Source organism: Apteryx mantelli, chromosome 28 (genome assembly GCF_036417845.1).
Source record: "Apteryx mantelli isolate bAptMan1 chromosome 28, bAptMan1.hap1, whole genome shotgun sequence".
NCBI classification, from domain to species: domain Eukaryota; kingdom Metazoa; phylum Chordata; class Aves; order Apterygiformes; family Apterygidae; genus Apteryx; species Apteryx mantelli.
The window spans coordinates 1,365,884-1,489,549 of record NC_090005.1 but is presented as its reverse complement, the minus strand read 5'-3'; the positions used below and the strand labels follow the sequence as shown (position 1 = coordinate 1,489,549).

The following is a 123,666-nucleotide window of genomic DNA, read 5'->3' as shown; positions in this document are numbered from 1 at the left end:
GGGGAAACCGCCGTCGCCCGCGGAGGAGGATGCTTCAGAGCAGCGTCTCCCTGCCCGGGTTACAGCGCGGCAGGGAGCGATTTGACGGCTGTTATTTCTATATGCGTATTTACATTAATTAATATTTATTAACCATTAGGTATGGGGTGGGTGGGTGGGAGGGGAGGCAGGAGGCGCCCCCGGGCTCCGGCCCTGCTGCCGGCGCCGCAGCCGCCTGCGGGAAGGGGCTTTTCCCGGGGAGCCGTGGAGTTGCTTCGCCGGCCCCCTCCGGAGCCGAACTCGCGGTATTTATTGCAGTTTAACTTATTCGCACGCGGCTCCAGGGCCGGGAAGGCGTCTCCCCGCTCCCAGCGCAGTCCCGGCCCCGCACTCCTGGGCCCGCGCGGCAGCGGCTCCGTCACGGTGTGTTTTGTACTGCTATTTATTACTGCAGCTGGGTTAGCCCCAGATCGACACGTGGTATTTTTTATACAGAATAAAAATGCAAATAAAGTCTATTTTTGCTCCGGAGTCTGGGCTGCTTGCATTCCCGCTGGATCCCAGGCACACGCGGCCGCGGCAGCTGAGGCGAGCGGAGCCCGGCAGCTGCCACGCCAAGGCCGGCCCGGCGCCCCGCGGCACGGGGGCGGCAGCTTCCTCCCGCGGCGCGGCTTGGGCAAGCGCCGATTCCTAGAAAGCGCCGGAGCCTGCTTGCGCCGGCGGCAGCTCCGCACCCGGGGCACCCGGCACGGCAGCCCGCGAGCCCCCCGGGGTGCTGGGCTCGTCCGAGCCCCCCCCCCCCCCGCGCCGACGCCCGGGCTTTGCCCCCGGCGGTGCAGAGGGAAGCGCAGGTGTGATGAGCGCGCAGGGCTCTGCCGGGGCCGGGGCTGGCGGCGATGCTCAGGCCGGTGCCGGCCCCCGGCCTCCTCCGCTCTGCGACCTGTGATGTGCTGCGGGGCAGTGACGCAGCAGCGCCGCCGGCCCCGGCAATTCCTCTTTCGCTCCCGCCACAAGGGGATTTTGCCCCAGAGCTGCCCAGGGACGACGCCGGCGATGCCGCGCTCCCGGGGGCCTCCCGGAGCCTCGTGGCAGCAGGAAAAACCGAGGCGGACAAAGGGATGTGGCCGGGCGCAGGCAGCAGAGCCGGGAGCCCGGCCCCAGCATGGTCCCTGGAGCGCGGCAGAGCCCCGGCCCCCACGAGCCCATGCGGGCAGCCCCGGCCTCTTCCCTATTCCCGCGCCGGGCGTTTGGCCACCACGGCCTGTCCCAGCGCTCCCAGGGTTGCACCAGCCTGTGCTTCCTCCCGCCGGTCCCGTGCTCGCGTCCTGTGACAGTGCCAGCCCCGCTCGCCCTGCCGGGCCCCTTCTCCCGCATCCCCCCCCCAATTCCCCGAGCCCGGAGGGGTCAGGCACGAGGCCGGAGCCCCCCTGCCGCCCCGTCCCGGCGTGGGGCTCCCGTCGCCGCCGCCACGGGGAAGCCGCTGCCCGTGGCTGTTTTGACGTGCGCCCACTCCGTGCCGGCTTTGCGAGGAGCCAGCAGTGGGAAGCATTGCGCCTCCCTGCCCCGGCTTATCAGTGCTTACAGGAAACTCCTTCTCCCGCTCCAGCCCCTTCCAGGAAGGTGAAGCGCTGGGCACCGCGGCCGGGCCAGCACCGAGCCCGGGGCGGCTGCAGGGCCCCGGCCAGCAGGCAAATATTGACAGAGGAGGGAAGGCCGCGGGCGCCCGGCTCTGCTCTTTGCTCCGAGCTAACGGTAAAGAGCTGCCCTTGGGTGCCGGGGCCTTGCCGCCAGCCCGCGCCGGGCACCGGCCAGGCCTGCGGCACCACGCGGCCGCCCGCCGCTGCCGCCCCGGCCCCAGGGCAGAGCAGCGGGGTCCCGTCCCTCCGCACGGGGTAGGAGACGCAGCCCAGCGCCGGGGACGCGGCCAGGACCTGGCTCCCGCCCGAGAGGGGCAAGGCCGGTACGGGGCTATCCAGCGCCCGCCCCGGCCCCGTTTCCCCCTTTCCCGTGAGTCAAGCAGAAATCGTAAATGAAAGGAGCGGAGGGGAAGCGGCCCCAGCAGTGCCACCCCCTCAGGAAAGGAGTTTCGTGATAGTTACAGGCAGATTCATCGCGAAAGCAGCTGACCGGGGGCTGGCGCGGCCCCGCCAAGGAGCCGCTCCCAGCGGGCGGCTGGCGTGGCACGGTGCGGCACGGCACGGCACAGCGCAGCAGTGCCGAGGCCCGAGGCCCGTTACTCTCTGGCCGCAGGTGCAGAGTGAACTCTCCTCCCTGTGAGCGTGTTTCCAACATGAATTTGCTTGCATTTTACAGCCAGGCGGGAAAGCATCGCTGCTCCACCCAGCTGCAGCCGGGCGGCCGCTGAGCGCCATGCGCTCAGCTCCAGGCCCCGCGCTGCCTTCCTGAGCTGGTGCAGGGCCAGGCAGGCGGGTTTAAGCTCTCAGGAGAGGATCTGCAGCCCCGTGAACTCATCCGTGCCCCGATTTCCCTTCCTGCCAGAGCTCCGATTAAACGCAGACCAGCACCGGGGCAGGGCCCAGGCTTGCCGCGCCAGGCAGGAGGGCCGGGGCTGCGGAAGCACAGGCGCAGGGAGCTGCGGGAGCATCCAGGACATCCTCCCCTTTCCCTCCTGGCCCACAGCAGCGCAGGCACCGCCGGAGCTGCAGGCAGTTATCTGAATCATCGCACTTTATTGCTGCCACTCAAGCCTCTGCCCATGAATCATCTGCCCTCTCCTTGCCCCTTGGCCAGGCGCCCCATGACAAGCAGCCCCACGGCCCTTATGTGCTCCTAAAACCGCCTGACCTTGGCTCTCACACCAGGGTCAGGGATTTCCCTGCTCTCCGCTGCACAGCGTCGCCCCGGCTAAGTCCTGGCTTGGTCTCTGCCCCGGCCCCAGCCCCCCGGGCAAGCTCACCTGGAGACGGGGCTGCGGGGAGCCCCGGGGCTGCAGTCAGAACACCGAACAGAAAGGAGGCAAAGCCCGGCTCTACGAAAGGACTGAATTAATCAGAAAAAAAAAAAAAAGCAGCAGGTTTGTCTCAGTCTCTGAACGTCCAGCACAAGGCAGGGAGATGGGAGCAGTGCCAGGAGGCCAAAGGCAGAGGGAAGCCGTCCCTGCTGCCGCCAGCTCTGCCCTTGGGAGCTGGGCACGGCCAGGCCAAGGCCACGGTGACGGAGAGGCTTTTCCGGGTGTCCCATGGCCGAGCCCAGCATCCAGGCTGCTACGGAGGGGCCGCAGCCGCAGCCGCTGGCGTTTCCCAGCGGCTGCCCTGCAGCGCTCACAGGGCGGCAATGGCCTTCGCAGCGACACGGCGACCCAGGGGCAGGCTGAGATCTGTGATGGCCAGGACAATTTTGGGACTGGACATGGTGGATACTTTCACCAGCTCCGAAACCTGCCCGGAGAGAGGAAACAGCTGACTCACGACAACACTGGAGCCATCGGAGCCGGGCAGAGGGACTCAGACCGGGGCTACGAGGACGACCGAGGGGGCTGGGGAGTGCAGCCATAGGAACCGGAGCTGCAAATACCATGTCACTGCGATTCCCCCACCGCCGGCAACGCTGGGGCAATCCCTGGGGGTAGGCAGAGCCCAGGACCGCAGGGAGCTGGGGGCAGAACTGAGGCTCAAACTCAGTGCATCAGCACCAAGCATTGAACCACGAGAGCTCACGCGCAGCGGGGAAGGAGCCGGAGAAGGAGCGGCACAGCCCTGGTCTGCTCCAGGATCCCGTCACGCAAAACCAGCATCTCCCAGGCTATCCCCAGCGCTCCCCTGCCCCTGCACCCGCACTAATCCTGCTAACAGAGCATCGTGTACAACCCCACAGCCCCTAGCTGCTGTTATGAGAGGGGCAGCTTCCCGCGGGGCAGCCCCGTCCCCCTGCAACGCCTGCCTCCGTCCCGTGGGAGCAGCAGCCGGCAACGGGAGAAGGATGGCGCTGAGGCTGCGTCTCAGCTGCGGGACTCACCATGGTGAAGGGCATGAACTGGAGGATGCTGCCGCGGCTGCCCTGCTCCAGGCAGTCCACGCACTCCTCCATGAACCACTGGACAAACTGGGTGTGGGTGCCGGCCGTCTTGGCCCCCAGGATGGAAGAGATGAGCAGGAAGAGGTTTGCTGCGGAGACAGGGAGATGTCAGAAACCGGGCCAGTTCAGGGAGGACGGGGGGGTCGCCGTTAGCCCTCGGGGCTGAGGGCGGCCCAAGCCCCTGCACAGGGTGCCCTGGGGACTGAAGTCCCCACCAGTGGCTCAGCAGGGTTGGAGGGGCTGCGTTTCCCAAAGGAGTCACGTCCATCACCCCCGGCCAAGCTCCCCAGGCTGGTCAAGGGTTGCGAGCCCAAGGACGGGGGTAACGGCTCATCACCCCGTGCAGCAGCCGGGGCCGAAGGCAAAGAGGGGACAGGCCTACAGGACACACTCCGCTGCCCAGCCCGCGGCGGAGCAGCACTGAAGCCAGCCCAGAAAACGTCCCACACCGCCGTCCCCCGAGGAGCGCGGGGACGGCCGCAGGGCCGGGCTCTTCCTCCGTCCCGCGGGCAGAGCGGGGCCAGACGCGCCGCCCGGGCCGACCCCACGGCCACGGCCAGGCCCCGCCGCTGGTGACCCCGCCGTTACCTAGCACTCTGTTCAGCGGGTCCCTCATGCTGACGGTGTGAAGCTGGGAGGCGGAGAGCGAACTGCTCATCGAGCGATCTGAGGGGGAGGAGAACACGCGTCAGGCTGGGCGCAGGCTGGCACGGCTGAGGGGGGGCCGTTGCAACGGGCCCATCCCGGCCAACGCCGGCCGTTTGAGCTCTCCCAGGCCCCAGGAGGGGAGGGAGAGGTTTGGAGCACAGCCCCCGGCGCCCTCCACGCCCAGCCACCCCAAACAAGCATCATCCTCGCTGCTAGGATATACCAGACGCACAGAACGGAAATAGTCTCTGCATTTGTCAGCATCCCTCTCGGTTGGGGCATGAGAAAGCGGCGCGGGGCAGGCCTACGCACGCCAGTCCGACGCCTGACGGAGCGCAGCAGCCCAGTGAGGGCTGCACATGCTGCCGCTGCTGCTCCGAGGATGTGTCACTGGGCTTCGCTCTTGCACAAGAGACACGTATTCCAAGTCTGACCAAGTTTAATGACATCGCCAAGGGACAGGCATCAGTCATTCTGTGCGAGTAAACCTCACTGTTACTCTGCATTTGGTTTTAATTTAACAGTGACTCGTCACTGACACCCCGCAAGGGCACGAGCGGTGTAACGCAATGTCACGATCAAGAGAGGAGAAGAGCGCTCCGCCGAGCAGGAGTAACGCACAAGCTATACGTACTACACACACTGCTTATAGCAGAACCAGCTGGGCAGGGTGAGCCAGATGTTCAACAGCTGTGCAGCAGCACTGGGAAGTCACTCTTGGAGAAGGATTTAGCTACCAGAGCCGAGACGTGACCAGTGGACTAGCAGCAAACCTTGGGAAGGCTGGGGGGGATCTATCTTAGCCTAACCGAGCCTGCCAGGCTCAGCCTGAGGGACGCCGCCTTGTCCTGGGGGCTCCCGGAGGAGAGGAGTAGGTGTCATCTCCTATCCAACAGCCCGGGGAGGCCTCCTGCGCAGACTCATCCTACAGAGCTATTAAAATCAGCAGGACCCACCTTGTGCTGCTCTGAGGACGCTTGCTAAAAAAAGAAAGCACTCCCCCACTTTTCCCATGGAATTATTGAGTTACGTGGCTAGCGCAGGAAGCGGGATTTCCAAATTACTGCAGCAGACTGACCAAAAAAATCCTGAATGTCACTCGAAAGAGGTGGAAACTGCACCAAGAGTTTAAAAAAAGATAGGGAAACCCCCAAATTTCAACAGTAATGAAACCAACAAAAACCACAGGTTGATGGATATGTTGAAAATCCTCTAACAAAGAGCAAGCTGGACTAAGGGCATTGGAAGAGACAATGACCAAGGGGCATCCTGACTCACTGCCTAGGAGTCCAAACATGTTTTGGAGCTGCCACAGCTCACAGCATCGCATCCGCCATGGCAGGAGAGGGCCAAGGACCCCATGCTGCACTTCCTGCCAGCGCTGTTGCAACCCGAAGCATCCACACTCCGGCAACAGAGACGTGACTTCACGGACTCATCAGCTCCATTTGCCGTTTTAACACCACTGGAATTTCAGGATTTAATCAGAGATATAGCAAGAACGTCACCTCCAGCCCTGACCGGGCTGGCAACAGTGCAACAGCTCTCCGGTCCCACATGAAGTGGCCGCGAGCGACAGGGCTTGAACAAAACCTCCCCGAGGCCCTTGTACGCCAGGCACTGCCTTAGGTGGTAACGCCAGGGAGGGGAGATGTAACCTCATCACTCTTCCTAAAGTCCTGTCCATCACGGAAACAAAAAGCCTCAGCCTTTTCCCAGTGCAAAAGCTCCACGGGAACTCAGCAAAACTCTCCCACTTGAGCCCTCTAAATCCCAAAACACCCTGTTACTGTCAAACGCCGCTGCGGGTCTCCGAGTACTCGCAGCAAAGGGAGTGTCGGACACGCGCTATTTCCCAGGGCTGCTAAAGCAAGCGCTGAGCTCTAAGCCAGCGCTGCCTGCCTGCTGGTGCCACACGACACTTGCACCCAGGCCTGGAAAGGTGAAGCGGTTCAGAGGGGAGTGGAGAGCCCTCCCTGCTGTATCCGAGAGCCAGGAGCACTTGGTCAGCTTGGGAAGAAAAGTGTTTTTTTTGTGCTAACAAACATTCGCCCCCGCAAGCGAGTGGCGAGGCAGGACGGTTGCCAGGAGCAGCCCTCCGCGCCTGCACTTACTGGGGCTGGAGAGGATGTTTGCGTCTTCCTCGTTGGAGCTCAGCAGGCGCATGAGCTTGGAGGGCTGCGTGTCGTCCAGCGGGAAGAGGCTGATGTAATCCTGGGGGGCAGAGAGGAATCAGCCCCAGCAGCCCTTCTCCGAGGGCCGTGCCAGGGCCCCCGAGGCGCGCAGCCCACTGCGGGCTCGGTGCAGCGCCACGGCCCACGACTTGGATCTCCGGTCACACCATGGTGACTCAGCCTGGGCCACCCCCCCACGCAGTCCATCTCGTTACATTCCTCCTTCCCCAGGGGGGCAACAGCCGGGGCCGCACAGCCCAGGGACTCCAGCCTCAGCCACCCACCCGTCAGCCGGTTCAACCCTGCCGCCTCCCGCAAACGCTGCCCGTTCGGGCAGGCAGAGAGCCTCCGACCACCCCCGCTCCACGCCGGACACACCTCAATATCCTCTCGGTGTCTCTTCTTCTGCCTGGCGGACGCCTGTCCCTTGTTGTGGGAGGAATAGGAGCTCAGGGCGCACCAGACGGAGAGCCTAGCGACAGGAGGGGGGAGCTGCCGAGGGGCTGTGAGCCCAGGCGGTCGCAGACGGCAGCGCGGGAGCTCAGCTGCCTTTGAGGGAAGGCGGCGGAGCCCAGAGCACGCGCAGGGCTGGGACGTGGCAGGTCCCTCCTCAGCGAGAGGCGACAGACAGCAGGGAACGGGGCCCAGGACACCAGCGCGTCCGTTCCCGCCACCACAGCGCAGGGGCCCGAGCAGCAACCAGGCTGCCAGGCCCTGACCCAGGACACCCCAGCCGCCCCTCAGCACGGAGCGTCTCCCAGCTCCGCAAACAGGACGCCCCACCCCAAAGGCCCGTGTACCCGCAGGACGGGGGCCTTACTTGGCCAGGGCCTTGCCCGGTGGGTCCATGAGGGTGTGCCACTTGGAGGAATCGGTGAGCAGGTTGGGCAGGATGTGGCCCAGCAGGGTCAGCGTCAGCTGCTGCATGTCCAGGCAGAAGATGGCATAGAGCAGCTCCACGGCCCGCAGCGTGTGCTCCTTCCGCGTCTCCTTCAGCAGCTCCTGGGAGGCACAGGGCCAGGCTGAGGGATGCACGGGCACGGCTGGGCCTGCCCCGCTCATCTCCAGCGCCTGGGACTGTCACAGCGGACCCAGCCTAGCCACAGCCAGCACTCCTGGGTCCCACTCTAGCCCTGGCAGGAAGGGTGCGCTAAGAGCATGGGCTAGTCTCAGCACTCACAGGCTCAACTCTCAGCTGCAGCGCTGGGGGGGGGGATGCAGCCTCCTCCACCCCGTACCTTGACCAGGTTGTTGCAGAACCAGTAGACGCCCCCCATGTGCAGCAGGGTGTCGAAGATGTGGATGGAGCGGCTGTCGACCCAGCCCTTCTCCAGCACCTTGGTGAACACGCTCGTCAGCACCTCCTTGATGGGCTTCTTGGGGGGCAGGAGGTTCCAGTAGGGGATGGTGTCCATGCCCGTGGAGGGGAACTTGATCTGCGTGGCCGTCTGCTGCAGGACGTCAGCACACATGTGCTCCAGGATGGAGCTCATGATCACCACGCTGCGGCAGAGAGAGAAGGGGTCACGCAGGCCCTGGGAGGCAGGGGGAGGGCAGCGAAGGCCACGGCACGGGGCACCGTGCACCGCAGGGCCCGGCCTCACCGCTCGTTGTAGAACTGCAGCGTGTTCTCGCCGTACAGGGGAGTTGCCAGTTGCCGGATCATCTGCAGGGACTTCTCCCGCTCGTCCAAGCCCAGCATGCGGACGTGGGCCACCAGCCAGGCCACTGCGCACACCGCCATGCTGCACACCTTCCCCTTGATGTTGTCTGTGATTTTCTAGGGGAGGAGATGCAAGTTGTGAAGTAGCCGGCAAGCTCTGCAGCAGCATTTGGAGCAGGAGGGTGGAGGACCCCAGCCCCATCCGAGCCTTGACCCTGCCAGCGCGGCCCCTCCTCAGGGCACAGCGCACGCCAGTGTCCTGCTCTGCCCCGTGCCGTCCTCCCACCAGGCCCACCTGGATGGACTCGAAGGTGAGCACGCTGTTCTCCCAGGCGTTGAGGATCTCCAGGATGGCAGCCGAGATGCTCAGACACGCCTCGTGCCACTTCATCTGCCTGCCAGAGAGGAGAGAGGCAGAGAGGTTGAGACGCTCGCTCAGAGCGGCCGCAGGCCCAGGGAGACGGGATGGCCGCTCCTCTCCCCAGCCCCGGGGATCGCTCCGGCCCAGCGGGGAGCCCCCCAGCTCTTACACCAGCTTCATCTCGGAGGAGTTGTTCAGGAGGGCGACCAGGGACTCCACCTTGGTGGAGTCGGGGCGGAAGCAGGGGTGGTCGGGGTTGAGGATCTTGCCCTCCTCGGGCATGCAGGTCAGCATCCAGGTCTCGAAGAAGGGCACCTCGCCCGCCGGGCTCGACTCCGACAGGATCACCTGGAAGGGAACCGGGTACAGAGTGGGCGCTGCACCCGCGGGCACCCTGCCTGGGGACCCCCCGCCCGGGGTCCTGCCCCCCACCCAAGGGTGCTCACGGCTGGGGCAACAGCGCCGCCCCGTGGCCTGCGCGGAGAGGCCGATCCCTGGTCCCTGCTCAGCCGCCCGGGAAGGCACCGGTTTCCAGCCCGTGGGCCGTGTTTGACCCTCTCCCGTGGGACTCCCCGGGGGGGGGGGGGGGGCTGCAGCCCGTCTCGGAGCAGCGCTCCGACTTCGACAGGCTGCACCGGGAGCCCTCGGGGAGACACCGGGACAGGGTCAGTCCGCAAGGGCTGCAGGTCACCGTGTCCTGCCCGGAAAGGGCCGCTCGCCCCCCACCAGCCGCTTCGGGGCCCGGAGGACCTTCCCTGCTGCGCCCCGTGCCCAGATGCCCCGGCCGGGGGGCAGAGCCGGGCTCAGGCTCCCCGGCAGCAGGGTCGCCTGGCCCACAGCTCCGCAGGGATGCGGCGCAGCCCAGGGATGGGGCGCGCAGCCCAGCTCGTAGCCAGCTGGGAAGGTTCCCGAGGGGGACACGAGCTGGGAATCCTGCATGCTGCTTCCTCCCTTCAGCCCTCCGTGACCCATGGGACACTATTTTTGTCAAAAGCGAGATGTTTTGCACATCTGTTCAGCAACAGCTGGTCAGGAAAGTCTCTCTGGGCCGGGCTGGGGGCCGAGCCCTCAGCAGAGCCAGATGTGCTCGGGGCTGTCTGAGCTGCCTCCGGCCACACTGCGCCAGCCTCCCCCCTCCTGGCTCCCTGGGTCCGGGTGGGCAGGTCCCCGCCACGTCTCACTCCCTCTCAGCGTTCCCGGTGTTTCGGTATCGTTTTGCTCCCAACACGCACACAGATGTCAAAACCTGGAAATTTTTCATGCAACCAAAGCGCCACTTCCTGAATGGAGCTGCAAGTTCCCCCTTTCAGGAGGGAGGGAGGGCGGACGTTCAGCCTCGGCTGCATGGGCCCCCCGGCCAGCAAACGCCGGCCTCTACCCACACCCAAAGCGCACGTGACCAGAGCGCAAGGCTGGGAAAAGTCTGGAGGGATCAGAGCTGGCCCGGCCAGCCCCCGAGAGGGCACGTGAGCAGCGTCCCCCCCAATGCCACGGTGCTGCACCCGGCGCCCAGGGACGGCGGCGGTGGCGGCAGGGTCCCAGCCGGCGGGGCGGGCTGGCCGCTAGAGGAGGCTGGCAGGCTGCAGCGCGCTGCTCGCGCAAGGTCAGAGTCCCATCCCTGCCCCACCAGCCGGGATCAGGGTCTCGCTCCCGCCCTTTCCGCTCCGCAGAGGGAAGGCAGGTTATACCTCCGAGCCGTAGGTCTGGGCCACGTGGCACAGCATGAGGAAAGAGATGTCAAAGAGCAGGGCTCGGACCGAGGCTGCTTTGGCTGAGGGAAGAGAAACGAAGGCTTTAGGGATCTCCGGGCTCAGCACGGAGGAGGCAGGCGGGCGCCCGGTGAGCTGGGGGCCGGGACCCTGCTTCCCCTCGAGAGCTCTCCCAACCCCAAAAGCGCTCGTGTGCGAGCGAGGACGCCAGGGATGCGCCAAGGGCCTCCCTCACCCCAGGCTGCCTCAGTCCAGGCCCCCAGAGCGGCTTTGGCTTCCCGTTCAGCAGCCCCGGCCCAGCCCCGGGCTCCCCCCGCGCTGCGGAAGGTCAGAGCACTCGGCATGTTTAATCACACGCAAACGCAGTCAGAATCCTTATCTTGGGCTGCGTGCTGACACATCACCCCTTCCAGGGAGGGAGCTGGGGCAGGGCCGGCCTTGAGAGGCCCCGTGGGCCGGGCTGGGCTGGGCAGGGGGGAGCCTTTTCCCCGCAGGCAGAGAGCGCCCCGCGCCGGGGATGGACGCGCACACGCCAGGCACAAGGGCAGCGGGTCCCCAGGGGCCCAGATCCCTGCTGGCACCCGGCCACACGCCCACGCGCCGGGCACCCTGCCGGCAGCCCCCCGCCTGGAACGGCGCAGCACGGCTCTCGCTGCGGCGCCACGGCCAGCTCTGCTAACCCTGCCGCCAGCCGGGCCCCTCCAGGCCCCGCTCAGCGCCGCAGCACGCGGCGGCAGCGGGGGAAGCACAGCTCAAACCGCACCGCACGCGGACGCGCACGCACTTACAGCCTTCTCCGCTGATGTGCTTCGTGAATTCATTCAGCCTAGAGGGGGCAGAGAGAGCCGCAATGAAGCGTTATCATCGTCGCCGCAGTGAAACAGCGGCCTCTTCCCCCTGCCCACGTCCCCCTCTCCCGTCTACACCCAGGGTGCCGCCGTCCCGGCGCTGCACAGGCCCAGCAGGAGGGAGGGAGGGAGCAGGGAGGGCAGGGGACCGAACCGGGGCCCAGCTCCACAAACGCCCTCCGGCACAGCAGGAACGAGCTGCCTCCTCCCTCGGCCTCTGCCCCCCTGCAGCAAAACAGGTCCAGCAACACTTCTTTTCCCCCCTCACCCAATCGGTCCGGCGTTGAGCACGGGCCTCTCACAGGGCCAGCTCTGCGTGGGGGTTTCCGAGCGTGACCCTCTCTCCGTACTGCAGCAGCACAAAGCCCCCACCAGAGCAAACACCAGGGCCGTGCCGGGGCCTGCTGAACCGCCGGGCACCCGGCTAGGCCTGCGCGGTTCGAGCTGCCCCCAGGCCCCCCTGCTTGAAGCAGCACGTCGCACCGCTCCCGTGCGTGCTGGTACGTGAGCTATAACCAGGCCACAGGCATCTGGGGACTACAGGCGCACGCACGCACACGCACAGAGCAAGTGCCCCGGATCTGAGACCGTGCTGGTGCTTTCAGCACGCAACCCTCAAAAGAAATCCAATCCGTTCTGATGCTCTGCGCTGCTCACACAGGAGCGCAGGGGGAAGGCTGCCGCGGGGTGCAGCTCCCCCGGGCTCTGCTGGATCCGGTGCTGCACAAGCACCTGCCTAGTGCCGGTCCCGCTAACCCCTGGGGACGGTGTCACCTGGGTGCTCACTCACTTGATGAATTTCCGAGCAAAGGATTTCAGCTTGCCCGTTGCCGCCGCCGCTGCCAGCAGCAGATCCAGGCTCTTCCCAGAGAGCATGTGGCCCAAGACCCCCAGCAAGCCCTCAGGGGATTTGGAGTGATCTGCATCCATGGTCTACCAAAAAAACAGAGGGAAGGAAAAATCAGAGGAAATGTGCATTACAGAGCAGCAGTGAAACTGCGGACGTGGGGGCAGTGCTGGTCGGCTGCCAGCAGCATCCCACGAGGCCTCTGCGAGCGCGGACCCGTGTGGCTCGGAGAGATGGGGAGAGCCGCCAGCTCTGCAGGCACTGCAGGGCACGCCGGCTCGGCCGCGAAGGGAGAGCGGTTCAGTCGCCGCCCAGGAGAGCTGCGGCACGAAGGGCAGCACAACCCGCGGCAAGTCGTCCTCGCGCGCTCAGCAGCAGCGAGGCAAAGCAGAGCGACGCAGGGACAGGGGAGGCCCCCGGGGACCGGGGAGACACACGCGGGGGGAGCAGCTGCGAGGAGGACGGGCCGAGCTGGCCAGGCGCAGGCTGCTGGCATGGACGAGGCAACGTGCCGCCTGATGGCTCCTCTGGCTTCCTAGGAAGGGGGAGGAGGCTCCCCACGTCCATGCAGAGCACCGGGCCCTACCGACAAGGCTGGGAGCAATTCCTCCACCACAGCACAGGGGGAGATCTGGCACCTTCCAGCCACTTCCCGGCTGCCGGGGGAGACCAGTGCCGCAGGAAGCAGGCTCTGGGGCCCAGCCCAGCCTGCCCAGCACGGAGGCGCGAGGAGACTCACCTTTAGGATGTTGGTGACAGTCGGCTCGGCTCTCAGGATGAGCCCGGGGTTGGGCTGGATGTTGGCGTTCTCTGCCGATTTCAAGCGCGGGGCATGTTCCCTGTCCGCCGTTCTGGGGGACGCGCAAGATGGGCGCCGTGAGCAGGAGCTCCTCACCCCTTCCGCTCTCCTCCCCGCGGCTCAGCCACCTCCCACACCTCCACCACCAGGGCCACGGCATCACCATCCCCGAGGGAACTAGCACCCGCCGCCTCCTCGTCCTCCCTAAGGAGCCCAGGCTGCCACCGCAGGGCAGCGCCAGTTGCCGCTCTGAGAGGACGCTTTGCCTTACTCAGTTTGTCACGGTAAGGAAAGCCTTGTCCCTCCAGGCCAGCGTGTCCCAGCAGCGAGACACGGCACTCCAACCCCACATGGCTACCCGGGCCTTGGAGGGGGCTGTACCGTTTGGTGATCAGGTTGGTCATGTTGGCCTCCGAGAGCAGCCCCTGCTTGCTGCACTCCTGCAGGAGCAGACTCGTGCAGTCGCAGCTGAAACAGAGACGGGAGAGCGTCAGGCTGGGGGACAGCGCTCGCCCCGAGCGGCACCCGGCTCTCCGCAGAGAGGCCGCGGGTCCCCGTGGTGCAGACCGGCCGCGGCGCCGCCACGTGCCTGTTGCGCTGTGCGTCAGCCACGGGCACGGTGGGCACTCACTTGCATCGCTGGTCTGCTTTGTCAAGCAGAGGGGTCAGCTTCAGCAGGAACTCGAAGGCGCAGTTGACATCCTCGGTGAAGTCTTGCTGCGCACAAAGCCAAGCACTCAGCTGGGAACAGCTGCTGCAGGAGCTGACGGAAGCCCACCTTTCCCTCCCACTCCGTCTCGTCCATTAAAAGAAAGTTGCTGGGACATAGACCGTTCCCTACCCCAGCTGCCCCCATGCAGCTTTGGCAAGACACCAGCACCACCGTGACAAACGCGATTCACTTGTGCATACAACACTGAACAGTTCCAATCAACAGCCCTTGCAACTCACCTTCTCCCCTTGGGGATACTTCTTGAGTTTAACCAGGACCTGGGGGATCTGCAAGAAGCGGGGCACAGATGTGACCGACAAGGCAGACGCGTTTCTGCGGTCAGGATCCCCCAGCAACACAGGCAGCGGGAGCCAAAGGGCAAAACTCCTGCAATCACCAGTTGCTCTCCCAGCCCAGAGTAAGGAGTGTTTCCCGAGCAACCCATGCGCCCAGGGTGCTTTGTCCCACCACTTCCCCTCTGCAGTCCTTCAACCATCGCAAAGGGTAGCGGGGCAAGGCCACCTCGTAACAGCCAGGCAGCGGCCTGCGGCTGCAGAGGAGCGCGGCACAGGACAGAGCACGTCTCAGGCCTGAAATTACACCCAGATCCCTTTTGTTTGGTACAAAGGCAAGAAGCAAAGCAGACTGCTCCGGGGCTGCCCACTGCTGAGCCATTGGGAGTGTAAGGCCAAAGGCTGCTGTGGCATCCTTCAAAAGCCATGGTTTCCCCCACAACGTCCCAGGAAAGCCACTCTGCAGAACAAAACGGGGCTGGGCTGAAAAGACATCCCAGGCAGCAAAGCTGACGCTCGGCGGGTTGTAGGAGGGCTGCCTGCAGGCTCCACCATCTCACACGCTCTCCAGATGGGGCGTGAGAAGGACCCCGAGGGGCACGCAGCAGGAGAAGAGAACTAATTGCTCTGCCAGGCTCCGGCACTCAGCAGCGACCGGGGTGTGGGGGAAAAGGCAGCGACGGGCCCCGGGCTAGAGCACCAACACCTCCTGGGGGGCTAGGACCTACCTTCAGGAAGGTGAAGGCTGTCCACTTCAGCTCCTCCGTGCCCTCAGGGGACTCAATGAGGCCCACAAAACAGGCCTTCCAGATCTCCAGCACAAAGAGCGGGGAGGGGATGCGCTGCAGGGCACACAGAGAGGACCCTGCGTGAGGGCACCACGGGGTCCAACCCTCCCAGGCCTCCAAGTGCCAGAAGAGCAATAAAGTGACTCCCCCAACCACAGCCAAGCCCTAGAACCTCCTGTGCAAGGACCAACCACAAGAAGGACAAAAGTTTCCCCTGTGCCAATGGGTTCGTGCTGCTCCCAGTGGCTCTGCCCATATCCATGAACCAGGATCACACAACACGCAGAGCTGCAGCAAGGCCCTGGTCCCACCGGGCCACCCGGAACAGGACAAAAAGGTGCCACTTTTGTACCTGCATCCTCTTCACCATCATCAGCTGCTCCACTAGCGGCTGGGTCTCTCCCGTGAGGTTCATGGTCCCTTCCAGCAGCACCACGGCGTGCACGGTGGGGAAGCCGGTCTTGTTCAGCTGCTCGGTGTGGACCGAGAGCATGGTGGGGATGCTGGGCAGGAGACGACAGCACGGGGTCATAGGAGCATTGCAGGGACAGACTCTTGCTCCGCCTGTCCCATCCTCCCTTCCCAGCCAGGCCCCAGATCTCTGCCGTCGAGGGGCCGCCAGAGGAGCAATCCCCAGGTAAGACTGCCTCGCAGCAGGTCACTGCCAGCCCTGTCGCCCTCCTACCCCACGGCCTCTTGCCAGCCCACGGCCAGCTCAGGAGTCAGCGCCGGGAAGGGCAGGAAAGCAAGGAGCCAGCGTGGAGGCAGCAGGAGGCTCTCGGCCCCCCAGAGCGGGGCTCAGACCCACTTTACCCTCGGAGCACGCAAAGACAGCGAGCGGCGTGCAGCTACCTCTTGATGAGGGAGACGCAGTCGTCAGCCTGGCTTCGCAGCGGGGAGTTGCTGAGGCTGCTCAGGTTCTCCCCCAGCTTGACGAGGGACTGCTCCACGGCGCTCCACGAGGCTGGGGAGGGAGGACAGGCTTTTAGAAGGGGGATGGGGGGGGGGGGGGACAGCAACATGCCAAGGACCCAGGCAGGCTGGCTTAAAGCCCCGCAGTGGCATTGAGCGCCTGCCAAGGCTGGGGCTCCTCGCCAGGCCTTGCAGTGAGCAGACGTCAGCTCCTGTTGCATCTTCATAGCTGTGGGGTGCCCAGCTCCCCAGGGCGCCTTTGCAAACCCAAGCTGAGGGTGTGCACGCCACCAAGCAGCTCCTGCTCTGGGCTCAGTCTGGCACAGCCTTCTGGCGAGGCACATGGACAGACCGAGGGTGCAGGACTGTGCCAGGCAGGCTGGTGGAGCGCAGGATCCACTCCGCGCCCAGGAACAGCTCACGCAGCCTTCGCATTAATTCTGCTCCTCTTCCAAGGGCAGTGTGAAAGGGAGGGGGCAGAGGGTGGCACGGAGCCAAGGAGGAGATGGTTACAGCAACAGGGCTGGAAGATGGATGGGCTTGGAGCCGCAGGGACAATGCGGCAGGATCTGGGCAGGGGGAAGGGAGAGGTGGCCACATCTTCCCGAGGCCAGCAGCGACTAGGAGCACTGGCAGCTGCCACGAGCTGCACGTGCTGAAGGACAGGGCACGGCCGCGAGGCCTGGGCAGGGGCAGCGACATACACGTCTCCTCCAGTTTCGCAATGTGGATCAGGGCCCGGTTCTTGGTGCTGCTGAGCATTTTCTCCAGTCGCTCCAGGCACATCTTCAGCTGGCTCTCAGCTGCCGCCTGCTCCAGCGTCTCCTTCACCTTCTCGGCATAGAAGGCGGCGCAGCGCAGAAGCCAGTTGAGGGCACTCATCAGGGCCCGGCAGAGGCCGATGCACTCCTCTGCTTTGCCGTGGCAGCTGCGATGGGGAGAGGAAGGGGACTGCACTCACCACGGGCCGGGCTATTGCCCCCATTTTACACAGGGGAAACCGAGGCACAGAGCCGGGGCAGCCTGGGGAACCAAACCCACGTCCCATGCCCCAGCCCAGCGCGCCTGTCGGCTCCCGGCTCCTCTGCCGCATGCCTCCATCTGTTCGGCCTGTGAACACCCCCCAGCACCAAGGCAAATAAAGTCTTTCCAGCGCAGACTCCTCTCTGGCCACTCAACTACAGGGAAACTTTCCAAGCCTCTAATCAAATTATCTTGCTAAGAGAGGCTCAGCGTTGATCAATGTGCTGCGAGAGGTGAATGCTTTCCCCTCCTGATGCACAAATCATTGGGGCCAGAAGTTTTGATCAAATTAAGCGCAGGATCAGATTAGGCAGGGACTGGATTAAGTGGCCGGCTCTGCAGTTGGCCAGCAACAGCTCCTTGTCAACATCTGTGACTGATGCATATTCATTGCTGCTGCTCCATTTCATGTAATTGAAGAGCTGCTACCTTCAGCCTTCCTCCTCCTCCCGCTTGCCCCCTGCGTGCTCTCCACTCCAACCTCCCAGAAGAGGCTGTCAGGGGTTAACAGGAAGATTTCTGGGCTTTCTAAAAAAGTTTTTGTGGCCTGAATTGTCTGGGCTCCCCTGGGTCCCGCGACACCAGCGGAAGAGCACGAAGCAAAACAAGGCAGCTGTGCTGAGCGCCTGGGGCAGTCCAGGCAGGACTGAGCGCTGGCAGACGGGAACACGTAGCCCGGGCCCTGGGAAGCCAGGGAGGCCACACACAAGAACCGAAACACACTGCAGGGACAGAAACCCTCAGGCCACTGGGCTTACGCCCACCCCTATCTACCTGAGGCAGGCAGGAATATCTCCGGGGAAGCCCTTATCGCAGAATGGCTGCGTTTTTTGCAGCTTTGAATGAAGCTGACGGGGTTTGGCGTTCCCTAGCCCTCTGCTCTGCCCGTCCTGGCACTCACGTGGCATCCCCCGGCCAGGACAGCCGGAGGGGGCCCAGCGGCACAGGAACAAACACGGAGCCCGAGGGAGAACCGGCCTCCCTCTGCCAGAGCGAGCACCTCGGGCTCGGCAGCGCCCTCTTGCCCCGCCTGAGCTTTGGGCTCCTGGTACGGACACAGCCTGGGGACGAGACGGCAGGGCTGGAACGGGCTGCACCGTACCTGAGGCGATCGCAGAACATGTCCATTATCTCCAGCAGCGACTGGACACACAGGTCTCGGGAGAAGTCATCGAACTACAGCAGGGGAACAAGGAGGGATTTCAGATGGGGGGGGTGCCAGGCTCCAGCAGCTCCAAAACCAAGAGAAACCCCCTTCCCCGAAGGGCCGGGCCAGGCACTACCAGCCGCGGGACACTCCTACCCTGGCAGCGGCTCAGCAGCCACTCGAACGGGAACTAGGTCGGGGCTGTCCGAGGGCCGGGCCGTGCCCTCCCGGGGTCGCGGCAGGCAACCGGGCCACGGCAACGGGGACAAGGCTGGGTTTTCCAAACAACCTCGCAGAAGGCTGCGGCCGAGAGACCGCCGCGAGGGCCGGAGCTCGGTTTTCAGGCCCCTCTGCACCCCGTGGGCTGCGTTGACAGGGCGGTGGCTGGGCGCCAGGCCGCGCGCCCACCCCCGGCTCGGCGAGGCTGGCAGCGGCCGCGCGCGCTGACAGCCTGCCCGGCCGCGGGGCCCGCGGGGCGGCGGGCAGCAGAAGCGCCGCTCCCCGCCTCCTCCGCGGGGAAGGCTGCAGAGCAGATGGGGCCGCCCCGCCGGGCCGGAGCTAGCCCGCGGGCCTCCTCGCGGCCCACGCTGATCTGAAGGAGAAAAACCTCGGCTGTCAAGGTCAGCTCTCCGTCCGCCCCGCCGGAACGGGCGGCGACGTGCGACCCAGGCAGCGGCGCCCGCCCGCCGCGGCGTTCAGCATCGGCCAGCCCCGCGCTAGCTCTCCCTCTCCCAGGAGCTCGGCGCCGAGGCTCCCCATCCTCGCTGGGGCTCAGCGGTGCGTTTCCAGCCCGGCTCCCTGCAGGCCCGAGGCCGGCGCGCCGTGCTCAGCCTGCCTGCAGCACCCCAAAACACCACCAGCATCCCGTCGCTACCAGCGCCCTTCTGTTCCCACCCCCGGCAAACACACGGAGGTGGGAGGAAAGGAATCCTTCTCGCTTCGAATCAGAGGTCGCCCTGATAAAGCTATCGCACAGGGAGGGTGGGGGGCCCGACGCAGCCCGCAAGGGGCCACTCGCTCCCTTCAGAGCGGCCACACTGCGCCCCAGCAGCACACGGAGGCAGCTCTGCCGCCGGCTCCAGAGGACTCGTTCCCAGCCGGAGAGGCGCAGGGATGCCGAGCGCCCGTGGGAACCTGGCCCATGAAGCCGGGCAGGCAGACACAGCTACGCGGCCCAGCATTGGCAGCGCTCCCTCGCGAGCGGCATGGCTTTTCCATAACCGGCTCCGGATTCCCACAGCGCTGCCAGCACCGCCGGCCGCAGAGGGATGTGGTTTCCGGCAGCCGAGGTGTGGTTTACACGCACGATGCTGCGGGGTAGGAGCCTGCCAGGCCCCCCACGGCGGAGGGATGAGGCTTTCACGCCCGCAGCGCACACAACGCGGAGCGTGACCGTCCCCAAACGGGAGCAGGACCCCGTGAGGAACGGCGACAGCCCGTCCCCAGCGGGACACGAGAGGGCTCATTGCTAATCTGTGCCGTCCAACCACTGCTGACTCAGCAAAGGACGTCATTTTCTGCTTGACCTATATTTGGTGAGAGTTCTGGAGAGGGAAATGGATATGTGGATCACAGGTAAAGAGAAAAACCTCCGACAGCAGCTGTCAGAGCCGTACCTTGCTGATGGCCGTCAGCACCGTGGAATAAGACACCATCTAAGAACAAAACACAAACCAAAACAAACCCGGCAGAGCAGCGTGTTAGTAGGTGATGTTTGTACGCGCGGCGCCCGTTGCTGAGGAACGGCAAGGTCAGGGCACGGCCCCGCCGCCTGTCATCGCGGACGGGGCTGGGGCACTGACCCGGCACAAATCCAGAGAGACATTTTTAGGTGATTGCTGATTGTTTTCACGCAAACTTTAAACAATATTAAACGCTACGCTCAGAAAGCGCGGGGCTAAGAGCAGCCGCGGAGGCTCTCGGCAGGCAAGGATTTCTACTCCGTCTCCGTGCAGCCGGGCAGCGGATGGACACCATTTACAGAGAGATCCTTGCGTTGGGCACGCGCCGAGCACAGAGCCCTCCATCACCCACCCCGGCCTGGGGGGAGACGCGATGCCTCCGTGGCGCAGACGGGAGATTTGGGGTGTCCGGCCGCCACCAATTCCACACCCCGGTTTCTTTGCCCGCCTGCTACTTGGGGCTGCGAGGTGACACCCAACAGTGTCTGCAGTGCACAAAGAGCGTTATTACCTGGGAACTGATAGCATATTTCAGGTAGGACAAGATGAGTGGGTTCGGTGACGGCCCGATCATAGCCTGTTCGAGAAGAGCCTCTGCAAGCAAAGGAGAGGGGCCAGGAGGTCCCAGGTCAGCAAACGCGTGACTTGTGGAAACACACACACACACACGCACGTTGCGCTCTCATTTTTGGTCTCATCCCACAGGGAAGGTGGCAAAGACAAATTGCGCTAACCACAAACACTTTGCACAAAGCTTCCCTGAAATTAACTGAATCCCATAACTTTCTAATCCCAGCAGCAAAAGCTACTAAATAATTTAGGAAGCACAAGCAGCCTCCTGCTAACTCAGCTCTCCCCAAACAGCACCTGATTCTCTCCAAACATGTCCCCCTTCCTCCCACATACTGCCCAGGAGGCTCTTGGCATCCACCACCAAGTGACTTTCACTCTGGCACCTGGGGCTGGACTCCAGGCAGAGAGCCCCTCTGCTGAGATCAGCTCTGCACGTCTGGCGCTCCCTCCCGCTGGCTGCCTGCCAGCGCCGGCCTTTGGAAGCCGGAGGGGCTCTGCCCGTCCTATCTGCTCAGCCAAGCCTTTAATTGACCATTGGAACTATGGCAGAGTGCAGGAACCACCTCGCAAAAGCAGGCCCCAGGCTGCAACTAGGTCAACGCACCCAGATGCGAGAGGGGAAGCGGCCGTTTGGGAAACCGCCTCCCCAAAGAAAACGGGGAGCAGCCACGGCTGGATCACAGCTGCGGAAGCAAAAGGCAGCACCCGGGATCTCGAATGGAGACTCAGACCACGTCCAAAAGCATCGTAGCTCAAAGACAGAAGGCTGATGGCAACCTGCCCCCTTCCCATCCCCATCTAATCAGGGAGTGTCAACACGCGCCAGCCACATGCTGTTACCCACTGCAGACGTGTCAGCACAGATTTGCTGGGCACCGCCGTGATTCTGGCGGCTCGTGCCAGATTCTCCTCCTTTGTAGTCTGAGCCTGAAACGCACGAGCTGGGAAAGGCTCTGCGCTAGGGCTGCGGCAAGAGGGGCTTAGAAAGGAAGCAGCGCTATGAGCACGGCGGTTGTTACAGCCGTCCCAGACTTCAGGAACACCCTCCCCACGCGCTCACAACCTGCCGGCCCTCACACAACACTCACGCTGCCCAGGAAGGCCCAGCAACACCAACATCCCCCCACAAGCAGTTCCTGAAGCAGCAGGGCCAAACAGAGCCGGCTCCCTCCCCCTCCTTGCAGGGCAGCTGCCCTCCAACGCAGGCTGGGTGTTAAAAACGAGCCTTTCCTTCAGCTGAGGCACTAATAGGTGGTCAGGAGAAACCTGTTTTTGCAGAAATTGTAGGCACTGATTATCTCTAACCCTTTGACTGGGCTTTAGTTGGTGGAAAGCAGCCACTCTGCTCTCAGGGATATGCAGGTGGGCCCACACCAAGCATCCCACGGGCCTTGCTGCCTCAGCAAACTGAGCTGGAGATGATCCTGCCTGGGTGAGACAGGCAAAGGGCTGCAGGGCTGGAAACAGGCACCCGGGAGCCCCGGGAAGCAGCTGGCCGGCAGCAGAGTCAGCCCTCGAGCCACCCTCCCGAGCGCCGGCTTAGCCCCGAACCGCCCTGCACATCCTCCAGCGCAGAGATCGCAGTGCCCCGCTCCCACGTCCACACCAGCCACCCTGAGCAAATCTGTTTCCCCAGGGCTGCCCCACAGCCTCCTCCGCCACAGCCAGGCCCCACGGCTCCGGTGCGGCTGACGCAGGCTTCCGCGAGCTCCGGGTAGCCTTGGGACCCTGCACGCAGCCCCCACAGGCGGGGGCTGAACCGGCTGCAGGGCTGTGGTTTGAAAGAACCTGCCCTCAGGAGCTGGGGCTGGGCCAGAGGCTGCTGGAAAAAGCACTGGTAGGACACAGCGAGGGGAAAAGGTCAGCTGGGAAAAGGTCCCTCCTCTCAGTGCGGTGAGGAGCAGCTCCCTGCCTGCCTCAGGACCGTTTCCCTTTAAATCCCGCACTACAGCAGTCCTCGAGCAGCGCTTCGTGTTTATTTATCCAGGGCTTGCAAACACGCGCTTGCTGCACAGGAAAAAAAAAAAAAAAAAACACCCTAGCAACAAGTTTCTATAATTGGCATAAAAGCCTGGCAAATCTTTAAACCAATGGAGCTCAGCAGGTACCAGCATTTGGCAGGATTTGTGTCAAACGCCCTTGAATAGGGACGGGAAAAGAAATTCTAATAAAAAGGGGGGGGGGGGAAGAGGAGGAAAGAGGCTTTCGGGATTGAGTGACACCCGGCTCCGGCTGGAAACACCCACGAGGCAGCGGGGGGCCGTTATCACCCCCTTGGCGGGGGGGAAACTGAGGCACGAGGGGTGAGTTTGGGGCGGAGGTGGGGGGCAGGAGTGAGGACTCCCCTCACCTGCCAGGTTGAGGATGTCCCAGGTGGCGCCGCGGGGGAAGAAGCGCTTCATGTTGATGGCCCACTGGAAGTCGCTCCAGCGCTCCTTCCAGGCCTGCAGGATGGCCTGCTTCAGGTTCACCACCTTCATGGCTGCGGCGTCCGCCCGGGGCGGCCCTGGCTCCCGCGGAGGCGAAGGGGAAGCTGCGCCCCGCGCCCCCCCACGGAGCCCGGTCGCGCCGCCGCCGCCCCTCACCCGCGCCCAACAAGGCCCACGGCCCCGGAGCGCGGCCCTCAGCGCCTGGGCACCGCCATGTTGGCACCCGGCAGCAAGCCGCGCGCTGATTGGGCGGCGCGGCGCGGCGCGGCGCGGGGCCTGCTGGGAGGTGTAGTCCGAGGGCGGGGAGGGGGGTGTGTGTGCAAAGGGCGGGGCGCGTGCAAATGCGTGTGCGCGAACACGCGCGTGCACGTGTGTGTGTGTGTGTGTGTGTGCGTGCAAGAAAGCGGGCGGAAATACTGCTGTGCAAACGCGTGTGCGCAGACGCGTGCGCGCAAATACATGTCCGCGTGCAAGTACGAGCGCGAAGATATGCGCGCACGTGCGCGCGTGCAAACGCGCGGGTGCAAACGCGAGTGCACAAACGCCTATGCGCGAGCGTGTGCAAATGCGCGCGACCAAGCTCACGTTTGCAAAAGCAAGGCGTGCAAACGCGTGTGTGCACCCGCGTGTGCGTGCGCGTGCCGGGCGGAGGCGTGTGCCCCCCGGGGAGAGCGTGGGTGCGCGCGCACGTGCGCTGCCACGCGTGTGCGTGGCGGTGCAGGCGCGCGTGGCCGGGCGCGGGGGGACGGGGACGGGGACGCGGACGCAGGCGCGTGCCCGCGCGTGGCGGCGCATGCGCAGGGCCGCGGCGCGGGGGCGGGGGCGCGCGCGCGGGGCTGCCGGGGTGCGCGCGGACGCGCGTGTGCGCGCGGCGGGGGCTCCGCCGGCGGCGCGGCCCCGCGGGGCGCGGGCAGGACACGGATCCCCCACCCCCACCCCCCCCACCCCGCGGTGCCGCGGCCGCGCGTGGCCGCCCACGGGCGGTGCCGCCCCCCCCCCCCGCCGCCCCGGGCCCACGCTGCTGTCCAAGGTGCTGAAGGGCGCCGGGGCAGCCACGTGGGGGGCGCGGACGGCCTCGGGGCAGCCCCGCGGGGGCGGCTGCGACCCCACGGGAGAGGGGGGCGGCTGGGGTGGGAGCCCCACGGGATGTGGCAGCACCCAGGCGACCCACGGGAGACGATGCAGGTGGGAGCCCCGCGGCGCAGCAGCGCCCGCCCCGCCGCCGCCCCCCCCCCTCCCCGGCTCCCCTCGGGGGTCTCCGAGGCCCCTTAATTCCCATGTTAATCATTCATGGAGCCGGGGCGCGCGGGCGGCCGCAAATCCCCCTGCGCCGGAGCCGGGATTAGGCGGGGAGCTGCTGCCCAGCCGGCGAGGGCCCCCGGCAGCCGGGGGGGCCCCGGCCCCTATTCATGAGGACGGATTTCCTGTGCCGGGGGCGGGGGGGGGGGGGACGGTCCCCAGCAGCTGGCGAGGGGTAACCGGACACTGCGCGCTGTGGGTTCGAGTCCCGGGCTCCAGCAGGGAGGGGAGCGGGGGCACGGCGAGGCCGAGACGAGACACCCCCCCCCCCGGGGACGAGCCCCCCTGGCAAAAGGCCCCACGACGTGCCCTCGGCTGCCCCGAATCATCCCGCTGGGCTCCAGGGGGGCTGAGAGCAGCGTGGGGCAGCTGGATGGGGCGGCGGGGGGGGGGGGCCCAGCCCTCACCCCCCGGCTGGGAACAGAGCCCCCGGCGCAGCGCGGGGGCGGCCGGCGCCCGGGAAGGCGCCGTGGTCTCGCCGAGCTCCCCGCGCCGCGGCCCGACTTGGCAGGGCGCCGCGGCCCAGCTGCCTCCAGCCCCCCGGGGCCAGGGGCTGCCGGAAGGGGCCGCGGCCGTTCCCAGCGCCCCGCAGCCGGGGGGGCCGCCCTGTCCACCGGGGGAACCCAGGCGTCCCGGACCCCCTCTGGGACGTGCTCATCCCTGCTCCGAGCGGGGGGGGGCGGTGGGCAGACGGGGCCAGTTCCCACCCGCCTGTGTCTGCCTGTTGGTATTTTATTGGGTGTGAAGGATTTTATTCCCATGATGAGTTCCCGGCAGGAAGCCAGAGGTGGGGGGCCAGGCTGGAGATGGGGGACGCTCCCGCTGGGGGCCACCTGCACCCCAGCCCATGTCCCTCCCTGCTGGCACGAGCTCGGTTCCCGCACGGTTCCCGCGGGCTGCCTTCCCGCACGGCCCATGCAGCATCGCCTCCTTCCCAACGCAGCTGGGCCTGGAAGCGGCGGCAGCCCCGGGATGATGCCGGGCCGCCCAGGAGGGAGGCAGGGCCCCGGCGGGGTCCCCCTGGGCTCGGCGGCACCCACGGCACGTCGCCCCAGCCCCACGGCCGCGCTGCCAGGCCCGGGCTATATATAGCCGCTCCGCGCCGCAGAGCAGCGGGATGAATTTTAATGAGCTTGTTCTGGCCGACTGCATCTCGCCGGGAGCGAGCCCGTGGCCCCACCACATCCCTCCAGCTCTGGGCCGGCCGCAGGCGCTCCGACTGAGCCCGTGGTGTTGGGCGAGCATCCGCGCACGGGCCTCGGCCCGCAGGACGCCGGGTCCTCTGCCAGCGCTGGGGGAGGCATGGGGCAAACGCCAGCCTCGTGCCCTGCCTCAGTTTCCCCCTGGGGGCAGGCGGCCCCGGCGTGCTGGGGGTCCCGGTGCCCCCTGAGCCAGCCGGGCCGCGGGGGGACCCGGGGACATGGCGTTTTGCTGAGGTTGCCGGGCCCGGCCGGCCCCGGGGGCAGGATGAACTCAGCCCTGGCTGCGTCCTTATCGCAGGCAGACGGCGCGTGCGGCGGGGAAGGGCGGCCGCCGCCGCCGCCGCGTGTTTGCAGAGGATAAAGTGTACAGTACAGTGAGGGCAGGGGGCCGGGGCCGGGGCGGGCGGGCAGGCGCGCAGCCGCCCCTTCCCCCTGCCACGCTGGCTCCGCGCGGCCGCCGCGAGCTGCCGGCTGGGGGTGGGGCTGCAGGCCGGAGCTGGCAAGCCCGGGGGTGCCGGGCACCCGCTGCCGGCCGGGATCAAGCACCGGGCAGGGGTGGTGCCCCCCATGCCCCCAGGGGGAGGGTGGGTCTGCCCTGGACACCGTCATGCCCCAGGTACCGCCATCCCCCGGGTACCGCCGTCCCCTGGATACCACTCTGCCCTGGGTGCTACCATGCCCTGGGTACCACCATCCTCTGGGTACCACCATCCTCTGGGTATCACCATGCCCTGGGTATCACCATGCCCCAGGTACCACCGTCCCCTGGCCACTACCATGTCCTGGTCATCCCCATCCCCTGGGTACCATCATGCCTTGGTACCACCATCCCCTGGGTAGCGTTGTACCCCAGGTACCACCATCCCCTGGTACCACCATCCCTTGGGTACTGCCACACCCTGAGTAGCACCATCTCCAGGGTACCACCACTGCTTGGGTACCACCATTCCCTGTGGCCCAGATACCACCGTCCCACAGGAACCACGGTGCTCTGGGTACCCCTGTCCCTTGGATATTCCCACCCCCTGGGTACAACTGTCACCTGTTTACACCCCTCCCCTGCGTACCCCCATCACGTGGGTACTGCCGTCCCCTAGGTGCCACCATCCACCAGGTACCCTCATCCCCTGTGTGACCCCATACCCCAGCTATGACTGTCCCCTGGGTACCCCCATCGCAGGGGTACACCCGTCCCACGGGTACCACTGTGGTGCTTTGGCAAGCCGGGAGGGGGTGGGCCACGGTGCTGGGAGGTGCCCGGGCTGCCAGGGTGGGGGCGGGCAGGCAGAGACCCCCCGGCATCCCGGGGAGATCCTGGGGGTCCCGCCGGGGCCGCGGCCCCCGAGCATCCCTGCCGGGGCGGCCGCAGCCCCCCGGCCGCGGGAACGGGGCGCTGGCCCTTTAAGAGCTGGACATGATGGGAGTTGTAGTCCGGGGGAGGGGGCCGCGAGCGCAAGGCCTGCTGGGAAAGAGGTGGGGTGGGAAAGGCGGGCTGGGGCGCTCCAGCCCCCCCGTGCACCCCGGGGCTCCCCCCGGCCCCGGTCGCCCTGTGCCCAAGTGCACCCCGCCATCCCCGGCCCCACGGCCTGCCCCACGGCGGGGGGGCCTGCCCCACGGCCCCTCACCCCCTGCCCCACGGTGGGATGCCTGCCCCACAGACCCTCACCCCCTGCCCCACGGCGGGGTGCCCGTCCCACGGCCCCTCACCCCCTGCCCCATGGCGGGGCCTCTCTCACCCCTGGCAGACCCGGGGGCCGGTGGGTGCCGGCGCCAGGGGCCTCCCCGTGCCGGGTCTGGGACGTGCCTCGGCGGGCACCCATGGGTGCACGGCCGTGGGGCCGGGCGCTCACCCTGCTTCGCTCGCCCAAGTCGCCGGGGCTCCTGGCACGGCCTCGAGCGCGGAGCGCCCCGTCCCCCCGGGGACGCCGTGGGGCTGGCACAGGGGCAGCACAGGGTGCAGTCCTGGCACCTCCACGTGGCCCAGATGTCGCGGCCCCATTGGCTTCCCGCGGTTCCATCCCTGTCCCTCCATGGGCTCAATGCTCGTCCTCCCTTGGGCACCGTCCTTGTCCCCCCGTGGGCACCGTCCTCCTCCTGCTGTGGGCACCATCCCCATCTACCCTTGGGCATCATCCTCATCTCCTCGTGGGCACCATCCCTGTCTCTCCATGGGCACCGTCCTTGTCCCTCCCTTGGGCACTGTCCTCATCCTGCTGTGGCTGCTGTCCCCATCCACCCGGGAGCATTGTCCCTGTCCCTCCATGGGCACCATCTCTGTCCCTCCATGGGCACCATCCCCATCCACCCTGGAGCATCATCCTTGACCTCCCATGGGCACCATCCTCATCCCCATGGACACCGTCCCTGTCCCCCTGTGGGCACCGTCCCCATCACCCCATGGTCACTGTCCCCATCCCCCCTTGGGCACCGTCCTCATTTCCCCCCGTGGTCACCATCCCCGTCCCCCCTTGGGCACTGTCCCCATCACCCCATGGTCACTGTCCCCATCCCCCCGTGGGCACTGTCCTCGTTTCCCCCCGTGGTCACCGTCCCCGTCCCCCCTTGGGCACTGTCCCCATCGCCCCATGGTCACTGTCCCCACCCCCCTGTGGGCACCGTCCTCGTTTCCCCCCGTGGTCACCGTCCCCGACCCCCTTGGGCACCGTCCCCAGCCCACGTCGGGCTCCAAGCTTGTCCCCCCATGGTCCCCGTCCCCGTCCCCCCCTGGGCTCCGTGCCGGCGTGGTGTCCCCAGCTGCCACCATCCCGGCTCCGCTGGGGCCCCACGGGCCGAGGGGGGGCGGGGCCCCGAGGGCGCGCAGGGCGGAGGGGTCGCGCAGCGCAGGACGCGCGCAGGACGCGCGCAGGGCGGCGGCGCGCAGGCGGCGGCGGCGGCGGCGGCGGCGGCGGCGGCGGGTGCAGGGAGCGGCCGCGGCCGGCGGAGGGGGCTGCGGGCGCGGCGGAGCGGGCGGGCGGCGCGGCGGGGCCGGGGGAGGAGCCAGGCGCCGTCGGCCGCCGCCGCTGCCGCCGCCGCTGCGCCCCGCTCGGCTCCGCTCGGCTCCGCGCACCCCCGGCCCGCGCCGCCGCCGCCACCGCCGCCGCCCAGGTACGGCCCCGACCGGGGGGCCCCGCCGGACCCCCCCCTCCCCCCGCCCGGCCCCCGTTGTTTACCGTGGGCCCCAGCCCCCCCCCCCCTCCTCCTCCTCCTCCTCGTCCGCCACGGGCGCGCAGGGCTGAGCCCGGGCGCAATTCGGTGCTTGCAATGGGGGGGGGGGGCGCGGGGCGGTGGCGGGTCCCGGGGTGCGGGGGAGGCCGCGGGGTGCGGGGTCCCGCGGTGCGGAGCGAGGCCGCCGGAGGCGGGTGGAAAAAAAAAAAAATAATAATAGGGGAAATATTTTTCTCGAAAAATTCGCGCGGGGGGCGGGGGGGGCCGCGCCGCGCCGCGCCGCGCCCGGGGGGGCTCCGGGCCGGGCCCCGGGGCTGCCACGGCGGCCGGGAACCGCCGGGCCCGGGGCGGGGGGCGCTGCCCGGCGCAGCCCCTGCAGCGGAGCGCGGCCGCCGGGCCGGGCCGGGCCGCGCCGTGGGAGCGGCGGCAGCGCCGAGCGGCAGCGGGGCCGGGGCCGGGGCCCAGCGCGGCGGCGGCGGCGGCGGCGGCGGAGCCGTGGCCGTGCCCCGTGGCCGTCCCCGCCCCGCTCCCCGCTCTTGGCAGGCGGCGTCAGGAATGCGTTTAATTTTTTTTTTTTTTGGCTGGGAGGAAAGCGCCTTTTTTTGTTTGTTTTGCTGCTTTGGGCTGGGGCGGGGGCGCGGCCGGGCTGGGGGCATCCCCGGGTGCCGGGGGGGGGGCCGGGCTCGCTGCCCGCCGCCGTGCCCCCGCGGAGCCGGACCAGGGGTGCGGCGTGGCCCGGCCGCCCCCGACCCGCCGGGGTCCCCCCGGGGGGGGCCGCGCCGCCACCTGCCCCCGCGAGCCGCCCCGCCGCCCGGGCCGAGACCCCGGGGACGGCGACCCCGCGGACGACCCTGCCGGAGCCCCCTCGCGCACCGGGGGAAACTGAGGCAGGGCCGCGGGGCGCCCCGGCCAAGGTCACCCGAGGTGTCCGGCCACCGGCCCTGGCGTCCCCCGGTGCGGCGTCACCGCCGGGGCCCGGGCGCGTGCCAGGCAGCGCCGGCGCGGCACGCGGCCACGCTTCCCCGCCGACCTTCAGCGGCGGCGGTGGTGCCGTGACCCCCGGGGCGCTGGGCCCGTGGGTGCCCCGCGGAGCTGCCACCGCCGCCGCCGGCAGCGGGGGGGCCCCGGGCTGCCTCACCCAGCGCGACCTTTGGCGGTGCCAGCCCGCGCGCCCGGCCTCGCCGCGGCCTCCCGCCGCGCGCCGCCGCCGCCGCCAGGCCCCGGTGGAACCAGTTTGCAGGAGGCTCCCGCGCCGCTGCGTGCCTCATTCCTCTGCGCTGCCCGGGGGTCTTTGCGCAGGGTGGGGAGCGCGCCAGGAGCTGCCGGAACGGCGCGGCACAGCACGGCGCGGCACGGCTCCCCCCGCCCTCCCCGGCGCCGGCGTGTGGCTGCATGTGCCCCCGTGCAGCCGGCGCGGGGCCTTGCACGCGCGTGTGCACCCTTGCACGGACACCTGCCGGGGCCACGGCCGGAGCCCCCTGCGCCGCCACCGTGACCTTTGCAGCGCGCCGGCGGTGCAGCCCGGCACCGAGCGGGGACGGCGCCTGCAAGGGCCGTGGGGTGCCCGGCACGGTTGTGGGGTGCCCGGCATGGTTATGGGGTGCTCGGCACGGTTGTGGGGTGCTCTGCACCCCCCCCCAAGCTGTGCCGTGGGGCAGGCTCCGGCACGGAGCCGGACTCACGCCAAGGGCCGCGTGCCCCCGTGCCAGCGCGGCGAGCGTCCCCGGCCCGGGGTGCACCAGCGGGGCGCTGCATGGCCGCGGCGCCCGGCCCCGTCCCTTGCTGGAGAGGGGGGGCACCAGGAAGCAGCCCCCTCCCCGCTCCGCCACGCACTTTCCTGCGGCTGCCAGGAAAGCCTGGAGCCGGCGCACGCCGGACGGGATGGGACGGGACGAGGCGGCCGCCGGGGCCCGGTCCCCGGCCCCACGGGACCCCCGGCAGCCGTGGGGCGCGGGGTGTGTTGTTTAATGCCTTAAACGCGGGGAGGCGGGGCCAGGACGCCTGGGCCCTCTTGCAGGCGCTGGAGGAGGAGGGAAGGGTGTTGCGATGAGGGCGAAGGCGGGCGCAGGCAGGACGCTGGGGTCCCGGCCCCGCGCGGCAGCGCTCGGCCGTGCCGGACCACCGTGGCCGGACACGCGGCACCGTCGAGGGAGCCGGGCTCGGAGGCGCTCGGCCCTCGGCCTGCGCCGGCCGGGCAGAGCCGGGGCGTCGCGGCGGCTCCCGCGGCCGTGCCGGGGCCCGGACCCGTCCCGTTGCCTGTGCCCGCTGCCGCGGGGCCCCAGGAGTCGCGGCCTCCCTCCCGCTCCTCTCCCCGATTTAGAAACGTCCCGCTCTCCTTGCCAGGCTCCCCCTCCCCCCGGCGCGCTGAGAATAGCTCCCTGGCGCCCTGCTCCTCCCGGCACCCACGGCTCGTCCCGCCGGCACGGCCACGGGGGCGCCCCGGGAGCCGCGGGCACGCCGGCCGGCGGAGCTGAGCCCGTGCACGCTCGTGACACGTCAGGCTGAGCCTGGGGTCCCACAGGGGCAAGCGGAATGGCGGCGCTGCCTGTGCAGCTCACGTGCCGCGGGGCGACGCGGGGCAGCGGCGGCCGCGGTGGGCACCGTTATCCGGTGCGGGAGCCTGGCCGCATCCTGCCGCCGGTGCAGCGCTTCCTCTCGGCACGTTTTGCGGCACCCCGGCGGCATGGGGAAACCGAGGCAGCTCCGAACGCATCCGGCAGCGCTCGGGCAGGATGCGGACCTGGGCATCCGGCTCCAGCAGGACGCGGGGCTGCTCCCTCGGACCCTGTGCCGCGGGTCCGACCCTGCAGCGGGCAGAGGCTGGCGCAGGAGCGGTCGGTCGCGACGGCGCTGGACGGTGCTGCCGGGGGTTGCGGTAGGATGGGGCCCCCCGGGGTTCGGGGTGCCCCGGGGTCGCCCCGGCCCTGATGTCAGGCGCATGGCATCCCCCGGCGCGCGGGCTGCCCAGCTGCCGCCGCATGCCTGGGATTCCTGCGGCCCTGAGTCACGCGCAGCCGCGCAGCCCCGCTGCCACGGGCGCCCCGGTGCCGGCCGGGCACCGCCGGGCACGGGCACCACGCCGGGACGCACGCACCGCTCCGGGCACCGCTGGTGCATTGCATTGCGCCGGGATGGATGCGCAGCGCCGGGCGCCACCGGATGCTTTGCACACGCCAGGATGCGCACACAGTGCCGGGCACCACCCAGTGCATTGCACCGCACCAGGATGTATGCGCTGTGCCAGGCACCACCGGGTGCATTGCACCGCGCTGGGATGCAGCCACCATGCCGGGATGCAGGCACAGCGCCGGGCTCTGCCGGTGCACTGCACCGCGCCGGGACGCGCACACAGCACCGGGCACTGCCAGGCGCGTTGCACTGCACAGGGCCGCAGGCACGGCGCCGGGCGCAGCCGGGTGCGTTGCACCGTCCGGAGCAGGGCGTGCACGGCGCACGCGGTGCAGTTCGGTGGCCTGGGCCGGGCGCCGCAGCGGGTGCCCCCTGCCCGTCCCCGCCGGGCTCCCGTGGCCTATTGCTCCTGCCAGATGTTGCGGCTGCGGCTGCTGCTGCAGAGCCGCGGGGTTCCCGTCCCGGCACCGCGTCCCGCCGTGGGGGTCGGCCCCGGCGGGTCCCCTCCGTGCCCGCGGTGGGGGGTGGGCGGCGGGGGCCGGCTCGCGCGCCCTTCCCCCAGCCCCGCGCTAATCGCCCTAATTGGCACCTCGGCTAAAGCGCTTAGGCCCTCGCCTCACCTCCCTGACCCAGATAGCAGCCGGGCCGGGGGAGGGGGCGCCCGGACGCCCGGGACCCCCGGAGCCCAGCTGGCCGGGGCGCCCCGGGGCTGCGCCGTGCCGTGCCGGGCGTGGGGTGCACCGCCGGCCCAGCCCCGGACTTTGCCCCCGGGTTGTTTTCCAGCTCCTGCAACTGCCCGACTCAGCAGAAAGCGTGCCGGGGTGCGGGGCTGGGCGGTGGGCGCAGGGCGCCCAGCATCACCCTGCGCGGTGGCGGCGGCTCGGGGAGAGCCATGGGGGGCTGAGACCCGATGGGACTCATTGCACGTGGCCCCTTCTGCTGCCTGCAGGCAGCGGGAGACGGTGCCGGTGGCACGGGGCCCGTGGGGTGCCGAGGAGGAGGAGGAAGAGATCTGCCTCGCCGCGTCCGTCCGCCGCATGCCCCGAGCCGGCGGGATTCCTCGAGCGCTGCGGCCCGCCCGCCGCTGCCGCCCTTCCCCGCGGCCACCCCGGGGAGCGCGGCGGTGCCCCACGCCATGGGCTGAGCCCCCCGGGGCCGCGTGTCCCGCCGTGCCGTGGCGCCTTCCCAGGCATCCGCCAGCCCCACGCGTGTGCCGAGCGGGCCGGGGCTCTGCTGGCCGGGGCCGCCGGGGGGGGGGGGCGGGGGGCCGGCCGGGGGGGCCGGGTGCCCGCGCGCAGCCCTGGCGCCCTGCCAGTGCCTATACTTGGAAGTCTCCGCGCGCCGTTCCCATATGGAACAAACATTTGCTGCAGCCCCCGGCCGCGCCGCGCTGCGCTGGCTCTATAGGTACCGCCCGCGGCCGGCCCCAAAGCCCGGCCTGGAGCGCCGCGGAGGGAGCCGCGGCCCCCCCCCCCCGGGGATGGACCCTGCCCGTGTGGGGGGGGAAGTGGGGAGGGGGCCCAGGCGTCCGGGCGGTGCCGGGGCCGTCAGCTTTGCACGCACGCGTGGCACGCCTCGCTGGTGTGCACGGGCGGCGGGGTGCAGTGCCGTGCCTCGCTTCCCCCTCGTGCAACCCCCCCCTCGTGCAAGATCCCATGCAACCCCCCCGTGCAACCCCTTGTACAAACCGCCCCTCGTGCAAGATCTCATGCAACCCGCCCCCCGTGCAACCCCTCATGCAAGCCCCCGTGCAAGCCCCCGTGTGTTGCATGGGTACGGCAGCGCGTCCGCGGGGACCCAGGCGTCCGGGCGCGACGCAGCTCCCAGCCCCGCACCGGCTGCGCTGGCACGGCCCCGGGGCGGCCCCGCGGCGCCGCTGGGCTTCCCCGCCTGGAGGGGGGCCAAGGGGGCAGGCGGGGGGAGCCGCGGGGCCGGCGCGGGCAGCGGTGCCCGCGGAGCGGTGCCCGTCTCCGGCCCAGCCGCGCTGCCGCTGCCGCGCTTTAAATCCGCCGGAGGAATTCCTGCCGCGGCCAAGACAAACGTGACCTACTTTCCGCCCGGCCCCGCGCGGAGCCGGAGGAGCCCGAGGGCCGGGCACGGCGCCCGGGGGGGGGGGGATGCGGCTGCCCCCCCACCCCACCCCTGTGCGGCTCCTTGGCCGCCCGCCCTGCCGCCTGCCTCAGTTTCCCCCAGCGCGGGGGCCGGGCGCCGCTGCCCGCTCCCCGGCCCCACCGCCGCCTCTCTGCCGCAGGAGACCCCCCCGGAGGCACCGCCGGCCCTCGCCCCCGCGCCCGCCCCGGCGCCCCCCGCCGCCGCCGTAAGTGTCCCCCCCCGCCCGGCTCCGGGGCCACGCATGGGCTGAGCGCGTCGGGACTCAGCCGGGCCCGCTCGCGCCCGCCCGGCTCGGCTCGGCTCGGCTCGGCGCGGGGCTGAGCGGGCGCCGGCGGTCTCCTCCGCAGGCTGGGCCGCGGGATGCTGCGCGGAGCTGAGCACTGAGGCGGGCGCCATGGGGCGCGCGTCGTAGCCCCCCGCCGTGGCCCCCCCCCGCGCCCGGCGCCGGTGGCGGAGCCCACTCGGACAGTGCTGAGCGCTCCTTGATGGAATTGCGGTGAATGGAACAGAAGCCCAGCACCCTGGACCCGCTGTCGGAGCCAGAGGACACCCGGTGAGACACCCCCCCCCCGGGACCCCTCTCTGCCCCCCCCCCCCGGCCTCCGCGCCCTGCCATGCCGCTGGGTCCCTCTGCGGTCCCCGCGGTCCCGTGCCCCGTGCGCGCCTGTGCATCTCCACTCCGTGCATCCGCGAGCCCCGTGCGAGCCTGCGCCTGCTCCCTGCGGGGCCGCGCCTGTGCAAGCCCGTGCCCTGCGCGTGCCCGTAGCACGTGGCCCGTGCACGCCTGCACCCCGTGCACGCCTGCGCCCCGTGCATGGCTCTTGCATGCTCGTAGCCCATGCAGACCCCTGCCCCGGGCGTGCCCCACGCGTGCCTGCAGCCCGTGCATGCCCCTTGCGTGCTCGTAGCCCATGTGCGCCCGCAGCCCATGCAAACCCATGCCCCGTGCATGCCCCATGCGTGCCTGTGCTCCGCAGATGCCCCTTGCATGCGCCAAGCCCATGCAAGCCCATGCCCCAAGCGTGCCCATGCCCCACATGTGCCCCATGCATGCCCATGCATGCCCCCCACATGCTCATAGCTTGTGCATGCCTGCAGCCAATGCCAACGTATGCCCTGTGCGTGCCCATGCTCCGTGCATGCCCCATGCAAGACCATGCCCCGTGCATGCATGTGCGTGCCCCAAGCCCATGCGTGTGCATGCCCCGTGCACGTGCATGCCCCCAAGCCCACGCGTGTGCATGCCCCGTGCATGTGCATGGCCCATGCATGTGTGCCCCATGCGTGTGCATGCCCCCAAGCCCATGCGTGTGCATGCCCATGCGTGTGCACGCCCCAAGCCCGTGCACGTGCGCGCCCCATGCACGTGCACGCCCCGTGCACGCCCGTGCAAGCCCAAGCTCCCTGCAGCGATGCCTGGGGAGGGGGAGGGCACCCAGCGGGGCCCAGGCGTCCGGGGGCCCCGGGCCTCCCCCTGCCCGGCCCCGCGGGCGCCCCGCCAGCGCCGGGGCTATTTCGGGAGCGCGGCCCGGAGACGCACGTGCCCGGGGGGGCCCGGCGGGGTCACCTTGGGCGCCCGCCGCCCCCCGGACGCCTGGGCCCCCCCGGCCCCGCCCGGCCGGGCCGGGCGCCGCCGCCAATGGGCTGGTGCGGCGCGGGTGAGGCGCGGACCCCCGCCCTCGCCCATTGGCCGGGCCCCGTGATGTCACTTCCCCGCTGAGCCAAAAGGACATTTTGTCTTTGACTGTAAATGAGCCCCTCCCCCACCGCCTTCCCGTCCCCTCCCCCACCCGCCCCTCCCCCGCCCCTCCCCCTCCCCCAGGCCCTTCTCCTCCCCCTCCCCCGCTGCTTCCCCTCCCCCACCCGCTTCCCCTCCCCTCCCCCACCCCTCGCCCATTCCCCCCTCCCCCCGGATCCCGGGGGCAGTCGGGGGCTTCCCGGGCCCGGCCGGCCCACGCGTGTCCCCCTGCACACGTGCCACTGGCCCCGAGCCGGGCGCTTGCACCCGCAGGCACCCGCGGGGCGAGGGGAGCCCCTGTCGTGGCCGCTGGCGGGCCCTGGGGACACGGGGTGCAGGGACTTGGTTGCACAGGGACATGGGGAGCACGGGGGTGCACAGGGACACGGGGTGCTGGGACATGGGGTGCATGGGGTGCACAGGGACATGGGGTGCAGGGACACGGGGCACAGGGTGCACAGGGACATGGGGTGCTGGGACACGGTGCACGGGGTGCACAGGGACGTGGGATGCATGAGGATGTGGGTTACACAGAGTGCGGAGACATGGGGTGCATGGGGACATGGGGTGCATGGGGTGAAGGGACACGGGGTGCTGGGACACAGGGTGCACAGGGACGTGGGATGCATGAGGACGTGGGGTGCACAGAGTGCAGAGACACGGGGTGCACAGGGACATGAGGTGCAGGGACATGGGGTGCTGGGACACAGGGTGCATGGGGTGCACAGGGACATGGGGTGCACAGGGACATGGGGTGCAGGGACATAGGGGGCACTGGGTGCACAGGGACGTGGGATGCATGAGGACGTGGGGTGCACAGAGTGCAGAGACACGGGGTGCACAGGGACATGAGGTGCAGGGACATGGGGTGCTGGGACACAGGGTGCATGGGGTGCACAGGGACATGGGGTGCACAGGGACATGGGGTGCAGGGACATAGGGGGCACAGGGTGCGCAGGGACGTGGGAAGCAGGGACCCGGTTGCATGGGACACAGGGTGCAGGGCCGCGGGGTGCAGGGGGCGGCGGGGTGCAGGGGGCCTGGGGGCACCGTCGGCGCGGGCCCCGGCTCACGGCGCGTCTCCCCGCAGGTGGCTGGATGGCAAGCGCAAAAGAAAGAGCAGCCAATGTTTGGTGAAGAGCAGCATGTCAGGTAGGCGCCCCGGCCCCCGCGCCCCCGCTGGACACCCCAGGGTGCCCCGGGCACCCCCCGTCCCTGCTGGGTCCCCTGGGCATCCCACGTCCTTGCTGGGCTCCCCACATCCGTGCTAGGTCCCTTGGGCACCCCCGTCCCTGCTGGGTCCCCGGATGGCTCCGTGCACCCCACATCCCTATGGGGCGCCCGGGTCCCGCGTGGGTCGGGGGGGCTGCGGGTGCCGGCAGCACCCAGGCACCCGCGATACGGCGTCCCGGCCGGGTGCCGACCCCGCGCAGCACCCAGCGCCGCGGCCGGGCACCCCGGCCCTGCCCCATTCCCCAGCGGGGAGCGGCCGACGCCGGCGGGATCTGCCGGGCGGGAGGAGGGGCCGGCTGGTGGGACCCAGGCGTCCGGGCCCCTCCCCCAGCCGGGACCCACTGCGCACCCCTCCCCCCATCCTGGGCTGGGGGAGAGCCCAGGCGTCCGGGCTCCCCAGCCCTGCATCCGGCACCCCGGGGCTCCCGGATGCGCTGGCGGGGGGAGGCGCAGGACCCCGGACGCCTGGGCCCTCCCTACAGCTGGGGAGGGGGGGGGGGGTGCAGGAGCCCAGCCGCCGGGGTGCGGGCGCCCGCGGGCGCTCCGTGCCTCAGTTTCCCCGCGGCGGCGGTGGCGGTGGGGACACTGGGCCATTGTGCGGCGGGGACCAGCCCTGCCGCGGCGCAGCCAGCACTGCCGGCTGGCAGGGCTCCGGCCCGGATAATGGGAGCTTTATCGCTGCGGGGGGCACCGGGCAGCCCCCCCCCCTCGTCCCCCCCCGCGGCTTTAACCCTTCCCGCGCCGCGGCGGGGCAGCGCCGGGGCAGACCCTGCGCGGGGGAAGCCGAGGCGCGGGGGTGCAGGCGGGCGCCCCGACGCGCTCGTCCCCGCAGGGTACATCCCTAGTTACCTGGACAAAGATGAACAGTGCGTGGTGTGCGGGGACAAGGCCACGGGCTACCACTACCGCTGCATCACCTGCGAGGGCTGCAAGGTGAGGCGCGGGGCCGGGTGGGGGCTGCGGGGCTCGCCGGGGCTCGCCGGGACTCACCGGGGCTCGGCGCCATCCCCGCTCCGCAGGGCTTCTTCCGGCGGACCATCCAGAAGAACCTGCACCCGACCTACTCCTGCAAGTACGATGGCTGCTGCGTCATCGACAAGATCACCCGCAACCAGTGCCAGCTCTGCCGCTTCAAGAAGTGCATCTCCGTGGGCATGGCCATGGACCGTGAGTGCGGGGCGCCACGGGGTGGGATGGGGTGGGACAGGGCAGTCGGCACAGCCCTGGGGCCAGTTGGGGTGGCCAGTGCAGCTAGAGGTGCCATGGGTCCGGTTGGGGTGGCCGGTGCAGCTAGAGGTGCCATGGGGTCACTTGGGGTGGCCGGTGAGGCTAGAGGTGCCGTGGGGCTGGTTGGGGTGGCCGGTGCAGCTAGAGGTGCCGTGGGGTCACTTGGGGTGGCCGGTGAGGCTAGAGGTGCCGTGGGGCTGGTTGGGGTGGCCGGTGCAGCTAGAGGTGCCGTGGGGGTCACTTGGGGTGGCCGGTGCAGCTAGAGGTGCCATGGGGGTGGTTGGGGGTGTCTAGAGGTGCCATGGGGCTGGTTAGGGGTGTCTGGAGGTGCCATGGAGGTGGTTGGGGTGGCTGGTGCAGCTAGAGGTGCCATGGGGTCACTTGGGGTGGCCAGTGCAGCTCAAGGTGCCGTGGGGCTGGTTGGGGGTGGCTGGGGTGCCATGGGGGTGGTTGGGGTGGCCAGTGCAGCTCAAGGTGCCGTGGGGTCACTTGGGGTGGCCGGTGCAGCTAGAGGTGCCGTGGGGGTGGTTGGGGTGGCCGGTGCAGCTGGAGGTGCCGTGGGGCCGGTAGGGGTGGCCGGTGCAGCTTGAGGTGCCGTGGGGGTGGTTGGGTGTGTCTGGGGTGCCATGGGGTCACTTGGGGTGGCCGGTGCAGCTCGAGGAGCCGTGGGGCTGGTTGGGGGTGTCTGGGGTGCCATGGGGGTGGTTGGGGTGGCTGGTGCAGCTTGAGGTGCCATGGGGTCACTTGGGGTGGCCGGTGAGGCTAGAGGTGCCGTGGGGGTGGTTGGGGGTGTCTGGAGGTGCCGTGGGGGTGGTTGGGGTGGCCGGTGCAGCTGGAGGTGCCATGGGGTCACTTGGGGTGGCCGGTGCAGCTCGAGGAGCTGTGGGGCTGGTTGGGGGTGTCTGGAGGTGCCGTGGGGGTGGTTGGGGTGGCCGGTGCAGCTGGAGGTGCCGTGGGGCCGGTAGGGGTGGCCGGTGCAGCTTGAGGTGCTGTGGGGCTGGTTGGGGGTGTCTGGGGTGCCATGGGGGTGGTTGGGGTGGCCGGTGCAGCTGGAGGTGCCGTGGGGCTGGTAGGGGTGGCCGGTGCAGCTGGAGGTGCCGTGGGGGTGGTTGGGGGTGTCTGGGGTGCCATGGGGTCACTTGGGGTGGCCGGTGCAGCTCGAGGAGCCGTGGGGCTGGTTGGGGGTGTCTGGGGTGCCACGGGGGTGGTTGGGGTGGCTGGTGCAGCTAGAGGTGCCATGGGGTCACTTGGGGTGGCCGGTGCGGCTAGAGGTGCCATGGGGGTGGTTGGGGGTGTCTAGAGGTGCCATGGGGGTGGTTGGGGTGGCTGGTGCAGCTAGAGGTGCCATGGGGTCACTTGGGGTGGCCGGTGCGGCTAGAGGTGCCATGGGGGTGGTTGGGGGTGTCTAGAGGTGCCGTGGGGGTGGTTGGGGTGGCCGGTGCAGCTGGAGGTGCCGTGGGGCCGGTAGGGGTGACCAGCCGCGCCGTGGGGCCGATCGAGGTGGCCGGCACGGCTAGCGATGCCGCGGGGCGGTGGGGCCGGCCGGGGGGCTCGACGTCCCCGCTGAGGGCCGGCTCGGCGCAGTGGTGCTGGACGACTCGAAGCGGGTAGCCAAGCGGAAGCTCATCGAGGAGAACCGGGAGCGGCGGCGCAAGGAGGAGATGATCAAGTCGCTGCAGCACCGGCCGGAGCCCAGCGCGGAGGAGTGGGAGCTCATCCACGTGGTGACCGAGGCGCACCGCAGCACCAACGCCCAGGGCAGCCACTGGAAGCAGAAGCGGAAATTCCTGGTGAGCGCCCGGTGGGAGCCCAGCCCCGTCCCGCGCCCGGCCCCCGCCTGGGCTGAGCACCAGCACGCTCAGCGCACGCATGAGGCCGCCGCGCTGCCCTCCCACGTGGCGCGGGGGGAGGAAGGGGGGGGCCCAACTCCCCCTCCCAGGTGTCCTTGTCCCGGGTGTCCTTGAGCGCGGGAGCGCGCCGGAGACGCCTGTCCCTCCCGGCAAAGGGTTAAGGGGGCGAGCGGTGACCGAAGGGGACAGCTGCGCGGTGGGGCGGCCGCCGTCGGGTCCGGCTGTCCCCGTGCTGTCCGTCCATCCATGCGTGCCCGCTGTGCCGCTGGGCACACAGCTCCCTCTCCTGGCTGCTGCCCTGCGCCCAGGACGCCCGGGTCCCCGCGGCAGGCGGCGCGGGGCCGCCGTGCCTCGGTTTCCCCCGCACCGGGAGCCCCGGGGCCGCCGTGCCTCAGTTTCCCCCGCACCGGGAGCCCCGGGGCTGCCGTGCCTCAGTTTCCCCGGGGCTCACGGCCGCCCGCTCTGTGCCCGGCAGCCCGAGGACATCGGCCAGTCGCCCATGGCCTCCATGCCCGACGGGGACAAAGTCGACCTGGAGGCGTTCAGCGAGTTTACAAAAATCATCACCCCGGCCATCACCCGCGTGGTCGACTTTGCCAAAAAACTGCCCATGTTTTCGGAGGTAGGGGGGGCGGCTCCGGGGGGGTGGGGGGCCGGGGCCGGGGCCGCCGCCTGACGCCGTGTGCCGCAGCTGCCTTGCGAAGACCAGATCATCCTGCTGAAGGGCTGCTGCATGGAGATCATGTCGCTGCGGGCGGCCGTGCGCTACGACCCCGAGAGCGAGACGCTGACGCTCAGCGGGGAGATGGCCGTCAAGCGGGAGCAGCTCAAGAACGGCGGCCTCGGCGTCGTCTCCGACGCCATCTTCGACCTGGGCAAGTCCCTCTCTGCCTTCAACCTGGACGACACCGAGGTGGCCCTGCTCCAGGCCGTGCTGCTCATGTCCTCAGGTGCCGGCGCCGCGGCCGGGGGGGCGTCGTGGGGGGCCGGGGTGGCAGCGCCGTGCGCCGAGCCTGGGATCCGTGCCGGGGATGTGGGGTGGGCACCTGGAGGAGCCGTGATGGACTATGGGGAGATGTGGGGTGGGCACCTGGAGGAGCCGTGATGGACTATGGGGAGATGTGGGGTGGGCACCTGGAGGAGCCGTGATGGACTATGGGGAGATGTGGGGTGGGCACCTGGAGGAGCCGTGATGGACTATGGGGAGATGTATGGTGGGCACCTGGAGGAGCCGTGATGGACTATGGGGAGATGTGGGGTGGGCACCTGGAGGAGCCGTGATGGACTATGGGGAGATGTGGGGTGGGCACCTGGAGGAGCCGTGATGGACTATGGGGAGATGTGGGGTGGGCACCTGGAGGAGCCGTGATGGACTATGGGGAGATGTGGGGTGGGCACCTGGAGGAGCCGTGATGGACTATGGGGAGATGTGGGGTGGGCACCTGGAGGAGCCGTGATGGACTATGGGGAGATGTGGGGTGGGCACCTGGAGGAGCCGTGATGGACTATGGGGAGATGTGGGGTGGGCACCTGGAGGAGCCGTGATGGACTATGGGGAGATGTGGGGTGGGCACCTGGAGGAGCCGTGATGGACTATGGGGAGATGTGGGGTGGGCACCTGGAGGAGCCGTGATGGACTATGGGGAGATGTGGGGTGGGCACCTGGAGGAGCCGTGATGGACTATGGGGAGATGTATGGTGGGCACCTGGAGGAGCTGTGATGGACTGTAGGGGGATGTGGGGTGGGCAGCGCTGTGCCTGGAGCCCTGGGACACGTGAGGTTGGGTGCTTTGCTGCTCCAGGCCCTGGGAGCTGTGCAAGGATGGGAGATCCCAGGGTGGCCCCCAATGCCCATGGCCGGGGAGGTGGACAGGGATGTCCAGAGTTAGACACTGATGCTCATGGCCGGGGAGGTGGATGGGGATGTCCAGGGTTGGACACTGATGCTCATGGCCGGGGAGGTGGACGGGGACGTCCAGGGTGGCCCCCGATGCCCATGGCTGGGGAGGTGGACAGGGATGTCCAGGGTTGGACACTGATGCTCATGGCTGGGGAGGTGGACGGGGATGTCCAGGGTTGGACACTGATGCTCATGGCTGGGGAGGTGGATGGGGACGTCCAGGGTGGCACCTGATGCCCATGGCCGGGGAGGTGGACAGGGATGTCCAGGGTTGGACACTGATGCCCATGGCTGGGGAGGTGGACAGGGATGTCCAGGGTTGGACACTGATGCTCATGGCTGGGGAGGTGGACGGGGATGTCCAGGGTTGGACACTGATGCTCATGGCTGGGGAGGTGGATGGGGACGTCCAGGGTGGCACCTGATGCCCATGGCCGGGGAGGTGGACGGGGATGTCCAGGGTTGGACACTGATGCCCATGGCTGGGGAGGTGGACGGGGATGTCCAGGGTTGGACACTGATGCTCATGGCTGGGGAGGTGGACGGGGATGTCCAGGGTTGGACACTGATGCTCATGGCCGGGGAGGTGGATGGGGATGTCCAGGGTTGGACACTGATGCCGGGGCAGGCGGCGTGGTGCCGGGGCGCCGCCGGAGGAGGGTGCGCGCGGGGGGCCGGCACCCTCCGGACATGGGTGCCTGCGCCCCGCAGACCGGACGGGGCTGATCTGCGTGGACAAGATCGAGAAGTGCCAGGAGACCTACCTGCTGGCGTTTGAGCACTACATCAACTACCGCAAACACAACATTCCCCACTTCTGGCCCAAGCTGCTGATGAAGGTGACGGATCTGCGCATGATCGGGGCCTGCCACGCCAGCCGCTTCCTGCACATGAAGGTGGAGTGCCCCACCGAGCTCTTCCCACCCCTCTTCCTCGAGGTCTTCGAGGACCAGGAGGTGTAGGGCGGCCGCCCCGCGCCCCCCCCACCCCCCCCCCCGCGCGCCCCGTGCCCCCCGCGCGCTTGCTTCCCCGCTCCGCTTCCCCCCTTTTTCTTTTTCTGCCCCCGAACCGCGGGCGAGGGCGGGCGGTGCTGCACCCCGGGGCGGGCGGCCGGGCAGGGGGGGTCCGGCGGTGGTGGCAGGGCGGCAGGGTGGCGGGGGGGGGGGGGGAACGCTGCCGCCCCGCGCGCCCGGGGCACCCCGGCGTCCCCGCGGCCCCTCCGCGCCGGCACGGCTCCGCGGCGCCCCGCGCCGGCACCTCCCTCGCCCCAGGACTTGACGAATTTTGTTTGTTTGCACAGGGAAGGGCCCCGACGGTCGAGCGTTTCCTTTATTGTTCTTCTCTTCTTAGATTATTATTTTTTAAGCATTTATTTCCCTCCCTGAGAGGCTAAAATATTAAACTAACTGCACTTTGGAAGGAGAGAGGAGAGGAGAGAGGAGGACGGGGGCGCTGGGGCTGCACAGGGAGACGCTGCCCGGGGCGGCGGGGGCTGCCGAGGCCGCATGCACTTTTGGCCCGGCGGCAGCGCGCGGCGGCCACGGCGCCGGGGACCCCGGGGTGCAGGTGCACCCGGCCGCCCCAGCGTTGCACCGTGCCGGGGCGCCCTGGGGTTGCACCGTGCCGTCGCATCGTGCCAGGGCGTTGCGTTGCGCCGGGGTGTTGCACTGTGCCGGGGCGCCCCGGGGTTGCACCGTGCCGTTGCACCGTGCCCGGGTGCCCCGGCGTTGCACTGTGCCAGCGCGTTGCACCATGCCGGGGCGCCCCGGGGTTGCACTGGGCCGTTGCATCGTGCCGTTGCACCGTGCCGGGGCGTTGCACCGTGCCGGGGCACCTCCGGCACCACTGTGCATGGGGGGACCCAGCCCCGTCCCGCGGGGACCGGGGACCCCCCCCATGCCACGTCTCTGCTTCGCCCTCTACCTCTCGGCCGCACGGTCCCGGCCCCCCCCCCCCCCCCCCCCCCCCCCGCAAGCCGCTTTGTTTCGGGGCTTTTTTCTGTCTTTTTTTTCGGGCTGAGAGGAGGCAATTTTGTGCCAAGCGCCGGCGGCAGGGGCGCGTCGCGGCCGGGGGGGGGCTGCGGGGCCCCACTGCGGCCGCCCCCCCCCAACAAACACCCCCCCCCAACACACACCTTTTCCGTTGTTTTTTCGTTATGTTTTTTTTTTTTTCTTCTCGTCGTCGTCATCGTTTTATTTGTTCTGTTTTCCGTCAAAAGTTGCAATGGCCCGGAGGCGCCGGCGGGGGCGAGCGCCCGGCCGCACTGCACTACTGCCCGGCGGCGCGGGGGGGCCGGCGCCTCGCGCGGCCTTGTCACCGTCCCCCCGGTTTGGGTTTGTGAATTTTCTTCTTACCTCAGGCGGGAGGCCGAGGGCTGGGGGCGGCGGGGGGCAGCACCACCGGGCAGGCGAGGCAGGCAGGCTGGCAGAGCCCATCTAAGCTAATATATATATATATATACATACATATATATATATATATATAAAAATATCTATAAAATATATAATTTTTGTAATTAAAAAAAAATCTTTTTACGGGTCGTTTAAAAGCAGAAATCCCAACGTGAAACACTTCCTCGCCCCGTGCCCGGCGGCGGTGCTCACAGCCCCGGGGCCGGGCCGGGGGCCGTGCCGGGGCGTTGCAATGGGGACGCGGGCGGTGGCACCCGCTGCCGCCCCGGCCCGGGAGGGGACGCGCTCGGTGCCCTCGGCTCCCGCTGCGGGGCTTGGTTCGCGGTCAGTGCAAGAATGTCTTAAGCTCTCGCCCCGGGCTCTGCCGGGTGCCCCGGCACGGCGCAGCTCGTGCGACAGGCAGCGCCATCGCCCGCCCTCGTGCGGATCCCGGCGCCTCCCTGACCCGGCGCTCGGTGCTGCACGCGGGGCCAGCTCCGTGCGCGTGCTGGGGCCCCCGCGCCAGGCCTTAACATGGTGCCTTTGGGGCTGCGGGGCCGGGAGCTGGCAGGCTGCACGATGCCCACGCAGTGCCCGTGCAGTGCCGGTGCAATGCCGGTGCAATGTGTGTGCAGCACCGGTGCAATGCACGTGCAGTGCTGGTGCAATGCCGGTGCAATGCCGGTGCAGTGCCCGTGCAGTGCCGGTGCAGTGCCCGTGCAGTGCCGATGCAATGCCGGTGCAGTGCCGTTGCAGTGCCCGTGCAGCGCCGGTGCAGTGCCCGTGCAGTGCTGGTGCAGTGCCGGTGCAATGCCCATGCAATGCCCGTGCACCACCAATGCTCACGGCTCCGTGGCCGTGCCGGGGTCGGGGCAGGAGAGCCGTCATGGGACGTGTCTTAAGCAGCAAACGTGCCCCCGGCCGGGCGCCTGGCCCCCCCCGCCCTGGGGCAGCGCGGCACCGTGGGGCGGCTCGTCCCAGGGGGCACAGCCCGGTCCCCTCTCCCGCCACCCCCCCCCCCCAGGTCCCCGCTCGTGTCCCCGCTCGCTCTCACCGTGCCGGGCCGCGGGGGTGCCCCCGCGCTCGTGAGCATGCACTCGCACTCACGCTCGCTCGTCCGCGCGCGCGCGCGCCCCCGCGGGCCGCTCCGTCTCGTCTCCGTCTCGCCGTCGCACGTCCAGCGTCGCCCCCCGGCCCCGGCGCGGCGCCCCGGGGAAAGGGGGGGAGGAGGGGGGGGGGACGGGACCCGCGTCCCCGTGTCCCCCGCGTGCCCGGTCCCCCCCCCCCCCGGCACATACCTCAAGGCTCCCGGAGCTGGCTCCTGCGCCGGGGGCGCGCGGCGCGGTGCGGTGCGGCGCCGCGGGGGTCCCCACGTACTATGCATTGCGCCCCCGGCCCGCGGGGGGGGGGGGGGAGGGGGGGGGCCGCGCAGGGAGGCGCTGAATGTACGCCGGCCGGGACCCCAGCGAGGCCGGGGGGGGGCGGGGGGGGCCGGGGCAGGCGCTGCTGATTTACGTGACAATCACAAGTCTGTGACGTGCGATTTTAAACCCTTTTGTGTTTTGGTCAGGATTTTAAAGAAAGATATTTTTATGGTAATTGTTGCTGGTCTATTTTACTATATATTTATGTAATAAATATATGATGAAAAAAAAAAAAAAAACCAACCAAACCCACCCACCCAGCTCGGCTGGCCTCCGGCCTCTGCTTTCCACCGCTGGCCGCGGGGCGTCGAGGGGGTCCCCCCGCCCCCGGGGGGCCGCGAGGGGCCCCGGCGTCCGGCCGTGCCGGGGGCGGCCCCCGCGAGTCCAGCAGCGCTCGGCACGTGGCTGCGGGGCCGGGCGCCCCGGCGCTATGTACAGGGTCCCCGCCGGGGGGGACAGGGTGGCGCGAGGGGTCCGGGGGGGGGGGCCCCGGCGTCCGGGGGCTACTGGGCGTCGATGCGGAAGGAGAGCAGCTTCTCGGAATGCATGTTGTTGAGGGTGCGCAGGTCCGGCAGCTTGAGCAGCAGCTTGGTGAAGCGCGACGTCTCGGCCGGGTGCGTCTTGAGCACCAGCGCGCGCAGGGCGCGGATCAGCGTCTCCTGCAGCTGCTCCACCGACGCCGCATCCTCCATGCCCGAGCGGTCTGCGGGGACGGGGCAGTGAGGCCGGCGGCACCCCCGGCGCCCCGGCCCCCCGCGCCGCCGCCCCCCTGTGCCAGCCCCACCTGCCGAGACCAGCACGACGGCGGTGAAGAGCCCCAGCTCCTCGTCGCTGAGCTCCAGGGCGCTGAGCTTCTCACTGAACTCGAACATGGAGCTGAGCAGGTCGCCCATGCCCATGCCCCAGAGCTCCTCCAGGCTGTACTTCGTCCGGCTCATGAACGTCACCGTCTGCTCCTTCACGTTGAACAGCGAGGCGAAGCGCACCATCAGCACCTGGGGCAAGGGCGCCGCGTGAGGGCTGCGCGTCCCGGCGGGCTGCACCGCGCCGAGCTACATCGTGCAACGCTGCGCTGCACCGCGCCAAGCTACATCGTGCAACGCTGTGCTGTGCCGTGCCACTCTGTGCTGCACTGCGCCGTGCTGTGCTGCAGCGCGATGCCATGCTGCACTGCACCGTGCTGTGCTACGCTGCACCGTGCAATGCCACGCTGCACCGTGCAATGCCGTGCTACACTGTGCCGTGCCATGCTGCACTGTGAGATGCTGCACCGTGCCGTGCTGCAATGCACCATGCACTGCCGTGCTGCACTATGCAATGCCGTGCTGCGCTGTGCCGTGCCGCACTGTGCGATGCTGCACCGTGCTGTGCTGCAATGCACCATGCACTGCTGTGCTGCACCATGCACTGCTGTGCTGCACCATGCAATGCCGTGCTGCACTGCACCAGGCTGTGCCACGCTGGCAGCCCCCTGCCACCCTCCGGTGTCTCATCCACCCCCCCCACCCCCCGGACCTACCTCAAAGGTGCCGGCCTTGAGCAGGGTGACCTGGTCGTGCTGGGAGAGGGCCTGGAAGCCGGGAATGTGCTTGGCGAACTCCACCACCTCGCGGACGGCCGGCGTGAAGCTCAGGGAGAAGTCCTCCCAGATCTCCTGCACCGTGCGCCCGCTGCGCCCGGGCGGGTGCGTGTTCATGGGGCAGGCCTGCGGGCGACGGCGCGGCCGTGAGCCCCCGCGCCCGGGGCCGCCCGCGTCGCCGCCGGGGCGAGTAGCGGCTGCGGACACCCGTCTGGGGGGGGCTGGCGCTCACCGGCAGCATCTCCTTGGGGCGGCGGGGCCAGGGGCAGCCCGGCGGCGGGGGCAGCGGGCCGGTGGCGGCGGGGCAGAGCCGCGGCGCGGGGGGGCCGGGCGGCCAGCCCGGGGGCCCGTCCCAGCGCGGGATGCCGCTCTCGCGGGCCGGGGGGGGGCCCAGCTTGTCGTGGGCGTAGACGAAGATCTCCTTGTGCGCCTTGGCCACCTGGGCGATGACGTCCTCGGTGGCCCCGCCGGGGCTGGGCGACCGCGGCGGCGTCAGCTGCTGGGGGAACTGGGAGAAGCAGGCGGGGGGGGCCGGCGGCGGGGGGCCGGGGGGCGGCGCGCGGCCCCCGCCGGGTGCCGGGCCCTCGCCGGTGCCGGGCCCGCTCGGCGGGGGGCTGCCCAGGCCGCTCATGGCGCTCTGCATCTCCGCCAGCATCCGCTGCTTCTCCCGCTTGGGGATGCGCCCGAAGCGCACCGCTGCGGGGGGACACGGGCGTTAGCGCCTCTGGGTGATGACCTCCCCCCACAGGCCAGCGGGACACAGGTCCGGGGGGTCCCCGGAGCGCAGCTGCATCCCTCATCCTGCCAGGAGGGTGTGTGCAGCCCCAAGCACAAGCAAGGGAGCTGGGGGGGGGGGGGAGGGGGTGTGTGCAGCATGCAAGTGTGCAAGGAAGTGTGCAAGGAAGCGTGCACAGCATGTAAGTGTGCAAGGAAGTGTGCAGTGTGCAAGAGTGCAAGGAAGTGTGCGAGCAAGCATGCACAGCACGCAAGAGTGCAAGGAAGCGTGCACAGCATGTAAGTGTGCAAGGAAGTGTGCACAGTGTGCAAGAGTGCAAGGAAGTGCGCAAGCAAGCATGCACAGCGTGCAAGTGTGCAAGGAAGCGTGCACAGCGTGCAAGCAAGCATGCACAGCGTGCAAGTGCGCGAGTGCAAGCAGGGGGACTGGGCCTAGGGGCCCCGCGCAGCGCCGAGTGGGGGGGTCCCGGGGGGGTGGCGGGCGCTCACCATCGCGGGACATGCCGACCAGCAAGCACTTCTTGAAGCGGCACTGCTGGCAGCGGTTGCGGTTGATGCGGACGATGGAGCAGTTCTCGTTCTTGAGGCACTTCTTGTACTGGATGTTCTGCTGGATGCTGCGGCGGAAGAAGCCCTGCAGGGAGGCCGGTGGTGAGGGGGGGGGTCCGAGGGGGCGCCGCGTCCCCCCCCCCCCGCCCCGTGCACCCCCCCCCCCCCGCGGTGCCGCTACCTTGCAGCCCTCGCAGGCGTGCACGCCGTAGTGGAAGCCGGAGGCGACGTCCCCGCACACCTTGCAGAGCAGCACCATGCCGTTGAGCTCTGCGGGGAGACGGGGGTGAGGGGGGGGGGCCCGGGGGGGCCGCAGGACCCGGCCCCGCCGCCCGGCCCACCCTGCTCACTCGTGATGGAGCCGCCGGCCTTGCTGGGGGAGCCGCGGCGCCGCTCGTCCGCTGGCACCGGCTGCACCCCGGGGAAGCTCCCCGAGGAGCCGTACGAGGAGGACGAGGAGGAGGAGGAGGAGGAGGAGGAAGGGGAGCCGTCCTCACGGGAGCCCAGTGAGCCGCCGCCGTAGCTCCGGGCGTCCTGCAGGGAGCCGGTGGGCGACGGCGGGAAGTAGGTGGGGAAGGGCTGGGAGCTGCCGTTGGAGCTGTCGCTGCACAGCGAGACGGGGCTGGTGCGGCTGGGCGAGGAGCCGCTGGAGCCGACGTAGCTGATCACGCCGCCTGCGGGCACAGCGCGGGGGTCACGCGTGCAGCGAGCGGCGCCCGGCCTCAGCCTCGCCGCGGCACGGGAGCCTCCGGCACGAGCCGGGGCCGCCCGTGGCACAACGCCCCGACGACGACGCCACGGGCGCCGGCCCCACGTGGGACGGGGACACGGGCACGGCCGGCGACACGGGCACGGCGCCCCGGAAATGCCCGAGGGAGGAATGCGGGATGCGAAGCGGCGGAGGCGTAATCGGGATGCGCCCGGCTTCCCGGACGCAGCCCGGCCTCCTCCCGCCCTGACCGTCCGGGACGGCTCCCTGCGGCTCGGCCCCCCCCATCCCTCCCGGTGAGGGCAGGGGGCTCCATGCCGGGGATCCCCGTGGAGCCAGGAGCAGCGGAGCGAGGCTGCGGCACCGGGGCCCCCCCCCAAGCTGCCCGGGCCGCGGCTCCGGCTGACTCAGCGCCGGACACGTGCGGGGCGGCGTTCCCGCAGGCGGCTCGCCGGGGCCATGTGCCTGCCGCCCCACAGGGCACCTCTGGCACAAATCCGTGGAGCCGGGAACAGCGCGGTGCCGCGACCCGCAGCGAGCCCCCCCCTCCCCCCCCAAACGGGGACAGCGGGTCCCGCATCCCTCGCCGGCACGGCACCGGGGTGGGCAGGATGCCCCTGTGCTGCCCGCGTCCCGCGTGTCCCGGTGCCCTACCAGCGCCCGCGCTGCCCCCACCCCGCTGCCGCCGGCCCCGGGGCCAGGAGCAAATCCCCCCCCCATCCCCGACATCCATGGGGGCCGGGGGAGCCGGCAGACCCCCGACCACGCGGGGGAGGGAAAGCGGCTCCTGGGGCTCCTCAGCCCCCGGGACCGTGGGAACCCCGGGCAAAGCACCAGCACTTCGGGGCACCCCACAGCGGCAGCACCCGGGGGGAGGGGGGGGAATCCAAGGCACTGGGACCCCGGGGGGGGGGTCCTGACCCCAAAAGCACCAGCAGCTCATCCTGCCCTTGCACCCCCGAGCAACAGGACCCAATGGGGACACCGAAGCGCTGAGACCCCGGGGGATACCTGCTCCCGGAGCACCGGGACATGGGGGGGCACGTGATGCATTGGGAGCGCGGGGGGGGGGGGAATCCCCAAAACACCGGGACCCCGAGGGGGGGGGTCCCCAGCTCCGGTGCACCGGGACCCCGGGGGGGGTCCCTGAAGCACGGGGGGGTCCGTGAAGCGCCGGCCCCGGGTGCGCGGCGCAGCGGGAGGCGGCGAGCCCGGCCCCGGGTCGCCCCCCCCCCGCTCCCGCGGCCTCACGCCGCCGCGCCACGTGCTCGGGCCGCACGTGGCCGCCCCCGGGCCCGCCCTCCCTCACGCTTTGCCCCGCCCCCGCCTCCCCATTGGCCGTCCGCTCCGCCCGGGCCCGCCCCCGGCCCCCCTCCGCCCCGGGGCCCCGTTGCCCCGGCGATGGCGTCACCACGCCCCGCCCCTTCTCCCCCACCCCCCCTCCACCCCCTCGCCGCTGTTTTAAAAGGGCGACTCGAGCGCGGCGTCCCCGCTTCCGGCTGTGACGTCGCGCGGGGAGGGAGGGGGGAGAAGCGATGATGTAATGAGGGGCCGGCGACCAATGGGCGGGGGCGGGGCGGGGCTGCGGGGAAAACAAACTCCGCACGTGGCAGCGCCGGGGAGGGGCCACGTGACGGGGGGGGGGCAGCGCCGCGGCGGCCCCGGGCCCCCCCCCCGGTGTCACCCCCCCGCCGGGGCCCGGCGCGCGTGACCCCCCGCCCCCCCCCGGCCCGCTGTGCGGTCCCGGTGCGCACCCGCACACAGCCCCTTCCCTGCCCCGGTGCATCCCCCCCCTAACTCCCGGTGCCCGGGCTCACCCCCGGTGCATCCCCCCTAACCCCCGGTGCCCGGGACTCCCCGGTTCCGCCGTGTATTCCCCCCCCCTCCCCCCGTCCCGGTGTCCGGGCTCCCCCGCCCCGTCCCGCTGTCCGGGACTCCCCGGTCCCGGGTGCATCCCCTTCCCTGTCGCGGTGTCCAGGGCTCCCCGGTGTCCGGGACTTCCCGGTCCCGCCGTGCATCTCTCCCTGCGCCGGTGTCCTGGCTCACCCCCCCCTGCCCCGCTGTCCGGGACTCCACCGTGTCCAGGCTCACCCCCCCCGCCTCGGTGTCCACAACCCCCGATCCCGGTGTCCGGACCCTTACCCCGCTGTGCAGCACCGCCCGGTCCCGGTACGAAGGAGCTCCGTGCCCGGTGCGCATCCCTCCCCGATCCGCTGTCCGGACCCCTCCACCCCCCCGGTCCCCGGCGCGCAGACCGCGGCCGCGCTCCGGTGGGCGGCAGCGGCTGGTCGCGGTGCGGGGACGCTCCCCGGGGGGCGCGGGAGCGCGGTCGCGGGGCCGGGGCCGGCCGGCGGGGCGGGGGGCTGCGGCGGGGCACTGACCTGTGCTGCCGGTGTCGGGGGCGGCCATCGTGGGGCTGGCAGCCGGCTGTCACGGCGCCGCGCACCGGGCACCGAGCCGAGCCGCGCCGCGCTAAACCGGGCCGTGCAAAAACCGAGCCGCGCTAAACCGGGCCGTGCAAAAAAACGGGGCCGTGCAAAAAAAAAAAAAAAACAAAAAACAAAAACCAAAAAACCGAGCGGTGCCAAAGCGAGCCGAGCGGTGCCGTGCCGCGCCGCCGCCCGGCAGGGCTGTTGTGCGCCCGCCGCCCGCCCCGCCGCCCGCCCGGCACCGGCCGCGGCTGCGCACTGGGCCGCACGCGGCGCCGCCGCCTCCCCCATGTGATTCCCGGGGAGAGCCTCGTGCCCCAGTGACACACTTTCCGCCGGCGGCCCCGGCGCCCGGCCCGGCGGCGCCGCGCCCCCCGCCCGCCGCCCGCCCGGCACCGGCAGCCCCGGCGCTGCACGGTCCCGGCGCGGGGAGCGCCCGCGGAGGGCACTGCACGGCCCCCGGGGTGCACCGTGCCCGGCACCGGGGAGGGCATTGCACGGCCCCCGGGGTGCACGGGCGCTGCACCGTGCCTGGCACCGGGGGCACCCGGGGAGGGCACTGCACGGCCCCCGGGGTGCACCGTGCCCGGCACCGGGGAGGGCATTGCACGGCCCCCGGGGTGCACGGGCGCTGCACCGTGCCTGGCACCGGGGAGGGCACTGCACGGCCCCCGGGGTGCACCGGCGCTGCACCGTGCCTGGCACCGGGGGCACCTGGGGAGGGCATTGCACGGTCCCCGGGGGGTGTCCTGGCACTGCACCGTGCCCGGCACCGGGGGTGCCCCGGCAGGGCATTGCACGGCCCCCGGGGGTTCCCAAGCACCGGGGGCACCCATGGAGAGCATTGCACAGCTCCAGGGATGCCCCGGCACAGTGCCCAGCGGTGGGGGCGCTTGGCACGGCACGACACGACACGGGCACTGCAAAGCTCCCGGGGACACCCGGACCCGGCACTGGCACGGCAGGACCCGCTGCACTGGGGACACCTGTGCACGCAGCGTGGTGTGACACCCCCTGCACCGGCAGGAACCTGTGCACAGCGCGTCACAGCACCGTCCCCTGCACGGGGCACCCCTGGGCACAGCGTGGCACCGGCACGGCTGAACCTCCTGCACTGGGGTGCGCGGCACCCCCTGCACGGCACAGCAGGACCCCCAGGCCCGGCGCACTGCGCGGCTCGCGCACCGCACCGGCACGGCACCACCCCACGCACAGCCGAGCCCCCAGTGCCGCCCTGCCCGGCCCCTGGCTGTCCCCGTGCCACCGTGCCCTGCTGGCCGCAGGGTGACGTGGCACCCTGAAGTGCCAGGCCAGCGCGGCACGTGCTCGGGGGCCAAGCCAGAAGGAGGATGCCCAGGGCACAGATGTGCTCAGCACCGGGAAACCCATCCGAGCTGGTCCGGCGGGACAGGAGGTGTCGGGTGCCCCGGCTGCGCGGGGCCCTGCAGGAGCCACCGGAGCCCGGGCCATGCCGGCACGGCTGCAGCGCGCTGCTTGGGACGCGGCAGGAACGCTGGGGCGCCCCGAGGCAGCGCGGCGCAGGGACGCCCCGTCACCCCGTGGGAAGTGCCGCTCCCTGAGTCACCGGCCCTTGCGCCATGCCGGGGCCGGCTCGGGCTTCCCCCGGCTGCTCCCAGGCGTATGTGCGGGACCGGGGCTCCTGGGGAGGCCCTGGAGCCGGTGGCACCGTCCACCCTGGTGTCCTGCTGCCGGGGGACGGCAGTACCCCAGTGCCTGCTGCAACCTGCACCTGGCTGCCCCGAGTGCCCGGGTCCCGTGGCCCTGCTCGGAGCCGTGTTCCTCTCCCGGCACGTTCCTGGGCCCTGGCAATTAGCCGTGACTCAGCCGCTCGTTTTAATTCAGAAAACAACCCTGCGCGCACCGCTGCGGCTCGTGGCATGGAGTGCGGATGCAGGGATGCTCCGCGGCTGCAGGGATGCTCGGGGGGGGAGCGGGACTCGCAGGGCTGAGACCCCCCCGCCGCGGGAAGCCCTCCGCAGCGAGGGGACCGCTGAAGCTGGCAGGGCACTGGGGCGCGCTGCAGCCCGGGCACGCACCCGCCGTGCCCCGCTCCTCCCCGGGTCACCCGAGTCAAGGGCCCGAGCGCCAGCTGCGGTTCCCGCAGGACCGCCCGCCGCGTTCCCGTCCTGTTTGTTTACCCGGCGCCCGGCTCCGGGAAGCTAATCTGCAGCGCGCAGGGGGCATTTTTTTTTTTATGCCCGTCCGAGGCCGTCACGCGCCCGCGTCCCCGGGCACCGGGTGAGCCTGGCCCTGGGAGCGGCGGGGGACGCACGTGGCCCCGTCGGGCCGCGCCAGCCCTGCCCCACGGCCCCTGCCCACCGCCACGGCCCCCGGCCCTGGCAGAGCCCCCCGGCCCCGGCAGAGCCCCCCGGCCGGCCGCAGCCGGGCACAAGGACGCAGCTTAAAAATAGCGGCCGCGGAGGGGGGGCGCGTGCCCCGTGCCCGCTCGAAGCGGTGCCGCGGGGCCACGTGACGGCCGCGCCGCTCCCCCAGCGCCTGCCCGCACAAGGGTTTATTTTTACTCCGAGCCTGGCCGCCTGTTTACCTTGCCAAACCTTTTCCGGGAAAGGGGGGTCCGTCTCCCTCAGCCCCGGGGTTTTCCCTCCCTGCACGGGCGCGCTGGCCTGCCGGGCACGGGGCACGGACCCCCCCTGCGCCCCCCGGCCCCAGCCAAGCCCCCCCCCGGGGTTGGGGCACCCTCCAACCTCCCCCCCGGCTGCGGGGTCCCGTCGGCGCTGAGGGCAGGGTGTCCATCCCGGGTGTCCCCCCGTGCCAGGTGGGGGCTCGGCGTCCCCCCTGCAGCCGTGCCTCAGTTTCCCCAGCTGCAGGATGGGTCCAGCACGGGGCTGGGAATGGGGCTGTGCGCAGCTGTCTCCGGAGATGCCGGGTCCTGCCTCGCTCCAAGTTTTGGCAGGAAGCCCGATGCCGGCTGGGGACCCCTGCCGTGCCAGGGGGGCTGCCAGTGGCTCGGACCGCCGCCTCCGGAGGCAGCCGTGGCGAAGGGCCAGGCCAGAGCCCCGGGAGCGGGGCAGAGTGGGGGGCCGGCGTGGGGACCCCGGGGGTCCCACGCCCCCGAGAGCCCACGCAGGCGGCTGCGGGCCGGGGGCAGCGAGCGGCAGGGCTGCGCCGGGGCTGCCGGCAGGGCTGCTCACTCCGGGGATGTTCCAGGGAGCCTTTTCCTGGCGGGCAGCATGTGGATTTATGGCTTAAAAGAAAAGAGCAGCAGCCCCAGCTCATCCCCGCGGATTCTTGGCCGGGGCTGGCGGCTCCGCGGTGCCAGAACTCGCCCTTTCCCTTCCCTCGCGGAAAGGGAAAAAAAAGCAGGTAAACAAGCCGGAGCGGGAGGCCTGGCCTGGAGAGCGTCGGCGGCAGGGGCACCCGCCAGCCCCCACGCTGCTCGGGGGCAGCAACACCACGGGGGGGGGCAGGAGCCAGGGGTGCAGGGGAGCAGGGACCCCCCAGGGGTGCAGGATCCAGGGGTGCAGGGGAGCAGGGACCCCCCAGGGGTGCAGGATCCAGGGGTGCAGGGACACAACAGGGTGCAGGATCTGGGAGTGCAGGATTCAGGGGTGCAGGGTGCAGGGGAGCAAGGACACTCCAGGGTGCAGGATCCAGGGGTGCAGGGACACACCAGGGTGCAGGATCCAGGGGTGCAGGGACCCCAGGGGTGCAAGATTCAGGGGTGCAGGATCCAGGGGTGCAGGGACCCCAGGGGTGCAGGATCTGGGATTGCAGTATCCAGGGGTGCAGGATCCAGGGGTGCAGGGACCCCAAGGGTGCAGGATCTGAGATTGCAGGATCCAGGGGTGCAGGGGAGCAGGGACCCCCAGGGGTGCAGGCAGCTAGGGTGCAGGGACCGCCGGCCCTGTGGGGGGTGCCAAAGGGGTGCAGGATCCAGGGCACGCGGACACCCCGCTGCAGGGTCGGGGGCAGCTGGGGTCGGTGCGGGGGGGCCCCTGCTCACCCCCGCCAGGGCGCAGCCTGGCCGCGGCCTCATAAAATCCCACGTGCTGATCTGTGTGCATCTGCCTGTGTTTGCAGCCGCGGCCCCAACCCGCACTCGGCCCTGTGTCCCCCAGCAGTCGGGGGGGGGACGGAGGAAGAGCCGGCGGCTGCGGGGTCGTCTTCGGCCTCGCAGACCACCCCCAGCAAACGCAGCCAGCCCGGGGCTCCCTGAAAGCCGGGCTGTCCGTGCCCCACGGCCGTGCACCGCGGCCGGGCTGGGCCCCACGGGGCAGGGTGGCCGCGGGGGCCCGGGCGGCTCGGCCGGGCCGAACGGCGTCGGTGCCAGCCCATGTGAGCCGGCGGCTCCCCTCCTCCTCCTCCTCCTCCTCCTCCTCCTCCTCCTCCTCCTCGCTGTTTGCAAGCCCTCTCCATCTGAGCGAGCTGTTTGCAGCGCCGGCGTCACGTGGCGCTGGCATGTGAGACCTGCTCCATTTTTAGCCACAACAACTTCCCTGCAAAGCAGCCGTGCTGCAGAGCCATGTGCGGGCCGGGCGCGGGGCCGGGCACGTGGGCCTGCAGGAGCGGGGCCGGGCGGCCGCAGGAAACCCCCGGCGCAGCAAAACAGGCTGCATGGGCGCGTGTTTGTGTGTGTGTGTGTGTGTGTGTGCGCGTGTGCACGGCGCAGCGGGGAAGGCAGGGCTTTAAATAAGGCTTGGCTCGCCAGGCTGCGCCGCGGGGAGAGCGGCTTCCCCTGCGCCGGGGACGCGGCGAGCGCGGGGGCCCTGGCAAGGGCCCGTTGCAATGCGGCGGCATTGCAGCACCAGCCGCCGCCGCCGCCACCACGCGGGGGACACCCTGCGGCTGCCGTGGGTCCCCGACGCGGACGCGGCCCCCCCCCCCCCCCCCCGGCGCATCTCCGGGGGCAGCTGTGCAGGGAGGTTCGGTGCCCGCGGGCTGGGCTGGGGCTGCCCAGGACCCCCCCTGCACCCTGCCTCCCCCCCCCCCCCCGGCTAAGGCAGCTCTGCAGAGAGGCACGTCCCTGCGCTGTGCCCTGCATGTCCCCTGCACATCCCCTGCGCCGTGCCCTGCATGTCCCCTGCACCATGCCCTGTGCTATTCCCTACATGTCCCCTGCACTGTGCCCTGCACTGTGCCCTGCATGTCCCCTGCACCATGCCCTGTGCTATTCCCTACATGTCCCCTGCATGTCCCCTGCACCATGCCCTGTGCTATTCCCTACATGTCCCCTGCATGTCCCCTGCACCATGCCCTGTGCTATTCCCTACATGTCCCCTGCACCGTGCCCTGCACTGTGCCCCCTGCATGTCCCCTGCACCATGCCCTGCACCATGCCCTGTGTCATTCCCTGCATGTCCCCTGCATGTCCCCTGTGCCATGTCCTGTGCCATTCCCTACATGTCCCCTGCACCATGCCCTGCACTGTGCCCTGCACCATGCCCTGTGCTGTGCCCTGCACTGTGCCCTGCGTGTCCCTTGTGCCACTGCCCTGTTTGCTGTCATCGCTGCTTGGTGGGTGTGGTGTTTGTTCAGCAGGGTGTGTGGGGAGAAATGCTCGTGTGTGTGTGTGTGCGTGCTGGGGACTGCAGTCCCTGCAGGGGCGTGTGCATGTATGTGCATGTGTGTGCGTGTGCACGAGCAGTGGGTGCTGCAGTCCCTCTCCGCAGGGGTGTGGGTGGGTGCGTGCGCGCAGGGGGCTGCAGCCCCCGCAGGGGTGCGTGCGCGTGTTCATGTGTGTGTGTGTGCACATGCAGCGCAGGCTGCAGTCCCTCCCTGCAGCAGCGTGCATACCCACACACGTGTGTGCGTACATGTGTCCATGTCTGTGTCCGTGTGTGCCTGCTGCAGGCTAGAGCCCCTGCAGGAGTGTGTGCACGTGTGTGCATGCATGGGTGCGTGCATATGCACATGTGTGTGCATATACATGTATGTGTGCCTGCGTGTGCTGGGCGCTGCCGCCTCTGCAGGGGTGCAGGGGTGCACACGCATGTGCTGGGGCCGCAGGGCTGCGTGCACACACGCGTGCGCAGTGGGGGCTGCAGTCCCTCCCCGCAGGGTGCGTGTACCCACGCACGCGTGTGCACGTGCGCCCCGGGAACTGCAGCCCCTATAGGCCTGCGGGTGCACGTGTAGATACGTGCACATACGTGTGCGCTCCTGGGCAGAGGGGGCTGCAGCCCCTGCAGCGGCGCAAGCAGCGTGCGGTCCACGCGGGCACGGTGCACGCCGCCCGCGCGCTGCCGACCCCGCTCCCCACTCTGGGGTCCCGTAGCGGTGGGGCAGAGCCGGGCCGAGGCCCAGCAAACTCGGCTCACAGCGGTGCCACGGGGCTGCGGAAAGGGATGCGGTGGGAGGCGCTACCGCCACCGCAGCCCCATCCGGCGCCTTGCTCCCGCCGTGCTCCCGGGATGCCCCCGCGCCCCGGGCACGTGAGCCACCCTGGGTGCGTGGGGGGGGGGGGGTTAATGAGCTCCCGTAATTAGCTGGCCCAGCCCGTGCAGCACCCGGGAGCGCGGCTGCTGGATCCCGCCTTTCCCGGTGCCATCCGGCGCCGGAGCCGCCGCGCTCGGGAGCCACCGGGCGGTGGCGGCGGGACACTGCTGCCCGTGGGGGTCCCGCTCGCCCGGCGGCCCCCACCCGCCGGGGCCCATCCAGCTCCGGCACCGACGGCCCACTCGGCCTCAGGCCATGCCTCAGTTTCCCCAGCCGGGGGGGGGGTCCCTGCACTTGGCCCCGGACGGACGGACGGACAGACAGACGGACGGACGCCAGCGCAGCCAGGCTGCATCGCCGCGCGGGTGCCGCCGGGAGAGGAGGAGGCGCCCGGGCCGGGCCCTGACCCTGCTGCTCTGCGCCGCCGCGGGGCTGAGGCCTGGCCCCGCTCGTCACACGTGTGCCGCCCCGACGGCGAGGCCTCCTGCCGGGGGGGGGGACGGGGGGACGGGGGGACACGGGGGACTAAGGGGGAGGGCGCCCCCTCCTCCGCTCGCTCCCCGATTTCCCTGCCCCGCTGCCCCCCCCCACGGGGGCCGTCACCCCTCCCAGGGGCTCCCCCCTCCCCAAACTGCCTCCCCACCCCCACACCGGAGCTCCCCACTGCCCCACAGAGCCCCCAACCGCCCCCTCCCCCAAACCGCCCCCTTGCTGCCCCCACGGTAACTGCCCCCCTCCCCGAACTGCCCCCTGGGTGCTCCCCCCCAGTCACTGCCCCCCCCTCCAAACCGCCCCCTCAGCGCTCAGTTGCCCCCCAGCCGCCCCCCTCCCCAAATCGCTCCCCCGCGCGCCCCCTCCCCCGCGCGGCCGCCGCCGGCGCATGCGCGCTCGGCCCGGTTTAAAGGTAACCGGGGGGGGGGGGGGCCTGGTCCCGCCGCCGCCGCCGCCGCGGTGGTGCCCGCTCGGCCCAGGCCCGCGCCCCGGTGCCCGTTGCCGGTCCCGTTCCCGTGAGGGGGGTCCCGGTTCCGTAGCGGGGAAAGGAAGGGGGGGGGTTCCCGGGGCACCGGTCGCCCCCGGTGCGGGCGCGGAGGGGAGGGGAGGGGAGGTGAGGGGGGGGTGCGCCCGCCCCCCCCCCCCCCAGCGCCCGTCGCCGCGGCCGGGAGGCCCCCGCGCCCCTCCCCCGGCGGCGGGGAGGAGGAGGAGGAGGAGGAGGAGGGGGCGGCGGGGAAGCCCCTGCCCGGGGGCCCGCGGCGGCGGCGGCCTGGGGCGGGGATGAGCGCGGCGGAGCGGCGGCTCCGCATGGGCCGCCGCGCCCGCGCTGCCGCCAGCTGCCGGCGGCCGCCCGCCCATGGCGCCGGGCGGTAGCAGCAGCGGCGGCGGCGCGGTGCCGCAGCGGGCCCAGGCCGCGCCATGACCATGCGATCCACCGCCTTCAAGGCGGCGGCGGCGGCGGCGGCGGCGGCGCTGGCGCTGGAGCCGGGCCCGGCCGAGCCGCGGGAGGAAGGAGCCGCGCTGCAGCGCCCGCCGCCGCCCCGCAAGGCCAAGGAGCCGCCGCCGCTGGGGGCACACAAGGGCCGCGGCGGGGTGGCGGCGGCGGCGGCGGCGGCGGAGCAGAGCTGGGCCGGGCTGGTGCCGCTGGCCGGCAGCAAGCAGGCGGCGGCGGCGGGGGATGCCAGCGCCCGGCCGCGCTTCCAGGCCGGGCTGCCCGGGCACAGCGCCGCACCGGGGCCTACACCGGCACCGGCACCGACACCGGCACCGGGGCCTGCACCGGAGCCGGGCCCCGCCGCCGAGCCCAAGTGGAAGAGCGGCGCGCGGCGGGGCGCCATGGGCGCCGGCGGCGGCTCTCCGGGCCAGGCCGCCTGCCTCAAGCAGATCCTGCTGCTCCAGCTGGACCTCATCGAGCAGCAGCAGCAGCAGCTGCAGGCCAAGGAGAAGGAGATCGAGGAGCTCAAGGCCGAGCGCGACACGGTACGGCGGGGGTTAACGGCGCCCGGGGGGGGGGGTGGGGGGGGAAGGGGGGGGCAGCGCCGCACCCGGCGGCTCAACGCGGCGCCTGAAGGGTTAACGTGTGTCCTCACCCCCCCCCGGGGGGGGGAGGTTAATGCCCCCCCCCACCCCAGGGATGAGGGTCCCCCAAGTCTTCCTCCCCCCCCCAGTCCAGGAGGTGAGTGTCCACGCTGCGGTGCTGAAGGGGTTAATGCCCCCCCCCTCCAGTAACTGCCCCCCTCCATGGTACTTAAGGAACAAGTCACCCCCCCCCCAAGGGCTCAGTCCACCCCTAAAAGCACCTAAGGGGTTAATGTGCCCCCCCCCGTGTTGATGCCCCCTCAGGGGTTTCCCCCCATGTGTTAATCCCCCCCCCTCAAGGCAGCCCCTAGATGTTGATGCACCCTAGGTGCCCCTAAGGGGTTAATCCCCCCCCAGGCATTAATGCCCCCCCTCAAAGTACCCCCCTCAGGCGCCCCTAAGAGATTAATGCCCCCCCCAAGGCATTGATGCCCCCCCCCCCGGCATTAGTGCTTCCCCTAAGGGATTAATGCCCCCCGTGCCCAGGCATTAAGGCCCCTCCATGTGGTCATGCCCCTCCAGGCACCCTTAAGGGGTTAATGCCCCCCCCTCCCAAAAATACCCCCTCCGCGGGCATTAAGGGCCCCCCCATGTGGTAATGTCCTCCAAGGCCCTCGCCATGTGGTAACACCCCCCCCTCCCGGTGTTAACGCCTCCCTCTGTCATTGATGCCCCTCCCCCACCCAGCACACTAAGGGCTTAGTGCCCCCCCCCCGTGACGTCCCTAAGGGCTTAATGCCCCCCCCTCAAAGCACCCCAAAGGGGTTAATACCCCCAGGGGGCTAATGCTGGGCACTCTCAAGGGGCTAATGCCCCCCCTCAGGGGGTTAATGCCCCCCCCCAGGCGCCTTAAAGGGGTAAATGCCCCCCCCAGGGGGTTAATGCCCCCCCAGGCGCCTTAAAGGGGTAAATGCCCCCCCCCAGGGGGTTGATGCCCCCCCTCAGGTGCCTTAAAGGGGTTAATGCCCCCCCCGAGGGTTAATGCCCCCCCCGGGGGGTTGATGCCCCCCCCGCCCCCCCGGGTCTCGCGCCCCCGGCGGGCAGACAAAGGCAGCGCGGGGGTTACCGGGAGGCCCCGCGGGCGGGGCGGGGCGGGGAGGGGCGGGGCGGGCGCTGCCGCCGCCCCGAGGGTAACGGCGGGGGCACAAAGGGCCGGGGCGGGGCGGCGGCGCGCCAGGGGTTAACGGGCCCGCCGCCCGTCGCCATGGCAGCGGCGGGGTGTGTGTGGGGGGGCCTTAAAGGGCCCGCGCCCCTGCGCGGCGTGGCGGGTTAAGTTAAAGGGGCCGCTCGAGGGGGGTGTGGGGGGCGGAGGGGGGGCTGCTCTGCTGCCCCGGTGCCCCCCCCCGCTGCGGGGCACGGCTCTGGCGTCTGGCCGCGGTGGAGAGGGCCCGGCCCCGCTGCATGCAGGGCATGCACGGCTGCGCGGGCTGCCCCACTGCTTGCATGGCCCTGCTGCACGGCTGCCCCGCCGCAGGGCTGCCCCACTGCTTGCATGGCCCCGCCGCAGGGCTGCCCCACTGCGGGGCATGCACGCCGGCCTGGCCCCGGCCCCGCTTTCGGGGCTGCCCCGCTTCGTGCATGCCCGGGCATGCGCGCCGGCCTGGTGCCGGTATGGCTGTTGGGGCTGCCCCCGCTGCGGGACGTGCACGCCGGCCTGGCCCCGGTGCGGCTGCGGGGGCAGCCCCGCTGTGGGACGTGCGTGCTGGCAGGGCCCCGGCACGGCTGTGCCCCGCTGCAGGGCTGCCCCATGGGGTGCACGTGCCAGCGTGGCGCAGCTGTCTGGGCTGCCCTGCTGCAGGGTTTCCCCGCTGCAGGCCCCCTGCTTGCCCCCGGGCTCGCCTAAAAACGAAGCGTCTCCCGCCGAGGGGTTCGGGCCGCCCCCGGGGAGGAGGGAGGGCTGGGGGGAGGGGGGGGCCCCTCGGTGTGAGTCACGTCAAAACACATCCCGGGGCCGGTCTGCGCCGAGCCCTCCGACATGGAGGGAGCCGGGCTGTGCCGGGAGCTCCGGCATCCCCGGCGCTCCCGGGAGGGCGGGAGAAAGCCGAGGAAATGGAGCCCGCGAACCGCAGCAGGCGGGGGAGCATCCGGAGCGGCTCCCAGCTTGCTGGATGCAGCTGCCCCAGCGGCTCCCGAGGGCGCCGGGAGCTTCCCGCCTCCCTCTGGCCAACGGAGCCCCAGGAAACGGCTTTCCCCCCACTCCCTTCCGAGCGCTCTCTTCCCGGCTGGCCAAGCCGGGCAAGGGGCCGCGATGCCGGGGCTGCAATCCCAACCCCGCGTCCAGCCAGGGGTGCGAATGCATCTCTTTAGCAGGGGCCGCGTCTCCCCGCGAGCCCCTGCCCCGGCGCTCGGGGAGCAAGCAGCCGGGTTCGGGAGCCTCCGGCGTTGCCTCCGGCCGGGTAGCCGGTGGCCGCCTTGCGCTGCTTGGACGCCTCGGGCCGCTACCTGCCGCGCGTCCGCGTTGCGCAAACCGCACAGAGGCGCACGGCCCGCAGCACCCCGGTGCCCCCGTCGTCCCCGTTCCGGGGGAGCCGCCGCTACTTATGGCGCTCGCCGTGCGCCCTGCGGTCTGTCCCGACCCCCGGGGCCGCTCGGGAGCGGGGCCGGTGCCGCCCGGCACAAGCTTCCTCCTGCACCTCGGAGGCTCTTAGCGGCGCCAGGAAGCCGCAAGGTAAAAGCGGGGACAGGTCTAAAAGCGGGAAAGGATTCGTTGCGGGCGGAGAGCGGGGAAGGCACCATGGGGGCGATCGCCCCACCGGCACGGGGCTTGGAGAGCTCCGCGGGGGCCGGAGCGTGCCCGGAGCGGCCGGAGAGCGAGGGCTTGCCCGCGAGCAGCGATGCCGCTTTGCTTTTCAGCTCCTTGCGCGCATCGAGCGCATGGAAAGGCGTGTGCAGCTGGTGAAGAAGGACACCGAGAGGGAGAAGCACAGGATCTTCCAGGGCTTCGAGGTGGACGAGAAGGCGGAGGCGGAAGCGTGCGAGAAGCTGCCGCTGGAGTGCCCGCAGGAGCTGCTGGAGCCCTCGCAGACCCTGCCGCCCAAGCACTTCCCCTACGGCAGGAACGGCAAGGGGCACAAGAGGTAGCGGGGAACGGGGGGGGCTGCGCCGGGGCGGGACGCGAGCAAAGACGAGACCCTAAAACGCCGGAGAAGCCTCTCGAGCTTGTCCGGCCCGGCGCTGCCCGCCGGTTTCCCCCGCTGCTCCCGCCGGGCTCGTCCGCGTTGCTTTTTTCCACGCTGTTTGCAGCGCTGATTTTGATTAAAACCCCGGCGATGGGCGTTTGTGCTGTTTGGCACCCAGGGCTTCCCCTGGGCGAAGCGGCCCCGGTTCGGGCGCCCCGTTGGCAGCGCGGGGCTGGGTTCACCGCGGCGGGTGGGAAGCCGCGCGCCCCTGCTTCACCTCTCCCTCCGTCCGCAGGAAGCCGACGTTCGGGAGCGCCGAGAGGAAGACGCCTGTGAAGAAGCTGGTGTCCGAGTTCTCCAAAGTGAAGAGCAAGAGCCTGAAGCACTCGCCGGGCAAAGAGGAGTCGGGCGGCTCCTTGTCCGAAACTGTTTGTAAACGAGAACTGCGGAGCCAAGAGACTCCGGAAAAAACCCGGTCGCTCCTGGACACCCCGCTCAGACCCTCTGCCCCGCTGAAAGGTCCCGGCGCCCACGCCAAGGAGAAGGGCTTCTTCGGCGAGGTAGAAGACCTGCCCTATCTTTCAACCACGGAAATGTACTTGTGCCGCTGGCATCAGCCTCCCCCGTCACCGTTGCCCTTACGAGAGCCCTCCCCGAAGAAGGAGGAGACTGTAGCAAGTAAGCGAGGGAGACGCCGCTCGCGGCCGCCGGCGGTCGTTTCGGGGCGGAAAGGCGAGAGGAGGAGGGCCGGGCCGGGCGGAAAGCGGGACGCTCTGCCCGGAGCCCTCCGCAGCTCTTGGGCATCGCCGTGCGCGTCCGCGGGGCTCTCGCGCGGGCCGGTGCCGGCCTCGCTCAGCCGCGTCGCTGCCGGCAGGGTCCGGCCGATCCCCTCGCCCTGCCGCGAGCAGCGTCAGCCGGTGAAGCGGCGCCGAGTGCCGGCAGCGGTTCGAGCGGGGCTTATGCCGTCCCCACGGCCGCGGCGAGCTCTCCCGAGCCGCCGCTTCGGCTCGTGCTCTGCACGCGGGAAGGGGGCCCTTGCTCCGGGAGGAGGCTCCGCTGCGGCTGCCCCAGTCCCCATCCCGCCGGCTCCCTACGGAGCACAGGGCGGCCTCTCCCTAGCGGTTCTCCGGTCGCCTCTTTGCATGGCACCGTGGGGCCCGTTACAGCCCCAGATCAGCCCGCGCTGCCGCTTCTCCTCCGGGCTTTTAGCCGGAGCTGGGGAGCGGTTTGTCCCGCACGGGGCTGCCTGGCCCGGCCGCGCTTTAAACCCCCTCGGTTTCCGGAGCGAGCCGCACGCCCTTTGGAGCAAAGCGTGAAGCAACTTCCCGTCCGCGGTTGGGAAATGCGCAGCCCGGTTTGCGCCGTCCCTGCGCGACGCCGTGCTCGTCCCTCGGCGGGGTTGTGGGCCGCCCCGAAGCTGGGGGAGCGGGTGGGCGGCCGAAACGGTTCCCCAGCGCCTGCCCCTGGATCCCGTAGGGCGGCTCCGACCCGAGATGGGAGAGCCCTGGGCTGCGCTTCCCGAGGGAGCGTGGCCGGGGGGGGTCTGGGGGTCCCTTCAGTCTCCTCACTCTTCCCTGCCGGCCTGGGAAACGTATTTGCCGGCGGCAAATCCCGGAATGAGGAGGAACCTCTGCGCGTCTCCTTAGAGCAGCGCTCGGGTTCGCTCGTGTGCTCGGCCGCAGGAGACGGAGGAGCGCGAGCGCGTAAAGCAGCCCCTGGAGCTGGGCTCTCCTCCGGCGCCGCCTCGGCAGTCCCCCCCGGCGAGCGTCCGCCGACCTAGCCGGGGTCCGTCCGCATCGCCGGCGTTTGGGGCTTAGCCGGGGGCTGCTCCCCCCCGGCACGCGCCCGTCCTCGCGCCCTGGTTTGTGTTTGCAACTCCGCAGCCGGCGCCAGCGAGCGCCCTGACCTGAACTCGCCCCCGGAGCAAAGCCCGCGGCTCCGGGACGCCCCGTGCCGCGGCCGAGCTCCCTGGCGATGGCAGGGGGACGCCCGGCGGAGCGGCGCGGGGCTCTTGCGGTAGGTCGACCCGCGCTCCGGGCGAAGGAGCGGCGAGCTGGAGACGAGGAGAGGAGCGGGCTGCCGGCGTGCTCCGGGGGCGGCGGGGAGCCCCGCGCCGTTTAACGCCTTGCCCTTTCGCTCCGCAGTTCCGTCGTGGAGGGACCATGTCGTGGAGCCCCTGAGAGACCCCAACCCCTCTGACCTCCTGGAGGTACGTGGCAGCCCGGAGCAGCCTGCTCCGTATTCGCCTCCGGAGCTGGCGTTTCGGCAGCCTTCTCCCCGGGTTTACCGCTCCGGGGAAAGCAGCCGGAGCGAGCAACTCCTGGCTGGGAGTCTCTTATCCTCTCTTGGTTCGTCCCAAATGCTGGAAACTCCTGGTCGGCGCCGCTGCTCCTGTGGGCTGGGTGGGAAGAGCCGGCGCGTGCCGTCGTCTCGCGGCGGGCGCTCAGCGGGACGCTGTTCCCTTCGCGCGCCGAAGGGAGAAGGGGTTGCGGTGGGCGAGGGAGCAGGAGCTGGAGCCCCGGGAGGGAAGCGCTCACCTCCCTTTCCGCCGTTGCAGAATCTAGACGACAGTGTGTTTTCCAAGCGGCACGCCAAGTTGGAGCTGGATGAGAAGAGAAGGAAAAGGTAGGAAGAAGGAGAAGGAGGAGGATGATGCGGGGCCCCTCTTGCGTGCACAGACCCCGATTCGGCTCCGGCAGGAGGGTGGGGGACGAGATTTGGCTGCTCGGGTTGCAACAACCCGGGCAGAGGCTTGAGGAGATGAGGCGGGAGCGGAGCCCGGAGCCGGGAGAGGGAAGCGGGAGCGCGGTGGCGGCGCTGGCTCCGCACGCCCAGCTGGAGCATCGCAGGCGGCGGCGGAGGTACCCGCTCGGTTTCCGAGTGCCGTTCCTCACGGCCGGGGGCTTTATCTTTTCCAGATGGGACATTCAGAGGATCAGGGAACAAAGAATCTTACAGCGGCTGCAGCTCCGAATGTACAAAAGGAAAGGAATTCAGGAGTCGGAGCCGGAAGTTACCTCATTTTTCCCTGAGCCAGATGACGGTGAGTTTGCCCGGCGCCTTCGGGGGAGAGGTGGGGAGCGGCGCCTGCGCCGGGGGCCGACTAACGCTCCGGTGTCTCCCCGCAGTGGAGAGCTTGCTCATCACCCCCTACCTGCCCGTCGTCGCCTTCGGCCGGCCCTTACCAAAACTAACTCCGCAGTGAGTACCGGGGACCGGGAGGGGAGGCGCCGCGGGGCTCGGCACCCTCCGGAAAGGATAAAACCTTTCTTTATCCCCCTTGGAAATAACAAATTCCTGGGAGCGCAGGGCCCCTCGGAGCGGGCGCTGCCGCTCGGCTTCTCGCGGTTCGGGGCTGGGGGGCCGCGGCGGCGGCGAGCGCCGCGGTGAGCGCCGGCTCTTCCCGCAGGAATTTCGAGCTGCCCTGGCTGGACGAGCGGAGCCGCTGCCGGCTGGAGATGCAGAAGAAGCAGACGCCTCACCGGACGTGCCGGAAATAGCCGGGCGGCGGGCGCTCGCGGCCAGGGGCTCCGTACGTTGCTCGGTCGCGCGGATCTCCGCCCTCTTGTACATTCTCGTTCGCGGATGGTTTCGTTCCCTCCGTGCCCCCGGTTTTGTTCTCTTTGGGTTTTTTCGACGTTTTCCCACAGACTCTTTCCCCACCGACTGGCTGTGCTTCGAGCTGGGGTTTTCCTTCTGGTTTTTATTCCTCCTCCCTCGACAGCGAATTCTCCAGCTTTATCCGGAGCGGCGGGGCCGTGAGCTCCCGCGAAGCTGCTCCGGCCCCGGCTTGTCGCGGTGTCCCGCTTCCCCGACGCGGCTCAGCACGCACCGCCCGCGGCCACCGTCCCTTTTCCGGACAGGCGGAGCGGGAATGGGGCCGGAGCGCGGGAACGGGGCCGGAGCATGGGAACAGCTGGAGCCCGTGGCAGCGGACCGACCCGCTTGCCGCGGGGAAGTCCGGAACGGGAAGCGGCTCCGTCCCCGTGCGCCGCCCGCCTGGTCCTGCCGCCGTGGGTCGCGCGGGAAAGCCCCAGGGAAAAGCGGTTTGTGCCGCAGCGGTGGGAGCGGCGCCTCCCCCCAGCCCGGCTGCCCCCGCGGCAAGGCTTCGGCCAGCTAATGTCTCTTTTTTTTTATTATTATTATTATTATTATTGTTTTTTTATTTCTGCCGCCCCATCTGGAATGGCTGTAACAGGGTTGGAGGGGAGAGTTGAGAAAGAAACAAAAAACCCCAACTTTTTTGTGAAATAGAAATTCTATACGCACAATTTTGGTTCTTTTTTTTTTTCTTTTTTTTTTAATTTAAATATTTTGGGGACGGCACTGCCTGGCCCCGCGTGGGGCTGGCCGGAATGGTGCTGCCGAAGCCCCCGGAGCCGGGAGCACCGGGGAGGGGGCGTGCGGGGCCCAGGTGGGCTCTCCATGGCCCCTTCCCCGGCCTCCGCGCCACCTCGTGCCCCCGTTTTTCGCAAAGGCTGTTCTTGGGTGTCTGCTTTGAGCATGATCGCATGTGTCCTTCCTGGATTTCTGTGCAATTAGGAGCCAAACTATTAAAGGAGCAAAACGCGAGCAGAGCCTCTCCTTTTTCTTCCTTTCCTCGATGTCGTCTGTCTTGCAGGGCTGGCTGCCGGAGGGGGGCTCGGCATGAGCCCCCGGGCCGCCCCGGCGGAGGAGAGCGCCCTCGGCCCGCCCCGCACCCAAAACGGTCCAAACTCCTCCCGATCCGGGGTGCAACACTGTGAAACCGCCTCTTCGAGGGGGGGCCCAGCGGCTCCCCGCCGCGCCGCTCGCCGGCTGCAGCCCTGCTTTCTTGAACCGAGTTTGAACTAGTGTAAGGAAACTTGTTTTAAAAAAATATAAAAAGCTTAAAAACAAACAAAAAAAAGTTTAAATAAAGCAGCTTGTCTGTACTCCTCAGCCTCGTTTTACGGCCATCTGCCCCCCGTTGTCTGTTGTACCGCATACTTTTGATACCATTTCTAATGTGTAAAATGGGTTGTCTTGTAAATATCTTATTAAAAAAACAACAAAAGTTCGATTGTAAATAAAAGCTATTGTGGCTGTTGATTGCGTTCGTTAGGTTTCGCAGTGTTAACGGGGGCGGCGAACGCCCCCCCTTGTATGAGAAATGATTTTTTTTTTTTTTTTCAATAAAATAGAAAAACGACGGCTGCGTGGTGGTGTCTGCCTCGCGCCGCCTCCCCGCCGTGACATCACCCCGGCCGCTATGACATCATCGCGCGCGGTGACGTCACCGCCGCGCCCGGCGCGTGCCTGCCCCCTGCTGGGGAGAGAGGCGGCAAGGTGGTGGTTGGGGGAAGGAGAGTCCGCTCCCTGCCGCGGGGGCTGCTGGGACGGCGGCGGCCGCGTGACGCCGCGCCGGAAGCGGGCGCGGGGGCCGCCGGGAGGTGTAGTCCGTCCCGTGGTGCCCCGCGCCGCCGCCCGCCCCTGCGGCTGGCCCAAGATGGCGGACCGGCGGCGGCAGCGCGCTTCGCAGGACAGCGAGGACGACTCCGACTCGGCCGCCTCCGACAGCGCCGACTCGGCCGCCAGCGCCGCCCGCTCCCGCTCGGGCTCCGCCTCGGGCTCCGGCTCCCGCTCGGGCTCGCCGCGGCCGCCGCACCGCCCGCCGCGGGGCGCCGCTGGGGCCGTCAGCGCCGGGCCGCGGGGCCGCGGGGCCGAGAGCGCCGCGGGGGGGGCGGCCAAGAGCGCGCCCGAGTCCGAGTGTGTGAGTGGGGCGGGGGGCACCGGGGAGGGGGGGCTCCGAAGGGCCGGGGGTGGGGGGGCACCGGGGAATGGGGGGGGGCTCTTGGGGGGGGTGAGGGAAGGGGGGGCTGGTGACTGTGGGGCGCTGGGCTGGGGGGGCACCGGGGAATGGGGGGTGGGGAAGCGAGGCACTGAGAGGAGTCGGGGTGGCCCTGGGACTTGGGGGGGGCTGCTGGGGAATGGGGGGACACAGGGGTGCCTGGGATGGAGAGACCTGGCGAATTAATGGAGCACAAGGGGGGGGCCCTGGGGGTTTGGGGGGTACCAGGCTGGAGGGGGCCAAGCAGGGACTGGGGTGATCCTGGGGGCAGGCTGGGCTCTGCCACCCCCCAGCGCTAACTGTGAGCCCCCCCTGCCATCCCCGTTTCCCTCCCCGTGGAGGGGCTCCTGCGGTGGGGCTGAGGCAGGGGGGGTTGCTCCCCTCTTCCCTGGGACAGGCTGCTCCCTGCGGGGCCCCACACAGCGCTGGAGCTCGCTGCCCAGTCGGGCCAATCCCTCCCCTTAAAAAAGGCTGCTCGGAGTTGCTAAACGAGGGCATTAAAAACTTTCTGCAGGAACTTCTTGTAGTACTGCTGTTCCCACACATCTCTAGTAGAAATCGTCTCATTTTACAGTTTATAGCCGGGTGTTATTTTGTTCTGTTGTGATTTTATAGTGCCGGTTATTTCAAGTTCCTCCCGAAATTGCAGTGTGTTTTTCTTTAGTTGTTTTGACTTTGGGGCTTATTTCATTAATGTATTGACTGATTTTATTTTTGATCTCAGGTTGTTTTTACTGAGTTGTTCAGTCAGACAGTCTTACTAGAAATTCTCTCTGGTCTGAATTGTTCCGGTTCATCCCGTGTCTTCTCTTGGATATAGAGATATATCTGTGTTACCGGAGTCTATAGCAGATGTCTGTCTGAGCCTGGTCGCGCTCAGCATCTGTTAGTTTTTCCCTGGATCTTGCTTTGAGTAATCCCTCTTTTGCTTTCCCAAGTTAGCTGTCTTGGTCTGCATCGTCCAGAGAGGGAAGCCCTTCTCGTCTGTCGATGTTCTTTTCCCTCCAAGGACCCCCAGCAGCTAACGCAGTTCACGCTCTTTTCTTTGATGGGCTATGCCCTTTAAGTTCCCTCTGTGTAGCTTGCTCTGCAATGAGGACTAAAAGACCTTAAAGAAAAGTACTGCGGGTGCTGAATTTGTCTCTTCCTGCTTGGAAATTCAAACTGAACTTCCAAGAACGGATGTGGTAGGACCAGGGCCAAACTTTGTTGTAATTGTGTCTGGGATTGTAGGATGCCACGAGAATCAAGCTGCTCACTTGCCTCTCCGCTAATGAATTTTCTCTCCCTTTCTCTCTAGGAAAGCGAAGATGGCATTGAAGGAGATGGTGAGTAACGATTCTCTCTGGCACTGCAAGTGTTGTCTGTGATACATGAAAGCACAAAAGTGAGAAAAATGCTTTTTTAAAAGTTTTGCAGTTGTTGTTATCCCAAATGTTACCTCATAACAGTAGACAAACACGGAGCGCAGGGACAGTACTCCCCAAATTCATCTTTTTTCCTCCCATACGAGCTAGTAATGGTATTTGTCAGGGACACTTAATATTACCCCCGATTTCCCCTTGGTGTTACTGTATTGTGGGTGTTTGCCAGCAGTAGCCTGGACCATGGCATGTTACGCTCAAAGAGAATCTGTTCTCAGGGAAAGCACTATTCTATTTCTGCCTCGATGCCAATCTCCTTTTTCTCTCCCACAGCTGTACTCTCGGATTACGAAAGTGCAGAAGACTCGGAGGTAAGAGGAGACTCTGTCCTGATGTTCTGTAGAACGACTGTATCTTGCCTAATTTTAGCACAAAACCCAGTTTGTGTCCTTCATTCTCTTCCACTGACCCCGTCTGTAGTGATTGCCTTTGTCTCAAGATACCAACTCATGTGCTTTGCACCCGCTGTGCGAGGACTCGGAGCGACCTACGCTGCAGTAGTCCTCAATGCTGGAAGGAAAAGCCTTTTTCAGTCTGATCCCTCTTGAGATTGGGTGCCGGATGCTGGGGTAGGGTTTGCCATGACAAAGAAGGATGTGGAAGGGGCTGTAGGATGCTGATTGCATTTTAATTAGTTGAAATTAAAAACTAAGTACAGGGTTGGAAGCATCCCAAACAGCATCCCTGTTTTCTGTGTACAGTGGCTGGAAGAATAATGCACCTAGTGAGTGCTGGTAGCTGTGTGTATCCTGTGCAAATCGCCCCCTCCGTGTGCTGATGAGACCTGCTGTTTGAGCCAGAGAGGCAGCCCTGGCAGCAGCCTGTGGCTTTCCCTGGATGTTTATTGCATGAGTGGAAGTTTAATGTCTTGGAGACGTTTAGAGAAGTTCTGGTTTCTCACAATTTCCTAATGTATATTACAGTGAAAGTTTTTTAGTGAAAACCCTTCTCTTGAGATGGGTATCGTGGGGATCTTGTGGGGGGGCTATAAAACAAGGCAGATGAAGTTGGAGGCTGGTGGGGGCTGTTCGCTTGTGAGCGAATCCCTGCCATTAAGGAGGAGGGAGCATTGCAGGCCGCAGAGGCAGCGTGCGGAGGGTACGGGGGCGTCTCCCCCGCTCCCCTTACAGCAGCTCGCTGAACCTCTAGCAAACCGCGTAGAGGGCTCCCTAGAGACTCGGCACTGGGAGCGCGTCGAAGCACAGGCGCACTGGCGCACACCAGGGTGTTTGAGCCGCGGCAATATTGCATCACTGACATGCCAGGATGACTCTGTTCCTGCGCCTAAAAATAATGCCACGTCTGGGTTTCCCTAACGTAAACAAAAGGAGCAGTTGATGTGCAAATACGCTGTGTTGAAAGAGAAAAATAGAGCAGTCTTTTTCTTAATCATGCGAAGCTATTTTTAGTGTCAGTTCCAGCCTAAGCAAGGCTGGCAGGCTCCTGAAGGGTGAAACGAGGTCAGACTCCTGCGAGCACAGTGCTTGGAGTGAGTCAGCTGAGTAACTCCAGGGAATCTGGAAACACAGCAGTGGCTGGATCCAGGCCTTCAGTGTGGGAAAGAAGGGACCTTCTGAGGGCCTGGGGGTAGAAACCATCTCCCTCGTTAGTTTGTCTCTCAGGCCTATACAAGCCCTTTAATTTCAGTCACGATAGAGACTGTGACTTTGTGGGGGAGCTGGTTCCAGCTCTATGTCCTAGAAATCATGATTGTTTGATTTAATGTCACTGATGGGAATTAGTGGGGAGAGATGTTCATTTAGTCTTTGCTTTCTCCGTAAAAGTATAGGGATAGGAAGGACCTTGAGAGCTAATCCCCTGCTATAAAAGAGTCAGTTCTCTAACAACTGGAACAGGGATCTAACTCCAGAGCTGGGGACCTCTTTGGGAATTTCCTGGGGGACCTGCTGCTAAAGGCATGTGTCTGAGTAACTGGGGCTCTTTCAGGCGGAGGAAGAGGATTACAGTGAGGAAGAAAGTGCCAAAGTGGAATTGAAGCAGGATAGCAATGATTCCTGCGAATCTGCAGCAAAAGCAGAGAAAGGCGATGAGAAACCTGACTCCAAAGGTGCTGTAACTGGCGAGAGACAAAGTGGGGACGGGCAGGTAGGTGTTAAACACGTGCATTCTGTGGGCCATGAGGGGCTTTTCGTAGAAGGACTGCTGCAGTGTTAAGAGCTGTCTGATTTCGACAGGAGAGCACTGAACCTGTTGAGAATAAAGTTGGGAAAAAAGTTCCCAAGCACCTGGACGATGATGAGGATCGGAAGAACCCGGCTTACATCCCACGCAAAGGGCTCTTCTTTGAGCATGATCTCCGAGGGCAGACTCAAGAGGAGGAGGTCAGGTATGTAAGGATCCCCCTCATGTCTCTCCCTCTCTCGGTTAGACTAAGACTGACTCCCAGGCCAGCGCGAGGCAGCCCAGCTCTTTGCGTCTGTGTGAAAAGCTGGGAAGACGTCAGCAAGGAAGGATCTCTCTGTGCTCTGGCCCAGTTGCCTCCTAGCAGCGCCCTGCCAGGACTGGCTTCGGCTCTGTGTTTTGAAAAAGGAGGGACTGGAAGTGGTACAAAAAACACAAGAAAAGCCTCTTGCTACTGACCAGCGACCTTTACTGCTTCAAAGAAATAGCAGTGGGTAGAGCAGCAGCTGCTGGGACAGGAAGAATGGGAGGAAGAAGAGGTGCTGTCTCCTATGCACACCCTGCCCTAGAAGTGCACGTTCTGTGTTTGGTGCTCGTTGAAGCTGCTGCCTCTCCTTGGCTTTGCAATGACCTCTTGCTTCTCTCTCTATAACTGTTCCAGGCCAAAGGGTCGGCAGAGGAAGCTGTGGAAAGATGAGGGCCGCTGGGAACACGACAAATTCCGGGAGGACGAGCAGGCCCCCAAGACCAGGCAGGAGCTGATCGCACTTTATGGCTATGACATCAGGTCAGCTCACAACCCTGATGACATCAAGCCGAGGAGGATGCGCAAACCAAGGTGAACAGCAAAGCCAAACTAGAGCCTGGCTCATCCCAGAGGGAGACTTTGGCCCTCGCGCCAGGCGCTTCAAACCACAGGTCTGGAGCCCCTAAGTGGCCAAGTGCTGTTGGCTTTGGCTCGAGGGTGGGACCGTGGTCCTGGGAGTTGGATGCTGCCGAGAGGTTCCCTGGCGCTGCGGCACCTCTTGCTTCTCAGAGCAGAAGTGCTGAGCTCAGGGGAGAGGCCACCTGCAGAGTGGTTCAGTAATGTGGGTTCAAGCCGTTCTCTTGTGGGGGCAGGGAACCTTCTGGAAATTAACTTTAAACCAGAAGATAACCCAGACATTTAGAAATGCCTTTCAGTGACAGCTTTATTTTTCACCTAGGGTTTTGTTTGCAGTCCTTTGTAGCATTTTTCTTCCTCAGGTTTGGGAGTCCTCCTCAGCGAGACCCAAACTGGTCCAATGAGAGGCCAAGTAAGCCCCCAAGACACCAAGGCCCAGACAGCGCTTCAACTCCACCGCGAACGTTCACCAACAGGAGCTCCGCAGGTACAGGGAGAATGCCCCCACCTAGGAACTATCCGCGGATGGGTGGCTACAAGGAGACCCGCCCGAGCTACCGGGCTTCAGAAGCAAGTGTCCAGCATCTCTCTCGAAACGGCGAGCAGGCCAAACAGGAAAGCAATTACCGAGCGAAGCGTGTAGAGCAAACCCCAGCGAGAGACAAGTCACCTGAGACGGAAGTGGCACATGTCCACAGCAGCCCTGTGAAGGAGGAGGTTGCTTTGGAGAGCCAGACCACGACTGCTGATGCTACACAGCCACCACCAGACAGACCAATTGAAAAGAAGTCTTATTCCCGGGCAAGGAGGACCAGAATTAAAGCTGGGGATGCAGGAAAGTTGGCAGATGAAGTACCTGCTTCAGAAGGGCTGACGCCTGTGCCACCAAAACCTGTGCAAGTGGAGACATCCCCCCCACCAGCCAAGAGCAGTAATTGGGAGTCGCCAGTAGAATCCAGCTTGGATGGACTCGAGCAAGAGATGACGCAAATGAATCTCACTGAGCAGAACTGGACTCCAGGGCAGTCTCAGTTCATACAGCCCCGGGAGCTCAGGGGTAAGTGGGTGCAGCCTGTTGAGTTCAGCAGAAAACTCCCCCCGCCGCCCCCAGTAGAACGCAGTTCTGCTGTTGTCCTAAACATCTCGTAGTCGATCAGAGCTGAACTGTCTTTGCCTTAGTCCAGTCTCAGCTTCAATATGTGACAGAGATTCGTAGTGTTGAGAAAGTACAGTGAAGATTATTGAAGGGAGTAAAACTGAACAAAAAAGGGGGGAATTAAATACCTGAGAATAAGTTAACTGAATCAGGGCTGGGAAGGACACAAGACTGGATCCTTTCCCTCTGTCCACCCTCTTGTGTTGAGAATGAGGAAGATTCAGTAAAGTGAAGGTCTGTGTGTGGAACAGACAACAAGAACTCTGGGTGGTGTGTGAATCATGGTGGGACTTGCTGCTGCTGCAGCAGTCAGTTCCAGGGATAAGCAGTGTTGTGACCTGTTTACAGGTGGGCGATCGTTGATCGTACTTATCTAGTGTCCCGCTCGAGGGCAGGAAGCAACTTTCCTCCGCTTATCAGCAGGTTGTTCAGAAGACTCTGAGCTTATTTCAGAGCATTTAGATTTGGTTGCTGCTAGCTAAGGCCTGCCTAGGATTGGCAGATCCATTTGCGCCTGGTAGGAGGAAGCGGCTCTGTTCGCAGAAGCAGGCTGAAGCAGAGATCTATGGCAGAGTTAGACCCATGTGAGCTGAGAACTGAATTCCAGCTGAGAATCCACATGAGAGGTCATTCAGGTATAATTATCTCTTTGCAGAATTAGAGAGTCTTTTCTGGGGAGTGTTAAGAGTCCTTCCCAAGAGAAATAAAACTGGAGCAAGGAGAGGAAAGCGACTTGCTGCTTTCATAAGTGTCTCTGGGGGTTCAGGTCTGCGCAACCACAAGTTTTCTGGCACTGATGTGACTAGTAAAATCTTTGTGCGAACAGACCCTTGGTATTGATCACAGACTCAAATGGACAGGCTTTAAATATGCTAGTAGAATGAGAGTTCAAAAATACTGTGATTTACATGTTCATGTATGTTTGCAGTATAAATGGTCTGTGGTCACTTTCAGTATTTATTTTGCCCACTTTCACTCCCTTGGGATTGCCTGTAATCAGTTTGACACTGTGGTTTAAATTGTGCAGTGTAACTTTGCTGTTTGGATTAAAATGCTTGCAAGGAGCCCGTGATGTACGTGGTTACACTCTGTAGTGAGTTTAAACTGCAGCCCGTATGGTTCCATTTGCATGCTTGGTTTCTACTCTAAAGAGATCCTTGTCTCAGCAGGAACAGAGCTTAGTTTGGGACCTGGACTTCTTGCCAAGGATTTTTATTTATTTATTTATTTTAAGGAGATTTAAAAGGTGTCGAGCAGCATGGATGACTGTACAGTGGTGCAACAGCTTTTAATTCGTACTGAAATATTTAAAATTGTAACCTAAGACATGAAGTTGTTGTAAGGTTTTTCATCATGAAAGCAAGAGCTGTGTCAGTACTTCTCGTACGGTAACTTCTCCAGACTGCTGGTGCTTGGAGGTGCACTTGTGACAAGTGACGGGTTGCTTCTGGCAGCGCCTTTGGCGGCGGGTGAGGTGGCTGTTTCTACTGAGAACAAATGCGAGCCGTAATAACCAGTCTGTTTCTTCCTCAGGTATTCCTAACCATATGCACGTGGGAACTGGGCCACCGCCTCAGTTTAACAGGATGGAGGAAATGGTAAAGCATGCTATGTGGAGTGTGACTCTTACTTTTATAAATGCTTGGCTTCCACGCTTCTGTGGTTCTGTGCTGTAATAATTAGAAGCTGTCTGTGACACTTTAGCCTTTCCCTTTCATGTGCGTTCACAATTTTTACTGCGTGATCCAAATAGAGATTTGCAGGGGGCTGGGGGGTGAGGCGGGTCAGTGCCCCCTCCCTGGAGGGGGGATTCCTTTGTCACGCGCTGACCGTTGCCGACGTCTTTGGATTCTTGCAGGCAGTGCAGGGGGGCCGCGTGAAACGCTACTCATCGCAGCGGCAGAGACCGCCGGTTCCAGAGCCTGCCCCCCCTATGCACATCAGCATCATGGAAGGGCACTACTACGACCCACGTGAGTGTTTCCCTGCTGCCCCGACAGTCCTTCTGTGCGCTGAGAAAGCTCTGGGCAGCCAGAGCAGGAGTCCCCTGCTCCTTCAGTGCCGTGTTGGGGTGGGACAGATCGGTGGGCTTTGCCTTTCCTCCCCTTTGTAATATCATTGCTGCTTTTCCTCTCTTACTGTGACTAAAAGGCTGCTCTGAGCCTCCCTGGTTTGCGTTTAGACCTTGATGTTTCCCATCTAAACACAGTCAGTGTTACCGCCTTCCCTCCCTGTGCACGGGCTTTGTCTGGGGCACTGCTTTTCTTCATAAGAAGTAGGAGTTACCATTTGAAACCAGAGCAATTTCTTTGACGTTTAAGAGTGAGGAGAGCTATGGAAAAAGAGTGGGGATGGATTTGAAATTTCCCCCAGTGTATTTAAAGTGTTAGAGAAAAAACTCCCTGTGTTCTGCTGCTTCATAAAGGGAATAGAAAACACTTCTATTGGGGATACATAGCATCTGTGAGCCTCATGGATTGTGTTTGCTATTCCTGCTGGGAACGTGACAGTGCTGCTCTTGTAGCACTGCATTCAAGTGTTGTAACTGTAGGTGGCCTGTGTATGCGGTGTGATTCGCTGCAGCAGAATACAATTCAGTGAAGCTTTTCCTTGGGAACTGTTTTATGTTGCAGTACAATTCCAGGGACCAATCTACACCCACAGTGAGAACCCTGCCCCGCTGCCTCCCCAAGGGATGATCGTACAGCCGGAAATGCACCTCCCTCATCCAGGTAACAAACCAGCTCCCCCGGTGGCACAGTGCGGTTGGTAGTGACACTGAGTTTGTGCCCTGTGCTGGGGCTTGGGAGCAGATAACTCGGGTTTCGCTAGTTCTGACGCTGTTTCTGTCACTGGGGCAAGCCAGGGAATCCAGTTTCCCTGCACTGTAAAATGAGAGACCTGCTTCCCTCATGCAGTGAGGCTGAACAAATAAAAATTTTAAGGAAAGAAAAATAGACATTTTGGGGCGTTACAAGCAGTGCAAGGCCAAGATCATTTGAAAGTTTTGACATCCTCTAGCTGGATGTGCGCAGGTGCTGTGCAGATCCTTTTGGCTGCGTTGCTTTCCCTTTCAGTGGGATGTATCCACTGCCGGCCGTCGTGCTAGCTTCCTTCTCTAGATCCTGCTGCTTGTAGATCAGAAAAGAAAAGCAGAAATGAGAGCTGCTGAGTTGCGATGTTCTCTACCTTGCCCGCAAGAACTGTTCCCTGAAGTGGATGTGCTGACTGGGGCTGTGTCCGGTTCCTGTGGCTGGGGACTCTGGCGTTGTGGAGGAGGCTGGTGTGCGCTGCTGTGCTGAGTAAAGCTGCTTTTTTTCCCTCCCCAGCACAGGAGCTGAGGTCTTGTGGCTGCAGGCAAGGCCTCTTGAGCAAAGCACTTCTGCTTCCTGCTGCAGCAGGGCCAGCACAGCCACGCTGATGCGTGTTGGCATTTTAGCAGCCTCAGCCCTCCCTGAGACACGTTGGCTTTACATATGACATCATGTTCGGCTTATTTTTGTCATTTCCCAGGTTTACATCCCCACCAGACGGCAGCCCCAATGGCAAACCCTGGGCTGTATCCTCCACCGGTCTCCATGCCTCCGGGTCAGCCCCCTCCACAGCAGCTGCTTGCACCTCCTTATTTCTCCCCTCCTGGAGTCATGAATTTTGGGAATCCTGGCTACCCTTACCCCCCGGGAGCACTACCCCCACCGCCGCCTCCTCATCTCTATTCCAACACGCAGGTAAGCCAGCTGCGTTGTGCGTCTCCTCCCTGAACAGGAGCCATCGAGCCCAGATGGGATCCTCTGAGTGTTGGGGACGGGGGGACTATATTCTGTGAGGCTTCGAGGAGAGGACGTGGAACGTCTGGGCTCTTTCAGAGTGGGGGGTTGTTTGCTTGGGTGGGGAATTGAAAGGGACTGCTCCCATGTCTGCTTTGCATTTAACCTGGAGTTGGGGTCTCATGGATGCAGTATCTGTATGGACGGATCTCAGAATCAAGGTTTTCCCCTGCAGAACAAGGCAAAGAGCCCACAGGGAGCCTGTGAAACCGTTTTGTCCCCTCCAGGTCTGTGCTGTCAAGGACACCTTGACAATTGTTTTGGAAGTCCTTCCTTTCTGTTTGCAAGACCGAGGTGGGAAGCTTGAAACTGCCTGGTGCTGTTCTTTGCCACTGACCAGGAAACCCCTTTGTGTGAACAGCAGTCCCCACAGGGCCGGCTCTTCCCGTTAAACTTCCGACCTCTGTGTCCACAATAGCTGTTCTGCAGAGAGGAGCAAGATCTCTGTGGGCATCTTGAGGACAAACAGAGGCTCCCTGTGGCTGGCTTGCGAATGGCACACGGCTGACACGCAGTGGCAGGCGAGAGATGTGCACGTTCCCCAAGGCCTACAACCTTTCTGACCTTCCTGTTCTCCTGGTCTGCTCCGAGCTGCCCTGATAGGGAATCAGCCTACTTTTGAGGGCAGGTCCCGAGGCCTCCGGTACCTGGAAGTGATCACAGTATAAGGGGGAATCGTTATCTGTCTGGTTTGCACAGAAAACCAGTAGCTGCTGCTGTTTTAAAGTGCAAACATTGTATGGTACTTGAGAAATTCTGCAGGACGGAAGGACTCGGTCTGCTGTGAACTTCGGGCCGGTGCGGCTGTGGATTGCCAAAGCCGCATACCTGCCCGCCCTGCGAAAAGCAGGGAGGTCCGGGTAAGGAGGCGATGGTCGAAGAGCGTTCCCCAGCAGCCGCCCTCTGGGAGTTTTAAGTGCTGCTATTTTTTTTTTGGAGTTGGGGAGCGTAGCAGAAATCAAACCAGACCCCCCTTGGCTGTTCACCTTTAGTGCTAGAGAGCGGTATCTTCTTAGAGACCTTCTTTATGCCCTAAAGGCTGCCTGAGGTACTTGGTGCTCTTGTGACGGGTGAGACTTGCTGGGTCCTCCACGGCACAGAGCACTGACGTTTCTGCTCTCTGGGGAACGCAGGCCCAGTCCCAGGTGTATGGAGGGGTCACGTACTACAATACTGTCCAGCAGCAAGTGCAGCCCAAACCTTCTCCACCACGAAGGACATCCCAGCCTGTGACTATCAAGCCACCACCTCCTGAGGTATGTGCCCTCTGCCTGTCTCCTCTGTGCGAGTCCGTGTGTGTGATGTTATGCCATTGGTGCATGCGTGTGGTCCTTCAGTCTCCCTCTCCCATCCAAAAAGTATGTTGTTCCAAGAAAATCCTAAACTGTCTAATCTTTGACGTGTCCCAAACCTCAGCTTCTCGTTGCAGGTGGTAAGCAGGGCTCCAGTTAATTTGAGTTTCTAAATACTTTAAATCTAAACCCACGTAAAAAGTAAGTCCAAAGTTGACTCTTGCTTTCTTTTTTCATTCAGGGTAAAAACAGAACAAAATACTTTTTAAAAGAGAAAAATCCAGTCCTAAGCTAGGAGGCAGTGACTTCCCTGGAAGAATAAAAGCTGAGACCTTAGCAGGATAGAGTTCAGGCAGCAGACTTAGAGGCTTTACGAGATGAGAGCTACTTCTCCATGCTGAGAACTGTTTGTGTGTGTGCGCGTGGGAGTGCCACGTGCATGTTTGGTTTCCTTTAGGATCTCTTCCCTAGCATACGGGAGTTGAATGAACCTGAATCATGGCAAGCCTGGACCCAGACAGGCATGTGCCGGGTGTTTTTCCTGTACCTGGGAGAGGCGGCATGTGTTACAATAGAGGCCTGGTGGGAAGACTCCTGCGTTGGGTTCATAGCTCTGCCTCTGACCAGGGAGGAGTCACTTCGCCCTTTTGTTTCCCTACCTGGGAAATGTGCAGCTTTTGTAAATCACTGTGAGATAATCTGATAAAGGTGCCCTTTGAATTGCCTAGCTATGGAAAAACGCTTCCGCTCTCGCCACCAAGAGAGCTTGGCTTGAAGGGAGCTTGTTTTACCCAGAGTAGGCATGGAGGAAGCTGAGCGTGCTGGAGGGTGGGAGGGCGGTGGTCGCTTTCTAGCGCCCAGGCGTGGAGGATGTTTGCTTGCAGCGCCTTGGTGATAGTGCTATAAACCCTGTGTGGAGTTTGCACTAGGAGCAGCCTAACCCTGTGGTTCCTGTTTTTCTCTTCCTTCCCCCCATCCCCTTTCCTCAGGACAGCAAAAGTGAAAAATCAAAGGAGAGGAGCAACACGTAGGGATGTGGCCGTGGGAATCCCAACACCAGACTTGGCACCTCAGCAAGGAGGAAGCTCCTTCTTGGAAAAGGCTCCTTCCCTGTGCGTAGGTGAGGCAGCAGCCTGAAATCTGCTGCACCGTCTTGTGCTCAGGGCCAGGCACCTTCCCTCTCCGGTTTTACCGGTGCCCTCCTGAAAACCATCTCTCTTGCTGCTGCTGATCTGCCCTCCTCTCTCCTTCCCTCACTGGGGCACAGAGGTCATTGAAGAATCAACCACAAGAGTCGGTCCTTGGCCACAAGTTCTGGCAACTTCTCCCTTTTACTAAATGTCTGCCCTTTTCCCTTTCTAGGTTGTTAAACTAAAATGGCTTGATTGTGGTCTCTGTTTTTATTTAAGAAATGAACCAGCTGCTTCAGTAAAGCTGATTTGTTTCTTTTGGGTATTTTGAATTTGTTTGTCTGGCTAGCAGGAACGTAACATCCCCCTACTACTACCACTTTCCCCCCTTCCTCCCCCTCATGGAGACAGCTGATAAGTTGATTCTTGTTTTCAATTCTCTTTTAAATTAGCAAGTTTATTTCTGCCATTGTTTAAGGATAGGAAGGGCAGCTGAGTGTTAGGAGTCTGTCAGGAACGCGCTGGCTGTGCAGTCACCACTTAATTTAGAAGCTCCTCCTATTTCTTTTTTGGAACAAGCCCTGTTGGTAACTGTGGTGTTGGCAGTTTCTGTCCGTGTGTGTGCAAGCTCTCAACCCGAATCAGACAGGAATCGGTGTGCCTGAGCATAGGGCAAACCCCTTCCCCACCGTTACAAGTGCATCTCGCAGAGCAGGGGGAGATTCCCTCCCACCTTGCAGACCTCTGCTAAATCCGAGGCGGAGAGAGACGTTTACAGGCACTCAGGCATCTCGACGACTGTCAGAGCAGCTCTGCCAGCAGACAAACCAGCTAGACGGGGCAAGCACATGAATGATTTGCTCGCAGCACTTGGGTGTTGCTGCTGTGGAAGTGGAAGGTGGTGTTCTAACCCGCCTTAATGCATCCAGCAAGGTCTCTCTGATCCCCGAGGAGGAAGCGCTTCAGCCAGGCGCGTACGCTCGCATAACCAGGTGCCTCCTTTCGGGACCCTGCTGGCCTTGTTCCCTGCAGTAGGATTCTCAAGGCAATCTGCTGAGGCAACTGGCACTGCAGCGCTGCGGTTGCCAAGCTGGCCGGGCTGGCCGGCCCTGCCGCAGCGCCACGCTGCCTCCCTGCAGCACCGATCCTGCAGGCGCCGCACCGGGCGGAGCGGCCGCGGCTTCCCGTCGCGCTCGGGCTTGGCGATGTCCTCACAGCCGTTTGCAAATTGCATTAGGAAACTTGGCACCGAGGCTGCTAATTCCTGCCGTTCGCCCTGAGCACGTGCTGGGGCAGCGTGTGGAAGTGCCAGCTGCTGGCGCAGGCCTCTCAGCAAGAGTGGGAAAGTTGCTCCTTCCAAGCAAGCGGCATCTTGGCCTTCGAGTTCCCATCTGTGGCGAGGGAGGGGTGCCCAGAGCGCCCACCTGCCTGCTTTCTGGTTGAGATCTCGTGCATGCCTGGCTCTCGAGCAGAAATACCTTCTTTGTTTGTTGTTTGTAACTCGATGACCTTTTGTACTTAATTTCAGATGTCAAACGACATTTTAAAAGCAGAAATCCTTTGTTTTAAATGTACCTGTTTCTCTGCCTTAAGGCTGAAATGTATCGTTTAACGTATCGGTCGCATGACTGAAATCCTAGACCTTACAACACTGTGATGGGTTTTTGGTTTTGTTTATTTTGATTCCTGTTCGTTAGGAGTGCGCATTTGTAACCAGCACTGTATTGACACGGAGATGAGAATACGTTTTAGAAAGTAGCCAGCTCTGTGTCTCTCTTTGCTCGGGCCACCTGCGGGCTGGTCTGAGACCTGCCGGGCCAGGCCCACGCAGTGTTGGAAATCCGCGCTGTTGGAAATCGGGGCCGGGCGCGTGGGGAGCTGCTTCTCGATTTGCACAAGCTTCTTGTGCGACTGGAAAAGCAGCTGCCTTTGCTGCTAGCGCCGGCCGCCCGCGCCTCCTCCTGGGAGGCATCTGCAGCCCTTCCCGGGGCCGAGCTCCTGCCCCGTCGGCTGCCCGCGACCAGCCGTCAGCGGCCGCGCGGAGCAAACCCCTTGGCCGTGGCGCTCCTCGCAGCCGGGGGGTGCGGAGCCAGCTCGCTCGCGGAGGAGGGAACACCGGGCGCGTGGGTGGCGTGGGAGCGTGCCGCCTGTGCTCCTCTGCGCACGGCCCCCTCCGGGTCCGCGCCGCCGCGCGAGCTGGCCCGCGGCCCGGCTTCCCACGGCAAGCGGGGCAGGTGTGCAGCACCTACCCGCTCCCCATGGCCGGCGTGCTGCAGCACCCGCGGGGCCAGCTCCCAACCGAGGGGAGGGTGGGGGGATTCGCCGCTGCTTCGGGGGGACGGAGGCCGGGCGCTGGCAGGTGCTTGCAGAGCCGAGGACGCGAGGGGTGTCCCCAAGGGCAGCGGAGCCAGGGCTGCGTGTGTCCCACCGGGCGCAGCGAGGGGCGGCTGGCGATGCCCCCCAAACTGCTGACGCATCACACCAGAGGCATCAACATCCCACCTTGCCCTGACCGCGGCTTTGTTGCCCCTTCCCCCTCTGACCGCCGTCCCCCACTTTCCCTTCCTGCCCGGGTCAGCAGCGGCCGCCCGGAGAAGCCCCTGGCTTCGAGGGCTCCAGCATCTCCTGAGATCCCCTTTCCCAGGCTGAAGCCTGCAAACGGGTTAACGTGCTGGTTTGGGGAGGGTTTTTTTCCCTCCGTGTAATTTTTCCTTCCCACACAAGGTCTGTTTTGAGCAGTGCCTGGAGGCTTCACACCCCCGGCTCGGCTGCCGGGGCGGAGAACAAACGCGCCTGCAAATGGAGACACCGGCTTGGGAGGGAAGCGCCTGCTCCAGATCCCAGCTCTTTAGGAGGAATAACAGCAAATTAATTAAGCTAATAGCTTGCTCTGCGCCAGCAGGGCCCCGTCCGTGCCCGGAGCCGGGGCTTCAGTGTGAGCCCAGATCTGGGGCACGTTTCCCGGCGGAGAGCGCGGCCTTGGCGCAGCACAATGCTCCTGTCCCTGCGCGGGGCCCTGGCCTGGCTCTCACGCCCGCTCCGTGCCTCAGTTTCCCCTCCTGCTCTCTCCGGCGGTGGGGAGAAGCCCCTCTCCGTGCGGCTGCAGCCCGGGGACCCGCCGTCATCCCCTTGTCCGGCCGTGCCCGGGCGGAGGGGACGGAGAAGCAGCCCGCGAGGGAGCGGGGCTGGAGCTTGGCCGGGGCGGGAGCGTTTCGGGGGGTTTCGGGGCCGCAGCTCAGCGGGGCCGGAGGAGGCCGGGCCGGGGCTGCGCCTCGCTGCAGGGGCTTGGCTGGGCCGGTGCATTTGGCTGCCCGAGCCCCGGGAACAGCGTTTTGCTGCCGGCTGCTTTTCCCGGCTGCCGCGTGGCCGCCCCGAGATGGAGTTGCCAAGCAACTGCCGGATCGCGGCAGCGCGGGAACAAAGCAGGGACCGGGGGGACCCCCAGCCCTCCGCAAATCCTCCCCGAATCGCTCCCCGCCGGCAGCCGCAGGGCTCCGCGCGCCCCGTGCCGGGAGCAGGGCCCGGGGAGGGGAGTCCCGGCGTGGCCCGGGGATGCAGCGGGCCGGGGAAGGAGAGGAGAAACCCGGGGAGCAGGAGCGGGAGCGCGGTGCGGGGGCCCGGCCCCAGCCGGCGGCTCTTCCTGCCGTGCCGTGCCGCGCTGTGCCCGGCCTCGCCGCCTGCCCCGGCTTGCCAGATCCGCCCGGCAGGGCCTGTTCCCGCTGGCAGGCGGCGAGGGGGCAGGAGCCGCCCGGCTCGCCCCGGCCTGCCCCGTTCCCACGCCTCGACCCCGGCGCCACGCGGCTCGGCCGTTCCCGCGGCTCGGCCCCGGGCAGGGCTGGGGCGCCTTGTCCCGGGTGCAAGGAACGGGGTGCAGCGGGGTGTGCAGGTGCGATGTTGGGTGTGAGAAAGCATCATGGTGTGTGCGTGTGTGTGTGTGTGCGTGTATGAGGCTGTCTTGCTGTGTCAGGGTGCGCAACGGTGTTGCTGTGTGTGACTTGCTGTGGGTGTGCGCAGGGTGTGTGGCTGTATCTCCAGGTGTGACTGTGTTGCTGTGGGTACTCAAGGGTGTGTGTGACTATCGCAGTGAGTGCACAGGGCTGTACTGCTGTGGGGGCACAAGGGCGCTTGGCTGCATCCCCAGGCGCGACTGTGTCACTGCGTATGCACAGGGATGTGCGACTGTATCACTGCACATGCACTGTGCTGTGTGGCTCCGTCCCCAGGTGTGAATGTGTCACCACATGGGTGCACGGGGCCATGTGGCCGCATCCCCAGGTGTGACCATGTCACCGTGCAGGTGTCCCGGGCCGTGCAGCTGCATCCCCAGGTGTGACCGTGTCACTGTGCTGGTGCATAGGGCCATGTGGCTCCATCCCCAGGTGTGAATGTGTCACCACATGGGTGCACAGGGCCATGTGGCTGCATCCCCAGGTGTGACTGTGTCACCGTGCAGGTGCACAGGGCCATGCGGCTGCATCCCCAGGTGTGACCATGTCACCGTGCAGGTGCACAGGGCCATGCGGCTGCATCCCCAGGTGTGACTGTGTCACCGTGCAGGTGCACAGGGCCATGCGGCTGCATCCCCAGGTGTGACCATGTCACCGTGCAGGTGCACAGGGCCATGCTGCTGCATCTCCAGGTGTGACTGTGCAGCCGTGCAGGTGTCCCAGGCCATGTGGCTGCATCCCCAGGTGTGACCATGTCACTGTGCAGGTGCACAGGGCCGTGCAGCTGCATCCCCAGGTGTGACTGTGTCACCGTGCCGGTGCACAGGGCCATGCGGCTGCATCCCCAGGTGTGACTGTGTCACCGTGCAGGTGCACAGGGCCATGCGGCTGCATCCCCAGGTGTGACCATGTCACCGTGCAGGTGCACAGGGCCATGCGGCTGCATCCCCAGGTGTGACTGTGTCACCGTGCAGGTGCACAGGGCCATGCGGCTGCATCCCCAGGTGTGACCATGTCACCGTGCAGGTGCACAGGGCCATGCTGCTGCATCTCCAGGTGTGACTGTGCAGCCGTGCAGGTGTCCCAGGCCATGCGGCTGCATCCCCAGGTGTGACCATGTCACCGTGCAGGTGTCCCGGGCCGTGCAGCTGCATCCCCAGGTGTGACCGTGCAGCCGTGCCGGTGCCCCAGGCCGTGCAGCTGCAGCGCGGTGCGGGTCCCGCAGCTCCCCCCGCGGGGTCCCGGTGCCGGTGGCGCGGGCCGGGGCGGGGCGGGGCGGCGCGGGCAGGTGCGGCGGCGGCGGCGGCGCTGGAGCTGGCGCTGGCGGCGGCGCGGGGCGGCCCCGGCCGGGGGCGGCGCTGGCGGCGGTGGCGGCGGCGGCTCCGCGGGCCGCGGCGGGGCGCAGCGCGCAGCAGGCGCGGGGCAGGCGGAGCGGGGCGTGCAGCCGGAGCCGCCCCGCCGCCGCCGCCGCCGCCGCCGCCGCCGCCGCCGCCGCCGCCGCCCCGGGGCCGCGCCGGGGCCGCCCATGGCCCCCTGAGCCGCCGCGGCGCCGGCGCCGGCCCCGCGCGGCCATGAAGCCGCTGGAGAAGTTGCTGAAGAAGCAGGGCTCGCACCTGGCCGCCCGCGCCGCCGCGCCGCCGGGACCGGGACCGGGGCCGGGACCGGGGCCGGGGCCGGGGCCGGGGCCGCGGCGGCAGAGCCTGTCGCGCCCGGCCGCCTCCCCCGAGGAACCGGCGGGGCCGGCGGGGCCGCGGCCGGGCGGCGAGGGGCGCTGGCTGGAGCTGCGGCCCCCCGAGGCGCCGCCGCGCTCGCCGCCGTCGCTCTCCTCCGAGGAGCTGTCCCCCGGCACCGGCACCGGCACCGGCGGCGGCGGCGAGCGGGAGCCGCCGAGCCCCGAGCCGCCCCCCGTGGCCGCCGCCGCCGCCTGCTGCTGGCCGCCGGCCGCCCCCGCGCCCCCCGAGCGGCTCCTGGCCGCGCTGCTCGAGCGCCTGGCGGCGGGCGGCGCGCACGGCCGCGGCTGCGGAGCAGGTACCGGCGACGGCGGGGCCGGGGGGCACCGCCGGGTGCGGGGGGGGAGGTCTGGGGGGGGGTCCTGGGGGCTGGGGAGGGCGCTCGGAGGGCGATCCTGGCGGCTGGGGGGCATCGCTGGGTGCTGGGGGGGTGCTGGGGGGCACTGCTGGGTGCTGGGGGGAGGGTTTCTGGGGCACTGCTGGGTGCTGGGGGGGGTTGTGGGGCATTTCTGGGTGCTGGGGGGATGCTGGGGGGCACTGCTGGGTTCTGGGGGGAGGGTTTCTGGGGCACTGCTGGGTGCTGGGGGGGGTTGTGGGGCATTTCTGGGTGCTGGGGGGATGCTGGGGGGCACTGCTGGGTGCTCAGGGGGTGTTAGGAGGCATCGCTGGGTGCTGGGGAGGTGCTGTGGGGCATTGCTTGGTGTTGGGGGGCATTGCCGGGTGCCGGGGAGGGTGTTGCTGCGTGCTGGGGGGGTGCAGTGGGGCACTGCTGGGAGCTGGGGGGTGTTACTGGGTGCTGGGGGGCATCGCTGGGTGCTGGGGGTGCTGCTGAGCGCTGGGGCGTCCAGCGAGCGCCGCGAGGTGCTGCGGTGGGGGGATGCTGGAGGGCCCTGGGCGCCGCGGTGGGCAGCACTGGGGGGGCCGCGGGGGCACGGCCGGGTGCTGGGGGGGGATGTGACGGGGGCGCAGCCGGGTGCGGGGCTGGGCGATGCTGGGGCACCACGGTGGGAGATGCCAGGGGATCCAGGGATGCTGCGGTGGGAGATGCCGGGGTGCCCGGCGGGGGGGGCCAGGGCGATGCGCCATCGGCTGCTGGAGCGAGACGGGGGGGGGGACGGCACCATGCAGGGCACATGTGGGTGCCCGGCTGGGGCAGCAAGGCCGGGCTGGGGGCCGTGCGGGGCCGGGCTGGGCAGAGGGGTCCCCTCCTGGGCAGGGACACGGTGGGGGGGGGGGCGCTGGGGGCCGTGGCTGTGCCAGGCCCAGCGGAGGCCAAGGGCGGCCGAGCGCTGCCTCCCGTAGCACCGTGCAGAGCCGGGACCGTCGGCCTCTGGGTTAATCGTTAACATTTTCCCAGTGCTAAAATTAGCCTCCGTGCTGGAGCCGCAGTGGAGGGGAGGGCAGCCGGGGTGGGGGGGGGAGCCCCTTCCCCAGCGCCGCCGGCCGCCCCGGTGCCGCCTCGCCGTCCCGCGGGAGCTGCGGTGCCCCGTGCCGCGGGGCCGTGGGCGGCTCTCACGTGCACGGCGCTGGGCGGCAGCCAGGCTCGACGCAGGCGACGCTGCCGCCCCGCTGCAGCCGTGCCCGCTCCGCCGGGGGGGCTGCGCCCGCCGCCGAGCCCCGGGGGGCAGCCGGGCGAAACGAGGGGGCCCCTCGGCTGGGAGCGAGACGGCCCTGGCGGCGCCCGGCCCCGCGTGCGCCAACACGCTGCTGGGCCCAGCCCTGGGGAGCGGCGGGGCCCCGGGCGAGGGCGCAGCGTGGGGGGGCTGCGCGGGGACGGGGAAACTGAGGCAGGGATGGAGGAGCCCCGTGCTGGGGTTCAGACGAGCCCGGGGACCCCCCTGCCCCAGCCTGCCCCACGCAGGGCTCCCTCCTGTTTGGGAGGGGGCCCAGGAGTCCGGGCTGGTGGCAGGACCTCTTGTGGGGGGGTGCAGGGGGGGGGCTCCCTTCTGCCCCCCAAGCTGCGCCCTGGGAGGGGGCTGGCGCTGGGGGCTGGCAGGGCTGGGAGCAGCGCGGCGGGGACGTGTCCGCTCCCCGTGCCCCCCTGCGCCCGGTTTGGGCCCCGCTGCAGGGTGCTGGATGCAGGCGTCCGGGAGGGTCCGAAGGGCGCGGGGGCATCGCCCCCCCCCGTCCTGCCTGCGGCAGCTGTGGGTCCCCGCGGGCACCGCGGTGCCGGGGGAGGCTGCAGGCTCGGCCCAGATTCGTGGCCGGGTTAATGAGCAGCAGCCTGGGGGGGGGGGGGAGCCCCCAGCACCCACCCCGGACGCCTGGGTCCCGCTCGCCGCACGGGTTTCGGGGCCGGGCGAGGGAGCGGCGCCTCGTGCAAAGGTCGCGGGCGGCGCTGGGCACCGCCGGCGGGTCCCGGCCCCCGGCGTGGGGCGGGCAGCGGGCCGCAACCCCCCCCCCCGGCGCTGCCTGCCTCAGTTTCCCCCGTAGCAGCAGCCCCCTGCCCGCGCCGCGGCTCTGCCCCGGCGACACCGCGGCGCAGCGGGGCGAGCGCTGGCGCGTCCCGGCCCGGCCCGGCGGCGCCGTGAGTCAGCGGCGGGCGCGGAGCTCGGCGCGGCGCCCCGGGAGCTGCTCCACCGGCCCGGCCCGGCCCGGTGCGGGGGACGTGGGGGCGCCCGCCCTGACCCCGCCGTCCCGTCCCCCCCCCCCAGACTCGCTGCTCGATGACATCGTGCTCACGCACTCGCTCTTCCTCCCCACCGAGCGCTTCCTGCAGCAGCTGCACCAGCAATATCCTTGGGCGCCGGGGCGGGCGCGGGAGCTGCGCCAGGGTCCCGCGAAGGTGGGCGCCAGGAGGGCGCCAGGGTGGGCACGAGGCTGCCACGAGGGTGGGCATGAGGTGCTCACGTAGGTGCCACGAGGGTGGGCGCAAAGAGGGCATCAGGGTGGGCATGAGGGTGCCGTGAGGGCGAGCACAAGGTGGGCACCACGGTGTGCACGAGGGTGACACGAGGGTGGGCATGAGGATGCCACGAGGGTGGGTGCAAGGAGGGCACCAAGGCGGGCGTGAGGGTGGGCATGAGGTGTGCACGAGGGTGACACGAGGGTGGGCATGAGGATGCCACGAGGGTGGGCACAAGGTTGTGCACGAGGATGCCGTGAGGGTGGGCATGAGGAGGACACCAAGGTGCCATGAAGGTGGGCACAAGAAGGGCACAAGGTTGGGCACGAGGTTGGGCACGGGGGGTGCACAAGAGTGCCGTTAGGGAGGGCGCAAGGTTGTGCATGAGGGTGCCATGAAGGTGGGCACCAGGGTGGGCACCAGGACGGGTGTCGGGGGGCACAAGGAGGGGCCGCGGCCGCATCCCGGCGGGCGCCCGCGACGCCCGCTGCCCGCGGTTCCTCCTTGACGGTGGCACCTTCGTGCTGGCGGCGGGCGGCCCCCCGGCGTGCCGGGAGGAGGGCGCCGGGCTGCGGCGCAAGCGGGCCGTCCTCGCCGTCCTGCTCCATTTCCTGGAGACCTACAAGGGGCTGCTGCAGGAGGAGGAGAGCGCCGGCAGGGTCATCAAGGTGGGTGCGCGCCCCGCGGCCCCCCCGCGCCCCACGGCCCCCCGGCGCCCCTGAACCCCTCTCGCTGCCCCCCTCCCCCCCCAGGAGCTCTACCTGCTCATCATGAAGGACACGTCCCTCTACCGCGACCTGGAGGACGAGATCCTCAAGCTGCACCAGCTGGTGGAGACCGTGGAGCTGAAGTGAGCGGGGTGCAGGGGGGGGGTCCCCGTGGGGTGCAGGGGGTCCCTATGGGATGCAGGGGATGGGGTCCCCATGGGATGCAGGGGATGGGGTGCCCATGGGATGCAGGGGGGGATCCCCATGGGGTGCAGGAGGGGATCCCCATGGAATGCAGGGGGTCTCGATGGGATGCAGGGGATGGAGTGCCCATGGGATGCAGGGGGTCCCTATGGGATGCAGCGGATGGGGTCCCCATGGGGTGCAGGGGGGGATCCCCATGGGGTGCAGGGCATGGGGTGCCCAGGAGCTGGGGGGGGTCACTAGCAGCCCTTCGGTCCCAAGCAAGTCCCAGGTGGGGCCCCCCTGCTCTGCCGCCCCTGGGGCCCCCCACGGAGGGTCCCGGGTCTGGCGGCCAAGGGTGCCAGCGGGGCTGCGGAGGAGGGGACGGGGAGATGCCGGGAACGGGGGGCTCTGACCCATCGCCGGTGCCGCAGGGTGGCCGACGAGACGCCCCCCCCGAACAAGCAGGTGAAGCCGCTGTTCCGGCACTTCCGCCGCATCGACTCGTGCCTGCAGACGCGGGTGGCTTTCCGGGGCTCCGACGAGAGTGAGTGACGGGGGGGCTCCGGGTGCCTCGGTTTCCCCGGCCGGGGGTGCCGGCGGCGCTGACGCCGCGGTCGGTCCCTCCCTCCGCAGTCTTCTGCCGCGTCTACATGCCCGACCACTCGTACGTCACCATCCGCAGCCGCCTCTCGGCCTCGGTGCAGGACATCCTGGCCTCGGTGACCGAGAAGCTGCAGTACTCGGAGGAGCGGGGCGCCCGCGAGGAAGCCCTCATCCTCGTCACCGTGGCCTCGTCCGGAGGTGGGGGGCCGCGGGGTGGGTCGGGGCCGCGGGGTGCCGCCGCCACCGCCGCCGCCGCCGGACGCTTGCCCCTGCTCTGCCCGCAGAGAAAGCCGTGCTGCAGCCCAGCGAGGAGTGCGTCTTCACCGCGCTGGGCATCAACAGCCACCTCTTCGCCTGCACCAGGGACACCTTCGAGTCGCTGGTGAGGGCCGGACCGCGGTGGGGGGGGCCCCGGGGCGGGAGACCTTCCTGTGGCACCTTCCCAGCGCCGGGTCGCTCCCTGCCGCCGCTGCAGGTGCCGCTGCCGGAGGAGATCCAGGTGGTGCCGGGGGACACGGAGATCCACCGCGCCGAGCCCGAGGAGGTGGCCAACCACCTCACCGCCTTCCACTGGGAGCTCTTCCGCTGCATCCACGAGGTGGGTGGGCGCCTGCCGGAGCCCCGCCGCAGCGGCAGCGCCGGGGCCCTGACGGCATCTCCCCCGCGGCAGCTGGAGTTCGTGGACTACGTCTTCCACGGGGAGCGGGGCCGGCGGGAGACGGCCAACCTGGAGCTGATGCTGCAGCGCTGCAGCGAGGTGCAGCACTGGGTGGGCACCGAGCTGCTGCTCTGCGAGTCGCTGGGCAAGCGGGCGCACCTCCTCAAGAAGCTCATCAAGATCGCGGCCATGTGAGCGCGGGGACGCGGCGGGGACGCGGTGGGGTCGTCCCCGCCGGCCCCGGCCCTCACCCTGCCTCCCCGCCGCAGATGCAAGCAGAACCAGGACATGCTCTCCTTCTACGCCGTCGTCATCGGGCTCAACAACGCCGCCATCAGCCGCCTGCGCCTCACCTGGGAGGTGAGGGACCCCCGGGCCCCCGCCGCCGGGATGCTCCTGGTCCCGCCGGGATGCTCCTGGTCCTGCCAGGATGCTCCTGGTCCCGCCGGGATGCTCCTGGTCCTGCTTGATGCTCCTGGTCCCGCCGGGATGCTCCTGGTCCTGCCGGGATGCTCCTGGTCCTGCTTGATGCTCCTGGTCCCGCCAGGACGCTCACAGCCCTGCCGGGGTTTTGCATTTCAGAAGCTCCCAGGGAAGTTCAAGAACCTGTTTCGGAAGTTTGAGAACCTGACGGTGAGGAGGGACTGGGGGGCTGGGGCGGGGGCCGGTGCCCACGGGGAGCCATCCCATCCTGTCCCGTCCCGTCCCATCCCGCCCCATCCCATCCCATCCCGTCCCGTCCTGTCCTGCGGCCCCTGAGCCCCTGCTCTCCCCAGGACCCCTGCAGGAACCACAAGACCTACCGGGAGGTGCTGGCCAAGATGAAGCCCCCCCTCATCCCCTTCGTGCCGCTCATCCTCAAAGGTGAGGGCAGGGCCGGGGGCGCGGGGGGTGCCGGGGTGCTGCTGCCGCCGCCGGCCGCCCCGCGGGGCCCCCTCACCCCTCCGCTCGCCCCCAGATCTCACCTTCTTGCACGAGGGCAGCAAGACCCTCCTGGACGGGCTGGTCAACATGGAGAAGCTGGTGAGTCCCCAGTGCCCACGCGGTGCCCGCGGAGCCCCCTGGCCCGGCCGTGCGCGGGGGTCCGGCGTCACCGGGGGGATGTGGCCGAGGGACCCCCGGCACAGGACCGGGGACCCTGGTGTCCCCGGAGGGGGAGATCTGGGGCAGGGACCAGGGGGGCAGCAGGTGGAGTTGTGGGGTGCACGATCCCTTGGGGTGCAGAGCAGGGTCCCCGGGGTGGCCGTGGGGCGGACGTCCCCAGAGCAGGGTCCCCGGGGTGCATCGTCCCTGGGGTGCAGAGCAGGGTCCCCGGGCGGGGGGGGGGGGGAAGATGTGGGGGTCTCTTGCGATGGAGATGTCCCCACGGTGTGCAGCAGGGGCCCCGAGGGGGGATAGTCCGGGGGGTCCCCGTGGGTGGGTGGGGGTCCCCGGAGCGGGGTCCCCGGGGCTGACGCCTCTCGGCGCTCCCTGCCCAGCACTGCATCGCCGAGAAAGTGAGGACGATCCGCAAGTACCGGAGCCGCCCGCTGTGTGAGTCGGGGCTGGGGGGGGGGCGCTGGGGGGGGGGGGGGCACAACCGGCACCGGGGGGTGATGATGCACGGCCCCGGGGGGGGGTGATGGTGCATGGCCCCATGTCCGTCCCCCCCCAACACTAACCCCACGTCCCCCTCCCCGGTGCCCCAACCCGGTGCCCCCCGGCGCTGAGGCCGTGCCCCCCCCCCCCGCGCCCCCCCAGGCCTGGAGATGGAGGCGTCGCCGAGCCAGCTGCAGACCAAGGCCTACGTGCGGCAGCTGCAGGTCATCGACAACCAGAACCTGCTCTTCGAGCTCTCCTACAAGCTGGAGCCCAGCAGCCAGTGAGCGCCGGGGGGGCCCGGCCCCCCAGCACTGACGCACTTTGCCCCGGGGGGGGGGGGGGCCCGAGGGGGGGGGGAGCCATGTCCCCCCCTGCAACCCGCACCCCCATGGGGCTGGGGGGGGGGTAATGGGGAGCTGGGGTTGGGGGGGGGGGGGCCTGGTGCCGTGGGGCGGCTCTGCCCCCCCCTCCCCCCCCGGTGCTGCCCCCTCTATTTTTCTACGTGTCCCTCGGCCCCCGCTTCTGGCTGCCTCCCCCCCCCCGCGCCCCCAGAATGTATATATTTTGTACCAAATGGCTGTCTTTAATTGTAAAATTATTTTTTAAGAAAAAGGAGAAAAAAAGCACAAAAAAAAAAAAGCCCCCCCCCCAAGGCCCCCAGGCGTGGGGCGGGGCAGGGTGGGGGGCCGCCGCGGGGGCTGTTTCCCCGAGCAGCGCAAATAAAAGCTGAGCTGTCCCGGCGCCGTGTCCTGCTTGTGCGGGGGGACCGGGGGGGGGACACGGGGGGGATGTGGGGGTGACATGGGGGGCCGGGCCTGCTTCGCTCACCCCTCCTGGGGGGGGTGGATGGTGTATGGTGATGTCATCCTGGGGCGTGATGTCACGTATGAGGTCACGGATGAGCCGGGGGGGGCGGGTCACTCCCCCCGCCCCGGGGGGGTCCCCGTTACTGGCGGCGGGGGGGGAGTGTTTGGTCCTCGACCTTCCCAATATGGCCGCCACACACGCGCTGACCTCCCCAGCATGGTTGCCACGTAGGGTTCCGCCTGACCTTCCCAACATGGCGGGGAGGCAAAGCCGACAGCGGCAGACCGTCTCGGCAGCGGCAGCCTCCCGTCCCCGGCCGTGGCGAGGCCCGTCTCCGGGCACTCTGCTGAGGCTGCTACGCACCTTCCCTGCCTCGTGGGGCGCCCGCAGAGCGAGGCGCTCTCGCCGTGGTGTGACCTTCCCAATATGGCCGCCGGCACGGCGCCTATCGCCCAGCACGCCCTTCCCAGCATGGCTGCCCCACGCCCCTCCGCCGGCTGACCTTCCCAGCATGGCGCCGCCGCCCGGCCGCCCTTCCGCGTCCCTCACATCCGGCCCGGGCCGCGCGTGCGCATGGGGGGCGGCGGCCGCCATTTTGTTTGGCCGCGGCTGGAGGCCGGACGGCGGCTTGGGCCGCGTTTCCGGGTGCGGCGGGAGGAGGCCGCGGGCGGCGGGTGAGAGCGCGGGGGGATCCGGGGTCCGGGGCCGGGAGGGGGGAGGGAAATTGGGGAGCGGGGCTATGTGGGGCCTGTCGGCGGGCGGGGCTGTGTCCTGTGGGGCTGCTATGTGGGGTGCAGAGGGATGGGGAGGGGGTGTGGGGCCTGTGTGGGGTGCAGAGAGAGGGATGGGGTGAGGGTGTGGGGCCTGTGTGGGGTGCAGAGGGGTCTACGTGGGGTTCAGAGGGATGGGGAGGGGGTGTGGGGCCTGTGTTGGTGCAGAGGGATGGGGTGGGGGAGTGGGGCCTGTGTGGGGTGCAGAGGGGTCTACGTGGGGTTCAGAGGGATGGGGAGGGGGTGTGGGGCCTGTGTGGGGCGCAGAAGGGCCTGTATTGGTGCAGAGGGATGGGGTGGGGGAGTGGGGCCTGTGTGGGGTGCAGAGAAAGGGATGGGGTGAGGGTGTAGGGCCTGTGTGGGGTCTACGTGAGGTGCAGAGGGATGGGGACAGGGTGTGGGGACTGTGTGGGGTGCAGAGGGATGAGGCGAGGGTGTGGGGCCTGTGTGGGGTGCAGTGGGGTGGAGGTATGGGGGGTCTTGTTGGGTGGGGTGTGCGCAGGACTCGGTGGGGTGCAGTGGGGTTGAGTGCTTTGGGGCTGTGTGGGGTGGGAGTGCCTGTGGGTGCCGTGGGGCCCCCAGGGAGTGCAGTGGGGTGTGTAAGGTCGGCAGCGTTGGGGTGCAGTGGGGTGGATGTGGGCGCACTGGAATCTGTATGGGGCCTACTGTAGGGGGGGGTGCAGTGGGACTGGGGGAATGGGGTGCACTGGGGTCCTTTGGGGTGGCACTGGGCGCTTTGGGGTCTGTAAGGGTGGTTGCATTGGGACACGCTGAGGTTGTAGGGCAGTGTTTCTGGGCAGACATCGGTACAATCGGGAACATCTATACCGGGAGGGATGTTGGTGGAAGGGCACCGGCTGCAGCGCGTGTGGGGCTTGCAGGGTGGGCTCTGCTGCTGCGTGTGGCTCTGAGGACTCTGGGGAGAAGTTCCCCGCTCCTGTTTCTCTCTGGAGTCGTGGGAAGGTGTTTGTCATGTTCTTCCCTTCATCCCCACCTTGAAGTGGTGCCTCAGCTGCGCTCCCTGGAGGAGCGAGGACTCCGTACCTGCCCGGAGGCAGCCTCTGTGGGAGGTTTTGGGTGATCGGTTGCGCTCTTTTGGGGAAGCGGTGCTCCCGGGATCTTGCGGCCGCCCTGCGATGGCGTTAGGGTCAGGTCGCTCCTCTGGGCCCGGTGCTGGCAAACCGCAGTCTGAGCAGCCTCCGCCTACGAAAACCCCAGCGTGGGGTGACATATGGCTGGGCAGCAAAGTGCCCCAAGTGCCACCGTGGAGGCCGGGCTCTCCCTTCTGCTCTGGGTAAACACTGCCGCAGCTGCCTGTTCCCAGCCTGCCGGGCCCTTCCCCACCCACGTAGCCTTATGGAAGTGTCTGCGTGTGCCAGATACTGCCCAGGCAGCGCCCCGGCCTTCAGGACTGAATTCCTGCTGTGGGTTTAAGTCCTGGACCTCTCCGGAGTCTTGGTTCTAAGCAAACAAAATTAGTGGCTAATTGTTTTCTGCGTGTCCTTTGGGATAGAAGGAGAGCAGCGTCACTGGCACAAGCAGCCGCAGCCTTTCCACCTGCGAGGACTCAGCAGAATTGATATGGCTTGTTCCTGCCCTTGAGCGTGCTGCTGCTCCTGCCGTGGCTCTCCCAGACGGAGTTTGTGGCCGGCTCTCATCATTCCAGCTCTTTGTGCGCGAGGTCCTCGGTGTGCCTTGATGTTCTCAGCCGCAACGCAGAGAGGACCGCAGACGGGTTCGGGCTGCAGGGTACGTGTGCTGCGCAGGGACGAATCCTGCAGGCAGGCTGCCTGCGTGAGCTGTTGTGTCTTGACACCGCGTTTTCCCTTGTTGGCGCCCTGCTCCAGTTGTGGCATTGCTTGTTTTGCTGTTTGCCCTGTCACTAAGAAGCTGCTCTGCGTGGAGCCGTGAGGCAGATCTGGGCCGCAGTGAGCGGGCGCCAGGGCCCCCACCAGCGGGTGGAGAGGAGGTAGCAGACAGGGTGTGTGTGTGGGGGGGCACTGCGAGCCAGAGGCTGGAGTTTGGGTTTCCACAAGCCCAGTCCTCTACAGCTTTCTGCGAAATATGTTGCTTTTCAAGGACTGCTCAGAGCCTGCATTTTGGGGTGGGGGGAGCTGCCTTCCTTGAATCCCAGTCGCTGTTGACCGCAGCCCTGCTCTGCGCTACCCGCCGCTGGCTGAGCAGGGTGGGTGATCAGGCCGTGCCTCCTCCGCAGCTGTTTGGGACTTAGCAGGTACAGGGGCCAGTCGGGTGGGGTGCTAAGGGAGCAGATGTGAGTCGCCTCCTGATCAGCAGCTGATAGACGGATGTGAAGCACTCGGTGTCTCGTGACCGCTCTGCGTATGTAACTGCTGAATTTCCACATCCTGCTGTCAAGGTGAAGCAAAGGCTGGGGGCCGGTGGCCCTCCCGGCTGGCAGGAAAGAGGCGGTGGAAAGTTAACGACAGCAAACAGAGCCGGTGTGGTAGCGCCCTTGGGCCGGGTGGAGGCAGAGGTTTTGCATGAAAGTCATTTCAATGAACCGCAGTGGAGACTGTCTCCTGTGCTCTGGGCTGAGCAGGAGCGCTTGGAGAGGTGCCGTGATCCCCAAACCGCCTTGTTTTACCTTTGGCAGACTTGGCTTCGGATTGGTGTCTGCCTGGGCTGCTCTGGCCTGGCCCCATCTCTGTTGTGGAGTGTCGCTGCTCTGCTGATGGCTGCCAGAGAGGATCTAATCTAACTTGACTCCCATCTTTACTGCCAAAGGAGTCAGCTCAGTTTGCAGATGAGGTGTGAATCTGCCTGGCTCCGTGGTTTGGATGTGTTCTCCGGGGCAAACCTACCTGGCGAGCACATCTGCTGCCGTGGCAGGGTGTCGCATGTGCTGTTTTTCACAGCTCGGACGCCCGGGTTCATTTCTGCATGTTTCCGCTTATTGAGTATGTCGTGTCCCGTAGGTGTTGCGGCACCGTCGGTTCTGCAGAGCCTCCGGGGGGAAAACGGCCTCTCTTCACACCTCACGTGCGGTGCAGTGAAAAGTGCTAGCTTAACCTCTGGCGGGGGCTGCCAGGCAGCGGCTCCCCCTGCTCGCTGCCGCGTATTGAGTTGCTGCGCTGCTGGAACGCAAATACAGGGCCTATTTTCCCGTTGCTGCTCAGGGGCCGGGAGCACAAACCCCTCTTTGTGCCGAGCAGGGCGGCGTGTGGGGCGAGGGAGGGCTTGGCTCGGTCCCTCTGTGAACAAACGGGAACTGTTGGACCCGACGCTGCGGCGTGCCAAGCCGGGGTGCCATCTAGAGCGTACGTCAGTGCCCGGCGCGGAGACGTGAGCGTGACACGGAGGGGAGTATGTCTTGCTGGCACAAAATTGCCACCTTTACCATCTGGACCGCTGCCCAGCCGCTCTGTGTTCCTTTCCATTGAATTGGGTCCATTTGAATTAGTTTCTGCAACTAAAAGTAGGTCTGTGGTTCCACGCTGTTGCAGGCCAGCTGGTGACGCAGGCGTGTGAGTTTGCGAAGCTTTCGGGCTGCTGTGGCTGCAGGGTATTAGACCCTGAATTGAAAGTCACTGCTCAAGAGCGCAACTCTGCTGTTGGATTTTCTGCTCTTACTGAATCGGGTCTTAACGCGTTACCTCTGAAGTGACGCATGCCAGTCCCCCTCTCTGCGAATGCCAAGGTGACGGGGCATATTCCAGGTCAGGGCTCACTTCCCATTTTGCTTTGCTTTAAAGTGCTGTTGTCAAGGCGTTCTGGTCCTTGTCTGACCTACTTACTTACATCTGGCTGCTTGGAAGGAAGGCAGATTTGCTCTGCCAAAGAAGTAGCTTTCTGCTGGGAAGCAAAGGTAGGAGGAGGGAATTGGGGGAAAGTGCCCTCATAACGAGGGACTGAAGCGTGTTGGGTTTCTTCTGCTGGCTTTGCTAGGGCAGTTCTGGAATGAATGCTGCTCCCAGAGCCGTACTGCTGTTACTAGGTTGGTTCGCAAATTAAAAGGTCCTTTCCAGAGCCGAGCTGGTTTCCTCATCACTGATCTCTGGGGGACTGCAGTGCTGAGAGCTGAAACCTGCCGCAGGGTCGCTCACAGCAGGTTTGACCAGGGAGCTCTGCATGCTCGGGGGGGCTCGAGTGCCTCTCCGGGTGCCTTTCTGCTTCCCTTGGGCCAGACTCCTTTCCCTTCCGTGCTCTGGTTTCCCAACGCTGTAGCATCAGCAACCTTAGAAATACCCTGCAGGACTGGCTGTACCAGCCAGAGATGCTGCAGCTCTGTGCCCGGGGTGCAGACTCTCCCCCGGCAGCCCCGGGGTGGAGACGCCTTGGGAAGGATGCTCGCGAGGAGGTTTGCAGCTTTCCCATTTGGGATGGGAGCAAACAAGGTGAGTTGCAAATGCTGCGCACCAGGGCTCGCTCGGAGCGTGCCCTGCTCGTAGTCTGGGACGGGAGGGGAAGCGTGGGCATTGCGCCGGGCCTGACGCTTTGGGACGGCTGCGTGCTCTGATTCAGTACTGGCTCCCTCAAGTGTCCTTGTCAAATCCGACCTGCTGGCGCGGCGCTCCTGCGGCGACGCGCGCTGCCTGTGATTAGCCTGGGGCCTGTCTCTGCCTGTGCCGAAGCAGCCGGGCACCTTCCTGTGCGTGTGCCTGGGAAACGTGGACAGGGTTCGAGCTGGCCACGGCTGCCTCTGCCCTGGGCTGTGCCCTGCAATGACAGTGGGGTTGGGACACGCAGAGCCCTTCCCACCGGCTGAAAATCCTCCCCGAGGTGCTCTGAGTGCAGAGCCTGCCTGCTCAGAGCGTTCATCCTCCGCCTTGAGTGGGGCGGGAATCTCCCCCGGGTCTGTGCTGGGATCCGCTCCGTGCCGTGGCGACTGCAGTGGCGAGCTGGGACCCCACGCTCTCCCTGTGGGGCCAGCTGTGTTTTGGCCTGAAGACGCAGGGCTCAAATCCTCCCCTGCGCGGGCTGGAATCTGGGTCGTTTGCCTGGCGGTGCTCGTGCCTGTGCCCAGCGCTAATGCAGCCCCCTGCCTTTGGAAAAGCAGCGAGCAGCCGTACGCGTGTTACCTCGCCGCTTCGGGCGCTCGGGGTAGCTGGTGCGCAGGCTGCCGGAGCGTTGGGATTGTGTCTGCAAGGACTGTTCGACCCCTGTCTTCGATTCTCCCCATCTGTCACGCTCCATTACTAGATCACGTCTCCAAGCAAACTCTCCTTTTCCTCTGCACTGGCTGTATATTTGCAGCGTGTTTTTGGCACCTAGCAACCTAAAAAGCAGCCGAGTGTGGATCTGCCTGTGCGGAGAATTCGCTCTGACAGGGCTTGGCTCGATTTCACCCTTGGCATTGACACAGGCACTTCCTTCGCGCTCTTGCACCTACTGTAACGGTGGCTGTGGCGGTGACGGCCTGCGGGGCTGGACCCTCGCCACCTTCAACCTCGTGCCTGAGCACGGGCTTCGCGTTGCAGAGTCCACAGCGTCCGTGTGAACTGTCGGCTCTTCCAAGGTGGCAGTTGCTGCGACCTGGAGCCTCCCAGAGGGCTGCTGTGATGCTGGGGAGGACGGGACGTTCCTGTCAATGCGGAGGTTGCGCTGGTGGGACGAGCAGGAGGGCTCTGCACCCAGGCTGTAAACCGTTGTATTGATCTTGTGGCATAAATCAGGAGCATTTATGAAGTTTCTATAGCTTTAGGGCCCTGCACGAATATTAAGTGCACGTGTCCCAAAATAACACTTAAGTGCTGGATATTCTGTGGCAGCTTGTAAAGTTTTCTCCTAATTGCACTCACTGCAAACCTGGTTAGGGGAAAGATGCAATTTTTTCAGCCAATTAAAATTTTAAAAGCAATCAGCGACAGTTTTCCGAGTGACTGCTTCCTTTCTGTGAGGTCATTGTGGCTTTGGGGTGGTTTAGGGTAACTCTTCTGCAGTAGGGATTGCGCCGTTCCAGCAGGCACCTCCTAACAGCACGGAGTGACTTGCACTCTGGCTCTGTTATTTGCCCTGTCTATTCTGGATTACAAATTGGTGCATCTCTGCTTGGCCTTTGCCTAGGAAAACTCTGACAATACTTGGCTGGATCTTGTGGAACAGCAAGAGACCTCGCGCTCCGGCCTGGCTCTGCGCGTCCCTTCCAGTGCTGTTTCCCACAACTGGGCTCAGAGTAGCTCTTGCAAAAGAGTCGGTGCAGAAGGCAGAGGCTAGAGAGCAGCCAGGCCCCAGTGCCTCTGGCCTACAGCAAAGGGGACAGTCGTGGACGGAGCTGGAGGTGTCCCTGCTCTGTCCTGAGCATCCCCTGTAGCCTGATCAGCGAATGAAGAGGGAGGGAGCATTGCTAAACCTTTGAACAGTGAAGACCCGGCAGTAAATGGGAGACCTGGACAGGAAGCCGTGATGAGAGGCTTGGGAACACCCAATGGAGACAGAGCAGGGGAGCTGGGCATCTGGTGGAGGAGGCCTGCGGAGGCAGTGAGGCTCCATCAGCCCCTTTATTAGAGCACTGAGAGTCCCCCCTGGAAAGGCCTTCACCATCAAGGAGCCAGAGGAGGACAGCAAACGTGATGCCATTGGTCAGGAAAAAAGCTGTCCGTAATGGTGAAAATTCATATTTTTCATGAAAGAGTAAAGCAGAAAAGTAGGAGGAGGAAGAGAGTGGAGCTCTGCACCAGCAGTTCCCAGATAGCTCCACAGCGGGAGGGGACAGGCGACTCTGCGGGGTGCAGTGACAGCTGGCGTGTCCTGCCTGGAGCAGTGCCCCAGGCCTGGAAGCTGCCCTGGACGGAGCAGACGAGGCAGCTGGGGGAGAGGCGGCTTGGAGAGCTCAGGTTTGGAGAGGCGAATCCAGCCCCCTTGGGTGCCGGGTCACTGAGGTGAAGGACTGTAAACAGTGGAGGAGGGTGGCCAGTGGAGCCAGGAGCCCTGCTGAGGCATGGCAGGGTTTCAAGTGTGTTTAAGCTGAGGGTTTAAACACAGGCGAAGGCTGGTACGGAGGGAACCAGGATCGGAGTGGAGGCAGGAGGGGGAAGAGGTGAAGCTGGAGCTGGTCCTGCGGTTCTTTAAAGACGCACAATATTCTCCATCCAGGTTCCTAAGAACAGCAGACCTCGAAGCAGTGTTTTCATTTAGCTCATGGTTCTTCACCAGCTTTTTCTTCTTTTGTGGTTGTAACTGAACTTGCTGGACTTGTTCAGGGGTGGGAGCTAGGGGGACCTGGCAGAACACCAGCTTTTCTCCTAAAACACCTGCGCAACATGTTTAGTCTCATGATGCAGTGACCTCTTGTGCAGACGCTGCCTGCTTGGGCCTGTGCGCTGAGGAAGGACCGCCGCTCCGTAAGGGCACAGAGTCGGAAGACCCAGAAACGTTGCACCTTCAGTTCTGGCCAGCAGCAGCACTTTCACCGAGAGGGTGGGTCAGGTTGTGGCTGAGTGCTCGGATATTGGGGTGAGTCTGGAATCAAACCTTGGCACATGGGCTTGTTTTGAGAGTGTGGCCTTCAGCTGGGCCTGGTGGAATTTTTGTGCTTTTCCTGGCAGAGGGCTCTACCTGGGTGGTTTGATGCCCTTTCCTCCTGACTCAGACCTTCATTCAGCAGATGCTGAAGCAGCTGACAGCGTAAACTCAGGGGGGCAGACTGGAGCTGGATACTTGTTGACTGTTCCTGCGTAGTGCTGCAAGTGTCGTAAGCTCCGCGCTGTGGAGCGTCTGGTCCTGTTTTGCAGATAACTTTGCATGCTGTCGGTTTTGAATGACAGCCGGAAAAGCCACGAGTTCATTCAGTGCTGGTTACTCTCTGCTCATAGTGCTTCGGCTGCAGCAGCCTTGCAGAGCGGAGGACCGAAGGCGGATGCTTTACTGGGTCCGCGCTTGCCGCGCAGAGCGCCTCGAACGTGGCTGGTCAGCGCCTGCCTCTGAACTCGCCTGGCGTGTGTGTAAGTGGGCTCCCTCGGCCCTCAAAGGCTTTAAAAGGCTCTCGAAGGTGGCTGGAGTCTTCTCCGTTCCCCATCCTGCTCGGGGCAGCCCGAAGCCACGGAAGCTTTCCTTGCTCAGTCTTCCCAGATGTGCTTCTGAGCGTCCCCGGTTCTTGCTGGCTCTAGTTGGACGGACTATGCAGTCATCCACTGCAGCGTGCAGGCTTCACTTACCCTAGATGTTCAAAGAGTTGCTCAAGCCCTTGGTGACGGGGAAGGTGGGTCACTGGCAGTTGTTAAAAAGCCGTTTTTATCTGAACTCTAGACTACTAACACCAGGCTTGGGAGTCCTCTTTCCCTGCAGCAGGGTATTGTTCTCTTAGAGGCGTGGGCTGCGCGGCCCATTATGTTCTCTGCCGTGGGTCACAGCCGAAGCAGCCGGGAAGTCCCTGTGTCTCCCTCCGCTTCCTCCCCTTGGAACAATCGGAGATCTCTGGCAGCGAGAGCGGTGGTTCAGAGAAGTTCCTGTCAGGTCCCTTCGTGTGCCACCTCTGCCTCCCCGTCTTCCTCTCCCTTCTCGCCTGGCACATGGGACGGGGAGAGGCAGGGAAGTCTGCAGGCCCTTGTGGGAAGGGCTCTTCCTGCTCTTCCCTTTGCCGTAGCCTAATGTCAGGACACGATTCCTCGCTACTGATTAAATGTTTCCTCTGCCAAATGAACCGAGCTGAGCTTGATGGAAAGCTGTTAGCGTGTAGTCCGACTCCGGGGTCCCCTAATAGAGCAAGGCTCGTGGTAGCCGATGGGGAAGCCTCAGCTCCACTGAGGGCTGTGGAATTTGGCCCCAGGCATTAGAAACTTTGTGTTCACGGTTTTGTTAAAAACGCATTGTCAGTGACCGTGGGCTGTTAATAATTCACAGTGAACGTCTGAGTCCCGCAGGGCTGGAGCGTGTCTGTCTGTCTGCACGCAGAGATGCACCAGCTCTTCGAGACGCTCCAAATCGAGATGGCAGCTCGCTCTCCTAAAGCATTCTGATACGATTTTAAAAGCCTGAATGACCTTAAATTCTGCGATGGCTGTCTTTCAGGATAAATTATTTATGTTGCATCTTCAGTGCTGCCTAAGCCCTCGCTCCTCAGAACCAGGCAGAAATGTCAGGCTTCAGAGGACAGGCTCTGAATTTGGAAGGCTGCGCTCAGGATAACGAAGACTTGAGGGTTTGGATGGGAAGAGGTAGAAGAAAGAGGAGCCCTCTGCTGCGGGGGCGGGAGGGAGGGTGTTTTGAAAGGTCCAGCCTTGGAAGTCATCCCCGAACCGGTGCAGCCGCATTCTGCAGCCGACATCAGAGGGTTGGAAATTCCGCTTGATCTGCAGTTCAAAGCCGCTGCCTCCCTGAGGATGAAATGCTTCGTCTTGGGTTTGCAAATGCAGACTCGCCGCGGAAGCAGCGTAGCTGTGAAATACAAATCTGCCACAGTGCCCAAATCCCCCTGAAAAGCAAGGAAACACGCTCGTGGTGTCTGAAGGTCACTGCTGCATATCCTGCTTAAAAGAAAAAAACAAACAAAAAAAACACCCTTCACCTTGAGGGACGAGCAGAAACCAGGGCTGCTTTCTGCAGAAAGCATTTCATTTCCCTTTACAGCAAATATGGACTTGAAAATGCCTAAAACCCAGGGTGTGTGCTCCTGTTGCAGGTTTATCTGGGCACGGGCCTTTCAAGGCAAAGCTTATCTAGTTCCTGAAATCTAGGGGATCTGCTGGATGGTCCAGCTCGGTGCTGCAGTGTCACCTCTGAGAGCGCCGGGAAGTATGAATGGATGCAGTATTGTAAAATCAGGGCTGGGGCAAGTGCTGCTGGATGGGGGAAAAGCACGGAGGGGACTGTTTTGGTCTTTGCGACTCATCTGAGCTGGCTGTGCTACGCTTCTGGCTGAAGGACAGCAGCTGTTAAGCTAATTCAGCTTTTTTACAGGAGAGGTGGACTGCTGAGTATAAAGTTCTTGTTTTTTTAATAGTATTTTGGACCTGGCGTTGGCAGGGGAAACTCGATTTGCAGTGCTGCGGGACTGCCACAAGTCAGTGCTGCCGTAGGGCGCGAGGTGCCGAGGTAACGTGTCCTCTTTCCGCGGGTGGTGGGACGGAGGCTGGCTTCCGAGCAGCAGCTCTAAAAGCAGCTTTCTCCAGGGCCGCCTGGATTTTGGTAAACTCTCCTCCAGAGCGATGGCTTTGGTCTTCTTTCTTAAGCTGTCATCCTCCTGGTTTCCTCACAGCTTTCTTGTTTTTTTTGCCTTTATTTTAAAAGGAAAGCCGCAATGCAAATCTGCCCCTTCTGGCTCTGCTGAAGATGAGCTCTCTTTGCGCTTTGATCTAGAGGGTGTCTTTCACACTGTCCCGATTCAGGTCTTTTAAATCACTTTCCCTGCAACTGCAGTAAGCTGCTGCCGTGGCATATGGAGCTCTCAAACATTAAGATCTGGCTTCAGGAAAGAAGCCTTGGTAACGAAGAACAAAGGGAAAGAAATGCCGAGAGAAGCCGGCTGTCTGCGCGGCGGCGGCGTTTCGCAGGGCGTGCTTTCCATACGGCAGGCGCTAAACATTGAGGGTTGGTGAGCATTGCTGGGAGAACCCCCAATTTTTTTTTCTCGGAGGATTTAGCCTGTGTCTCCCTAATCTTTATCAGCTGTGCCTGTCTTTAAAATAAAGCCTAAATCTTTAATGTTTGTGAAGACAGACACAGATTACTCCAGCGTTCCCACCCTGAGGTTTCAGCTTTTCTCATGGTATGAAATAATCGGCACCCGCCATGTGCTGATTTTCTTTGGCTGAATTCGGTGCCTCCTGATTTTTGTTTTTCAATGTGACCTTTGCTGTTAATCCACAACCTGAATGGGGCCGCGTGCTGAAACGAAATGACCCGTTTGTCAGGGAATTCAGCTCCGCTTTATCCTCAAGCTGCTTTAGCTTAAACTCTTTCTCCCCCTCCTCTCTCGCTCTTCTAGGTCAGATCCTTTATTTGAATGCGGGTTTCAGTGCAGCAGTAGTTTCGAGGGCATGTTAGATGCAGGGAAATAATGACTCATGGCTTTCTCTGTAGAAATACCCCTCCTCCCCAGTCGGTAGTCGCACCAAGTCGCGTTTCTGGGGGATTTTCCCTTGCCGCTCAGCCTGACGCGGTGCTTGTGCGGTGGGCCGGCGGGGCAAAACGGATGGAAGCGAGTGGCGTGTTTCTGCTTCGGATTTGGTATTTACTCGTTTTCTGACTGTCAACAAGTCACCGCCTGTGCGCAGCGAGGTGATGGGTCGCTGTTGTGCCCCTCGCAGGAGTATCCAAATGCTGTCGGGCTCCCAGGGCAGCCTGTGGCTCGCAGCAAAGGGCAGAGCGGGGTGGGAAGTGACACTGCGTGAGTAACACGCTGGAGCGTAAACGTAGCTGGGAGCCGATGGGGCGTCTTTGTTCTCGTGGCTCGGGAGCGGAGGTGATGGCCTGCGGTCCTGGCACCGCTCCTGCGCCGGCCAAGGCCGGGGACACATGAGACCCAGTCGGGAGTCTCGTTACCTGGCACGTTTCTCAGCTGTAACTCCGCTAATTACCTTGAGCTGTTGGTGTTCAGACAAGACCTGGGCTCTCCTGCCCCGTCCCCTCCCGTGGGTTGTGCCGTGCCGTGCCGTCACGCTGTCCTCGGGACGTCACGGTCCGCTCTGGCAACAGCTTGCCCAGTCCCAACCCCGGGGACGTGATCTCACAGCGGGATGGGAAGGAGCACCGGGGAAAAGAGCTCCTGTCGGAACACGTCCCAGGCAGCGCCTGCAAATCCCAGACTGGTACGTTATGAACCGTCTCTGATCTGCACTGGTGGGAAAGGTACAGTCTGCGTGGGTTTGCCGGGCTTCACTCCAGTCTGTGGAGCGTACTGGCTTTGAGGGAGAGTTGGCAGTATAAGGGGCTGGGGGGGAAACAGCTTGACATTAGTTCCTCTTCTGGGTGAGGCCTTGAGCTTGGTCCGGAGCAAAATAACACAGCACGTGTTGGAGGAGAAGGTGCATTTCTGAGAAGTTTGGAGTGAGGTGGCTTCTCTGGCGAGGCGGGTGAGGGTCCTTTGAGTCATGGGAGTGGGAGTAGTTTGTCTGGCAGAAAGTGAGTCTCAGAAGGGATCTGAGTTTTGATACCCGATACAAACCCTTTCAAATGTCACGGGCACCCAGCTTTTGTTGCCTGGGTTATGAAGAAACTTTCACTGTAGCGGTAAGTGTATTTGTGACCTCTGCGGTCGCATATCCTGGAGATCAGGGATCAGAAATCTAGAGGCTTTAAATATGAAACTAGTTCTTACCAGGCATTAGTGTTGTGGTCCCCTTTAATGTTCAAGGAACTGGATTCCCTAAGGAAAAGAGCTCTGTGGCTCTGGAGCGGGGCTTTTACCCCTGCCTCTCAGTCTGCTCCAAGCACTCGAAACTCCCACGGTGGCGAGCGAGGCCTCCAGTCACCACATTCCTATTCCCTTAGCCGGTGCTGCCGGGATGGCCCTACCTGCAAGGCTGCTGTCAGAGACACGAGCCTGCCAGGGGCCTGTCTTGTGATCGCCTGGTGATTCAGGCTCTTCTTCCTGTCCCCGCTTCCTCCATTTAAGCGTTCGGTTTCTGGTACCGATCTGAGCTTCTGCTGGGTTGTGCGGAGCCCAAACGGCAAAGGGCTGCGCTGCTTTGGAGCCACTCTGGGTAAGTCACGGCGTGGGACAGCTTTATTTCAGGCTTGTAATCAGATGGATCGAAATGTAATTAGATTGATGTTAGGAAAGTTTGTTTTGCTGCCTGCTCACAGAGACGCCGTCAAAGGGAGCTTTGGAGTCACAGCTGTTAAAATTAAGCTAGATGTGGAGCACAGTCAGCCTTCAGAGCATTGGGAGTTTATCAAAATTAGATCCAAGTGGGTTTTGAAAATCTGGCTTATCTGTCAGGGCTGTTTGGGGATGGGAAAGTCTCTCCTTGTGCAAACCATAGGGCAGCACTGAATACCTTCTCATCTGTTTTCTGCTTGGTAATTTGTGTGGCAGATTTAACTACGTTTACAGCTAGAGGGGCCTACCGGGGACGCGTACCAGGGTTAGCCCTTGATTTGTGCTGATGAGCATTGACTTTGGGGCCCTGTCGCATTTCCACGTGAGCAGCCTCCTGCTGTGGGTAAAGAAGCTGGATTGATGGCGCCGAATTAGCTTAGCCGAGTTCTCTCCCAAGTGAGGCCATCGGGTGAAAAATGTCCCGGGTCTCGGCTGCCTGGCAGCTCTGGCTCAGCCGCAGGCCGCGTGGCCCTGGCCCCGGGAATTGGGGAACTGCGGCCCCTGTCGCGGGGCGTTGGAAGGACCTGGCTGCCCTTTGGAGCCAGCCGGGAGAGGGCAGCCTGGGCCGACGCGCCGGCTGCCCTGCCTCTGCCCTGCCTGCGGGGCTGCGGGGACTGCGGCCGCCCTGAAGTGCTGCTCCAGCTAAAGGGCCCGCGCGCGCTGTCCTGGGGCCGCTCTTCTCCGTTGCTGGCTTTCCCCTCGGTCCCTGACCCTTTCCTTCCTCCCTTCCCGCAGGTATGAGTGACGAGGCTCGCCCTGAGCACTGAGCAGCCGGAGCCGCCGGGAGCCGGGCCAGGATGCCGATCCCTCCGCCCCCCCCGCCGCCGCCTGGCCCCCCGCCGCCTCCCACCTTCAGTCAGGTAAGAGCCTTCTCGCAGCCCCACAGCTTCTGGCCCCTTCGCGTGGCCCGGCTGGCGCTAGGGTGGCCTGTGTCCACGCGGTGCTTCTGGCTCAGGTCCCCTGTGCTGTGTGGCTGGACCTCCTGGAGCCCAGCCTGGTGAGAGCCTCTGGCAGCTCGTGAGCTGTGCCTCAGTTTCCCATACAGCAGAGTGTGTGCAAGGGAAGGGGCTGCACGCAGACCCCATGGTGCCTCCGGACTTTCCTTTTGCATTAGTACCTCTTGCTCCGTGACGACTCCGGAGGGAGAGCAGGGGACTTGTCGTGTGGCTCTGAGCTGCGCCTTGGCCATAGGTAGGATGGGGTCTCCACCTCATCCTGCGGGATGGTGGTGTAGGACTTGACTCCTGGGGCAGCCAGGTTGCTCCATCCTGAAGAGACGTCTTGGAGAACGCTGTTTCCTGGCAGATGGTCAGGCTGCCTGTTGGCTCAGCAGAGTGGGGTGCGGGACTGGGAAGGTGGAGTCGGGTAGTGCTCTGTGCACTGGGGTATCTGTACGCACACACAAAATTGCTGCTAAGCTGTTTCTTGTCTCCAGGCGAACACAGAGCCGCCAAAATTGAGCCGAGAGGAGCAGCGGGGGCGTGGGGCCCTCCTGCAGGACATCTGTAAAGGGACCAAGCTAAAGAAAGTGACACAAATCAATGACCGGAGCGCACCAATCCTGGAGAGTGAGTACCTGCCTGGCATGTCCCTGGGATGCTCTCGGCTTCTCTGAGCCCTGTGCTGGTGCTGCCATGGCCTTCAGGATGGCTTCTTGGCTTCACTCGTGTCATTTGCAGCGGCTCCCGCTTGGAGGAAGCTGGTAACACTTAACCCCTCTGCCTCTCTCTTTCCAGAGCCCAAGGGTAGCGGAGGCGGCAGCTACGGTTCTGGCTCAGCTGCGATCCAGCCAAAAGGAGGCCTCTTCCAAGGTGGTGTCCCCAAGCTCAGACCCGTAGGAGCAAAGGACACCTCAGGTAATGGCCACGTGACTGCTTTGCCCTGGGGAGATCCCTGAGCAGGGAAGGGTTGAGGATCTTGCTGTGTTTGCCTGGGAGTTTCTGCTGGCTGCAGATAGGGACCCCAAAACAACACCCCACATGTGGCCGCAGGCAAGCTGTGTTCTCTCTGTGCTGTAGCGTCCGCATGGGAATAATCCCTTCGGAGGGCCTGGGAGTCGTATGTGTTGTTGAACGTTTCTGTCTGCTGTTTTCTGTGGCAACCTGCCTTCCAGCAAGCCAGAGAGCGAATAGCAGTGGTGAGAGAGGAGCTGTGTGTGGTTGAGAGCGGTGCCAGCTCCCTGCCTGTGCCAGACAGCGTTCCCCGAGGTCTGGTCCTTGTCGGCAGAGTGGGCAGGCTGCCCCACGCTGTGCGCAGGCTCCGGGACGAAGCCTTGTCCGTCGCTCTCGCTGATTCCCAGCCCGCGCTGGGCCTGGCAAGTCACTCTGCTTTCCTTGTACTGCAGACGGCTCCAGTAAGCAAACGCTGCAAGTCCCCGGCTCCAGAGCAGCTGCCCCCAGGCCCCCGGTGCCCGCCAGCAACAGCCGACCTCAGGATGATTCTGACAACAGCCGGGCCTCTCCGCCGGAGCTGCCGCGCATGCAGAGGCCCTCCCTGCCGGACCTCTCCCGGCCCAACAGCGCCGGCAGCACCGGCATGAAACACAGCTCGTCCGCGCCGCCGCCTCCCCCGCCGGGCCGCCGCGCCGCTGCGCCTCCCGCCCCTCCTCCTGCGCACGGCGCCAAGGTGTCCTCCTACAACCGGGAGAAGCCCCTGCCGCCCACGCCGGGACAGCGACTGCCCGTGAGCAGGGACGGACCCCCCGCCCCGCCACCCATCAAGCCCCCTCCCTCCCCGGTCAGCATCCGAACGGGGTCGGGAGCTCAGAGCCAGTCTCTCGCCCCGCCGCCGCCCCCCTATCGGCAGCCCCCGGGTGTCCCCAACGGCCCTTCCAGCCCCATCAACGAGTCTGCCCCGGAGCTGCCGCAGAGACACAACTCGTTGCATAGGAAGACGCCGGGCCCCTTGCGGGGTCTCGCGCCGCCACCGCCTGCTTCAGCCTCCCCGTCTCTCCAGAGTAGTCGTCCCCCTCCGCCGGCTAGAGACCCCCCCAGCAGAGGAGCAGGTAGGAACCTTTTGCTCTTCTAGTCCCGACTCCTTTGCACCCGAGACCGAGAGCAGCCGTCGTGGGTCAGACTGGGGCCGCCTGCCCGCGGGGGTGGTTTGATGGCTGGCAGGAGAAGAGTCAAAGCCGGGGCACAGCAAGGTTTCTCCTGCACGTGTCAGTCGGTGTAGGGGTTGCCTGAGCCAGAGGCAGTGTCTGGACTGTCATGTTCAATAGATGTCCCTGGTCATGTCCTCTGTTTATCCAGTTCCTTTCATGCCTGTTGTTGGTGACGGGTTGTGGCTTGGCAGCTCTTGCACATGAGGTTGATGTGTCCTCCTGGGGGCTGGAGCCTCCCCCTGAGGTGGGAGAAGAGAATATAACGGAGCTGGAGACGGGCCTGTGCTGCCGGTTCTCCCCTGAGCTTCCTAGATGTCACCGAGGCAGGGACGGAAAGCTGCGGCAGAGCAGGGAGAAACGTTTCACCTGGCTGTGCAGCAGGGAGAGCGTCTAGCACAACGCAAACTGCTCTGCCCTCTTTGTGGGCATCGCGGCCGGTTTCAGCACTAGGTGGTTTGAAGGACAGCTGGCGCTAAAGGCTCTGTCGCCTCCGATGCAGGTGCTGGGATTTTGGTGTCAGGCACCCGGAGGGAGCCAGGACATCCCATCTGGCCCCCTGGAAAGGAAGGCAGCACATTCCCGTGGCAGATGCCGCTTGGGGAAATGTCTGAGCTCCCAGAGGTTGCCCGTATGCCTGTCTCGTTGCTCCCTGGGTGACTCGGTGGAGGCTGCTTGCCGTTCCCCCCGTGCACGGAGCGGAGCGGGAGCGTGTCGCACTGCTGGGCCTGGTGCCGGCTTTGCCCCGGTGCCCCCTGCACGCTCCTGGGCTCCGCGTCCAGACCGCAGCTCCCGCCTGGTCCCCTGCCAAGCCACTCTGTCCTTCCGGCCCTGCCAGAATCCCTCCACTGAGTTATGGCTGGGGATCTGCTGTGTGTAATTAGGCTAATTAGGAGCGTGAACCACCACTGTGCGCTGGTGGGAGGCTGGGCAGGAGCGAGAGGCGGGTCAGAGAGGCTGCGGGCCCCGTCAGCGCTTTGGGAGCCTGCGCCTGGGTTCGTGGTGTTGCCTCCCTGCCGTGGCAGGTGATGTCTTGCCTCCGCGTGGAGCCTGCTGCCCTCGACCCCTGGCGCGTGCGTGCTTATAGCAGCCCTCGGATCCTCCGCGGTGCGGAGGGCGACCTGTGTCTGGAGGCGCCGGGCGGCCCTGCCTTGCGGGGACTGTGCTGCGCGTGGCTGCGATGCGCTGGCAGCAGAGCCGCAGGGTGCTTTCTGGTAACGACACGGGTTTCGGGGCACAGGGCTCGTGCCGGTCCTGTCCTCCAGGGCAGCGCGTGGCTGGCCGAGGCGGGAGCTGGCAGCCGTGCTCCCCTCCCCGGGGAGGCTGCGGGCTGGGGGCGCGCGAGGGCCAGGGCAGCCTGCTCGGGGCGGGCTGGCCCGCACGGCCCTGCGCCCTCGCGGCTCCTCACCTGGTCCCCGTTCGCCGTGAGCCAGGAGGTGGCTGCGGGGCCAGCTGGCCTCGGGTGCTGGCTGCGCTTTGGGCAGGCGCCTGGCAGGTCCCGCCGCAGCTGACGGGGAGGAATGCAGATGTCAGGAGCGAGCAGGAAATCTCTGCTGGACGTGAGCTAGGAACATCCCCGGGCCGCAGTGCTGGCTGCTGGCGCTCTCCAGCTCAGCAGCTGGCCTGGAAAGCTACCTTGGAGGGTGTCCTTGGCCCCGCTGCCGAGGGGAGGGTTCGCCCTAGGGATGCCTCGTCTCGGCAGGCGGCGGCTGTCCTCCACCCTGCCCGCCGCGGGCTGCGGCGCTGCTGACATGGGTTTCCTTGCAGCCCCGCCGCCCCCGCCGCCGATGCTGCGTAACGGCGGGCGAGACGCCCCGCCGCCCCCGCCTCCCTACAGGCTGCATGGCTCCACGGAGCCCCCGAGCCGAGGGAAGCCGCCGCCGCCGCCCACGAGGACGCCGGCGGGGCCGCCGCCGCCGCCCCCGCCGGTGAGGAACGGCCACCGGGACTCCATCTCCACCGTCAGAGCTTTCCTGGGTGAGTGAGGCCGCGGTGCGCGGCTGTTTGGCTGCGGATGCGGTTGTTGGAGGCCCTGCGCAAACACAAGCGGAGTGCTGCTCTGCGGCAGTCGGCGAACCTTGGGTGAGCCCGCGCCTGGCAGCAGAGCTGGCTCCCCGGGGGCCTGTGCCGGCGCTGGGGGAAGGGACTGAGCTGGGACTGCCCCTGCGTATCCTCAGGTCGTATGTCCCAGGGAGAAAAGAAACCCTGCATGTGGATGTGCCGCCCCTTGCTACCTCCCCAGCTGCTAACGCGAGCGGCGCAGAGACCTCTCCTTCGGCAGAGGAAGCTGGGGGTTACGGAGCTGAGAGGGGAGGGACAGGGCAGGATGCTCCTGGGGCTGCTCTGTCCTGACTTGGCACTGGGGCTGGATCCAGAGGCACGAAGGTCCAGGCTTACATGCTCATCAGTGACTGCTATTCTCACACGGGGTGGAAAATTGGGAACAGGAGGAACCCCAGGAGTTCCTGTAGGCCAGGCCCTGGTGTGCAGTGCTGAGCCCTTCGGGCAAGGTCGGCTTTACTTGTGCTCCTTCAGAGCCACCCTCCCTGACCCGCTTTTTCCCCCCTTCTCTGCAGATGACTTTGAATCCAAATATTCCTTTCACCCTGTCGAAGACTTTCCAGCCCCAGAAGAGTATAAATACTTCCAGAGGATCTACCCCAGCAAAACAAACAGAGGTAAGGGAGGAGGCAGCCCGCTGTCCTGCGTGGCCTGGCTCCCCTCGAGGGTGCTGCTGGTGGCAGGAGCTGACGGCGATGGAGCCGTGGCCACCTGCTGTCCTCTGCGTCAAGCCAGGCAGGGTAGAGCATGCGAGGAGGCTGTGCTGGTGCTGCTGCTGAGCCACCCTGGGCCATGGCTTCAGGGGCTCTCCTAATCCTTGGCTTTCTCTGTGCAACAGCATGGCCCTGGGGTCTGCACGCACTTCTCGGGGCGCTGAGCCCTCAAGGCAGCCTGCGTCACCCGGGGTGGCCCCGGGGATCTGGGCTGTGAGGATGTCCTATCCCCACCTGCCCTCTGAGCCTGGGCACAGAAGCGCCTTAGGGCTTGTTCCTGGCCTTTGGTGCTGGAGCAGTTATAAAAGGACTCCAGCAGCCGGCCCTGCGGCTGAAATGCTGGTATTAGGCAGGCAGTGGAAGGGTGAAGAGCCTCTGTGCAAGTGCTGTAACAGGCCAAACTGAGAGGCCCTGAGCCAAAAGTGCTTGGATCCGACACTTACGGGAGCCGGTTCCTCTCCCAGCACAGCCCAAAGTGCCCTTGCTGTTCTGCTGCTGCGAGTCAGCCCTGCAGATCCAGGAGGAGAGACTCGAGGGAGAACGGGATGCTCGTTTATTTTTAGAATGATAAATGTTTAATGTGGATTTGAAAAGCCCCGAGCTTTCCGTGCCTGCTGCAATGGCTGGTTCTCGAGTCACAAATCCCAAGCTCCGGGCCTCTGCGGGGAATACGAGCGGGGAGAGGGCGGCAGCGTGGGCTGACGCGAGGGTGTGGAGGAGGGTAAGCAAACGTGCCAGCTGCTGCTCTGTTAACCACCGAGGCGGCGATCCTCTGAGCTGGCCCTGGCAGCCAGCGAGGAGGCTGGGGAGAAGCCGACACGCGTTAGCGGTGCCGGGCACGCTGCCCCGGCGGCTGTGCCGGCAGTGTCCGCGCCGGTTCTGGTTTCAGTGGACTTTCTTGTCTTGCAGCTACCCGTGGGGCCCCCCCTCTGCCTCCCATCCCCAGGTGAAAGTGAGCCGCGCAGGCAGGTTGTTCCTGAGCGGAGATACGGACCTCCTTCCCCTTCCTCAGATGGATCCTCCCCACCTCCCTGCCCCCTAGGAACCTGCATGAGAAACTCCCAGCATCTTTGGTTTTCCCAGCTGTGCAAGGAAGAGCAGATAACCCCAGCTCAGCTGTCTCCGCCAGCCCACCTTCATCTATGCATCTCACCCTGGACTTGGTGACCTTGCTGGCAAGCCCGGATGGGTCCTTTCCTCCGCTCGCTCGCCGCAGATCCTGGGATGCGTCAGGACGGCGCTTCTAGCTGTGGTCCGGGCATCCGGGCACGAGAACTTGGGGCAGACGCCGAACCACGCCGAGACCGGCTGAGGGCGTTGGGACCAGAACCGACTCGGTGCCCCGTTTTCCTCTGGGCTAGGGCAGGCTGAGGGTGTCGTGTGGGCTTGGAAAGGAGCTGGGGTAGGTCAGATTTGCAGAGGGGTACAGGAAAAGGGGCGTCTCTGCGAGCGCTCCCTCTGGGACACTCATGGACAGAAATGCTGCGTATTAATCCGTTAAGCTAACAGTGAAACGAGGAGGAGCAAGCAGGATGTTTTGTTACCCAAACACAGCAGATTGCTTTTTTGCACAGAAACCAGTGAAGGAGCACGTGACGATCGGGACCATCCAGAAAGAGCCTGACGGCGCTGGGCTGCGCAGCCCGTGCCGCGGGGAGGCTGCTCTGGGCAGGGACCGATCCGCAGCCATGAGCAGGGATGGGGAGCCGGGGGCCGCGAGGCAGCTCGGCGGGGAACCCGCAGCCTTCCCTGCTGCTCTGCCTCCGCGCTCCCGCCTGGGGGATGTTCCCCGCGGCTGCACGACCTCCCTCGGCCGTGCCCCGTCCTCGCGCGGGAGCAGTCCGGCGGCGTTTCCCCCCCTCGCGTGCCGCAGCCGACGCGGCGGGATGGGACGGGACTCCAGCCCCTGCCGGCGTGTTTTGACCCGGTGGAGGAGGGAGCCGGGAGCCCCGCGTGCCGCGGGAGCCCTGCTTTTAACGCTGAACTACCAAGCGGAGCATTTTAACAGGAAGACGCTACTCATCGTCCGTGGAAGAAGCAGAGAGACGCAGGGTTTTGCTTTGTTCCGTTTTTGTTATTTTTTTTCTTTTTACTGTGAGGGTGGAGAGCGTTGGGGGGGTGGGAAGGGGCCCGTGCCGGGGTGCGAGGAGAGCGGTGCCGGGCAGCCTGGCCCGACCGCGCCGGCGCCGGGGACCCTCGTCCCTAGCTGACGTTTTGCCTTATCTACACTACTTCTGTCAGACTGTCGGTACCGGGCTGGTTTCTCTGTGTATTTACTCGCAGTACTGGGGTGGGCTTTACCTTAATCATAGTTACTGATCTATTTTGTACGTTGTAAAAAAAGCTTGTAATATAGGAGGAAGGTGGGCTTGTTGCAGGTGTACTAAACCCCTCACCTTTAACTGCTATATATTTTTTTTTTCCTATGACGACGGAAACTTGCCCTTTGTGGGGTGGCGCCGGGCAGCACTCGTGTTGAGGGACGCTGCCTGGCCCAAGGAAGCCTCGGCTTCGGTGGGGTTCGTTTCCCCCCCCGGAGGACGAGCCAGCCCCGCGCCGCAGCCAGGGGAGGAGTTTGTGCACTGTGCCGTTTTGTTTAAATAAAGGAAAAAAAAGGTTCTCCTTGTACCGTTGGCTCCTATGCCCAGCCTGGAAGCGCAGGGGGCTTTTTTAAGAGGGAAACAGAATAAAAAACCAATAAGCTTGAAATCGCATTTAAATAAAATTAATAAAGGTGCACATCTGTTCAACGGCGAGGTCTGGCCTGTGGCTTTGCTGGGGGGGTGGCATTAGGGCCCGGGGGGGGGGGGCTTGGGTGCCTCAGTTTCCCCCTGCCGGGCCTGGCTCCCTTGGTGAACCCCAGTGCGAGACAGGACTGGGGGGATACTGGGAGGCACTGGGAGGAGGCAGGCCTGGAGAGGCTGGGGGCACTGGGAGCGGGCCTGGGAGCACTGGGGGGCTAGATTGGGGCACCAGGAAGCACTGGGAGCCGGACTGGGGGGATACTGGGAGGCACTGGGAGGAGGCAGGCCTGGGGCACTGGGAGCTGGACTGGGGTCACGGGGGGGCGTGGCCACGGTTTCCCGCCCCCACTGGGCTGCACTACAGTTCCCAGCAGGCCCCGCGCGCATCGGACTACATCTCCCGGCACGCTTCGCGCGCGCCGGCTCCGATTGGCTGCTCGGGGCGGCCCCCCTCCCCCCCAGTCGCGGCGCTTGGCGCGGAGCTCCGCGATTGGCGGCGGGGGCGAGCGGCGGAGCCAATGGGGTGGCGGGGGCGGGGCCGGGCCGGCTTGGTGGCGGGAAGTGCGGAGCGGCAGCGGAGTTGGCGCGAGAAAGGTGGGTGGCGGTGGGGCGCGGGGGGGACACGGGGTGTGGGGCAGGGCCGGGGGGACGGGGACCGAGCCCGAGCATGTGGGGCAGGGCTGGGGGGTATGCGGAGCAGGGAGGTGGGGCAGGGCAGGGCTGGGAGGCAGAGATGTGGGGCTATGGGGCAGGAGCTGGGAGCATGCGGGGCAGAGCTGGGGGGAATTGGAAGCAGGGATGTGGGGCAGGGCTGGGGGGAATTGGGAGCAGGGATGTGGGGCAGAGACGTGGGGCTATGGGGCACGAGCCAGGGGGTATGGAGGGCAGGGATGTGGGGCAGGGCCGGGGGGCAGATACATGGGACTGTGGGGCAGGAGCCGGGAACGTGTGGGGCAGAAACCTGGGGCTGTGGGGCAGGGCCTGGGGACACGGGGGGCAGGGCGGGGGGGAGGTACTGGGAGCAGGGATGTGGGGCAGGGCCGGGCTGGGTGGGGAGGGCCGAGCTGGGGGGCTCGGGGGCAGAGTGGGGAGCAGACGTGTGCAGCTATGGGGCAGAGAGGTGGGGACGTGGGGTGGGAGGAGGTGGGGGGGGCAGAGCCTTGGGGAGAGCCAGGGGGATATGGGGCGGTTTGGGGGGGGGGCAGGTGCGAGGCTGGGGGGCAGCGGGACCCCCCCTCCTGATGGGCGCCGTTCCCCGCAGCCGCAGCCATGCCCAGCACCAGGTCGCGGAGCCAGGCCGCCATCGACTTCCCCCGCCGCAAGAGCGCCCGGTCCCCGGCACGGCTCCCGGCCAAGACCCGCGACGCCCCGGCCGGCACCGGCACCGATCCCGGCAGCGACCCCTGCGCCCTGCGGCTGGCACCCTGGCCCAAGGGCCCGGCCCCCGGCACGCTCTCGCCGCAGACCCGGCCCTCGCCCCTGAGCCCCCGGAAGCGCCTGGGTGAGCCGCGGTGCCGGACCGTCCCGCCCCGCGGGGCCACGTCCCTGCTCCACGGGGCTCAGGCTTTTCCCGGTGCGGGGCATTGCCCGGAGCCCCCTGGGGCTCCTCTCCGCGGCGGCTGGATTTCCCGAAACGTAGATATTTAGCCTGAACCCCTCGTGCTGCCCTTTCCCGTTTGCGTTTCTGAATTCCTCTGCGGTGCCCCCTCCCCGATGGCTCCCAAAACTGGGGCTGCCAGCGGCGTAGCCGGTCCTTCGCCGAGGACGCCAGTGCTTTCCCCGGCGTCCCCGCTCACCGCCGCACGTCTCCTCCGCAGGCGACGACAACCTGTGCAACATCCCGCAGGCGCTGCCCTGCTCCCCCACCAAGCAGAGCAAGAAGGAGAACAAGGGGCGCCGCTTGCTTTTCGGGGAGCAGCCAGCCCCCGGCTCCCCGGAGAAGCGCAGTGATCCCAGCCTCTCCCCGCGGCGCCAGGGGCAGGAGACCCCCCGGAGCTCGGAGCTCGGCCGGGAGCCCGCCTGCGCCCGGCTCTTCCGGCAGGAAGGTGAGTGCTGGCGCGCGGAGGGGGACGGGATCCCCCCGGAGCGCGGGAGCCGGCTCCGATGGCTCCCTTCTCCCCGGCGCAGGCTCTTGCTACCAGCAGGCGAAGCGCGTGCTGCACACCGCCGTCCCGGACTGCCTCCACGCCAGGGAGAGGGAGACGAGCGTCATCAAGCGATTTCTGAAGGAGCACGTCTGCGGGGAGAGACCCGGCAGCCTTTACATCTCGGGAGCCCCCGGAACGGGGAAAACAGCCTGTCTGAGCCGGGTCCTGCAAGACTGCAAGGTACGTCGCGGCGTAGGGGGGCTCTTTCCTCCGGGGCCGAGGCCTTTGCCAGCGCCCGAGTTGGAGCCAGCTCGCCGTTTAGGAGGCTGGTGTTTTTCCCTGCATTTAGCAGTCACGGTCTCCCTGCCCGGGGAGTATTTCGGGGCAGTCTGGTGCGAGAGTGGAAAGTTTCTGGTAGGTCTGAAGCAGCTCGTACAAGTGGTTTGGAACGAGCAGGAGGAGGTCTCGCTTTTCTGGGCTTTTGCAATAGCTTTTTCCACTCGCTGTGGCTCAGCTGCTTTGGTTTGGAAGCAGGGCACCTTCGGTCGCTTGACAGCCATTCCTGGGCGCAGCGTCACCGGGTTCCTGCTGCAGAGCCCGTTTCGGCATCGCGTCCGGTGCAGGCTGCCCGGCCGTGTGCATGGGGCGGCGAGACGGGTGCCGGGTTGGGGGGCTGGCGGAGGGGAGGGAGCTGCACGAGGAGCACGGGCCGAGCGTGGGAGAGCTCGAGCTCGCTGCAGCGTGGCCCTGGGGAAGGGGGGGGGGGGGGCGGCTGGACGCGGGTGGCCCCGCGCGAAGCGGGCTTACGGAGCCGCACGTCCTGGCCACGGGCTCTGCCGCGAGAGCCCCGCCGTGCCCAGCGGTGCCGCGACTCTCCCGTGTCTCCGTCTGGCAGGGCGAGCTCGCGAGGAGCAGAACCGTCGTGCTGAACTGCATGCGCCTCAGCAGCTCGCAGGCCGTCTTCCCCGCCGTCGCGGAGCAGCTGGGCCTGCAGGCAGCGGCCAGGGCGGCCGGGAGGGAGATCGCGAGGAAGCTGGAGAAGCAGCTGACGGCGAAGGGGCCCATGGTGTGAGTTGTCCGCGCCGGGCGCTGCGTGGGGAGCGCTCTTGCTGCGCCGGAGCTGCCACCCACCCTCCAGCGCTGACCGGAGCTTTGCACCCTGCAGCTTGCTGGTGCTGGATGAGATGGACCAGCTGGACAGCAAGGGGCAGGACGTGCTCTACACCGTGTTCGAGTGGCCCTGGCTGGCCGGCTCCAGGCTCGTCCTCATCGGTGAGTGTCAGCTGCGCGGCCCCGTTCGCCCCGTCCGATGCCCGGCCCTCCCTGTCCGTGCGCCCGCCCGCCAGCGTGGCACGGCTCGGCCGCTCTCAGCGAGCTCGCTGCGCTTCGCAGGGATGGCCAATGCCCTGGACCTCACGGACCGCGGCCTGGCCCGGCTCCAGGCCCGGCCGAGCTGCCGACCCCAGCTGCTGACCTTCGCGCCGTACACCAGGGAGCAGCTCGCCTCCATCCTGCAGGAGCGCCTGAAGCAGGTGAAAACCGAGGCGACGTGGCCGCTTCTCTGGGCGAAGCCGGCGGGTGATGCCGCGATCCGCCCCTGGCCGAGGCTCGGGGCGCCGCGAGCACGGTGCCGCCGCTAACCACGGGAAACGGGCTTCTGCCGCCACGTTGCTCCCGAAAGGGGCTGGGTGGCCTGTTGAGCCGGTGCCTCGGGACGAAGGGGGCCTGCGGCCGTCCCGATCCCGCTGGTTCCTCCGCCAGCAGCTCGGGGAGACGGGGCCAGCGGGGAAGCAGCGAGGTCTCGGCTGCGACCCGGCGAGCGGCACGCTGGCGTCCCAGCCCGCATCGCAGGAGGGCTTCCCGGCTGCCCTGGGCTGGCCGGAGGGGTTATTTGCCGTCCCGGCAGCGTTGGGCCGTGGGAGGCCGCTCGCGTAACCGGGCTGTGTTTCCTCGGCAGGTGGCTGGCGAGCCGGTCCTGGACACCTCTGCCGTCCAGTTCTGCGCCCGCAAAGTCTCCGCGGTCTCCGGAGACGCCCGCAAGGCCCTGGATGTCTGCAGGTAAATGCCGCCACGCGGCCCTGCCTCCTCCGAAAGCGAGCTGCTTCCCGGCGGCGCCGCGGACGTGACTGCAGGCTCCGTTGCCGCTCGGCTCCCTGCCAGGGCAGGGCCCGAGCAGCGGGAGCGCTGCCGCCTGGCCACGCTAATGGGAGAGCTCTTTGCAGCCCATTACCTATGGAGGGCGAGGCGAGCGCGCGCCAGCCCTCCCCGCTGCGCCTGGAGATTGCTTAATTACATTTGGATTGCAGAAAGGCCCATTAGCAGCTCCCAAGCCGGTTTCTTTATGAAGCTGAACCAGTTTTTTGCCTTCGGAATTAGCTCTTCCCCTCCCTGGTCCTCCCGGTTCCCGCGCAGGAGGGGTTTCCCGGCCCCTCTGCCGCCAGCCCGGTGCCGCTCGCCACCGGGGATCCCGCGCCGGAGCGGCCGGCTCGGAGCTCCCCGCCGCCGCCGTGGGAGCGCTGCCAGGCCGCGACGGCGTGGGCCGGAGGCCAGCTGGGCGCAGCGAGCGCCGGGCTTCGGCCACGGGCTTTGGCCGGGGCTCCGGGCTGGGAGGAGCCAGGAGGCGGAGACGCCTCGAGGCCGCCGGCCGAGGAAGCGGTGCGGAGCAGAGCCGGTCTCCTCTTACAGCTGCTCTCGGAAATCGAGGCCGGCTGCTGGGCTGCTCCTCTCCCAGCCCCGAGCCCCCTCGGTCCCCGCAGCACCCGGAGTGCTCGGCCCCGCTAGGGCAGCGCTTGAGGAGACGGAAACGAGTTGCTCCTGACATGCTCCGCGCTGCCACCTGCCTCCCCCCGCATCCGTGCTCCCGCTGCTCCGCAGCCCTTGGCATGAGGGTGCCGCGCACTGGCTGCGGCACCCACGAGGCTGCTGTCCCCGCGGGGGACCGGCCACCGGATCGGCCCCACAGACGGTGTCCCATCCCGTAGGGGACATCACCGCGAGCCAGGAGGGAGAGGTGGCCGCGGCCGGAGAGGGCGCTTGGCAGGGGACGTGTCAGGCGATGCTGCTGCGCGTGGAGCTGGCCGCTCCGTTCCTTGCAGCCGGGCAAAGGCCGGGAGGGGTTTGGGGGTCTCCGACGCCGGCCGCTTTGGCGAGGCGACTTACGGGGACTTGTGTCCTAGGCGAGCCGTCGAGATGGTGGAGCGGGACGTGCGGAGCCAGACCGTCCTCAAGCCGCTGCCTGGCTGTGAGTAGCTGCTGCTGAGCTGTGGCGCTCGGCGCTCGTCCTCCGTCTCCGACGCTGGCTGCGGCCGTCCTTGCAGGGGCCGGTCCGGGCGTTCCCGGCTCAGGGCTCCCCGGGGACCGGCACAAACAGCCGGCACACAGTGTGTTTCCCGTCCAGCTCTCAGGAGCGCAGCCCTGGCCGGGGGGTTGCCCCTGCTTGGGGCCGAGCGCTGAACTGGAGGTGCAAAACCGCAGTGCGGTTCAGCCCTGCATCCCCGCGCCGGGAAGCCTTTCCCAGCCCCAGCTGTGAACCGGGGCAGCATCGTCCCCCTTGACGGGGTCGGGCTGTTGCTGCGGGGCCTGTCCCGTCCCATCCTGTGCCAGGCCTTGCTCCGCAGTCGCCGCCGCTCCGCGCCATCTGCCCCCCTTTCCCCTTGCCGAAGCCCCGTCTGTCCCGCAGGCGCCTCCCCGGCGGCGCCGGGCTCCCCCGTGCCGCGGCGCGTGGGGCTGCTGCACGTCTCCCGCGTGCTCTCGGAGGTGTACGGCGACCGGATGGCCGCGGGCGCCGGCGGGGCCAAGGACTCCTTCCCGCTGCAGCAGAAGATCCTGGTGTGCTCCCTGCTGCTGCTCGCCCGGCACCTCAAGGCCAAGGAGGTGACGCTGGGCAAGGTGAGCTGCCCGGAGCGGCACGGAGCCGGCACCCCGCGCCGGGACAGGCGCCGCGGCCGTGGCCTAATGCTCTTTTTTTTCCCTGCGTAGCTCCACGACGCCTACAGCAAGGTGTGCCGGCGGCAGCAGCTCGTGGCCGCCGACCAGGCCGAGTGCCTGGCCCTCGCCGCCCTCCTGGAGGCCCGCGGCGTCCTCGAGCTGAAGCGCGCCAAGGAAGCCCGGCTGGCCAAGGTAGCGGCTCGCGGCGGGGGCCGGCGGCGGGGTGGCGCCGCGGGGGGCCGGCGGCGCGCTGAGCGGCTCTCGTGTCTCCCGCAGGTTTCCCTGAAGATAGAGGAGAAGGACGTGGAGCACGCGCTGCAGGACGCCGTCCTGGTGGGAAACATCCTGGCGCAGGGGCTGCCGTAGCCGCCGCCGCCGCCGCACGGCCCCGCTTCTCGAGCCACCCGCCCAGCGGCACCCGTTTTAATGGATGAATTCATGGATGAATTGGACTCGGCTGCGGCTGCGCCGCCCTGGTGTTGTGTTTTTAATTGCATGTTTGTTTTCAGTTGCGCTGTGGCCTGGGAGCAAGTAAACGGTGCTGGAGAGCCCGGACCGCCTTCGGGAAGTGGCTCCAGGCCCCGTCCGGCACCGCTGCCCCGGCTCCATCCCCATCCCCTAGCCGGGATATTTGCCGACCTTCTGCTGTTCCTTCCCCGCCGCCGGCGCATGCACGGCGCCCTCCCCTCGCCTTGATAGTATATATATATATATTTTATTGTTATTATTTTTGCGCGGCCGGAGATCAAAGCGGGGAGGCTGGCGCCGGGCGCGAGCCCGTGTGCGGCGGCGAGGCCGCGCGGCGCAGGAGCGGCGGGGGCGGAAATGAGATGGCAGCCGCTGCGCTCCCGGCCCCGGCCCCCTTTGAAGTCGGGCGGTTCCCGCGGAGCAGATGTCGCTGGGAGCGCAGCGCGGCCCGGCCCGGCGGCTCCCGGCTCCGGCGGGGCCCCTCCGGGGGCGGGCGGCTCCTGGCGGCGGCCGGGCGCTGGGGGCTCCCCGGGCAGCCGCGGCACGCGCCGGGCTCCCGCCGTGCCGGGCAGGCCGTGGCGGCGGAGGAAGCGGCGGGGCGCGGGGGAGAGGCCCCGCGCGGCCCTCGCTATCTCTCGTAGCAGTAATAAAGCTCTTCTAGTTTGGAAATAACGTGCCGCCTCCGCAAGCGACTCCTTCTCGGTTTCCGGACGGTCCTGGCGCGTGCGGTGGCTGCGGCTGGCGGAGGGGGCACCGGGGGCACGGCCGCCTCGGGAGCGCGCCTGGCTCCCCCGGGGCCTCGGCTTCGTCCCCCCCCCCCCCGGCTCCTCCGTTTGCGTTAAACGAGAGGGTTTTGACTTGTTTGCAGCCGGCGCTGCCTTGGCCCCAATAACATCCAAGGGCGGCGAGGGCTGGGGCTTGGCGCGGGGTCCCCGGGGCGTCGCTCCCCGGCCGCAGCGGGGTCAGAGGGGTCTGGGCTCCCCGGGCTGCCCCATGCCGGGAGGGGGCGATGGGCCCCGGCTGGGGGGCTGCAGCGGCGGAGCCGGGCCCGGCTCCCACGCGTCCCGTGCCACCAGTGTCCCCCGTCCCGCGCCGCCCACCCGCCCTCCTCCCCTCGCCCTGTTGTCTTGAGGCGCTAATTGGGCTCAGGCTCCTGCCGGGCGGCTTTGATCTCCCGGCCGTTTCCCGCAGCATTGTCGGCGGAGCCTAATGAGGGGCCGGGACGAGGGGCGCTGCTGGCACGGGGGGCTGGCGGGACCCCGGCACCTCAGCTGGGGCCCAGCACGGCCCCTTGTCCCCACCATCCCCGGGCGGCTCCCGTGGGAGCTGCCCCCAGGCCAGGCGTCCTCCGGCCCTGCTCGGCCTCCGGCGTCCCCCCAGCTCCCAGGGCCGGAGATGCCATCGAGGTGACGCTGCCGTGGGGACAGGCTGGTCCCCGGACGCCTGGGCTCTT

General features: G+C 66.5%; 8 protein-coding genes across 13 annotated transcripts; 6 read left to right on the top strand and 2 right to left on the bottom strand.

The window, feature by feature from the left end:
* Nucleotides 1-2,967: 2,967 nt before the first annotated feature.
* Nucleotides 2,968-22,814, bottom strand: MED24 (mediator complex subunit 24). Its single transcript, XM_013944759.2, has 25 exons — nucleotides 22,544-22,814; nucleotides 20,132-20,214; nucleotides 19,555-19,593; nucleotides 17,894-17,967; nucleotides 16,473-16,696; nucleotides 15,709-15,820; nucleotides 15,209-15,359; nucleotides 14,797-14,910; nucleotides 14,015-14,062; nucleotides 13,695-13,780; nucleotides 13,445-13,531; nucleotides 13,004-13,115; nucleotides 12,208-12,350; nucleotides 11,358-11,395; nucleotides 10,549-10,631; nucleotides 9,030-9,208; nucleotides 8,795-8,894; nucleotides 8,441-8,616; nucleotides 8,075-8,339; nucleotides 7,657-7,838; nucleotides 7,215-7,308; nucleotides 6,777-6,876; nucleotides 4,603-4,680; nucleotides 3,955-4,103; nucleotides 2,968-3,377 (listed from the first exon to the last, which is right to left on the bottom strand). The coding sequence occupies exons 1-25, from the start codon at nucleotides 22,671-22,673 to the stop codon at nucleotides 3,261-3,263; spliced, it is 2,964 nt and encodes a 987-aa protein (XP_013800213.1). The 5' UTR covers nucleotides 22,674-22,814; the 3' UTR covers nucleotides 2,968-3,260.
* Nucleotides 22,815-33,678: 10,864 nt separating this feature from the next.
* On the top strand, nucleotides 33,679-43,434 carry THRA (thyroid hormone receptor alpha). 2 transcript variants are annotated; one of them, XM_067311927.1, is made up of 10 exons: nucleotides 33,679-33,734; nucleotides 33,877-34,082; nucleotides 36,358-36,419; nucleotides 37,333-37,433; nucleotides 37,520-37,667; nucleotides 39,312-39,517; nucleotides 40,053-40,199; nucleotides 40,269-40,527; nucleotides 42,189-42,373; nucleotides 42,778-43,434. In XM_067311927.1, exons 2-10 carry the CDS (start codon nucleotides 34,030-34,032, stop codon nucleotides 42,868-42,870), a joined length of 1,254 nt encoding a protein of 417 aa, XP_067168028.1. In that variant the 5' UTR covers nucleotides 33,679-33,734; nucleotides 33,877-34,029; the 3' UTR covers nucleotides 42,871-43,434. The 2 variants fall into 2 exon arrangements, with proteins under 2 accessions (XP_067168028.1, XP_067168029.1); XM_067311928.1 differs by lacking the exon at nucleotides 42,778-43,434 and having other exon boundaries at nucleotides 42,189-42,456.
* A 2,360-nt stretch (nucleotides 43,435-45,794) lies between these two features.
* On the bottom strand, nucleotides 45,795-51,272 carry NR1D1 (nuclear receptor subfamily 1 group D member 1). The gene is made up of 8 exons (XM_067311926.1): nucleotides 51,245-51,272; nucleotides 48,505-48,828; nucleotides 48,336-48,424; nucleotides 48,095-48,239; nucleotides 47,103-47,566; nucleotides 46,811-46,996; nucleotides 46,076-46,286; nucleotides 45,795-45,994 (listed from the first exon to the last, which is right to left on the bottom strand). Exons 1-8 carry the CDS (start codon nucleotides 51,270-51,272, stop codon nucleotides 45,795-45,797), a joined length of 1,647 nt encoding a protein of 548 aa, XP_067168027.1.
* Nucleotides 51,273-59,090: 7,818 nt separating this feature from the next.
* MSL1 (MSL complex subunit 1) lies at nucleotides 59,091-67,968 on the top strand. Of its 2 annotated transcripts, XM_067312149.1 has the most exons (9): nucleotides 59,091-59,680; nucleotides 62,633-62,856; nucleotides 63,194-63,576; nucleotides 65,043-65,107; nucleotides 65,456-65,523; nucleotides 65,817-65,941; nucleotides 66,027-66,099; nucleotides 66,308-66,430; nucleotides 67,520-67,968. In XM_067312149.1, the coding sequence occupies exons 1-8, from the start codon at nucleotides 59,120-59,122 to the stop codon at nucleotides 66,396-66,398; spliced, it is 1,590 nt and encodes a 529-aa protein (XP_067168250.1). In that variant the 5' UTR covers nucleotides 59,091-59,119; the 3' UTR covers nucleotides 66,399-66,430; nucleotides 67,520-67,968. The 2 variants fall into 2 exon arrangements, with proteins under 2 accessions (XP_067168250.1, XP_067168248.1); XM_067312147.1 differs by having other exon boundaries at nucleotides 66,308-67,968.
* Nucleotides 67,969-68,365: 397 nt separating this feature from the next.
* On the top strand, nucleotides 68,366-80,886 carry CASC3 (CASC3 exon junction complex subunit). Of its 3 annotated transcripts, none has more exons than XM_067311911.1 (14): nucleotides 68,366-68,629; nucleotides 70,008-70,035; nucleotides 70,405-70,442; nucleotides 72,079-72,237; nucleotides 72,327-72,478; nucleotides 72,935-73,111; nucleotides 73,519-74,213; nucleotides 75,846-75,910; nucleotides 76,171-76,285; nucleotides 76,946-77,044; nucleotides 77,826-78,040; nucleotides 79,273-79,395; nucleotides 79,569-79,632; nucleotides 80,421-80,886. In XM_067311911.1, exons 1-13 carry the CDS (start codon nucleotides 68,366-68,368, stop codon nucleotides 79,602-79,604), a joined length of 2,166 nt encoding a protein of 721 aa, XP_067168012.1. In that variant the 3' UTR covers nucleotides 79,605-79,632; nucleotides 80,421-80,886. The 3 variants fall into 3 exon arrangements, with proteins under 3 accessions (XP_067168012.1, XP_067168011.1, XP_067168010.1); XM_067311910.1 differs by having other exon boundaries at nucleotides 79,556-79,632; XM_067311909.1 differs by lacking the exon at nucleotides 79,569-79,632.
* Nucleotides 80,887-86,042: 5,156 nt separating this feature from the next.
* RAPGEFL1 (Rap guanine nucleotide exchange factor like 1) lies at nucleotides 86,043-93,202 on the top strand. Its single transcript, XM_067311953.1, has 15 exons — nucleotides 86,043-86,536; nucleotides 88,893-88,971; nucleotides 89,601-89,751; nucleotides 89,836-89,933; nucleotides 90,408-90,520; nucleotides 90,610-90,777; nucleotides 90,864-90,961; nucleotides 91,055-91,177; nucleotides 91,250-91,428; nucleotides 91,507-91,597; nucleotides 91,820-91,870; nucleotides 92,014-92,101; nucleotides 92,196-92,260; nucleotides 92,716-92,770; nucleotides 92,978-93,202. Exons 1-15 carry the CDS (start codon nucleotides 86,080-86,082, stop codon nucleotides 93,100-93,102), a joined length of 1,941 nt encoding a protein of 646 aa, XP_067168054.1. The 5' UTR covers nucleotides 86,043-86,079; the 3' UTR covers nucleotides 93,103-93,202.
* A 1,032-nt stretch (nucleotides 93,203-94,234) lies between these two features.
* WIPF2 (WAS/WASL interacting protein family member 2) lies at nucleotides 94,235-115,605 on the top strand. 2 transcript variants are annotated; one of them, XM_067312020.1, is made up of 9 exons: nucleotides 94,235-94,299; nucleotides 95,909-96,144; nucleotides 107,849-107,973; nucleotides 108,549-108,681; nucleotides 108,850-108,969; nucleotides 109,458-110,117; nucleotides 111,981-112,190; nucleotides 112,790-112,891; nucleotides 113,897-115,605. In XM_067312020.1, the coding sequence occupies exons 3-9, from the start codon at nucleotides 107,911-107,913 to the stop codon at nucleotides 113,935-113,937; spliced, it is 1,329 nt and encodes a 442-aa protein (XP_067168121.1). In that variant the 5' UTR covers nucleotides 94,235-94,299; nucleotides 95,909-96,144; nucleotides 107,849-107,910; the 3' UTR covers nucleotides 113,938-115,605. The 2 variants fall into 2 exon arrangements, with proteins under 2 accessions (XP_067168121.1, XP_067168122.1); XM_067312021.1 differs by lacking the exon at nucleotides 95,909-96,144 and having other exon boundaries at nucleotides 94,249-94,299.
* Nucleotides 115,606-116,280: 675 nt separating this feature from the next.
* CDC6 (cell division cycle 6) lies at nucleotides 116,281-122,885 on the top strand. Its single transcript, XM_067311915.1, has 12 exons — nucleotides 116,281-116,325; nucleotides 116,993-117,232; nucleotides 117,549-117,776; nucleotides 117,859-118,058; nucleotides 118,714-118,886; nucleotides 118,984-119,090; nucleotides 119,211-119,350; nucleotides 119,776-119,876; nucleotides 120,995-121,059; nucleotides 121,498-121,706; nucleotides 121,797-121,937; nucleotides 122,022-122,885. Exons 2-12 carry the CDS (start codon nucleotides 117,001-117,003, stop codon nucleotides 122,109-122,111), a joined length of 1,686 nt encoding a protein of 561 aa, XP_067168016.1. The 5' UTR covers nucleotides 116,281-116,325; nucleotides 116,993-117,000; the 3' UTR covers nucleotides 122,112-122,885.
* The last annotated feature ends 781 nt before the right edge of the window (nucleotides 122,886-123,666 follow it).

Bases quoted from the DNA above. Each gene is read 5' to 3' on its own strand.
- MED24 (XM_013944759.2), bottom strand. From the start codon at position 22,673: ATGAAGGTGGTGAACCTGAAGCAGGCCATCCTGCAGGCCTGGAAGGAG. The intron at 13,532-13,694 runs GTGAGTGCCCAC...TCTCTGTTTCAG, and splicing joins AAAGCAGACCAGCGATGCAA to CTGCGACTGCACGAGTCTGC. The intron at 8,617-8,794 runs GTGGGCCTGGTG...CTCCTCCCCTAG, and splicing joins TCACCTTCGAGTCCATCCAG to AAAATCACAGACAACATCAA.
- THRA (XM_067311927.1), top strand. From the start codon at position 34,030: ATGGAACAGAAGCCCAGCACCCTGGACCCGCTGTCGGAGCCAGAGGAC. The intron at 34,083-36,357 runs GTGAGACACCCC...GTCTCCCCGCAG, and splicing joins TCGGAGCCAGAGGACACCCG to GTGGCTGGATGGCAAGCGCA. The intron at 40,200-40,268 runs GTAGGGGGGGCG...CGTGTGCCGCAG, and splicing joins AACTGCCCATGTTTTCGGAG to CTGCCTTGCGAAGACCAGAT.
- NR1D1 (XM_067311926.1), bottom strand. From the start codon at position 51,272: ATGGCCGCCCCCGACACCGGCAGCACAG. The intron at 47,567-48,094 runs GTGAGCGCCCGC...GTCCCCCCGCAG, and splicing joins GGTCGGCATGTCCCGCGATG to CGGTGCGCTTCGGGCGCATC. The intron at 46,287-46,810 runs GTAGGTCCGGGG...CCCTTGCCCCAG, and splicing joins TCAAGGCCGGCACCTTTGAG to GTGCTGATGGTGCGCTTCGC.
- MSL1 (XM_067312149.1), top strand. From the start codon at position 59,120: ATGACCATGCGATCCACCGCCTTCAAGGCGGCGGCGGCGGCGGCGGCG. The intron at 62,857-63,193 runs GTAGCGGGGAAC...CTCCGTCCGCAG, and splicing joins AACGGCAAGGGGCACAAGAG to GAAGCCGACGTTCGGGAGCG. The intron at 65,942-66,026 runs GTGAGTTTGCCC...GTCTCCCCGCAG, and splicing joins TTTCCCTGAGCCAGATGACG to TGGAGAGCTTGCTCATCACC.
- CASC3 (XM_067311909.1), top strand. From the start codon at position 68,366: ATGGCGGACCGGCGGCGGCAGCGCGCTTCGCAGGACAGCGAGGACGAC. The intron at 73,112-73,518 runs GTGAACAGCAAA...TTTCTTCCTCAG, and splicing joins AGGAGGATGCGCAAACCAAG to GTTTGGGAGTCCTCCTCAGC. The intron at 74,214-75,845 runs GTAAGTGGGTGC...TTTCTTCCTCAG, and splicing joins ACAGCCCCGGGAGCTCAGGG to GTATTCCTAACCATATGCAC.
- RAPGEFL1 (XM_067311953.1), top strand. From the start codon at position 86,080: ATGAAGCCGCTGGAGAAGTTGCTGAAGAAGCAGGGCTCGCACCTGGCC. The intron at 88,972-89,600 runs ATATCCTTGGGC...TGACGGTGGCAC, and splicing joins CTGCAGCAGCTGCACCAGCA to CTTCGTGCTGGCGGCGGGCG. The intron at 90,521-90,609 runs GTGAGTGACGGG...CTCCCTCCGCAG, and splicing joins TTTCCGGGGCTCCGACGAGA to TCTTCTGCCGCGTCTACATG.
- WIPF2 (XM_067312020.1), top strand. From the start codon at position 107,911: ATGCCGATCCCTCCGCCCCCCCCGCCGCCGCCTGGCCCCCCGCCGCCT. The intron at 107,974-108,548 runs GTAAGAGCCTTC...TCTTGTCTCCAG, and splicing joins CGCCTCCCACCTTCAGTCAG to GCGAACACAGAGCCGCCAAA. The intron at 112,191-112,789 runs GTGAGTGAGGCC...CCTTCTCTGCAG, and splicing joins CACCGTCAGAGCTTTCCTGG to ATGACTTTGAATCCAAATAT.
- CDC6 (XM_067311915.1), top strand. From the start codon at position 117,001: ATGCCCAGCACCAGGTCGCGGAGCCAGGCCGCCATCGACTTCCCCCGC. The intron at 118,059-118,713 runs GTACGTCGCGGC...TCCGTCTGGCAG, and splicing joins GGGTCCTGCAAGACTGCAAG to GGCGAGCTCGCGAGGAGCAG. The intron at 121,938-122,021 runs GTAGCGGCTCGC...TGTCTCCCGCAG, and splicing joins AGGAAGCCCGGCTGGCCAAG to GTTTCCCTGAAGATAGAGGA.